The following is a 144,179-nucleotide window of genomic DNA, read 5'->3' as shown; positions in this document are numbered from 1 at the left end:
GGCTCCGCCGCCCCCTGCCAATCAGCGAGCTTCGGCAGCAGCCAATCGGAGGCGACAACCCCCTCCCACACACCCCCGTCCTCCGCCTCGCGCGGCCCTGGTAACCGGCGAGTTGGCTGGAAGAGCCGCCGTGGGTCACGTGGGGCAGAGCGGCTTGGGGAGGGGGGAGCCGCGCGCCGGGGGGTGGGGGGGGAGGGGGAGCTGTTGAGCGCGTTGCCGTGGCAACGGATCAACCAACAGCCAGAGGCGGGGCCCCCGCCGCTGCCGCCCCTCCCCCCCCCCCCCCGCGCGGCGCCGGGGAAAGCCGGCGGCCGCGTCCCGGGCCCGGGAGGGCGCGGGGAGGCGGCGGCGCCACCGGCAGCTGCGGGCGGAGGGGCTGCGCGGAGCTGTGCCGGAGCTCGGCCTCACCCGCGGCGGCGGAGGCAGGGGCTGGGCGGATCGGAGAAGCCCGAGAACGGGCTTCGGGGCCCCCCGCCGCACTGCGCGCACCGCTCCGCTCCGCCTGCGCTTCCCCAGCGCCCGCTTCCAGCGGCGGCCCGGCCTGCCGTCCCTGCCGCGCCGGATGCCTCTGTGCTCCCCACAGCCTCTCTGGCCCCCCCGGCTGCTTCAGGCTTCCAGCCCAGGCCCCAGCCCGAAGGGCGGAGGCCGAGTCCGTGGGCAGCGGCTGAGAGACCGACCGTGTGCGGGGTGAGATCGCAGGCGGGCTGCCTTCGCGAGCAGCACAGGCGCTGCAAATGCTAGCGGTTAAGCAGAGATACCGGCTGGTGTAAAACTACGATCTGTTCGCAGATAATTGACTACGGGGAAAAAAAAAAAAGAAGAAAATAATCTCACAAGGCCAGAAAACTGGCCACAACGTATATTTGCATCTTTACAGAGGCACAGTGTGTCGTTAATACACCATTAACAGTTTTGCTGCCTTTAATTGAAATACAGTGTGTGCTGAACATGCAATGAATCCGAAAGAGCGATAAATCTTTAGGAAAAAGAGGAATTGGTTTATTGTCCAACTTTCCTGTCCAAATTAAAACAAAAACATCTGAACAAATTAAAACTGAAGACGACCTGTGGTTAGAACATACTGGCTGGGGAGGAGAAAAAGTTGACAGAAGTAACCCAGCTGATACTATACAAATGATGACCTGAGCGTAAAATAATTTTCACCCCCACCTGCCCTCTTTGTTTCCCAAAATGTAGAGCCACACGGTCTGCTTCCACCTTTGACTGCAAATGTTACCTCATTTTAGCGTAGCGCTAATACAGTGCTGTAGCCTGTGCAGGCATGTGTCTAACCCATTAGGCTGAGATAGATCATGCTCAAGTCAAACTTCACAGCATAAGGCAATCGGCTTTTTTTTTTTAACTTCCTTATGTTCTGATGGATTTTGATATGCAGTGTAAATGTCTCTGGTACGTATAATGTATATCATTAACACAAGCCTGAGTAGGTTTGATTGCTCTTTGGTTAGAGCGAAATAAAGGAGCACGTATTTCTAAATCCAGTGGTATGTAATTGCAATGGCCGTGCACACAAGAGAAAAAGAAACGGCGCATTTTCCCCTCCTCTTAAGAAAAGGTGATCCTGTTTGTGGCGCAAACTTTTCTATGCAAGCGGCATTTGTTTAAAATATTTCCTCCTCGGAATGATCCGATTATCGTGGCCACGCAGCGCCTGGAAGGGGAATCAGCTGGAAACCCCTTATCTCGTGTCCTGAGCAATGAGGAAGCTTGCACATTCGCTATCTGGCAGTCCAAGGAGGTGTAAATGCTCGCCTTCGCCCAGCACAGGGTCCTGGGTAAGGAAACTAAAACGACAACGTGCAACAGTAGTCTTTATCCAGCACCTCAACTGGATGGAGCGCTCCTGACTTACAAGCCTGGCAGTGCGGGGGTGAAAACGCCTTTCTACTGGAATAGATTTGGTACCGCTATTCAGGAAAGGACTCACATATAAGTTACTATATTAGCTAAAAATGTTTAATTTTCCCTGAAGTGAATGAGAGCTGGTGGTGGTCAGCCCTTTCTGGATGAGGGCCTTCTTTCTGTGGCCGACTCCTGAAGAAGAACAGGGATGAACTATCGCTATTACTATTTAACTATTACTGTTACTGAGCTATTACTAGTATTAACTAGTTAACTTAGCTGTGCATCAGTATTTAGCCACAGTAGCACTAAGGTTAGTGCTACAAAGGCTAGCTATAGGAAAAATGCTGCTAGTGGCCTGTCTCTTCTGGCAACATTAGCAGCTGCGCAGTATTTTGCAAGAAAAGACAGATGATTCTGTCAACTTGCGTGGGTTTTCATACCATTTGCAAGGCCTATCTAAATTCTCTCTTCAGTGGCAACAGGATAACAAACCATCTTTGTTAACAGTTTTCCCAGGACGCATGCTGGCACGAAATAGGTGCCACTGGCATGTTGCAGACCAGCGATGGCTACACTTTGGCGGTTAGGAAGTTGCTCTGCTGCACAGTGTTTGCAAAATAAGATGAGATCTTGTGTAGGCGAAAAGTGATAAATATGTGCAAATATTTAGTGTTGCATTCTCCAGCCTGGGAACACCATTTGGGCCGGCCTTGTAAGAGCAACATCTCTTGGGATTTCACTTCCTCTCATAATTTGTTGTCGATGTGACATGGCAGATTAGAGTTCAGCCTTGGAAGCTGCGAGTCGTTTCCTTCTATTCCTATTTGACATACATTTTTGCTCAAACTTGTGAACTGCTTCCATCATTTTGGGTGGCAGTACAGATGCACGCATTTAACACCTCTCTCTCCTCCTTTCTCTTTCTGAAACCGAGTCCAGTTGTACCAAAGTCTGAACCGACGAAACCTGTCATTTCTCATCCAGAAGGAACGTATGTAAATTTATCGTCTTAATTGATGCCTCTCCAGGAGTTTCATGTAATCAGCCCTTGTAGCTTAACGTGCTAATGATCAGGGTACGTAGAAATCTAGTACGTTAAAGGAATGCAGACCAATTTGTCTGAGTCCTGCTGAGATCTGCGGTATAACTTTTGCAAAGATTTACTCATCTCTCTGCTATCTTTCACTTAGCTGCCTTTTACTCCTGTTTCTGTTGGTCCTCCACGAGCGAAGTAATTCCCCAAAGTGGACAGAAACCTCTGGGAAGGCATGCAGAGGGGTCAGGAAGAGGACGTTTGGAGAAGGGAGCGGCGATCGTAAATCCCCTTTCCTTCTGGCATGCATGCAAATCTGAGCGAGACCGCGCGCTGCCAGAAGCGGCACAGCAAGGGCTCCGCGGCATCGCGTCTCGGTGCAGAGGAGCACTGTTTCGTGTGCACGGTGAAAAGCATGGGAGCTCTGCTGGGAGCCGGAGCAGGGAGCAGTGCTGGGTGGGGAGGCGGCCGTCTCAGGCGGCTCCCATGAAGCCCCTCCGAGTCGCCTGGCTCTGCAGGTTGCAGCTGGGTCTCTCCAGGCCCGCCAAGTCCTCGCTTCCGCAGAAGCATTCCTGGAAATCATCGCAAGTTCAGCTTCAATCTGTTCGCCAGTCACTGTGTATTTCTAGGGCCTGGGATCCCTCCCAAGCGGTGCTGAGCCAGCACCAGGAGGTCAAAACAGGCTGAACCCCGCCCCGTAAAGGAGCCGATGGGATAAGTGCTGCCGCGGCGTTGTTCGCACGACACGTGCGCAGCATCCCTCTCCCCTACCTTTCGCCAGCCTCATCCGTTTCCCCTGGAAGCTGGTCGGAGCAGGCACTGTGGTGTGCAGTGCCCAGGACAACAGCGGCCCTTTCCAAATGGCTCCTTAGCGCTGCCATAATAAGCCTGATAAATAAAACATGGCTTGCAGACATGGATTTACTGGAGAGGGCGAAGGGGGCTGTAGCTCCCTCATTAGTATCTCCTGGTGCAGCATGTGTGCTCCTCATTATGTGGCACAGTGGCGGTTGTCTAGTCATCCACGATGAGGCTGCAGCCACTCCAAGGATGCGGCAGGGATCCCAGGGACTTTTTTTTTCTCCTGTGTTAATAATAGGAATTTACAAGAAAAAAAAGAGACCTTGAATATGAAGAGGATGAAGGGGGGAAAGACTGCAGCGCTGAGTCTGATTTTCTCTCCCTTGCGTCTCTGTAAGTCAGCAGCAAACGCAGAGAAATCCATATAGCCGTGCTAATATGGAATTGGCATGAATAGGATCAAGACCTCTGGACTGCACAAACTCTTATTTTGGGCAGCTTTGTTTCCCTTCAGTCTAAAACGCTGCTTGTCAACTCTTGGCCGAAGTATAAACTTCATCCTCTCCCTCCCATTTTTCTTCTTCTGTTTAAGGGAAAAGAATCCATTTGGTGGATTTCAAGTCCCTCAGAGCTGGGGACTCGGGAATCTGGGTTCGTCTGAACAGGGTTCGTGGAGATTTGATCCAGCTTTTCTTTCTGGCCATCATTTAAATCCCTCCTACCTCCCGCATACAAGCTGCAACTGCATCATCGTAGTAACCCTGTGACCGAGAGGCATGAGAGCTTCCTCTGAGACTGTAATCTCACTCTAAACAGCTCTCCGGCGGGTGCTCGTGAGTGGCGATACATCATGCAATTTTCTCCTTTAGAGGCTCGTGGTGTCATCTCCACCGTGATCCCTGCCCTGCCTGGCCAGTGCTGGTAAGCCAGAGCCCGGGGCCGGCCTGGCAGCGGGTTCCCGGCACAGCACCGCATGGCTGGGGCACGTGCAGGGTCGTGAACGGCGTTGGTAAAATCTGCCCCTTCCTGCTTGCCACCCTGCCCACGCTCTGGCAGAAAAGATACCTCTTTCGGGTGGCAGGAGACTTTACTGGCGTAGCAAAATAATCCTCAATAAACTCGTGACTTTCTGTAACGGTATTTAATATGCAGATAGCCAAACGAATGCCACCATGATATATTTTTATGGACAAATATTATATATTAAGCCCTGATTTATACATTTGAGCGTAATACCTGGGGCTCTGAGGAGAGCCTTTAATCTCTGTCAGCGAGGCAGCACGCATGCTAAAACGCCGAGTAAATCTGCACGGGAGCGGTGAACCGAGCACAGCATATATCAGAGTTCTTCCGCCTGATAAAATTAAATACACAAGACCACCTTTCTGTGACATTAACGGTTTGATACGCAGGGGCTGACATCAGGAAATACCGATCTGCGCTTCCCACTCTGACCGTAACCTGCAGCGTTCCTGCTGCTTCTGCCATCCCCATCCCAACACCTGGGAAGGGTGCCACCTCAAGCTCCCAGGGGAAGTTCCTGGGTGAAGGAAGGTCTCTGCCTGCGACTTGCCCCCTCTCCTCCCATCACCCTGCCGCACCTCGCCTCCCGTGTGACCACCTGGGTGCAGCCGGGGGGGGGGGTGCCAGCACCCTGTTTCCCCTTCGTCAGCACGTGTAGTAAGGTGAGCATCGTCTCAGCGTGGGGTTCTGCATTTAATAATCTCACCAGCTCAACTGTTTTTATCTGAATCTCCCTTCTGAACTGATAAATCTAAATTGCACATTTTCTAAACCGTTTAGCTTAGGGGTAAATCTTGCAGGTATCCTCAAGTGACTAGCTGGTGTCTTCTGCACCTGTCTAGCACCATCTACTGTAGTTTTTTATACTGTTTTCCTTTCCCATCCCATCTGCAGGCTTACGATTCTTGCAGGAGCTGCCTTCATCCCGAAGAGTTTGTGGAAGAACGGGAGCTCTGGTTTTGTTTGAAAGGCCCAAGGCTGGCACAATGGTGAAACAGGTACAATACACGTTCATCCTATAGATTGTGTTTCCTTGTTTTAAACCAGTGACCTGATTTTCAGTGCCTAGCTTGCTGTTGATAAATTTTACACTCTTCTCAGTGCTCAGAAAGAGAAGAAGATGGAGCAGAACAAAGGTGGCCCACCTTCCCGGAAGCTTTCCGTGCTCGCTGGTGCAGCAAGAATTAGGGACGTGGCAGGACGAGGGGCTGGAACAGAGCTTTGTGTGGGGAGGAGAGGGCCTGCAAGGGAACAAATCTTCCGGTTGCTGCCAGAAGATGCCAAGGGGGAGACATCAGCTTGGATTTCTGCCATCTGATGGGGAGTTACGGGTTGGGACTAGAAGCAGCAGCATTTTCCTGTGAAAGTCCCATCTCTTCTTGTTACATTCAGTATTAAAAGGGAAGCTGCTCTGAAAGAATATCCTGCTTTTCCCCGCTCTGCAGTTCAGAGCTGACAGGGAGGCGTTACGTGTCCTTATTATATGCGCTCCTATTACAATGTGGTTTTGGCTGGAGGATGTTGTATGGTTAAAGACGACTATTACAACCAAAAATAGAACCAGAGCTTTTCGACTGCTATGACTAGTATGGATTTGTATGATTAATATTTAGTTGCTTTACAAAAAGCACCAAAAGCTGGAAGTCAAAATCAGAACAAAGTTGTGCTAAGGATTGCGTATGGCTTTTTTTTTTTTTTTTAATAAATTTGTTCATAATGAGTATTTCTGTAGGTGATGATAGATTAACATAGAAATACTGCTAGTCTTTTCCAGGGTTGTAAAACACAAAACAAGGTACATCGTACGGTTTTTTTGTTATTGAAACCCAAATTATCTGTTTGAAACTAACTTGTTTCAATGGCAAGTAACATATTTTTCCACAGTCCTTGTGAAAACTGGAAATGAGGTAGATTTGGCAGCTTAGCCTATGAAGTTCTGTGGCAAATCTGCAAACTGAAAGACCACAGGGTTTTGTCCTGGCTTTGTTTCTTGATGAAGTTCTGAAAAGAGCTAAATTAAATCCATGCTCTAGCCATATGTGTAATTGTGTTCTACTGGAATAGCTTATAGCTGTCAGTGAATTTCTCTGTACTCCCAGCATTGTGTAAGGGATGATACAAGAGCCTGAAGATTACTCTCTCCAGTAGTACCATGCGTTCGCAAGCTTAAAATTATTACAACAGCATTTTTTCATTTACATGGCTGGAGAGAATCTGTTTTTGCAGTAAATTTGTATTTCAAAGCAGATTTCTGTGTCCATCATTATTGGTGGTTTACAAGATTTCTCTCTCTCCCCCCCCCCCCCCCCCCCCATTTGGGGATGTGGGAGCAAATGAAATAAACCCATCATAAAAAATAATTTTGTCCAGGTGGAACATAAATCAGCCAAAAAAATATTATTCTACGTGGCAAATAAAAAGCATATGCTGTATTATTTAAAGCACAGCCTCCATATTCACATACAAAATTAATGCTACAGTGGGAGGTAGAACTGACGGACGCAGACAATGAAAATATTAGGAGTAAAACATGATGCCAGGAACAATTCAAGCAGAGCCACTTGCAGGGTCATGGTCATATTCCATTTCAAATGGTCATGGAAATACACTGTGGGTTATTCTTCTCCAGAGATGCGCAGATAATAAGCACCTGCTCCCCATGTCTACTCTCCCCTTTTAACTGTTGATTTATTGGATGTTCCTGAAAGCTGTGGTCAGGCTCGTGAGGGATATACAACGTGGTGCCTGCAGGAAGAAGTGGGAGCGGGCAGACGAGCTGCCACACTCCCCGTCACTAGCGCGGGGTGAAGGGCTGAGCGGGGTTCAGAGCAAAAGCCAGCTCCTCTTCAGCTTCCAAGCGAACGGACGCTACTGAAAAGTAAATCAGCAGTCTCCCTGTACTCGTTGTGCCTGGGTCGCACCTAGGAAAGTCAGTAAAAAATCCTAAACTACGTTCCTCACCTCAAACTGGGGTAAATGGTGGGTTCAGAGGAGACTCGTACAGCGTTCAGCAGTCTAAGGCACCAAAAGGGATCTTTTCCATCACTAGGTATTTGACTTCCACAGCATCAAGGAAACTACCGGAATATATATCTATGAAACATATTTTTGCATGTGTTTTAAGGTCATTTTCAGAACAGCATTAGGAATCCAACCTTCTTACATGTGTAAGAAGGTACATACCACATAGTACTATTCCATACTACATTGGAGACAGTACCACCAGCAAATTTTTTACACCCATCCTAGTTCTCCCAGGGTCGGGGGGTTTCACTCCATTCCTCCCCTAAACTGACAAACAGCCTCACTAAACAAGGGATGAACATAATCTTCAGATAATGTTGAAGCTGGGTCACTATGAAGAGACTTTGAATTGATAAGATATTTTTCCGTGTAATTTAATAAAATAAATAATTGCACAGAGAGCTTGCTTGGTGTAAGTTATGCTCTTTCACTATTCTCTGATATTTTCTTCTCTGCAGCAAGAGTGGAGCTTTGGAGCTACAAGGTCTTGAGATGTTCCAGTCAGGGAGGTCCATGAGATTTAAATGACACTGCATGCCCATTTAGAAACAAAAGAAAGAAAATGCCGTTTCATTAAAAATGTGAATCTGGAAATGTAGGGCTATTGAGAATCATTCTGAACTGCACATTTTACATACATGGCTAAGAAAAAAGTCCACTGCAGCAACTGGAATAATGCATGGTTCAGTTCCCCTATGATGGTAAGCAGTTTATTAACCTAGAACTACAAAATCATTCAAAATGACATTTGGCGATGCTGAACTTCTGACACAAATCCCCCGATGTAAGGAAACGGAGAGGGCAGCCGCACAGCCTTCCACTGAGCCCTGCTGTGTCTTTAAATGGCAGCAGGAGAAGATAAAAGAGCAGCATGGGAGCAAGAAACTCTTGCATTTTAACCTGGCTCTGACTCCCGCTATGGTCCTGAGCTGGTCACCTTGGGCCAGAGATTCAGGCATTAAGTGGTCACAGTGAAGGCCAGGCTTTAAACAGAGCTCCCTGTGCTCATTCCTGCGCCCCTTGGACCTGACTTACGCACCCAAAAGCGCACCAAGGTGTTTAAAAATCAAGTCCTGATGGTGCGCGCTGGGGTCATTTGAAATAGGATCCTTAAGGTCTGATCTGGCAAGTTCACGATGGAGTTGTGAGCACGCCCCACTTAACAGCTCTACTCTACCTCTCAGGCAAGGCAAGGACTGACTCCTTATTTATTCTTGGCTGCAAGGGAACACAACCTTGGCCACCGCATTTGCTTCAAGGACCTGTTGGGGCCTTCTTGCAGGAGCAGGGCCTGCAGGACCCACCTCCTTGGTTGGACTCGGCGTGTCTCTGTAATGGGGAGCAGCACGGCTGCATCAGCACGGAGCTTCGCCCTTGACGTGAAGGTGCAAGCCGCTGTGCTAGCAGGGCTTGACTGCTTTTGGGATGCGAGCTCGTGTCTCTGCGTGGCGCTGCACTACATTGCGCAGGGGTGCCAGCTTGCCTGGGACTAGATCAGGGACCTCTGCACCATGTTCCATCCCATGCTGTCGATGTGCCCTCTTTCCATTTAATATCTCATGGTTTTTCAAAAACGAAGTTACAAAGAGTTTCAGGGAGTACACCTGACTGTGAGGCCTCCCGGTAGATTTTACAGCCCAACAGCTGTATTTTGTTTTGCATAAAGCTCTGTCTTCTCTCTTTCTCAGTGCCCCGTGCAATGTATCCTTGACCATCACGAACCAAAGACCAGATTTTTCACTTCTGCATGTACCAGACCTTAACCAAAGGTGTAATCTGAACGACACAAAATTACTCATGTGCACAGCAAGGCAGGAAAAGATCATCTCTTCCCACACAGGCTTCCTGACCCAGGTCCGGATTCATCAGCACTCGCATTGTAAATCCCCTAGAGATGAACCTGCCCCATGTAACGTGACTGGAGGGCAACGCTGTCCTCCTCTACGACCAGTGCTCGCAGCAGGTTGCCACAGGCCTAGTAGCCAAAGCTCCTCAGCGGATTTCCAGGCGGGCTGCTGGGCAGATGGGTGCACGGGCAGAAAGGAAAATCAGGCAGACCTTATCACTTGCCTGGCAGGTTGGTTCCTGGTCGCCAAAGGATTTTTGACTCCATGTGAATCTTTTTCTTTGACAGACCAGTTTCAAGGAAAACACGTTTCCCAGCCTGACCTGCACACATGCATCATGTCAGCTCTACCATGTAACTGGAAAGAAGATTTGGGGCACAGGTCTGGCAGAAAGCACTGCCAAAAGTACAACGTAAACATACCTCCCAAAATGGGGGGAGGTAAATTTACTCTCTGATGTCTTTCAGCTCGAGTAATCTCAACCGGTCCAGTAATCTCAATTGTTATAAATAACACTGCAAATGTTCTCCAGCAGAAGCGTTATGTTTCGGCTGACGGCATCCCTTTAAGCGCTAAGACACTGTTGTGCTGAGTTTTTGCTGTAGCCAAACGGGACTAGATTGAAATCAATAGCCCCATTTCGCCTGTCACTTATTTAAGCTTGATTTGAACCCACGTTTGTAAAGCTGAAAGGCTTTTCTAGTCCATCGTTATTGTGCCTCCCACGGCCAGCCCACCTGTGGGAACTTCACATTCCTACATTTTAAAAAGAAGTATGATGGACAATGAAAATAAATGTTTGTTTTGTTTTAATATGTTTAATTCAACACTTTTTCTGTTATTAAGGCTGGGCTAAAATGAGACTGCTTGGAAAGGAGACACATCTGCTCCGAGCAGAGACTTTCATAACTCATTCAGAGTTATTGGTCTTACCCACAATATTAGTGATAAAAATTGATTATCCATTCCAACTTGCTTCATGATCCATAGCTTTTTTTTTCATTCATATTGTAAGTTGGTTTATACAGAGTGAGACAGTGTTATTTAAATAGCCAAGGATGAGCATAGTACATCTTATTTGCTAAAAGCCCACACCAGCAGAAAGCAGGATTTTTTCATGTTAGTCCAGTCCTGTCCTGAAGGTAGAAATAATCTGGTCTTGGCAACTGTCACAGCTTCTTTCAACTCTGAAGAGAAAATACGGTTAGTGTACGTGCACTGCCCACTCAGGCTTACTGCTGCCTTTTTATCCCCAAGTGGAAAGTTTGGGACTCGATAGGACCCCATCGTTTGATGAACAGTTATGCTGAGCTTCCTAGGGGAAGGCCATTTTGGGACTGTCACCAGCACCTCACAGAAGGCAGGGGAGAGGGCTGAATATTGCAAGGATGGAGAGAAAAACTAAACAGAGGGACACAGCTCAAAGCTTCTGCAAAACTTTCAGAGTGAAAGCTCTGTTTTGGAAGTCACACTTCACCTGCTCCCGAGGAAGGGAACTGCGCATAAGACATCTCCAAGCGGGTCACATCATGACCATTAGCATCCAGAGCCTTACACACTCTCTTGCAGCTGTAGGGGAGAGGAGTAGCACTCCTGCTGTCAGCTCTCTGTGTTCCCAAGCATTAAAAAGGCAGAGCAGTTTGGATATCGCCTTCAGATGAAGCTGTAAAAGTTGCAATCTCCAACTTAAGTTGATTCTTTGAGTCCAACGGTTAGATATGGTGTGGGAACAGAGATTATCCCTAAAATGGGATAAGCTATAGTGTTGCAGCTGTGAGGAGGAGTTTATTGACATGAACATGACCTTAACTCCCTTACAAAAAATAGAAAGGCAGCTTACTGGCTTGCCCAGAGATCAGTGTTTTTGACATAGACCTAAAAGATTTTGGTGCTTTGATCCAAAACTGGATCCTGGAGATTCTACCTTTCCCTTTGTAACTCCTTTTAGCATGAACAGGTATTACCTGCACACAAGGAAAAGGGAGAACAGACTCCTAATAAAAATACCTCGCAGCTTAACAGCAACGGTAGTAGCTTCCCTCACATAGTAAAACAGCCAATGCATAGACTGACATAAAATTGAAAGGAGAGGTGTTTCCCCATGGGACTATTAAATGTAAATCTCTTTTTGTTCAATAAGGAGATGAGAGAAGTTTTTCCACCCAGTTGCTGGGTAATCTCTTTTGGAGTGAGGACTGCTTGTCTTGCACAGGATCTGGAGCTCCTGAGGGCAACTGCAGAGCGAACAACTAATGCCAGCAACAGCAGTAAGAAAAATAGCTGCCTATACATCCATACGGGCCCTTATGGTCTCCTCACCTACGATGTTTAAGAGCCGTGTCCGATCTTTAAGGCGCGATCTCTGCGGTCACAGGTTACGCCTGTGGTTTGAAGGCGGGAGGGAGGTCAGGCGAAAGGGCGGGGGGGATGCACAGCCCCCCCCTCCGCGGGATGCCCACGGGCAGGCTGTACCCACAGAGACCTGCTTTTGGGGGGCCGGGGGGGGGCCGGGAGCAGCATCCCGGGCTGCGCTGCCAAAACTGACGCTGTTTTGCCATCTAGTGCCGCGGGTCCAGATTGCAAGAGCCCGTCGCCGCCCGCCCCGCTCCCGCATGGCCGGGCTCTGAAAGAAACCCAGTTTTATGGCCCAGCTAGAATTACAGGAACTACAGCTTTTTTTTTTTTTTAAACATTAATTTGCATCAATATTTTATGTGCTGTAATGGCTGGATAACCCCGGCTCAAAGAGGCGGTATTTTGTGTTGTCGATAGCAATGGGAAGGGGATAAATTGCCGGTGGCCGCATGAGCTATGTGTGGCTCGCTGGGAAACCCTTCCGTCGCTGATTAGCTATCGCCTAAAAGTGGATATTTAGTGTCATTCGGATCTCCTGATTTAGGGCTGAAACTGTGACGGAGCCGAAGCCATTAGCTGAGCGGCGCTGCTGCTGCTCAACTTGTTTGGCAAATGAGGCTCCTTCGGGTTGTGAGGGATGTGATTTACACGGGGAGGCTTGGGAGCAGAGCCAGGTGAATCGCTTTCAGTGACAGTGAGTAATGAATCTGATCAATTTTGCGGGCCCTCCCCCTCCTCTGGTAATCGTCCGTGAGTAGGTCACGATTTTCTCACATTTATTCGTTCTTCTAAATTATTTGGTGAATAATTTCAGGGAACGTAGGGCATCCTTAAAGGATGTGCAAGCAATTTATTGGGGGAGCCCTGGAGTCAAAGGGATTTTAGCTGGTTGACTGGAAGCACTGAAACACTGTACTAAGCCTTTCGGTCCAGACACACAGGGGTTACTCACGTGTGTGAATTTATGATTTACTTTCTGAAATCATTCTCCCCTGTTCATTTAGCGTGTGCTGTGTCTACAAACTTTGAGGCTGTGACATTTTTAAGACTATAACTAGATATGAAAATATGCCTGCAATGCAGTCCAACCTAATTTCCTATAAGATACAAATTAATATTTGCTGAACCTTTTATTTTTAGTTTTAATTTCAGGAAATTCTAGTCACCTCCAAAATGGAGAGGGCAGAGATAAGTGAGTTTGGCTGCCCCACAATCAGTTCCCAGCACGTAGAACTAAAAAGTCTCGTGCTTCATCAACTGAAGTTAACGGGGAGGGGGGGAGGGACAGATTTGGACTTTGAATACCATTCCCTTAGAGAAAAAAATCTCTTTGTTGGTAACCAATTTCCAGAGGAGCTTTAGAAAGAATTTCTGGTTTCGTTACGTAAAACTTCCTTCTGCAGTTGGATCCACACATACGTCTTCACAGGCACAAGAACTTGTCACAGGGGGAATCGACATTGCTTGTGTAAAGGACAAGAACATAAATCACGTGCCAAGCACGTTAAAAAGTAAATGATGATGAGGAAAAGCAAAAAGAAACTGAGTTGAGCTGGGGACTGAGAGGTACTTAGAAAGAGTGAAGACAACAATGATAAACTAAGGAGCTGTATTCAGAACACCTCTACCGCTGCACAGGAAAACAGGGCAACAGACGTACCACCATGAGGAAAACTTGGCAGCTTTCAAGTAAAGCCATACCACACCCTGTAGGCTTGGTGAGCTATGAGTAATACCAAGGTTTAATTTTACATGCTAGCACAGGCTGTATTGTCATCTACAATTCAAATCTTTACTTAGGAGGTTATTGGGTTTGCTATCAAGAGAGAATAACAAGTGTTTGAAGACAAGATCCAGTGAGACCTGGTTTTCTACAGATTCATGGCATAAGGCTGAGCACCTAAGAGGACTTTGTACTGCGTAATAGCAGTTATGCTCACACTGTACCCTTTCCCTCAGCTGGGAACTTAATAGGGTCTTTTCCATCCACCTTCCTGTTTTCATGCAACCCACAGGAAATTTCTATCTTGGACATCTTTGGCCCTCTGTCACGTTTGGTTAAACTGGCTGGTGAATTTAAAAACTGTTGAGGTTACCTGGACTGAAAATCAACTGATGGATTGAATTAGTCTTGCTTCCTTAGCAAACTCAAAGTTAATCAACACAGAGTTGGAGGGATGAAGGCTTCAGCCTTCAAAATGGGATTGAATCGCAGCAGAAAGGATGACCTTTTTGAAGCCAGGCAAGCATTTTCATCATTATTAACAATAATGACTAATAAAGTAATAACAATAACAGCCGACCTTTTACGTAACAGCTTACATCTCAAAGTGCTTTTCAAGCTTTTTTTTTCTGCTTTTAGAGTAATTTTCTCAAAATGCATTACATTTTTGCAGCGTTGCTGAAGTCCAGTCCCTCCTTGGATAGGACAACGGCAATATCACATGGATTGCAACACACTGCACATCAGTGGAGGGAGAAGAAATTTTAGACAAAGACATTCAGATCGATTCCTGCTCCGACATAAAATGGCAGGGTTTCTTTCATATTAAAGCAAGGAAGCCAGGACTTAAACGGCAGACGTCTTATTCAGTGTTTTCTTGGCTAGACTAGGCAAACTGTGAGCATTATTGTAGATAAGACACCCCAAAGCCAATCTCCCGTCAATACGAGGAGCCGAGTTCCGATTGGAGTTGTGCTGTGAATGCATAAGCACAGCAGAGTTGATTTTATGACATGTGCAGTGACGTGTGATCGCACAGATCCTAAAAGATACAGAGCACGCACCAGATAACGCCTCAGACCCAAACTTGTAAATGGTCATCTTCCAAGGACTTGAGTGCCAAAGATGTTTTCAAAGGCAGAGAAGCGGCCATCGAAAAGCCTTTGAAAGTATTGCTGCTGAGCTGCAATTCAGTTTAACTTTTGGGGCAGGATGGGTTATATTTGTTTGTGTTCTTACAGAAATATTAGCTATGGAGTCTCTGCGTGCATGAGGATATATATACAAAGAGACAGAGAGAAAAAGTTACTGAATGCTTTCTATTTTACTCAGTACAGATTCTAAAGTTGGTGGTAGTTATATGTTGAGAGGAGGCTGAGCTCTCATTACTCGCCTGCCATCAGCATACAGACACGAGTGCTTCCTCTGCAGTTTAGTGAACACACAGAAAGGGTACTGTAACACTTACTAATTAGTTTCCCTTTACAGTATTTCATTAAGGTATTATTATTATTGTTGTTGTTATTGTTACTATTTTTCTCCCAGTGAGTGTGCACAGAGAATGACTAAATAATTTGGACAGACACAGCATGATCGGGAAAGAAAAGGGTTTCTAAGCACTTCATTTTCCCCCATCCCATTTCCTCCAGCAAGAAGAATAAAACTCCATGGTTTTCATGCAGAACCTTGTGCAGGAGACAGGCAGCAAAAAATTAAGCATTCCTTTCCTACAGCCCAGCTTAGGCCTTGTCTGCAAACGTGCAGATAATGCCACTGCAGAAACGAGGCATAAGCGGCTGCGTTAGCTTACCAGTATGCCAGCGAGCGTAGGAGAGGACTGTACGCAGCCAGCGCTTCCTCACTGACCTGATCTGTGTCAGAGGGGTGATGCCAAGCATGGCTAAAGCCTGACGGATGGGCATAAACAGCAACGTGTAGTGGGCTTGTATAGGGGTCAACACCTGGGTGAACTCTACAAGCATTAGAGGAAGAAAGGAGTGGCACATCTTCAGCGTTCCTTGGGTTCATATGAAAGCAAGTTAATGACATAAGCCATGTCCATCGCCCTGAGTTAGACACAGGGACAGCTTGGAGACGCTGGAGCAACCTCAGATACAGTAAGCCTACACCAGCTGCTGGTGTTATACCAGCTGTGATGAGCTGAGCATGAAGGTGATGGAGCAATGTGCATGGGATCCTCACTAGCCAGCTCTCCATCCAAATATGCCCATCTGATAAAGGAAACTTGGATGGCTTCTTTGAAGGTCCCTGGAGCTGCAGAAGCTCAGTTATTTTTTGGAAGGGCGTGGGATAAAATAATGGATTCCAGGGTGGAATTGAGATGAAAGAAGGGTAAACTAGTCTGAGGTTTTCTTCTGTACTGTGTTGATGCAAGCAGCACAGATAGCTAAACTGAGGTGTAGGACTTCAGAGAGAGAAAGACAGATAAGGGAAGGGCTGAAACACTTTTCAGAAGGGCTGAAACTTACTTTTCCATGTCAGTAACACTGTGTCAGGAATGCCCTTCCAATTTTTTTTTTCCCCCAAAATAACAATATGTGAAGTTGTATGAAGAATGTTTGATAGGAAATACTAATTGTGTGTAAAGCTACTTCTGGAAGTTCTATAAATGAGCTTTTCAAGCAACTTACAGGGGTGAGAGGTCAATTTTCATTGAATTTCAATGGGATTTGTGCATCTGTTGTTTCACAGTCTTGAAAAAAATTCTAAAACTGTTAGTTTTCACAACAGCAATACTTAACTGCTTTCTTCATACTGTAGTAAAAAACATCAAAGTCCTTTAACTACAAATCAATATAATGGGCAAAAATTACCATTTGAAAATTGCAGGCTACTATATTCATTTAAAGAAAACATTCTTAATCTTGCTAATCCCTATTCAAATAAATCCAGCGACTACTTTAAGAGACATATAATGATCTAATGTACTCAGCCAGCTCTGTGTCTCCTTGAATAACTCAAGGGGAGAAAACAAAACAAAACAAAACAAAACACAACAAAACTCCAGCCAATTGCCAGATGGGATTATGGCACAACTTAGTAAATTAAAGTAAAATGGGAGACAGATGGAGGCCCTTTCAGAAGTCAGATTTTGGTAGTTAGAAAGGACGATGATAGTCAGGCTGTGATAAAATCCCAGCTACCAATCACCCAGAGCAGATTGGACCTAAAAAAGCCGTGGGTATCCAGGAGTCACAGCCTTACATTAACAGTCTGTAAATAGTTTAGTTAACTCCACAGCTCTCCGATGCTTGAGATATGAGTTATTTACTTGGGAGCATTACCAGGGTACTTGGGCATGAGTATTGCTCACGGCATCAGGATGCCATGAGGAGCAGCAGGGATTTAACACCGCTGATCTGAGCCCCTCAGTCAGCTGCCTTGGGGTGAGCAGCCCCTACTTGACTGCCTTTCAGGGTAGACACAGAGGTCCTTCTCACTGTCCATCCCTGGACTTCAGGCTGTTTTCTCTCCATTTCAACGTCAGTGTGTGGAGTCATTGCAAAGCACTTTCCCACACTCCCCCTTGCACGCTTTCCTTTTCAGCATCGTGGGAAATACCATGTCCACGCTTTCCATGAATACTCCCTAAAAGTTCATGTTGGGAATATGTAGGGGGGTTGACTACTCCATCCTTTACTTTGAGGCTTTGTTGCTGGTTACAGTATTTCCTCTTTGGCTGCGTTACTTTCCCCGCTCTGCCCTTTTTGCTGGAGATACAGCACATGAGGCTTTATGGTGTTCACATGGGAGGCTTCTGCTTTCTCCAAATCATTTGACTGTATCTCATCAAGCTGAACACACTGGCACTTACCGGGTGGCACGCTGGTGGCTATTTTGAATTGACATAATTTTTCTTTCAAACTTTCAACCTACTTCCAAAGGCACTCATGGTTACCTGCCAGGGTGCTACTCCCTGCCTTTTCCTTTTCTGTGGCAATACAGTAGTTTAGGAGCAATTTCTACTGGGATGCTACAGAGCGAGGGGATGACCATCAAAAAACTGCACAGTGACATACATGACCTAGCACGTCTGTCCAAACTGTGTCTCCTGTCCTTGTTATACCACCTGTGAAGCTCACTACAGGCTGTAGCCTGTATTCCTGGGGTGACACACCACCTCTCCTTTCTTTAGCTCTCCCTGTGGTCATCTTGCTCTCTTTCAGTGGCTTTTTTTCAGTTTAGCAGCTTTCCAAAACCAGAGACACTGATCATCGTCTCAGCTTCACCAAGCATGTTAAGTCTGTGCTGCACATCAACAAATGTCACACTGTTTGATGGATTATAGTTTAAGAGTAAAAATATGGCCATCCTAATGAAATAGACACTTGTGAAGGTGAGAACCAGAGACCATGGAACATTTTACAGTCATTGCCACAGCTTGGCAAAGTCCTGTTATTTATTTACAGCTGCATTTTGACCTGTAGCATGAGCCTGATTGTAGTGGTTGAAGGGGAAGGAGGGGGAAATATGGAGTGGCGATGCTGGTAAATACTTCAAATCCTTGCTCTCGCCCTTTCTCTCTGTCCACTGCTCTACCTGTCACATTTATTCTGTATCTGAGCAATGCAGTTTCTTTAGTAAGTGGTTTGAGTTGCATTGCTGGGTGTGAACACACTGACCTACTTCAACCTCCTTTGCAATTTCTAAATTTCCTTGTTTACCCCTTTCATTCTCAGCTTGTTCACTGTTGCTTATAATCAGCAGCCTTTACTGCCTTTGTGGTTGGTTTCTCCAGACATAATTAAATTGTCTGGGATTGACATCTGGCTCTGCTGAGGTTTGGATTGTATCTCCTTGGCTGCCTCAACGTCCTCCTTGATTTGGGATTCTGATCAGCCTGCCCCCGCATGGCTCATCATCAATGGGTGCTTTCATTCCTGCAGGACTCTCTTGTATCTGCAATAACGCTGTGAAGTGTTTCTGGCTCTCAAAGCACTCCGGAAGGTTATTTCAAGACTCAGGCTCAGCTGTGGTGCCTGTTGTGCATGCTGGAGCGTCCAACGGGCCTGCATCAAACTACAGAAATTTATAGGGGTCCCCATCCCTTCACAGGAGGGCTGTGAGCTCTCCAGGGCTGATGTCTTCCCCTTCCCACCCGACTGCAGCTCTGGTTTGGAGCATCCCTTCGGCGGCTGATAAAACCCTGCCAAAGCAACTGATTTGTGGAAGAATCGTGTCTCTTCCTGCTGCCAGTGATCTTGCCTCAGGGTCAAAGCAAGACCTGGTCCCTCTCCTACCTCCCTTCCTCTCTCCTGCTGTTACGAAGCCTTCTCTTGTTTCATATGCTACAAGCTATGCTATCTGTGCTCTTCTTCTGCAATGCTTCTTTTAATCCCTTAATTTCAGGTTTCTGAAACGTTGCAGGTGGTAACAAGAACAGGGCTCACCTTTTCCATGACATACCTTTTTGGTCCCTGGGTGACAGCCCTGTGCCTTTCGTAAGGACACAGTTAGTCCCCTTGCTCCTGGGAAGGCTTTTTGCTAGTTATTGTTGTAGCTTTTGGTGACATGCACCCTCTTCGTCTCGGGCCTAACAGCTCAGGTACACGCAATCTCATGACCTGCTGCTTTTCTTTGTCAAGTTCATTGACTTTAGTGGATTTAGTGACAGGTACCCAATCTAGAGATGTCCCTCATTGGAAAGGATGACATTGCAAGTTTCAATCTTCATATTAAATTTCCTGAGTTTTCTGGTCCCATGCTTGCTTGTGCGGCCATGGTTAGCTATGACCGTCACTATACATTTTCACTAGTGAGAGCCTTAAAAGTTGGCAGATTGTCTTCTCACTGCACTTGGACTTGCTCCTATCTTTCCTGTAAAGACCCTTCACATTCTACCCTCACCTCCCAGCTTTTCCCACTCTGAACTTTTTGTGATTGTTTCTAGTTGGAAGCTCTTCAAAGTATGCATCCAATCTGTCTTGTTATCACTCCTTGTAGAAAAGGTTTCCCCCTTTCCCTTCGATTCTGTGTGCGCTTTTCCTCTGTCTGGTTTACTCTGGCATTTTCAGCCACATTGTCTTTGGCACTTTCTAGACATCACGTTACAGTTGTGTTTGTTCATTTCTGTTGCGGGCACGTTGCTTTGCCCGATGTGATCTTTGCACCCATGCAGAGGCTGCCATGTATCTTTGCTTTCTATAGCCCAGTAAGGAGACATTCTGCACGCTTGTGGGGTGCTAAATGAAGGTGTGTCAAGAGCTGATCAGTTTCAAGTTACAGAGTTTCTTTAATATGCCAGATTAACAAGGCTAATTATTTCTTTTAAGGCTGTTTTCGATATGTAGGATTTTTTTCTTTCTGAGTTCTTATGCAGAACATCAATCCTTGGTAGATCATTTATGTAAATGTGTCACCTCTGAAGTCATGTTCTTCCCTTCTTACCCTCACCCTCAGCCTTGCAGCTCCAACCATCACTAAAAACAAAAGTGCCACTGTGTTGTTTCCCATTTTCCCACCAACTCAGGCCAAGAGGCAAGCCTTTATCTGAATTTTTACCACAGTACCCTTCCATGTTGCCTATATTTAAACTTTTAAGCCTTGCAGCTCATCTGTAGTAAGTAAGATTCCTAAAGTAAGCAAAGTAAACTCATACAGCAAGCAGCCCTCCAACGCCACTGTGCTCTAGTCTGGCCGTATTCTGGAGCTGCTTCCCAGCTCTGTGTTCGAGGCGCTGTGAAAGTCAGCTGGAAACTTGGTGCTGCACAATAACCCAGTAGGAAATAGAGTCGCTTCAGATTTGCTGCTGGGCTTAACACTTCACTGGAGATTACCTCTGTGCGCAGAGACTGAACCTTTCACTATGCAGGCTCTTCCAACTTGCACTAAATGAGATGTCCTTTATCTGTGACAAAGTGGGAAATGGTATTATTAGCAAGATTAGTTGCTCTGATCCCAAACATGAGGGCAATCTATTAATTGTACTTTTCCTTGATTAGGCAGTCTTCTCCCAAGCACCTTAGCTGCATGGAAGTTCAGGTCCTGCAGTGAGAGCCCTTAACAAGCCCTGGCTGCATGGCACGACAGGCAGAGCTCTTCCTGGGAGAGGCTGGAGCTACTCTGGGCTTCAGACGCTGGCGAACAAGCTTGTTTAACAGGAGGAATATGTAAAACACCGGTCTTGTGCATGTGGTCATGACTATATAACGAGGAATCTTTTTTTTAAGCCTGTGGTTTTGGTGCTGAAATCTTCGGGTTGAGTCCCCCCGATGATCAGAGTGTTTACCTGTGTGTTTCAGCAGTACCTTCTTTACACCTGGGCTCATTAGTAAGAGCGAGATTTACAGAAACAACCACTGCCGGAGAGAGGGGGCTCCTCTCTTCCTGCATTTATCTCCCTGGCTCCTAACTAAAAGTGCTCCTGGGGTGAAGGGAGTGGACCCACAAATATTTGGCATCCAGCATAACTTGTTTTCCCCCAGTGGAGCTGGCAGATCAGTCAGCAGAAACCAAATTGGGACCAGTTGCAGGTGACTGCCCTTTGTTTCCCATCGATTTCAGAGCTGCCTCCGTGACAGGCTAATGAGGGCTGCCGGGTGCCAGGTGCTGCCGGGGAGTGCCACCGCGCATCCTTCCCCGTGATTGAACTGCCACCATACCACAAAGCACCGAGAACAACTTTGATACGCTCAGGAGGTGAAATGGCAAGTACAACTGTGAAGCTTGAAAGGGAAGTGCCAGAAAGCAGAGTACAACCTACTGCTTGTCATTTAGCAGAGGCAAACGTGAGTGCAACCAAAACAACAGCATTATCCGATTAGCAAGCACCTGCAACCCGACATGAGCAGATCTGCAAAGGCAGGGGATCTGTCAGCTGTCGTTGCAACACCACCGTGAGTGCCACAATACATTAAGTGGGTATAAAGAGTGGTGGTGTAACAGGTGTAATTGCAATAGTGCTGAAAGTGACACTGTCAGAGCTTGCAGACCTGAAATTAGATCTCCTGATCCCCTGCGTGGGTGTGCGGGAGATGCAATGTTGTGATGCACTGAGGCTCTGCCTGATGGCTCCACTGTGGCATCCGAGAATGCAACAATCCTGCGCTCAGGCACGGAGCTTGCGAAACTCAGCATCCCCTTTGCTGGCAGTCCAGAACAAGCAGAGGACTGCTGCGACTGGGAATACCTCAAAGAAAGCGTCTGGTACACCCATGCTTGGGACCACTCTGCTGACCTACCAAATACATCTCTGCTGCCTTGGAAAGCTACCTCTTAGAAACACATATCAGCTTTAAAAGCACTCAGTCACTTTTAACTTGTCCTTCCCTTGCCATATACTCTCCCTTCCCATAAGGCAAAAAATGTATTCAATTTCAGTCTGAGTATAAGTTATACAGGTATATTAGATGATGATGATGATGATGATGATACATGGCATAATAGCTGTCTTTTACACACATACACAGATGTCAGTAGCTGTCTTTTACACACATACACAGATGTCAGTACCACCACACACTTACTTTATACTTTACAGAAAGTACTCAGTATATGAAATGTCACCTAAGCGTGGTTTATCTGATCATATTTCTTCCCTGAAGGATAAGTGGTAAAAATAAAGAACATCATTGAAAAATTGGAAAGTCCATATAGGGTTTTTCATGGCTAGGGATTCTTCTGCTCATTAACCTGCACGAAACAGAGAAGATATGGTTTACATGAAGGGTTGGTGTATCATCATGCCCATCTTCCACTTTAAAGATTTTACAGGCCAGTTCATTAGGCTGCTACTAATATACTCAGTTTAGTCAATCAGCCCTTGGTCATTGGGCTGTCTTGGGAGCGTGCCTTAGATGCAGAGATGTGCCCCCTCACTAGTACCTTCCCCAGGTGGCACAGACATGCATCTTTCTCAAGGAATCAAAACACTGAGAATATTAATTGAGGGAGAAAAAACAAGAAGCTTGATCTTTGAATGCGGTGTTGAAAATGGCACCATCGGTACCAACATGGGGCTGGAAGGGACTGCCAGGACTGAGAAACGCAGCTCTTCTAGACCCCTGCAGCTGGTCCTGAGGGTTGTGTCCTCCACAGGCCGACTCAGGTTTATTCGGCTAGACCGGACTAACTCCAGCACGGCAGAAAAGCCAGGCCCTTTGCTATTTGCCCCCATGCCATTTTGGCGGACTCGCCGCAGAAGGGCTGAATTTCCAAATGTCTTTTTGGTGCTGGGACCCCATAACGCTGCCAGGTGAAGCTCTGCTCTCCACCAGCTTGTGTGTTTGCCAGGGAAGGGATGGAGACTCCCGGGGGGGACATGAGCCCTCCTTGGACATTTATCGGCAGCTCCCTGGCGTGCCGGTGCCAGGGTGAGCCGCACAGCCTGCGGTGAGGTGGGGGTGTTGCACCCTGTGCCATGCACAGCGGCCCTTCGGCACAGCCGAGTAACATGGCCTCGTCAGAAGATGAATGGGGCCCTACAGATGGAAAGGCTTCCTTATTCACCTGCTAAATCTATCCTTGACTTCTTTGGGCAGCCGGAAGGCACTACATATAGTGCCTTGTTGCAATCCGTGTCTTAAAAGCAGCTTATTTTTTCCCCCGAGAGATGACAGAGTTTGCTGTGAGTTTTTGGACACCTGTGCACACAGCATGCCTTCTTCGACCACAAGCAGAGGACTAGCGTGGCCTTGGAAAACTTATGTTACTTATAAAGAAAAGGGGCTCCAAGTATTCTCAAATACAAGACACTGGTTGGCAAGAGAGAATTAGGGAGGCTGAGGAACCGTAACAGCCGTAGCTTGTCCAGCCTGGGAATAAGCCAATGGCAAACACAACAGCTCATTTGTGCCCCAGCTAAAAATTGCCTTCTGACTATTGTAACTGTGCAGGGTGTCCAGTGTTTGAAACCCTGCTGGGATAGACAGCTATGTGCAACTGTCTTCAACGCTACAGGCAAGTTTATTGCAGGCAGCAATGTAGCAAGAACATCGGTGACGATTTGGCTGCTGGTTGGACATGTCGAGCTTCAACTTTATGACAGACTGTCGCATTGCTGTGCCACTTCAGGCCAAGAGAAATAGTTCATGGCATTTCGAGCATTCATTTTTAACTTAACCATTCCTTGAGCACCCAGCTGTAGGCTGCTCACAGGGAAAGCAAGAGTTTGGCCGCCGGGGACCGGGGACTGGATCCCACGTCTTGGCCAGCAGCACCGCTGCTGCAGCCGCTGCCATGATCTGAACCAGTTGGTTGGTGCTTGTTTGGGCTGGAATTTCAGTGCCTTTGCAGAAACACAGTCTGACTCCAGAAAAGAGCTATTGTTAAGCATCTCAGTCATCCAAAGAGAGCCGCATTTGCCATTATTTAAACAAGCATCAATTGATCCACTAGGAAATAATAAAAAGAAAAACAGCAGAGGAACAGTTCAGGTTCAGAAGTTACTATAATTTTGGGGTTTTTTTGCTTTTTTTATGGGAGACTGCAACTCTGTAGCTGGAAGGAGCTGAGCTCCTTACTCCAGTGGCCCAGGGGCAGCCTGCATTTCTGTGCATTTCCCACCCTACTGTCACTACATCCCTTTCTAATAGGGAAAGTTAGGCACATCACATTCACCTCAGGACTCAAAGGAAGCTATTCAAAGACTCGGGATAAAATGCGAAAAAAGAGCAAAGCTGTCCATCTTACTGTTAGTCTTTGCTCTTGAATTGCTGCCGTGCACAGCCATCCTTAGGAAGCCTGGCAAAGCCGTCCAGATGGGGAGCCAGGGGGAAGAGGAGGTGCTGGATGTGCTACCCCGCGGTGGTGGCAGCATCCTGGGAAGGACGGTGACTACCCACAGGCTGCCAGGGGCTGCCAGACCTGGCCCAGGGGCTGGTGTGGGGCAGCTCGTAGGTAATAGCCACCCAGGCTTTATGTTTGCTGTGCCTACCTGGGATAGGTTCCTTAAGTGCTATATTAATGGGGGTTTTGCAGGGCAGGTCATTTATAGGGAGGGTTTATGAGCATCTCCCACTTCAGTAAGTGCACCTGTGTACTGGGTCACAGCTTCTACTGAACCAAAACACACTCACCCCATAACTCCACCTGTTTTTGAGCTTGTAGCTGCCTTTATGTCTTAGAGTCTGACCTGTCCTAGCTGCAGATACTAGCAGCTAGTGTTTCTTGGCACTGTGGCTGTGACGGCATTAAAGGATACTTTCCTTTCCAAGCGTCAACCATTCCTGCAAAATTTTCCTTTCCTGGTATTGCAAGAAAATGAATGATGGAAAATACAGACTCCAGGGCGCTGTATGAATCCAGAGGAGACCTAGCCCTGATCGTCCTCGGTTCTGTAGTAAGATCACACCAAGTCTTCATCCATTTTGTTTGTTGAAAAAAGCAAAAATCAACCAAAAAAAAAAGGCAACTCTCTAAAAAGCGAAAACTGCAAATACAAATACATTAATTTAGAATACCATTATATTACCAAAAAATGTAATCCTTGAGCCCAGATACTTTAAATGTGGCAGTTAAGTGATTACTAATTCATGTGTCAAAGCTAATTACAGCTAGTTGAACTTCTGAAAACTTCTAAATTGGAAAAAAATTGTTTTCTTCCCCCTTGTAATACTTTCCCCAGAGATCTGCAAACCCTTCCAGCAAAAAGGGGGGAATAAAACTCTAGCGAATATTAAACTGAGGGACCTTTTCTTTCCCTTTATACTAAAATCATGACACAGCACGGGAATCAGCCTCACCAGGGGGCCGGGTGCTCTGCATGAGCATCCCCTTAATCCCCAATCTCCACAGCCCAGGCAGCTTTGCCTGCGGGCCAGCAGCTGAGCAGTCCCGCTCCACCATCCCATAAAGAGCTGGTGCGACAAGCAGCAAGGGGGCTGATCTAGGGATTGCAGCCCTGCTAAGGGTACCTCAGAGGATGGTTATGGTTCCACATGAAAAAAATATTTTCCCCCATGTACTTTGTTTTTTAAGTAATTACATCAAAACAAATGTGTGCTCAAAGAAGCTTACAGCTGCGAAATTAGGCATCCATAATCTATGAAACGCCAAAATCGAGATTGCCTAAAGCAACTGTAATGCAGCCCTCTGCTCATTGCACTGATCCCAATAGCCTCCACACTGCCTAATTCTCTTCTCCTTATTTTCTGTCCCTGTTTGTTCCTATCCTTACACCTACAGCCTTAGCTCCATGTCATGACTGTATTTCCTTCACATATACCCAGTGAGATGCTGCTCTGATACCATACTATCGCCTCCAGGCAGTACCACAATGCAAGTTAAGCAATCATTACATTTACTACTCATCTGAGTGTTTTATCTTGCTGCACGCAGCGTGGAGCAGCAGCAGAGATGGGGCCACCACAGAGGCGTTTGGTAGAGCTGGCTATTGAAGTTTGTGTTGGCTCCAGCGCCGGCTGCCACGCTTGCCTCCAGTGCTCACACGTTGCCCCAGGGGCTGCAGCACCATCTCCTGGCAGTCCTCGTCCCCACCATGGGGTGGAAGGTCCCTGCTCCCCAGGAGAGTGCAGGGAGGGCTGGAAAGGAGGAGAGGCTGGAGGCATATTTTTGCCTTGGGGTGGGAACAGGTTCCCTAGCAAATAAGTGTGAGATGGCAGGGGGAGAAGCGGGCAGGGAAGATCTTATCTGCAGCATGTAAATTTGCTGCTGGCCTCCTTAATTAGTCCTCCCATTACCTACTGTCTTTCCATTGGGAAAGCCCTGGGGGCCAAGCTCCCCAGCATCATCCTGGACCACTTCTTCCTAATTTGGCAGCCCAGCTTGGAAGGGAGGATTCAGCTCTTTGCTTGAATCCTCAGGTTTGTAAATGCAATGGGGAAGCTTTTAAAGCCCGGCTGCAGGAAGCTATGCCAGCAGCCCCCCGGTCAGCAGCAGCAGCCTGGGTCCCCACCAGACCCAGGCTGAGCAAGGGCCACGTGGGACATGTGGGTTGGAGGGGAGCGCTGCCCCAGGGAGCGGCAAGGATGCTCCCAGGGCAGGGGAAGGAAAATTGTCGTTCAGCTCTTCACTCTTTGAGGGCTTTCCTCTGACAGGGAGCACCTGCCTGCGCCATGCCTTACCACCCTGAGGAGAACCAGGCGGCCGTGATGACCATGGATGGGCTGTCCGAGCAGGACAGCCACTGAATTGAGAAGTCAATGTGATTTTTCCATCTGCACCAACGCATACCTCGCTGAAAATGCCAACAATCAAATAGGAGCAATGGGGAAGGGATGCTGTTGCCTGGTGCTCATTCCCTGTGGTGCCAATGGGTTAAGCAGTGAAGGGGAGACAGCAGGGACACACAGCCCTCTGCCACTCGGCTGCCAAACACCTCTCAGACAGTAAAATCACCACATCCAGACAACCACGCAGCCAAGTCATGTTCCACCCTGTCAAGCTCTACGGACACATTCAGCAAAAGGTAGTAGCCAGCACTAGTGCATCTCCATTGGCTTCCTAAGCTTTGCACCCAGGGACAAATGAGGCACTGGTCTTTTTGTATGCTTTGCTTCATCTCCTTAATGAGTAACAAGTCATCTATTGCACTAATCCAAGCAAATTATTAATAGCCTTTCATTTTGAAGCAACCAGCTCCAATGTTCACCAGAGTAGGATTGCCTCCTGTTTGTGACCGTCCTGCCGCCTGCGTTGTCAAACAATGTCGTTTTAGAACAACATTCATCTGAAGTGGATTATTATTGGGTTGACTACCCCTTGGGGTGTAATGAAAAGCATTCATTAATTCTCAGGGCAGGAAGGCTAATTACTTTTTTATAAAAAACCATGCTAATTGCCAATAACTTTTTTATTGAATGGGTCTCATAGAGATGATTTTGATTGGCTTTCTGATTTCCCTTTCACATTGTAGTACTTCTTAAAATGCATAGTCCAAAGAAGCAGGGAGCATCTAGGTTATCCAGATGAGCATCAGGAGGAAACCTCACCATTACAAAGACCAGTGGGCTATGCCAGTCTATGCTCAGTTCAGTGCTCGAGCTTGCTGTGGTGCCGGTCAGGATTTTCTGAGTCTCATACCTTCACGCTGCCTCATGCTTCCACACAGCAGCTGGAGACTTGTTTGCCGTATTCCCCCAAGGCACGGCATTGATTTTGGCAGGCTGTCGGTGCCGGCGTGGCAGAGGGAGTGCACAGGGCTCAGGCTGGTTCCCCGCAGGGCTGAATTCCACCTCGCCTGCAGGGAGGAGGCAGTCCCTGGCCCTGCAAGTACCAGGATTGTATGAAGGTAAATGGAGTAGCACGCAGCAATAACCCACGGGCTCAATGTACCAGTTCCTATACTTGGGAGAAGGACTCATTCATCTGACATTTGGGTCACACTGAACTCCAGGATGAAGAAAATTCTGGGCAATTTTTGGTTGCTTTTAATTACAAATAACTACAGGGCTGAAGATACCAAATAATCAACATAAGCACTAACCAGTTCTTTTGAGCAAGCAATAACTTACAAACATGACATTAAAGGTAAATCCCACAGAAGCACAGTAAGCCCGTGGGAGCCAGAGTAGGAAACTGCCAGTGTCAAACAACTCCTGCAAAGCCTCAGGTAGTGCCATGGATTGACGCTGGCCATGAATTTCATTGCATGTGCACCGTGGTAGTTCCTAGCAGTCTGAGACCTGCAGACTCCCGCAAAAGGCTGCTCTCACCATCAGGAGGACATAAGAGGTGTCCTGGCAGGCAACAGTCCCCTCCGGACTGGACCACAGACTCCCCTGCTGCAGGCTTGAGCTACTGAGCCTGCTCAGCTTGGAGCTGGAGGTTGCTGCACCACCATGTCGGACACATGATCAGGTTGAAATACTTCCCATTTCAAACCCTTTTGACTGAAAAAAAAGAAGTTTATATATTTTTTGCTCTTTTTTCTCCCCCTATCCCACCCCAGCAGTTCTCCTACTGGGCATCAGCCTTCTCTTACATCATGTTTTCTGATTCTCTACTCAAGAAGATAAAGCACACAAACCATGGCTTCCATGCAAGCCAGAAAGCTGTCCTTGCTTCCCCTCTGGAAATAACTGCAATTGTAAAAACATTAATGTTTTTTACTTGGATGAATAATCTCCATTTTAAGAACAGATGGGGCTTTCAACAATGACTTTTCACTTCTGAGTGCCCTGAGAGGTTTTGAAAGGGCTGGATTCCCAAAAGGTAGGTCGCTCGGCACTTTCTGAAAGCTAGAGCATTTCGGGAATACCTCCAGGGGGTTGCCCGAAATCTACTGCTTCTGAAAGTCTTGGCCAAGACACTGTGTTATATGAGTATGGTGCATAAAAAATAGCATTCTAGTGATTTAGTAGTTGCATTGGGAATGTACGTCACATTAGGAGCTACACTGTTGTATAGCCCACCAGGGATGTTATATATGTGTGTGTGTATATACATACTCCAGTTATCAATTACCCGGAAGGACTGCAATCTAAAATAAGTACTCGGTGTCACCTATAGAGAGCTTCAGCCGAGACCAAAAATAGCCACACTGCAGTTACCACGGAGCAGAACAGACTCCAGAGCTTGAGGAGTTGCTGCCTCAGCACGGCTTGCTTTTAATGAGCTCGCACATACCAAATATCTCCGGTCACGCCGGACAAAAATGAAACGTCCTTTGAATAAAATGCTTCCTGGCTGCAACAGGAACAGGTGCAATGACAAGCAAAAGGCAAAAGCAACAGCTTTTTTCTTCAAAATTAGGCCAAGCTGGTAAAAGCAGCTTGCAGAAAGTTGACCAGATTTTACATGTTTGGGGGGCAAAACACTTTTACTTACAAAAAAGCAGAAGTGTCATTTGTATGCCGAATCATGAAGATTTCTATTTTTATAATACAGGTTCATACTGAAGCAGCCCTAACTCAGCCCTGGTAGAAGTCTGACATCCCAATCAATCCTGCCTCTCCAGTGGGATGCCAGGTATTTTATGCATGGGGCTTGGCTGGCAGCAAATTAATTTGCTAATCTTAAAATTATCTTAAACAGTAATGAGCCATTAAAGTCCAGGGGAAAAGCCACAGAAGACAAAATCATTTTAGCCCCTGCATTGGGTCCTCTGAGGAGCAACAAGCTGAAATCCTGCAAGCAGTCTTGCAAAGCCGGTCTCCTCTGCAGCGATGCTCACCCAAGGATGGCGGCAGCCAGCAAGGCCCTCCAGCACAGCCGCCTGCTCCCAGAGCCACAGTTTGATGCTACTGTGAAAAACCACCTTCACAGCAACATTTTATCCTCTCGGCAGTGCTCGGGCCTGTCTTCCTCAGCAGAAGCAAGCCCTGGGAGGCAGCTCAGGACGGGATGCACATACCAGCTAAGGCTGCTGGTCCACCTTGCAGCCAAACCAAGCTAGCAGCTCACCGGGACCAAAATGAGGTGGTCTCAATGCCCCTTCTTCCTCCTCCTACAGTCCTGCTCCATCTCCCACTCTGCTCGTCCCCCAGCCATGCCCCATTCCTCCTACGCCTCCTGGGACTCATCCAGTTGCCCCATCACCTGCTTTGACTCCCAAACCTGCCCACCCTTCTTTTGCCCAGCTCGGGTCCGGTGATTGCAGTGAATGCAATTTCCTCGGGGAGGGATCAGGCAGCCAGAGCCAGCCCAGCGCAGCAGGAGCCGGCCCCCTCCGCTCCTGATTCAGTACATGCCAGAGGGTGGACCTCAGCCCCTGACATAAGCCCCCCAGGTACCCAGTGGCAGCTTCACCTCTGGAGGGAAGATCCCGCACGTCTGTGCCCAGCTGACGTTAACCCATACTCGGCAGCTCCGGCTTTGTTTCCTTTCCACCGCCTCGCTTCTCCCTCCAGGAGGGAGGCAGGGACGCACAGGGATGCTGCGCCCAGGGCAGGGGACGCCACGGTGCCAGCTAGCGCAACCCTCCCCGCCGGAGCTGCTGCGTGGCCCCAGCCCGAGCCAGGGGGATTTCGCTGGGGAAGCCCTTGGCGGGTCCTTCACCAGCCTGATCCTCTCCACGGAAGCTGTCGAGAGCCCAATTAACACACCTACCCCATACAAGCAGGAGTGCTGCTGGGCTGAGGGAAACAATCGAGCACGCACTGAAGGGCTTTGCTGAATGGACTTAATTCAACGCTTATGCCTTAAAGCTGAGCACATGCTTTACTGAATGGGGACGGGCAGGCTGGAGCAGTTTGGGGGCCTGCTGACCTGTCATCCAACATCAGCATCTTCAAAAGAAACAGCTCTTGGCACAAACAACTATTTCTTTCAGGAAAAAGAAAAAAAAAAAAAAGGCAAGAAAACCGAGGAGAGATTGGTGCTTTTCCACTCCGGAAGGTCGCTGGTGGCTCCTGAGGGAGGAGGCGGCAGCCTCGCCCCCCTCCCTCCCCTCCATGGGGCAGGGGAGACCTGCCCGAGGATGAATAGGGGAGGGAAACTGGGGCGGCTGGTGGGCCAGTTCTTTCTGGTGTGGAAAAACATCCCCCTGCAAACTTCCTGCGCCTGCGGGAGAAGGGCATCGCTCCAGCATCGCGTAGCCCCAGCAACCGAGCGAGCGGCTGTGACTGTTTTTAAGCCCTCAGAAGGGACTGTAAATGCGAGTGCTGCGACCTGTGCCGAGTGGCTTTGTCCCCAGCAAAGTATACACAAACGGCTCAGCATTTATGCAGGACCTGTATTGGCGTTCACCACGTTTAAAGATGGCCCGCTCCCTCACGGCAGATGCTTTATTGACGGCAGATTTAGATTTGTGGACCAGCTTCCTCTTCTCTTAGTTACAAATCTCTGTTTCTCTTCCCTGCTCTGCAAGTGCTCTCTGAATAAAGCCAAAATGCCACCGGGGTTTTTAAGACATGCCGCCTCGGCATATGCCGACGGGTTTTTGCCTGTGCGGCTGCAAGCCCTTTTATAGCTGTGGTGAGAGCGCACCGACCGTGCCAGCACCACTCCAAGGTTCATCGGGAGCTGATGCTGGAGGCACCACACAGGGCAGCCCCCCCCGGGCAGAGGGCCGCAGTAACCACGTGGGTGGCACTGACGGATGGACAGACGGACACAGGGCAGGCTGGGACTCCAGCCGCTGTACGGGCTGCGCGGACACAGGCGCTGCGCAGCTCCTCCGCAGCCGGAAGGCTACAGGGTTTCCCTCCTCAAGTCTTCTTCTCTGTCCACGTTGCCAATGTAAGGGCTTGGTCCAAAACTTCCAGGTTTAAATTTTCATGGGCTTTCCATCAGATCTTGAACACTACACGTATTCAAATGAGAAAGAGATAAGCGCCTGCCTTTCCACAAATGCAGCAAAGATGGCTATTACCCACCTGCCTCAACCCCAAATCCCTCTTCTCCGCACCCTCACCAAAATCAGAGAGAAATGCTTCACGCCAAAATGATGTGCAGCGCTAAGGATGGGATAATTAAACACTGCAGATCATTATCAGTCACAAGAAGAAAAATTGCAAGGCAGAGGGTATGTATTTGTCACGTGGTGAAACCAGCTGTGGAAGGTTTTTCTAGGAGTTTTGAAACAATTCCAGCTCTTTCTTTTTTTTTCCCAGGGTGGTAACATATTTCTGTCACAAGCAAGTTAGTTGTTAAAATATGCATAAAGACATGTCACTCCAAGCTGTGCACTTGTGTTTCACGTTCACTTCCCCCCTCGAAAGAGTTTTGTTATGACTAAAGAATGAAAAGGAAGCGGCTGGAAATCTGTAATGGTTCCATTTATTAATACGTATATCACAAATACTCACAATATCAATGCATTCTCGTTGGCATGCTAGACAGAGGCATTATTAAAAAAGTCCTATTTTTTTAAAAAGGTTTTAAACTTTTGCTTTCCCCCAAAAATATTTCATATGCCTGTTTTTTTTGTGATTTTGTGTGTGTGTGTGTGTTTTTATTTCGATTTGATTCAACAAGTATTTGGTGGCTGCAACCTCAATGCAAAAAGAAAGAAAAAGAAAGAACAGGAAAAAAGTATGAAGGCCGCAGTACAGCACAGTTCAATTAGTTCATAACTACCTAATAAAAATAAAGGAAGCAAAATTCCTGCCTTCACAGTAAGCAACAACACAGCTTAATAACAGTATTACACAGGATCAGGTTCAGAGGCAAAATGCACTAGACAAAGCCTACTGGGATACGCACTAGGCATACAACACTGAGTAAGAATCAAAGATGTAGAAGAACATCAGGAATAACGGTTCCCTTCAAGCACAACATTTTAACATCATTTTCAAGTATCTTTATGTTATGTTACTGATTCCTTTGTTTTTGGGAAAGGGGGGCAGGCGCAGGGAAGGGGAAAGGATGAAAACCTTAGTAAAGCAATAAACAAAACAAGAAATTAAGATAAAACCAAAAGAATATATATTTCATATACCGGTTTATATGAACGTGTGCAACACTTATTAACCATGGTGAAAGGCTAATTATGCCCTCCAGTCACTACATGCACAGCCCAATCAATGCTGTTAATGAATTACCTTTGTTAACTTACGATGCAACTACTGTGTGACCAAGAACATACATACGGTGCCATCCTATGCCGAGCTGCGGGGATGGGGTCTGGGTCTGGAGGCCGAGGGGACTCAGCTGCTCTCCGTGGCACCGCGGTACTTCACAGAATGGTACACTACGCATGGGACAGAGTTCGGGACGTGGGGTGCGAGTGTGCGCGCGCACGTGCTTGCTTGTGAGGGTGTGGGTGTGCGTGCGTGCGTGCGAGAGACAGTGGGTGCTCTAACATTCGTTTCAGTCTTTCTCCAATTCTGCAGCTCCTGATCTTCAGACAGGCTCTGGACTTCACACTTCTGAAAGACTAGAGAGCAGGGGGGGATAAAAAAAAAGAAGTGGGTCGCTTTGGTTGCTAACGGCGTTCATGGCAGGTATTTTGCCCTCTCTTTTCAAGAAGAAAACTGAAATGACAAAACATTCAACAGTACATTTCCCCCTTTTTTTCCCACCAGACAGAATATTGGGATGGAAATCCCAAAGCAAAGAATCCCGTGGGAAGACTTAATTCTCGATGAACACGCTGAACATCTAAAATTTGCCCGCTATCTTCAGCAGAAGCACCACCAGCCATGACAATATACCAGGGCATATATAGCGTACCGCATGGAAAGCGGGGAAAGCTCACCTTGTTACACCATCTCATACTGGTTAGCGGTAATAAACCGGGACAGACAGCATGCCAGCAGCATCCCGATCAACTGTTCCGGACAAGAATAGAATAGAAGAAGTTAAGTTAAATGAACGCAGAGCAAAGGAGAGGCCATGGCGAGCAAAGATTTCATGTTCTGGAGTTATTATGCACCACAGAATTTATGCCTTATTTTAAGGACCACTCTAATCAGAAAAACAGCATTAAAATCTCCCGTCTTTCTTCGTCGGATCTTCCTCTTGATTGTTATCAGACCGTATTTATTTGATAGGCAGCATGCCTTTTTGCCGCTTTTCAATCCCGTTGTCATTGCCTGGCCAAGTCAGACATGGACGGGTAAACCGGCGGGGGTATCAGCACGCTACCGGCTGCGTTTCACTCGCAAGCTCCACCTGGGTCCCTCGCCACCCCCCCACCACCACCGAGAGCTGGCGGCCCCCTTAACTTTGTTAACAGTGTGCTGGGGAAAAGCTTCCTAATGCCCCAGAGTGGTTATGCTTTCTTTACAAATGATGCAGCACCGGAGAAATGAGCGTTATAAATCTGGAAATAAATAAAAAAAAAGTCTTTCACTATTCCCTTGGCTGTCACTCAGATTATTGAAAACAGATCCCTGGCTTCCACTCGTCAATAAGCACTCAGTCATTTCAACGTTTTGCCTATTGCAGTTTGTTAGCGTTTCCTGCATATGCCAGCAGCGTTAATGTACTATAAATAATTCAACCTCGCTTTTCTCATTTGGATTGGTCAATTAATTAACTCATGAGCATATCCAGATTGTTACAGCTCATCCCCGGCTACGGGGGTGAGGCGAGAGCGGCGTCTCTACAGATGGACCAGCCTTCCCTGCACCTGGCTCCAAGCAAGGGCTGTCACAGCTGCTCCAGCTGGCTCACCCGTGCCCGCACCGGCTCCAGCCCGGCACCACCTCTGCCCGTCTCCTGCTGCTGCGGGGAGAGCGCATCGCAAGGGAGCGGTGCTTAAGAAGGGGGATCACAACCTTTCGGCAGCAGCGGAGCTCCCTCAGACCCCGCAGAGCATGCGTAGATAACGCCTGGCTGGCTGCTCGTCCAAACTGGCTCCTTCTATTTCACGCTTGGGATTGCGTGTCCTTTCCCCTAGACCGTCCGTGCTCCCTGTTAACATGATCATCATCAAAATATACATCTTCTCTACCAGTCAATTGATTTGGGCTGGCATCAGCCCAGAGCAAGACCAAGCCAGAGTACCTCAAATCCGGATAAACTGTTTTCTGTCTCTAAGATGTCACATTCCCGGTCAGGCCACGCTTCATTTGCCAGAAATTTGCTCCCTACTCTGTTTCAGTGTCCACCAGAACTGTTCTGGGCATCTCAAAAAGGCACAGAGTCACCTTTAAAAGCAGGCTGAACCCCCACTGTCGTCACCCCCCCCCGTCCCCCCCCCGATTTTGGCACCAAATACCAAGGATGACGCTGCCTTGCTTATAACTACATGTGGGGCACAGATAACACCTCCTGACCAACCTCCAATAAAAATCTAAGCTACTAGGGTTCAGGGGCTGTATTTTCAGTTGCCAAAAGAGATGTGGGTGCTGAAAACCCTCCTGTCCTGGTTTCGGCTGGGATAGAGTTAATTTTCTTCTTAGTAGCTGGTACAGTGCTGTGTTTTGGATTGAGTGTGAGAATAATGTTGATAACACGCTGATGTTTTAGTTGTTGCTAAGTAGCGCTTATCCTAAGGTAAGGATTTTTCAGTTTCCCACGCTCTGCCAGCAAGCAGGTGCACAAGAAGCTGGGAGGGAGCACAGCCGGGGCAGCTGACCTGAACTAGCCACGGGGATATTCCATACCATAGGACGTCATGCCCCGTATATAAATGGGGGTGAGTTGGCCAGGAGGGGTGGATTGCTGCTGGGGCATCGGTCAGCTGGTGGTGAGCAACTGCATAGTGCATCACTTGTCTTTTCTTGGGTCTAATTTCTTTTTTTTTTGTTATATTCCTTTTCATTACAATTATTATTATTATATTATTCTTATTCTTAGTTAGTAGTGTTTTTTATTTTACTTTAGTTATTAAACTGTTCTTACCTGAACCCACGAGTTCGACTTTTTTTTTCCTCCTCCCCACCCCACTGGGAGGGGGGAAGCGGCTGCGTGGTGCTCAGTTGCTGGCTGGGGTTAAACCATGACAATTCCTTTTCATTACTATTATTATTATTATTATAATATTTAATTATTATTGTTAGTATTATATTTTACTTTAGTTATTAAACTGTTCTTATCTCAACCCATGAGTTTCACCTTCTTTCCTGATTCTCCTCCCCATCCCACTGGCAGCAGGGGAGGAGTGAGCGAGCAGCTGCGTGGTGCTTAGTTGCCAGCTGGGGTTAAACCATGACACCTCCTCAGCATTGAAAATCTCACTTGATACCAAGAAGACATTTTAGCCATCTTGTTGCCTTTTCTACTAAGCTTCTCTAGATGGGTGTTCAAGCAGGAAACTTATTTGGTAGCTGGAGTGCTCACACACTTGCCCAGGAGTCCACGGACCGGTGACAATGAGGATGCCAGCATTGTCTGGCGGGGCTTTGGATTTCTGTGCTTAAATACTCCAGTCACCGGGAGGATGATTTTATCAATTTGGCAGTTTGGAAAGTGTTGCTGAAAACCCACCACATTCTGCGGGTTTACTGGAGAGGCTTTGACACTCCCACTGCTGACTTGTGCGAAGTTTCTTTAGCTCAGTTCCGTTTTGGAGAATGAGATTTCTGTTTTGGAGAATGGTATGTATTTCTCCGTGCTTTGACAGGCAGAACAGAGTAAATGCCTCTGGGTGGCCCTGTCCCATCCGTTTCGCTACCACTTTTCTGTTTTATGGTAACTTTCAGTCTTTTCTCACCTTCCTCAGCTGGTCTCAGAAGTTACTTCTCTGCGTTACTGCATTTTTCATTAAGAAGAATTTCACAGCGTATTTCATCCTATTTATTTTCACTGAGCAAATTCCAGCCCAGACCCAAATCAGTTCCTCCCTCATCCTACAATGGCCAACTAAGTACGTACATTCAAGTTTACTTTTTTTTTTTTTTAAATGCCTGTGCCACAAGGTACCTATTATTTCCCATCACAAGCACCCAGATTACGGCCATTGTTGTTCCCGACCACAATCTGCTGCATGTATCAGGTTTACAAGGGGAAAGATGCTGCAGCCCATACAAATAGGAAGCCATGGGCTTTTCTTTCCCCCTTCAGCTGTAGCAGACCTCCCCGGCTACCTTTAGTTAGGGATTCTTCTGTTTTACACAGGCTGTAACTCTAATAATCAGCGTGTCTAAGCTTTGTAGCGTTTGCAGGCATGTGACAATGTTTTGATTTACTCAAGTCACTCGTAAGACGAATGGCAGGTTACACATGAATGTATCTTTCTGATCTTTGGCCCACTTACTAATTCTTGGCTCTGACGATATACTGGTTTATGCATTTAAGTGGTTATAGTACCATAATATTAAACTTCTATATTTCAAAAATAATGGCATGCATATCAAGCCATTGCATACACATTTTATACAGCATTTCTAGCTATTACCAGGACATAGCAGAGCTATAATAAATATCTTAGAAGTACTCTGAACACATATAAAAACATGTATTTTCCAAGGTGTGCAGACTTCCACATTTAACCACAAGATCACTGTCCCTCCTGTAGCCAAGAAGAGGCGATACTGTATTAAGTTGCTGAATTTTCCTCACGGTGCTCTTTCATTACAGTCATAACTACAGTCCTCTGCATTTAAATCAGGTTAGAGGCTCCCAGTCTGCGAACCACAAATGAGCGCTCTCCACCCCCCTTTGCTCTCTGCATTTGCTTGATCACTTGCAACCTCTGCTCTTCAGACAGGAGGAAGCCCCTTATCCTATTGTGCAGCAGGGCCCCGCAGCTCCTTTGAAAAACCAGAGGATTCGGCATAAAAGGATTCCTGCAAAGAAACTAGCTGCTAGAAGTTGCATTCGTTTCCCTTCGCTCCCATTTGCTCTCAAATGCCCCATCTCAACTTTTATCCACTTACTAATTTTTTTTATTTTATTTTACAGTCCCAGTTTTTTGAGTGCTAAGATGCCAGACTTGGTTCAGCATTTGTATTCTCTCTCACTTTCCCCCCCTTCTTCCCTTTTTTCTAAGATTATCTTGGTCTTCTGAACTATTATATGGAAAACCGAGAGTTTGCCTTGGAACCTCTGGTCTTGCCGCAGGAAATGCTGACAAATTCTTTGGTTTAGAGCATTGGGAAACCCACATCCCTCAGGTGTGTCTCCTATACTACCATCCTGTTGGCCAAAGCTCATTCCAGAGAGCACAATGCAGTGCACGAGTTCTTCATCTCTCCATGGTTTCTAGGAGTGATCTCAGGCATATCTCAGTTCTGACCGCTGAAATCCATCCACGGCAACTTCCCAGCAATCTTATCTCCTATCATATACGTTATAACTGGCTTTTTAATACAGTTATTTTGCAGGAGTTAACATTGACTGGAAGCTGTCCTGCATGACATATTTATTACATCTTATTAAACTGAAGAGAAACTGAAGTGCAATTTGAATTTTCATTTTATTTTGGGTCTCAGTATCTTCACCATTTCCCATTCTTTGAGAGAATTTCTATAAATAGAAATGTGTGGAACCAGCTTGGAATTCATCAGCAGATCAGGTAAGCTAAAACTGTTTTTTAATCCATCAGGAATAATTGTTTAGCTCAATGATTTACCCTGCCATATTCTCAAAATGCAAATCTCCAAGCATCCAGGTTCCCTGGCTCTATTTTAGAAGACAGAGAATTTTCTGTCACATGTCACTTACCTGAGTCAGCCTCCTGTGCCGTGGTATGCCTCTGGCACAGGTCCTATCTCCATGCTGAATCCACAGTGATTAGTCTTTAGAAGCAACCCAGTCTTACATTAGATTTCAAGTCACATATTGGATCCCAAATGGATCCCACTCCCTAAACCTGGTGCAAGGAGTGACAGAGGTGTAATCCTGTGCTAGGGCCAAGTCTCAGCCTCCCTATACTCAGAAAAGACTTGCAGCAGACAAGGTGGATGATGTCTGCACCAGAACTGCATCCACAGTCAGGCAGAGCTACTCACATTAACGTTGACAGTAAAGAGGGCAGGTGGATGTTGCACTGTAGAGAGGGACTGTAGCCGCATGAGAACGTACCTTCAAATGACAGGAACTGTGCATGCTCAACAACTGGTTTTGAGCACGTGGGGAGCACCTGACTTCCAGTCCTTCAGCACAAAGGGAATAATTCGGCCTTAACACTGCACTGAGACTCTCCTACTCAGGGACTCTACTGCAACCACAATCTATAAACCCGTCCAGACTCTCTCTTGCATCCCTTAAGCCAACGCCTGCACTGTAGTTTTATCTAGGCAAAACTCTTCATCATCTATGTTGCTTGCATAATTTTATTCCTTGTTGGGCACAACACAGTGATCATTTTGCTGCTCTGAAGAGCACCTGCTAAACTGAAATTATTCCAGCTGGAAGTCAGCATTGGCATCCGAGTCCAAAACGGATCAAATTGTATTTTATTGTTATTATTTCAAATGCGAGGAGCAGTGCAGACAATGTCAGCAATACAGCAGTTTTTTTAAAACCCTGACTCTGATTGGGAGGTCCGTGCCAGGCCTATAAGATATGCAATGCCATTACATCAACTTTCCCTATTTCTGGGAATCAGCACATTCCCCATGCTAGTCAACAGCTAACAAATCATGTGAAGGAAAGGCCCTTGAGCATGCTTTACTGTAGAAGAGCAACATGATCTAATTTGTCTTTTATTTAGATTAAACCTATTCTCAGTGGGACTAGCGAAACCTCGCCTACCGCTGGAGCACTGCCTGGCATTACTGCCAGCCACGGTTAACCTGAAATCAATTTGTAAACACCGTCCCTAATTGGGTCCAGCAAAACAGATTAGGCAGTAAATTATAACTGGCCGCCTTCTATACTTCACACCCCAGGAGAGCTGCATTTTTCTCCCCTGCATCCCCTCTCTTCTCCTTTTCACACATTCGCAAACACCCCAAGCAGCTGGATATCTACTCAGAGTGCCAGAGCCTTGTGCTTACGCAGGGGAGCAACATCCCCAGCTGGCAGCAGGGCACACACTGCCATCGGGCAGCGCGAGCTGCCAACGCCACAGCAAAACAGACTTCGGTTTTCACTCGGAGCCGCAGCGGGAAAGTGCCTTCCCCGCCGTGCTGCCCGCAGCCTGTCACGCTAATCTCGCCTTGCGCCAAAGGGCTCCTGTTGCAGGGACCACACTCTGCCCACGCTGCCCGCCCGCCTTCCTGTATGGCGCTCACAAACAACCGATGACCTAGAGTAAACATCCAGACACGTGCCAAAATACTAACAATTCCAGCTGCACTCTTCTTACAGTCTCCCTCCCAGCTGCAAACAACTTTCAGGCAAGGTAAGATGATGCTTTGCCTATCATCATATGTACGATACACTGATTAAAGGCTTTCAGGTAGCATTGGTCCTGACTGAAGCATTTGCCCCAGCAGCATATGAACTGTAAAATTCTACCCATCCCATTTTTCTTTTGGATAGTTTTACATGAGGCATTTTAAAAGATGCTTTATAGCCTTCTGGCTGTCTAGAAACCAAACTGAAATAAGAGCTCAGAGTCCTATATCAGTAATCAAGTCATAATCAAGGTTGGAGAAGAGTATCAAGACAACCGTGACAATTCAACAAGAACTAGAATAGCCTATTAAAAAACCAAAACAAAATCCCCCTGCTCCATGCACCAACGGCTCCAGACTGGTGGTTTCACCGCTTCTGGATCCCAAAGACCTGACACCCATGCACATGCTCTGGGTGGCTGGCAGTATGATGAACCAACATTTACGCCCACATGAAACAGGCTGACAGGCCAAATCATGGGCTTCTCACATCTAACACCTAGGCTACAAGGCATCAGGTTTCCAGATACACCCAAGGCAGGGCAGTCAGCTAGTCTGAGCCCAAACAGTTTTAGGGCTCCCTCAGGTTGTGCATACGTTGACCGAGAGGACGTGGTAGCCGTTTTCCACACAGCTTGGGGACAGTTATTCTGAAGAACCTGGAGGCCATTGTAACTGCTGAGCAAATTAAACCTCAAAGAGATGTAACTAAAACACCTTGCAGCCAAGCACGGGCTGACCACATTGGGCAGCAGGGGCAAGAGGGCAACCACAGCCCTCCCAGTAATTCATTTGCCCATCACCGGCAACAGCACTGGCAAATCACTTGTTTCCAGTGTGGCACAGTGTAAACCTACAGCTTGCTAACTGAATTAACGAGTTTCAAGAAGTCATCAAATAATTTTTCCTAGCACCACATTTTTTCCAACCACTGGATAAACATAAGTCATTCAACAGATATATTCATATTTTCAGTGTTGCCTCAGGAGCCAGATTTTTAATATTGCGTGAATGAAGGAAATGAAAGTTGCATGATAGTTTTTGAATACAACATTTGCAGTTGTCTTATGTACTCTCTGTGGAGAGAAGGCAGATTGCCTCTCAGGTAGAAGTGGTTCAGGCATCATACACATCGCTGTGTGTTTTGCTAAGCCATTCTCTAAGCACTTTTGCATTGCCCATGTTTCCCTCTCTCTCATTTTTACATGTTTCCAGGAGAGTCCTTGCCATCACACACCAAGTGACTAGTATAAAGGAGCATCTTGTTGAAAGATGCAGGTGTTTTCCTGCCCCTTCTTGATCAGAAGACTCTGACCAGAGGTTTAGTTTCTGCAACTTCTGTCGAGGTAAAGGCAGTTCGAGTATCAGGGAGCAGCAAACACCTTCTTAGCTCTCCTCTTGTCCCTCCCATGCCAAACTCCTTTTGGTGCAGGCAAGGAGTTGGTTTAATAATCTGATTTTGGCAGATGTCTGCTCAGTGTTCAGTGCTGGGGGGGGCGGCGGGGGGAGGATATAATAAAAAAAATCAGTCACCAAAACCAGGTGCCCTCTCCGGGCTCCAGGTCCAGGATGGGGAGGCCTGAAGGCACACTCCTATTTGAATTCTAGACTCCTTTAAGAAAAAGTAAGAATGCTTAGAAGATAGAAGCCTATCCAAACAATGGATAAGCTATTCGTCTTCTTAGCTGTTTATGCTCCATTTAAGCCAATGTTTTATTGGGTTAACCTCTATTTGACCCAGTGGAGGGACAAGTTGTTTTCCTTGAGCTAGTCATTAGCTCAACTGTAACTGATATTCCCAAGGAGAAACTTCATTTAAGTTGAAAAAAAGAAAATCAATGAACAGATGACCTCAGGACTAATGAGCATGCTGAGTTCAGTCCCTTTCCATAATCCTTCCTTCCTTGAAGTCCAGGTAAAGAAAAAGACAGAGAGGAAAAAAAGGGGGGAAGGGAAGCGTTTATGCACTTACCTGTGAGAACGCAATCCCAAAAGCCACTCCAGCTATGATTCCCATATTTGTCTCCATAAAACTGGTCACCAAGTCATAACAGCCCTGGAAAACAAACATAATCATTCTTTGTATCGACCTTCCCTGCCACGAATGCATACATACAAATTTCTCATTTAAAATGGACTTGGGCTAGACAATATTTTTGCTGTAATTTCCAACAATGTCACCTTTTTATTTAACACCAATTCTGAGTGAATGATGGAAAGTGGTGGCAAAACCAGTTCTTTTTAGAAATAAATGTATTTCAGTACTTTTAAAAGCTAAATGTGATGTTGCACTCATTTTTATAGGTCTTATTAAAGAAAGTCAATTCACATTGTTTTAAAAAACATTAATGTAGCTTTGACCTGAAACCAAACCAGTAACAATATAAGGTAATGTTATAATACAATACAGGTGTCAAAAATGAATAAATGATGCTGATCTCCTAATACTCCAGCTATTTAATACAAGCATGCTTCAGGCGTCCAGGGAGGCATTTGGCTTGCCTTCGCCTGTCAAAGGACACCAGGCAAGGTACTGAGTAGTATATAACTTTAAACCATATAACAAAGTTATCAAGGGTTTTGTATGAAGTTTCTTGGTTCATTTGCTCTTGGACGTAAAATTCCCTGTCCTGCCCCCCAAACCCAATTTTCTCTCTCTAGCTCAGATCCTGACTCCATCAGCTGACCTGCTTCCTCCCGCCTCAATTCACAGCCCATACCGGGGCCAGAAGATTCACATGCATTTCTGCCCTTCTCTTGGATAGGGCTTTTTGAGATGCCCCCCTCAGTATGATAATTTTCACCAAGTTTCTCCCCTCACCTACTCTACCCCTCAAAAAAGCGTTTGAAATTAGCTTTCCTAGCTTGTGGTACCTAAATGAATCTAAACAAGTGACGCAAAACTTGAAGAAAAAAAAAAAAGATGACATCTATTTTTTCTTTCGTTACTAACCCATCTGCCCACACAATCCAAACCCACCTCTCACCCCTTTTGCCACGCTTCCTCAAATGACCAACACCACTCTCAGCTTAAGGCCAGACCCAAGGCATTTTATTTAATGTTATAACTTCATCCACTTTATCAGAAGTTGGAAAAACCAGAAATAACAGTGAGTTCCCTTTCCCAGTTTGGACTCTGGTCCCATAAGAGAGAAGTGTCTCCACATTCCCCCTCCATCCACTCACCCCTCACTTCTGCAAACACTGTAGGAACTCTTTACATGGCCTCAGAGCATTCGATGCTTGTAAAAAATAACAGCTAGAGGGAAAGGACAATGTCCTTTTTTAGAGAGAGGCCATTTGTGAACTAAATTGTATCATTTCTTTAACCTCTTTTATAACATCAGAAGACATTTTATTTAATCCTGAGAGTAATGAAGTGGTAAACCTAATAGTAGCTGAGAACCAGCACAGCTGTAATTCATTTCTGAAATGTTTAAGTGTCCATATTAATCCTTAATTACGTTTTACAACAGTGTACAGTATGTCAGATTTAAGCTTGCTTATTTAACACATCAAGTAACTGTAGTTGTGTGTGTCTTACATGTTATGAAATGAGATTAGATTTCTCAAGCAGTGCTTTCATTCTGCCTGACATGGCTTAATGTTCTCCCAGCTCTTCTGAAATCTATTCTGTTCAACAGCCTTCAAGAGATGCAACATCTAACAGCAATGGTAATTTGAGAGAGACAGAAGATCTCATAAAAAAACCATGCAAGTGAGAGAGTTTTGATCACTCTCCTCATTTGAAGACTGTGTTTTCCCAAATCACAATAATCTGTTTCCTGAAGTACATTGCATAAATATGGCTTAATTGCTTAGTCTTTACTGTGCACGGAGTGCGAGTGCAGGAAGCACCCAAGAGTTGCGTATACAGTACAGAAATATGTGAAGCGCTGTGTGCACACACCTGGGTGCTGATTCAAAGGACAGAAGTGACAATTTAGCAAGTATCTGATCATTCTTGACTCCACGCATCTGTTCCTTTATTAAGAATTTAGAGAGAAGTAGTTCTTGAGGTTTGTTGGTAATGAACTCTGAAGATTAAAAGCACTATATGAACATTAATTCCCTAATCGTAATGACAGGTCTTAAAGTTAGGTATTAGTCCCATCTGAGATGAAGAAACAGACAGAGAGACTAATGATTTACCCAAGGTCACTAAGCAAGTTAGTGGCAGAACTGGCGAAGAAAATCCAGGAATGCTGTCTTTTAGTCCTGCAATTAGATCATTAGTTTAATCCTCTTTGGATAATTCATCATTAGTCCTCATAAACTGCTAGTAATTTGATTGGCTCACAGAGAACTTGTCTTACTGATAGTTTTGCAAGATCCACCAAAAAGATGTATTGCAAATATACTTATCCACAGGAACAGTAACAAGGGTCTTCCACAACACAGACAATATGTATTTTCCTTTCTCCAACACACAGAAAGCAAAGTGCGTATTTCCAAGAGCAGCAAGGGGCTTGGGTGAGAGGCAATGATGTTTGCTTCCTATCTGAAGTGAAAGCATAGGGCCACACATTTCCTCCTGCTTGCTTTTTATTCCCATGCCCCTTTCAGAAACATCCCACCTTGCTCAAACATTTGCGACAACTCCGAGATCTCACAACTGCTAAACAGAAATCTTTACAACCTTTGATTGCAAATGGCTACCTCAGAAAATGGGACACAATGTCGCAGGACATCCAAACTTCCCCTAGGTAATTAAATCAAGTAATTAAGTCAACTGCTTCCTGAGGAATAGCAGTCCTTTTCTGTCAGGTGACTTGTGCATTTGAGAGGACAGATCCTTAGGAGCAAGCATGGCTGGAAGTGAGTCACTAGCCCTGGACTAGCACAAGCTCATTCATCCCTCAGCCACTTCCTACAATTTAGTAGGCATCCTTTGCCAAGAGGAACTCGCAAGTGGTCAGGCATTTCTCTGTGCATGCAGAGCATGCAGAACAAGCCTGGCACTTTGGGGAAACACCAGATTGGTGCTGGGAATGCAAATGGCACCTGCTCAGTTATGCAGCCAGGAAAGGTTCAGAGTGCATGCCCATCCTGAACTGAAAAGGTGGGACCTGCTGGTGGAGTACCAGTCACACCAGAAAGCTTTCCTGCTGGGAAGGTGGGCAGAAGCAGGGGCTCAGGATGGGCTGCCCAGGAGGCACTCTGCCTGCAGCGGATGCTGGCCGTACTGCATGTCCCCTAGATCCACACCATCCTGCCTCTCACCTTCTTTCAACTTCTACAAAAACTGAAAGTTACTACAAGTTCACAAAGTGCAACTGAATGGAGTGGCTCATCCTTTCTACTCATGCAACCCAGCAAGATTACTTTGCTGGTGGCGACTGTGAGTTTCTTAACAGATGGACGTCACTAATGTTCCACATATGTCTGCAACAAGTGGCTCTCATTAAACTATTACAGAAAAGAAAGGCTTAGTGGAAAATAATCCTCTAGTTTGTTTTTTTTTTTTAATACATGCTAGAAAATATTGTCCACTTGACTGGTTTTCAAAGAAAGATGTTTCAGGCTGTGCTCAGCCACCACTCCAACCTCCTGATTCACAGGTGACTGAGGTGAAAAAGACAGAAACAGAAGACAGAGAGGCATTTCCATATTTTCCCTGTTATCTACTCAGGACTTTTACTTATTTTTTTAAATTCCACTCTGAAAACAAAAACAGAAAAGAAAATAATCCTTAAGTCTGACTAAGGTATGCTGCAACTTAGCCTGGTGATTTGGCCACAATATCATTCCTTTTACTAACAAACTGTCTGTTGCCTCTTGCAAATCTCAAGTGAGAAAGAAAGAATTGATGATGCACTAGCACTTAAAGCAATAACTTGTGTTGTATTTCTGCAGTGCAGTGTCTGCTATACATGCTGCATTATTTTCTCTTTATTCCTCCCTTTCGTTGTGTTTTCTGTATTTTCATTCTCCAATTATTCCTTTTCTTCCTGTTTTCCCAACCTGCTTTCCCAACCCTATTCTGTTTTCCCAACCTGCTCCTTCAGGTGACCCCAGGGGAGGGGTCACTTTGGCTGTGCTATGCTTGCAGCAGCACATGTTCAAAGATTTTAAGAGTTACTGTACATGTACGAGCCAACCACAACGCTTGTTGTCAATTACCCATGTTTTCTCTGTTTGGGATGACAGTTAAGCTCCGGCACTGAAATCACTGTTTGAACATAAGCAAGAGTAAAACCTGTCCTTCCCTCCACCTAGCTACGTCTTTGTCCTCAACAAAACCCCACAGCATTCAGCAGGAGCGAGCAGGGAAGCAGCGAAGTGCTGGCCGACCTAACCCTCAAGGGCAGTCGAGCGCATGTGCCAGTCGCAGTCCTGTGCCTGGCCAGCGTTGCCTCTGTGTGCAGTGCCGTACCTCAACCTCTGCTGCGAGGAAGGGGAGCAAATCCCCTCCCCATCAGAAATGTCGCTGCACCTGGTCATTTGAGAAAGGCTAGCTTAAAGAATTTGAAAGCAAGCAGGGGGCAAAGCCCATCCTTACCATCACTCCAGCCCAATACACACGTTATCAACCAACCATTTGAAACGAAATGCAATTGTAAGCAGCCATACGCTCCACTGGTGTACTGGATGGTTTCATAACAACTGCCTCTGGCACAACATTACTGGTACCTTCTGGTTTACTTTAGTGGCAGCCACGGTCATGTTGCGCAGATCCTGAGTATTACAGTCACTGGAGTTCATGCAACAGCTTGTAGGGATGCCATGTTTGAAGAAGTAAGGGCTGGTGCTCCAGTTGGTGTAGCTCTGAATGCCGCAGCAGCTCAGCTACAAGGAATAAGAGGTAGATTTAAAACAAACAAACCAACCAGAATTAAGACTAGTACAGAATCATCACTGCCCACTTAATAAGCTCATAATCAAAATAAAGACAGGTTGTCTCCAGTTTTGAAAAATAGATACCACTCCCTGTCCCATTTATCACAAAACTATCAGGAATGTCATTTACAGAAGATGGGAGCAGATGACCTACTAAAAAAAAGGTATTTTATGAGCAGAGCTACTATTTGTAACATTTGACAAAGGTCCAGCCATAAAGTCATCTTTTTTAGTTGAAGGTCTGTTGGGGTTTTTTTCATTTGTTTGTTTCCTTTGCTTATTTATTTATTCGATTAAAGATGATCCTGGAAATTCAAGGCAGAGCCTCACAATGCAGTCAAAAAAAAAAACGGCCTTAAAAACCCCAAAGTATTACATAGAATTACATGTAACACATACAGGGTCAAACTAGTACAAATTGCTAAGGTGAAGCAAGCCTCTCTAACTCACCAAAATAATTTCTAGGAAAATTCACTGAGCCATGAATAGAAGGAGACCATATGTTCATAGAGTGTGTCTAAGAAATCAGCTGAAAAACCATAAGTTGGGAAGGATGTTCTGCTCTAAATGCTAAGCCAGAAGACAGTCACTCAAAGATAAGGAGTATGTGCTGAATTTTCTGCATGAAAAAGTCTTATAAATGCAGTTCCTGTAAAAACAGAGCTACAAATGAAATGAACATTTTGCTATGACAGAAACACTGAACAATTACTCAAAACTATTTAGTTTAGCCACCTCCAAGGAATCAGAAGTTCAAAATACAGGTTAACATTAGCCAAACAGACAATTTGATGGCAGAATATACTCAGTTTAGAGCAGTGCAGTAATCTGCTAACCCGGAGAAGCCAGGTTAAAGGTACAGCTTCAAACACACTGAGGGGTCCAACACAATAGCTGTAATTTCTAAAGAAGATCTAGAAGTCATCAATACAATTACATTAAAATTTCAGCCGTTCAGCAAGTTACAATCATATGAAAAGCAAATTGGCTCATAGAATGTATTGTGAGCTGAAGGGATAGCTTCTTGCTATGGTACAGTTTCCAGTAGGAATTTAAATGTGAATTTTATCGCTCTGTGTTGTAGTTGGTGGACTTGGTCCCTTGTGGTTGGCATCTCCAACTAGTTTGGCCGTGCTGTGGCATTTGCTTGTGCCCTGTGCCCTGCTGGAAGGCAAGGCTGCCACTGCACCCCATGGGTCAGAAAGGCTCTGCCACCGAGCACTTAATCCATTGCTCCGGCATGGCCGGAGAACAACTTTCATTGCCGACCTCAGCAGCACATTTGTCCACCCCCTTTTCCTCTGGAGAAAATACATTCCGTTTCTCCCCTTAACTCACTAGGTGTCCTTTGCCAGCCTCTCACTGTACTTGTGAAGAGAACTGCTGCAGTTTATCAGTGATACAGGACGCTAGATTATAAAATCCTGTCTCATCCAGCTCAAATTTACAACATTTCATAATCCTACTGACAGATTCCCTTAAGAACAAGGTGTGTTCTTAAGCGATAAAACTGGCCCCTAAACCTAATTCAAGATCTGGGACCAACAACCACCAAGTGGGACAGGCCCTGTCTTTATTAGATAGCTTGTTCATTAAAACTTAGGCACCTTGGACAAGCACATCAGTTGAAATACTTTTTCTTTAGATCAGTTTTGCCAGCCTCTGATTTTGCTTGCAATATACAGCTTGCAGATTGAGCCATCCACACTTCATGTTCTGTGATCAAATCTGAATGTATGCTTTGTCTCTCTTTATCTATTAATTTTTAATGTCCAGTTTCAGACTTACACTTTCCTGTACGTTATCCACTGCATGGCTCCGCTCATCGTTCTTGTTGTAATTCTGGATTGCTTCAGTATATGTCCTAAGGAAAGTATCCTTGATCTATGAGGGCAACGAAAGAAACAGCCCACGTGAGCAATGAAAAGCATAACATCTGAAGCAGTTTTGCAGAAGCAAATGCACGAAGCATTTCCAAACCTAACAAGGCACCCAAACTAGCCCTTCCCACTCGTCTTTAAGTGTGTTTTCAGAGCTGGCAGATCTCCCTCTTAACTGTCAGGAGTCATTCATGCCATTTTTCAAGTGGGGGCTATTGGACATAGAAAGAAAACTACCCCAGCAAACTGCTACATTTTAAAAACCAGAAACCTATAAGAAAGATATCCTTTGATGCTTTTGCCCAAACACTTTGTTCCAGCACTAAGTCTGAAGGAGACTGCGTGCTTCTCTCTGCTCATGGATGCCTGGCAGGAGCCGAAGCTTGTGCAAACGCCCTGGTGACAGAAGCCAGTGGCATCAAAAGAAGACATGAATCCCCTGACCAGCTGGCAGCCCTCATCCCCAGCACCAAAGGCGTTTGGGTAAGGAACAAGAGGTGTCTCAGCTGGAGAAGGTCAGGCACATCACCGGGAAAGGCACTTTGACTGGGTGGTAAAGGGGCTGGGTAGCAGATGATTTGGGCAACCCGCATGGCTGTGACCTTCACAAGAGACTGCCTCTCCCAAGAGGGAGCAGCAGCCTGACACTGAGGCTGCCACAGGTTAGGCCAGATGAAATGGCAATCCTCAGCAGAGGGACAGGTATTTCAGGATCAAATTGAAAACTATCCACCACTTGCAAGGGTAGACACCAGAAAAGCCTATAGCAAGGGAAATCTCATGTCAAAAGAGGAGACTGGAAAACCAGTTAATACAAAGAGAAGAGACAAGGAGGGTCTCTGGGGTTGTCCTGGTTCAGCACTAATGGCATGTAGGTCCATAGACTTAAAGCCAGAGATAGACCTGATTACAGTGGATAAAGCAGATGTTCTACTACAAAGCTAGACCATCATGCTTTTTTAAAGCTTCTTCCTGTCCCAGTTTCCTACCTCACTGTATTTCTAATCTCTCCTTATTCTCAGGATAGAAACAAAATCCCATCCCACTCCCTCTCCCCCCCAAAAAAGAAAAAGATTTACAAAACATTGAGTCTGGTCTGATGCAGAAGTGCTCTCTGCCTTATATAAACAAGCACTTGCCTGGCTGAAGAAGCTGTGTTTAAGAAAAGTATTTAATCTATTTTGCAGCCCTCAGCATATGTAAAAGAGTAAAGAAGATCTTACGTGATGGACACACAAAAAACGATAGCTCCAGAGTAAATTATCAGGCAGCTGAGGCCAAGAGCTTTGGCTAAATCCCTTCATTTGGAATCACATCAGTTTTTAAGAGCTGTACATGTTATTGCTGCACATCAGCCGCATCCCTGGAGATGCATATGGAGCCGCCAAGGTCAGCGACCTACACATTCTCCACGCTCCAGAGAACTTCTCAGCAGCTCCTGCCCAGGGAGGCACTGCCACATGCAAACTCAGCACATTTCCACCTACCTCGTGGCGAAACACAAACCCTGAAATGCCAGCCACTAGCTCAGCCAGGAACACCAGGGACAAGAACATGGCATACTGAAAAGGAAGGAGGCAAGAGAAGTCAGAACATGACAGACTTTTGTCTCAGCACAGATACTGCTCAGTTATCACATAAAATTTAACTTCCTGCTCTGGACACCCTTGAAAGATGTTAAGAAACCAAAGGTCTTTTGGACGCAATACATAGGTTATTGCCTGAATATATTATATGTGTTTATACAACTCACAAATTACATGTATTGTCTAATTACTGGCTTTTCTGACATTTCTGTTCCCACATTTCTTAGCATTCTCATAAAAATTAAAACTCACTCACATGCCAGAGATGGATCCAAGTCACTCAGGTTTTGGTCTTGCAATAAGGAATACAAACAGACCCTTCATGTTTGCATGGCACTCTGCTAAAGTAAATAGGCTTCTCCAGGTGTTTTCGTTCGTGTTTATCTATCTATCTCACTGCTAGACTGGGATTTGCTGCCCGATTCCTGAAGTTTCTCCAATAAACGAACTGAACCACTGACTTCACTGGAAATATTCTCACAGTAATAACAGACAGATGCCTCAAATACTTTGCTGAGCCAAGGCCCATGTTTGGCTTTAGGAGGAGCATTTGGATCCGGAGGTGAATAAACCTTGAAAACAGCGCTTTCAGTGTAGACACTCACAAACTATTTGTACTGAGTTTGCGTGGCAAGGTTTTGGTAACAAGGGGGCTACAGGGGTGGCTTCTGTGAGAAGCTGCTAGAAGCTTCCCCTATGTCCTACAGAGCCAATGCCAGCTGGCTCCAGGACAGACCCGCTGCTGGCCAAGGCCGAGCCAAGCAGCAACGGTGGTAGTGCCTCTGGGATAGCATATTTAAGAAAGGGGAAAAAAACTGCAGCCAGGAGAGAGGAGTGAGAATATGTGAGAGAAACAACTCTGCAGACACCAAGGTCAGTGAAGAAGGAGGGGGAGGAGGTGCTCCAGGCGCCGGAGCAGAGATTCCCCTGCAGCCCGTGATGAAGACCATGGTGAGGCAGGCTGTCCCCCTGCAGCCCATGGAGGTCCACGGTGGAGCAGATGATAGCCACCTGCAGCCTGGGGAGGACTCCACGCCGGAGGAGGTGATGCCCGAAGGAGGCTGTGACCCTGTGGGAAGCCCGCGCTGGAGCAGGCTCCTGGCAGGAGCTGTGGACCCATGGAGACAGGAGCCCACGGTGGAGCAGGTTTGCTGGCAGGACTTGTGATGTCGTGGGGGACCCACGCTGGAGCAGTCTGTTCCTGAAGGACTGCACCCCGTGGAAGGGACCCACGCTGGAGCAGTTCATGAAGAACTGTAGCCCGTGGGAAGGACTCACGTTGGAGAAGTTTGTGGAGGACTGTCTCCCGTGGGAGGGACCCCATGCTGGAGCAGGGGAAGAGGGTGAGGAGTCCTCCCCCTGAGGAGGAAGGACCAGCAGAAATAATGTGTGATGAGCTGACCGCAACCCTCATTCCCCGTCCCCCTGTGCCGCTGCAGGGGAGGAGGTAGAGAACTCAGGAGTAAAGTTGAGCCCAGGAAGAAGGGAGGGGTGGGGGGAAGGTGTTTTAAGATTTAGTTTTTATTTCTCATTATCCTACTCTGATTTGATTGGTAATAAATTAAGCTAATTTCCCCAAGTCTGTTTTGCCCATGATGGTAATTGGTGCGTGATCTCCCTGTCCTTATCTCAACCCACGAGCCTTTCATTATATTTTCTCTCCCCTGTCCAGCTGAGGAGGGGAGTGGTAGAGTGGCTTTGGTGGGCACCTGGTGTCCAGCCAGGGTCAACGCACCACACTATTAAAAATACATCTAAGCAGAAATAAAGAAGGTAAAGAAAAAAATGCAAAGTGGGATGGTAAAATTTGAAGTTGGGGCTTAATCTTCTGGAAGGAAAATTACCTTTTTTCTCCATGTGCTAAATAACAGTTAATTAAAAAAGTAAACATTTTAAATTAAATTCAGTCCTAGCAGGATTTAGTGGAAAGAGGGACATTTATTTTTCATGGAAGATTGTTGGGGAAGGGAGGGCAACAGTGAAGACAGAACTAGAAAAATTATTTTCTCCAATTAATGCAGCTGTCAAATCACTGCCTGTATTCTGTTCAGGAGAGAAAGAAAGTTTTGAAATATTTCTTACATGTACAGTGAAAATAAAACCACGTGCTTGGAACAGCACATGCCACTGTTAGTGGCATGCCTTTAAAAAAGCTACATGACTTCCAGAGCAACTAGCAGAGCCTGATTTCCTATGGAGTTATATCATCAGTCACCTTTATCCCTTTCCCATCTGGACTGCAGTAACTCCAACAAGCCTCTACATGCACCCTGACAGCACATCACCAGCAAGAGACAGCAGTGGTACACCTATGACAGCATCAGGTACATGCCAACTGGCCACCAGCACACACCTGCTGACCGATCTGCAGCTGCTACCTCACCCCTACTGGGCCATCAGTTGAGGAAATTAACTCTCTTTAAGATGTCCTTTTTTTAAATCTGGTTCAAACTGGAGAAGAACCATCCCATCTCCTTAGAAAATCAGACCCAAAATACTGTAGCAGGAGATGCATTGTGCTGTCAAGCCCTTTTCCGCTATCTCAGCGCTTCCCAAGTGCTATTTCCACCCTCCAAATCATTACACATGTAGGACTTTGCTCCTGAATATTCCTAGAAACACAGTTTATCATATAGGTTTGCTTAACCTATAGTTACTTTGCATTTAAGGTGGGCTGGAAAACTCAGAACAGAGAAACTTATAGGCAGAGAAGTTAAACTGGACTGAGAGACAGGTGCTGTACCTCTGCTTAGTGTACCTCGAGTCCATGCTGCTTTTGAGATGAGGACAAACATACCATACAGAGCTTTGTTTTCTGGGCTTGACTTGTTTTATTCTAGTGAATGTTAGGAGAAAAAGAAAGGCTGGTGTGCTTTTAGAAGGTACCAACTATTTTTTCCATAGATTTCACATCAGAGTATTAAAATGACCCCTTTAAAATACACTTCAGATGAATTTCACATTTATGATGGTTTGGACATTTTTAAGACTGCAAATACACCTATCATCTGGCTCGCAGAAAAACAGAACAATTGTAGAATTACTCACAGAGTAATTCATCAGCAGCATTCACCCTGCTCCCAACCACACATGGGCCTGTATGCTGTGCGGCAGTAAAATTCATTCATACTCAATCAACAGCTGGTTTTGGCAAAGATTTTTTTTCCCCTTCTTTGTCCAAAAGATACACGTGTTGAACATTAAGATCAATAAAATCTAGCTTATGTGCCTAAAAAACCACGTTAACATCTGGTGAAGCTTGGCAGGGGGTGGGGGGAATCCCAATACATCAACAAAACCTCTTCCTCTCTTGCTTAAGGCACTTTGGCATGCTTACCAGTTTCAGCATCCATGGGCTGCCACGACAAGTGGCAAAGCAGCCGAAAAGCCCGAAGACAATGATTGTGGTACCCGTTCCGATGAGCACGTAGGGGGCATTGGTGGAGTTCTCAGCAATGAGAGAGATGTACGTGCCAAGGGTGAGCTTGCCCCAGACGCCGACTGCGAGAAGGATAACGCCTGTGATCTGCAAAGCAAGAGGAGAAAGCCATCAGGAGCTAACAGGGAAGGCACCCAAATTCAATACACAGTGATCCTGAAGAGATTCATTGGTGCTGTTGTGTTGGCAGAAGAAAGCCTCAAGACTTTTACTAACTCCAGAGGGATGACAGAGAAAATTAATTTCCAGCATCTGGACATGTTACATTAAGACTGCCACTTGAGGACTAACATCTAGGACTAATGACCGCAAAGGTGACAATTGCCAAGGGAGGATGCAGTGTACAGGCTCTCTGCTCCTACAGCACACTGAGAGAGGTGGCCAAACCCATCACTCTTACCAAAAGCCAACAATAACTGCCGCCACCTCACACCTCCTGAGTTGTGCCACAAAAACTGCCTGAACCACAAAAAACTGCTGCTTGACGTCCTGTCCTTCTTAATGCCAAAGTTTCAGGAACACAAGCATCCCTTGTAGTGCATTACTCTGGCAAGTGAGCCTTCCCCCACTCCCCAGGCTATACAGCAAGCGAGCCCCTGGCTGTGCAGAAGCTTTCCCCCCCTGAGCATGGGGTGGGAGGACACCAGTGGGCCCTGGGAGCACCCAGCCTCTTGCTCGAGACATGCAAGCAGAGGCCACCATGCCACAGGGCAGCCGGGGCACGCAAGCTCCCAGCAACAGCAGGGACGTGGTGTGCCATACACCGACATCGAGCAATGGCCACAACAGGGATGATGCCTGCACCATCTGCTGATCGTCACCCGATGCTGACACGCCTGCTTCAAGACTGTACAGACGTAACTCATTCCCACGGCACAACCAAAGGTGGGATGCAAAGGGCCAAGCCTGACTGCCAGCTTTGCAAACGCTTCCTGAATTCCCCCAAAACTTCTTACTAGCTCCTCCAGGCCACTGCCAAGGGGCAGGAGCAGAAGAAATGTCCTGACAGTATTCTTTTGTTCGCTTTCCAAATTTTCTCTTGTGAACGTCTTTATACTGCTGTGAAATCTTGAAATTCAACACTGTTACACCAGGGTTGCCCTGCAGTTGTTCACGGAAGGGATCCTCGTTCACAGTTATGTTGCACCTAAAAAATGCCAGCTGAGCTACACTGTAAGATCTTTCAGCTACTTTTCATACAGGTTGATGTGAATTAATTCAGTGAAAGCCTTCTCGGAGGAAAAAAGGAAAGCAGCCTTTTGGCTTTTTTACCTAGGCTGGCTCAAAAAAGACTGTGCAGGGTGCACCCCCGTCACTGCCTTGCCACTGTGCCTTTCCACCGTCCTGCTGCTCGGCACTAGCAGGCAAAGGAGCCCGTCCTCTGCTTGACCTGTCTCTGCGGCAGTGGCAGCAAGTGCTGCTTTGGTGCGGCACTTCTCCCTCTCTGGAGAGGGAACTGCGTTCAGCAGAGCTGCGGAATAATCAGAGCCACTTAAGGAAAATACCAGGAGAAGGGAGGATACAAAATAGATGCTCTGAAGAAAGATACAGGAGGAGGGATGCAGGGAAAAAGAAGAAACTAAAAAAAGAGAGAATAAAGAGAGAAACAGAAGGAGAGGGGACCAGGCAGACAAAAGCAAACTAACATGTCCTCAGAGAGAGGAGATCCTTTCTATACCAGAGAGAAAATAATCTCACCTGGCAATTTTGGCACTTCCCAGCTCATCCCCTTCCTTCCCCCACACCTCCCAGAGCTGTAAGGAAGACATGCCCCCACCTGGCTCCCACTCAGAGCACACCGGAGTGCAGCAGTGCCAGGGAAACCCATCATGTCCCTCCGTCTCCCTAAGCCTCCCCTGCTCCCCCCGACCAGCCACAGCAGGCGTCGGCATTTCTGTCGCACCTTCAGGACAGGATTAGCAGAGATTTCTGCCCTCCTGCCCATGGTGGTGATAGGAATAAATCCAGCTCCTGTCCATCTTTCAGTGCAACTGCGTGAAAAGTGCTGATTTCTTGCTCTTGTACCCCACCAACTAACAGCTGAACGTCAAAAAAATCACCAAGTAGCTTACCTACCCACAGGCATCAAACGCCTCCGCTGAGTCTGGTCCCATCCACACACAACACTATCTTCACCTCTCTCCCTCTTCTCCCTAACAAAAGCTTTTCCAGAGGGTGCAGATTAATCAGCAAAGTCCGAAAGCGAGCTGTGGGGTACTCGGAAATCCGCAGAACAACTTTTGGTTTCTCGCCTCCAGTTCGACAAAGGGCTGGTTTCTGTGCCTGAGCTGCTGAAAGTTTTACCACTGTCTCCAGGGAGACGTAAAAGCAGCCTTTGCTGCCAAAGCAAACGAGCAGCTTCACATTTGAAAGTGAACTCAAGCCTTGCAATAAAAAGCATTTTTAGTCGGCTGTTTGAAACAATTACTAACCCTTTACTATGCGTTTTAAGAGTTTGGTTTCCCCCTGTCTCAGGGGGGCCTATCCAATTTATTGTACACACAGACTTTGGAAAAAAGGAGCAAAGCTTCTCGGTGGTTTATTCCCCTTCTGCTTCTTAATAGAGCTCTGATTTACATGGATTTAAGGAAATCCCTCAGTTCATGGGGAGGTCTAAATGCCCAGCAAGCTTGGCACTGTGCACAGGGCATGGGACATTTCCACAAAGACACGCTGCAGATGCACCTTGGGTTGCAGCAGTGCCAGCTGGAATTTTGCTCGTGAAGAGGAAAAACCAGAAGACTTCCCTGCAAACCTTTTCATGACCTTTATTTAACAGAGCACGAGCAGTGGTATGACTAACGCCCACCTCCACCCGAAGGCAAACCTTGTTTCCTTATTTTCAAGACACACTTTTTATAGCTATCTCTCTGCTCCATCACGCAATCAAGGGAACAATCAATGTACTGGCCTCCTGTTTGGCCTGGTTTTTAGGTTTGTTTTCTTTAAAAGCAGGAGGGGCAAGGGCAGACGGAAGACCAGGATAGCGCTGGCCTGAAAAGAAGGCAGCAGGAATACACATCGCTCCTGCCACTCACCATCACTACACGCATCTTCTCCTACTTTACCTTTTGCCCCAACAGGCTGTGGAAATGAGCCCTGTATGGTTGTACCTGATTAACGAAGCAATTCCTTCATTTGACCTGAAACCACCACGTCAGCCTAATTCTGTGTCCAGTGTGACCTATGGGTCAGGCCCAATAGGTGCAACAGCTAGGTGATGTGGGTCCATTTGCATCTGAAAGGTCTAAAAGGAAACTCAGAGCACCTCCTGCAATGCACAGTCTCTCCTCAGTCTTCCCCACTCCCTTCCCACTGTAACGTTTCCATTCAGACCATGATCATATAATACAAAATCATAGAATAGAATGGTTTGGGTTGGAAGGGACCTTAAAGGTCATCTAGTTCCAACTCCCCTGCCATGGGCAGGGACACCTTCCACTAGATCAGGTTGCTCAAAGCCCCATCCAACCTGGCCTTGAACACTTCCAGGGAGGGGGCACCCACAACTTCTCTGGGCAACCTGTTCCAGTGCCTCACCACCCTCACAGTGAAGAACTTGTTCCTTACATCTAATCTAAATCTACACTCTTTCAGTTTAAAGCCATTACCCCTTGTCCTATCACTACATGCCCTTGTAAAAAGTCCCTCTCCAGCTTTCTTGTAGGCCCCCTTTAGGTACTGGAAGGCTGCTATAACGTCTCCCTTGAGCCTTCTCTTCTCCAGGCTGAACAACCCCAACTCTCTCAGCCTGTCTTCACAGGAGACGTGATCCAGCCCTCTGATCATCTTTGTGGCCCTCCTCTGGACTCGTTCCAACAGGTCCATGTCCTTCTTAGGTTGGGGGCCCCAGAGCTGAATGCAGTACTCCAGGTGGGGTCTCACAAGAGCATAGTAGAGGGGGAGAATCACCTCCCTCGACCTGCTGGGATGCAGCCCAGGATACGGTTGGCTTTCTGGGCTGCAAACACACATTGCCAAGTCATATTGAGCTTCTCGTCAACCAACACCCCCAAGTCCTTCTCCTCGAGGCTGCTCTCAATCCACTCATCACCCAGCCTGTATTTGTGCTTGGGATTGCCTCGACCCATGTGCAGGGCCTTGCACTTGGCCTTGTTGAACTTCATGAGGTTCTCACGGGCCCACCTCTCAAGCCTGTCAAGGTCCCTCTGGATGGCATCCCTTCCCTCCAGCGTGTTGACTGCACCACACAGCTTTGCTGAGCATGCACTCAATCCCACTGTCCATGTCACCGACAAAGACGTTAAACAGTGCCGGTCCCAATACCAGCCCCTGAGGAATGCCACTCGTCACTGGCCTGCACTTGGACATTGAGCCGTTGACCGCAACTCTTTGAGTGCGACCATCCAGCCAATTCCTTATCCACTGAGTGGTCCATCCATCAAATCCATGTCTCTCCAATTTAGAGACAAGGTTGTCGTGCGGGACAGTGTCAAATGCTTTGCACAAGTCCAGGTAGATGACGTCTGTTGCTCTTTCCTTCTCCACCAATGCTGTAACCCTGTTGTAAAAGGCCACCAAATTTGTCAGTCACGATTTGCCCTTAGTGAAGCCATGAAGCCATGTTGGCTGTCACCAATCGCCTCCGTATTTTCCATGTGCCTTAGCACAGTTTCCAGGAGGATCCCCTCCATGATCTTGCCAGGCACAGAGGTGAGACTGATGGGCCTGTAGTTCCCTAGGTCTTCCTTTTTTCCCTTTTTAAAAATGGGGGTTATGTTTCCCCTTTTCCAGGCAGTGAGAACTTCCCCAGACTGCCACAAAAATGGAAAATGATTAGAAAATCATCAGGATAAACAGTGGCAGATAGATATATGGATATGATCAATACATCTTCTTCTGGAGACATACAAAATATTTCAGATATCCTGGCAGTCAGAGGAGAGTGACTGCAAGCCTTTCAACTTTTAGAGCCCCCCTGAGCCAAGATTCACCATCCAGAGCAGCTTTATTTATAAACACCTGCAACAGCCAGCACATATGGAGCAAGAGAGCAGCAGTCCCACTCCACTGGTGAACTTCTACAGCAAAACCTGGCCTTCACATGGCCCCTCCAAGAATTAAGATTTGTCCTGGCAATGGTATGACAACTACAGTCTGTGCTAAAAGCAGGGCACAACCCCACCCCAGCTCCTCAACAGACACTGAAGAAACGAACTGGCAGCTGCAGAGCCTATGATGCCCCAAATGAGACATCTGGAGTGGTACAGAAAAACATTAGCATAGGCAAAAAAAAAGAAGGTTTGCTTCTAAAAAGCGACTACAGGAGAGATCCTGCCCAAATGTAAGGAGCTGTGGGAGAACCATCAGTAGCTGCTCTTTGGAGGGCTGGGACCCCATTCCCTCACAGCCCCTGGGGGGCAGAAGGGTCAGAGTGGCCTCTCAGCCTCGGCCCTGTTTTATGCAACACCAGCTGTGACAAGCACGATGTGATGAAGGCAACCCTGGCTTTCGCCACCTCCCTCAAGCATCTCTGACTTTGTGGGCTGCTGGGTTTTTTTATGGTTTCAAGTTCAGAGCCTGAAATTGCACAGAGGCAGCCGATCGGAGGAAGGATGCACAGGGAAGGGCTGCCCAGATAGCTCAGCCTTTTTCAATATTTACCAGCCGTCATGTACCACACCATCCCTTTGCCCAGCAGCTAATGATGGGTCTGCCTCCATGGTGCAGTGCAAGGCAGGAGCCCCTGCACAAGCAGGAGGCTGAGGGGCACCCTGTGGGCACACGGCTGCCCTCGGGGCAGGATTAATGAAGCCCACGGAGCAACTTCCAGGGCTTGCAGCTGTGTCGGGGAGCTTTGCTCACTCACCGCCATTGCTGGGAACCCCGACGTGGAGACCTTGCCCTCCTAAAGCAGATCTCTGAGCACCCCCTTTGTCACAGCGCTGGGTCCCACAGATGACGGGAGGCCTGAGGCAGAGCCACCTACACTGCACACAACCAGAGCCAGGCAGGTGAAACGCACCCTCAGTGCTTACGGATGTAAAACTCACAGCATGGACGGAAAAACAGAAGCTGTGATTATCACATGATGAGGTTATCCAGCTTTTTGTGCCGTCCTGTCCTCTGGTGTGGTTAAGGGAAAGCGAAAGAGAAAAAAACCCTAAAATATCACGTTTCAAGGCCTGTCACAAACATACCCAATGCTTTGATTCAGAAAAGAGCTCTGAAGTTTTCCTTTAAACCTTGGTTTAAGCAGTAATCGCCCACACCTGGATAAAACAGTCAAAGCACGCATCCATCCCCAAACAGACAACATCATTAGGGAGAGATTCGTGCCAGCAGCCAGGGCAGGCCTGGTTTATCCGTGCTCAGGGCCAGTTCCTACTGCCATAACAAGCCCCAGAAACTCAGACAGGTTTCATGTTCACGAATGGGCTTGCAAGCAGTTTGTGCTGGTTTTTGTCGGCTCTTTTTAACGCTTGCAAACTGTCCCGCCTCTCACACTATTTTGATGGATGCTCCCTTTCTGTACGTGTTTCCAGGCCAAAGCGCTTCATTTCGCCTCCTGATGTATGGCGCGCTCCTTCCAGCCTTGCGTGCGGCTGCTGTCGGGAGAGCCCCGGGCCTTGGAGTCCACCCAGCGAGGAAACGTCCCAGCCATGAAAGTCTCGTGCCCTGCCTGAAGCACTCCCCATCCCCAACACCACCCACAGCACCTCCTGCTAGCAGCCGCCACCAAAGCAGTTCTTATTTTGCTTTGGTGACTGCCCCACTACCGGCGTTGCTGTAATGCTGCTCCGGCGCAAGGGCAACCCTTCTCGACATGGGGGCCGCAGGCTGAGACCCCCGGGGCTGCTCCTGTCCCCTGCCAGCACAGCACACCGCCAGATCGGGCAGCGCAGCTGTCTTCTCCTGCTTGCCCCTGGGTGGGAGAAGTCGCTGTCAGCCTCAGCAGAGCAAAGGTTTTTGCAAGTTACTGATACCTGCTCCAGGCTCATGGGCTGAGACATGCCAAACTGAGGGAAGCTGAGACAATTAAGACACGTTTTGATACACTGTTACTGTACCGACCTTTCAAGACCAGCAACCTCGCATCACTATTTATTTTTGGGACCAGAAAAGGAAAAAAAAAACCCACCCTGTAACTTCTAGTTCTTTTCTGTGTTCTTTCTCCAGCCTTCAACATTATTAGAAAGCTATTTCATCCTGGATTTCATCAAAGGTAGATCATGTCTTCCTTACAAAAATTCACTGCGGTGGAAGCCCCTAGACTCACATTTCCTCAGCTGGGAAACCCGAGATGTAGCATTCAATAAAACGTTATTAGGCCTGCCCTTCATTTAGGTCAAACATTTTAAAGGTTAAAAAAAATCCCAGTGTAGGAGATATCTAAGTAGGGCAAGGATTGTAAAGACTACACGCAACTAGAAATTGCATTGTTTAGCGCTAGCAGGTCTCACATTTCATTGCGTCTGAACTCAGGCTCAGCAAACACACCCCAGAAACCCTTGACTGACAAGATGGCAGGAAATGAAGCAGGTAGGCCACCTGGTCATTTTCTAAGAAAAACTCCACTGAAATCAAGATGTTCCCATGGAGTGTTTTAATCTAGATGAATCGGCATGTTCTGGCTTAAAAAAAAAAAATCTGGGGAAAAAAAAACCCCAACCAGCTCTATCACTTGCTCTGGCCATGTGCATCGTGCCCAAACCTCACTGGCCTCCCAAGCACCATTATGCTCCCCTGCTCCTTCCCAGCTAACATCTCTGTGTATCTCACATTCACTCTGTGTACCACACATTTACTCTCGCATCTGAATGAATTGGGGATTGTCAGTAGGACAGCAAGACTGCGCGTGGACCGCCAAAGCATCTCTCCTTGCCTTGTCCTGCCTCTCCTCAAGCATGGTATCACAGACACATCCCAGCAGTCACTGATTTCAGTCAAAGGCAGGCTTTCTAGCTCTTTTGCCTTCCTTCAGCGTTAGTACAGATGTTTCCAATGTTATCATCTGCAGTATTGCCCCCAGTTCTGGAGCTGAGTGGATGTGGTGAAAAAGTTAAGATGCTACAGGCAGGCAGAAATACGACTGAACTGGATGTTAGGTCTAACTTCGCTTGTCCAATAAACCATCTGCTTCTAAGAGACACACAAAGATATGGGCAACGGCATTAATACAAGGGTATGTGCTGCAGCTTTATAGGAGGCAGGGAGAGTAATATTCTGATAACACTGGGCATTGCTGAAATCAGAACTAATGCTAAACACATGCAGTTTCTCAATAAAGGGCAACAGAAAAATGTCTAAGAATTACTTCTTTTAATAGTGCCGGGACAAATATTAAAACTATCAACCCCCTCCTTCTGGGTAACAGCGACAAAATATGTAAATAAGAGACGAGGATTCAGAGAATAACTTTTGAAAGTGCGCTATCTTTAATTCTGTCAGAATTAGGCAGGAAAACACTATGTACTCCTTTAAACTGAATGCATGCTACATCCTACTTGAGTCTGTTGTCTTCGTTCCCCACATCTCACAGAGCATTGGTAGCATGGTATGAAGGGAGCTGCTGCCTTAAACTGAGACAGGACATATGAAAGCTACTTCATCTCGCATCCAGAGATTCAAGAGGCCCAAATGCAGAGGAACTAATTTAGACACAGGGCTTCCATATGGAACATTTAAAGTTTATCATTTACAGAGGTGAAGATAAATGTGCAGCAGTAATTGCTAGTTTATTTGTCTACATAATTCATGTCCTCCTGTTCATTACAGATGTCAGCTATTTTGATTCCTAAGCTCTGGCAAAATAAAACTTGGAACCCAATCCTGACTGATACAGAGCACACAGCAATGCCTATTGCTTCCAAAAGCAGCAGAAAGAGCTCAGTATTTCCCTGGAAGGGTTCTTTATCCACAGAACTGAGATGCAGGAGGGCAACTTCATTAATCAGGATCTCACTGTAGGTATCATTTTTCTATTTCATTTCATATTTGCAAGCTTGCTAAATGAATGTAAAATGTGTGCAAATCCAAAGCGGCAGCAAAGAGTCAGATGCAAGGATAATACTCATGTTGCCGATATTTTCAGCTCCTCGATTCCAATACTTCCTTTTCCAAACACCAGCCCCCCTGCATTTTGGTAGAGGTACACTGTCTCTGCACAGCTCTACTGCAATCTTCTCCTCAAACGGGCTAGAGAAAGTCTGTACACAAAATGGATGAAGCCAGGGGAAGGCAGACAAGAACTAATGTAATCCATCTTGGCTGAAGCTGAAAGGTCTAGTGATAGGTTTAGCAGGCTGTGAGGAAATGAGAGAGGACCAAGGCACACAGCTAATTAGATCTACCAGACATTTCCCCAAAGGCGGGAAACTTTTTCATGAAGAAAACGGTCGACCTTGACAGCATCCAGAACAAATCCTGCATTAAAAGCATGTCCAGAGAGGCTTAAAAATAACTGGCCTACCTCTGAAAATTTTATAACTTTCCCAAAATAGGCAAGGGATCACATTCAAAATGTTCTTGCTTTACAGCCTGCCAAGCAATGGGAGTGGCTGGCTTTGAATCTTCTCCTGCCTCAGCCTCTGGGCTCTCATCAGGCAGGCAGGCGACTAAAACAAACATAAATCTTCCTTTGAGCTTCAATTTCAGCTCTTCACAGGCAGGAGCAAAGCCATAAGAAAAGATATGATGCAACACAGAGATGCATGTAAGCCAGCAACACAGCTGAATTCTCTATTCTCACATCTGGTGACCTTGACTACACCTACAAAACCAGCTTGGGCTACCTTTTGCACAGGATCGACCTCTGCTGGAGCTAATAAGAAATGAAGATGTCATGAGCTGTATCTTCGGAAGAAGGCAACTCTTTCATGTCCTTATGTCCCCTTTGGAAAAAATAAAAAATTATGCCCATTGACAGAAAAAAAGTCAAACAAAACCACCACCAAACCTGTAGTCACCAATGGTGCTGCCTAGTATTTCCACTAAAAATGAAGATGCTTTAAAAAAAAAAAAAAAAAAGTAATCCTGATGATAGACAGAAACAAATGTTTCTGGTAAAACTTCCTTGTCTGTTTTTAAAATCTGCTATAATTCTACTCTACTCAGTGAAGACTCTACTCATGAAAAAGTTGCAAGCCAATTAATAACCATTTCCAGACGATTTGCAAACTGAGAGACAGTCTGTAAAGGTCACTGTGTTAGGAGAAAACACCTTCAGTGGCCATTCTGGTACATAACTGATCTAGCGCCTTCCAGTCCCTGACTTCACCATTTCTTAATACATCCCCCAGTACCTGACATGACAACTTTTTGTCTCCCTGCTCTTCTAACTCAGGCCCGTCCCTCCTCTTCCTCTCCTTTCCTGCCAGAGTTTCCCATCTAAATAATCCCTTCCTAAGAAAATCCAGCCAAAAGGATTTGAAGAAAAAATGCCATAAGATTAATTTGTTAGATTACATTCCTCTCTGCGATCCATTGCCTGTCTCACCTGGGTAGGCTGCAACTCTTTGGGCTCAGGGTTGTCTCTTCCTGTTGCATGTGCAGGATGTCCAGCACAACGGGTCTTGCTTCGTCCCTTCGCCCCGGCAATCTATTTGAGTTATGATCCCTGCTGCTCAGCATCCATCTAGTACTAGCCGCTGTCACAAAACTGATTATCCACCACAGCTCTTGCTGTTTCCATCCAGAACTGCGATTCCTATGTATTAAAACTACTGGCCCATGCCCTCCCTGCAGAAACCGTCATGAGGGATACCAGCACGTGCAAACTACGGCCACGGGGACGCTGCCTCTGCTCTCATGTCGCCACCAGGTCAGAGCTGAGTATCTACTGCACCCGGGTTAGGGGACAGCCACTAGCTTGGCCCTGAAATACAGTGGAGGAGATTTTGATTAGACACACTGACGTCAAGCTTAACAACCTGTTCTTGCACAGCTACTTTCTGTAAGTGGACTACTATCGTATTTCCTTTTCAAAAATATTTTTAAGGTTCAGTGCTTTTCCTTGTTGGGACACTATTACAAGTACATGAATAGCTGTCCTGAGTGAACTGCCACCAGATTAATGTCATCAGAGGTGAAATTGTAGTGCTGATAAAAAAAATTACGAAAAGAAAGTAAAATACTGACTCTCAGATAGATGCCAAAGTGAATACTAAGTTATCATGGAGTTGATCTGGCTACTTACCACTGACTCCGCAGACAACAGAGTGTGTACTTACCCCTAACTTTAACAGTGCCTCTATCAACTACAAGGAAGTAGAGTTAAATGACCTCTGATTGATAGGAAATGAAAATTGTATATACAAACCAGCTGTTTCGCAGCACCCCCACCCATCCATACACTAACCATACACCAAGGTTTAATAACACTTTCCATGCAGGCTAGGGCAGAAATGACAAGCAGGACTGTGTCGCTTATTCTGTAGGAAAAACAGGTTAAAAATCACAGAGAGGTGATTGCAACCTTCTCCTTGCAACCAGGAGAAGAGGCCAACGATTGTTTAATGAACAGCAGGGAAGAAAGCATCAGAGTCATTTTGTTTGCTGCAGGATGAAGAATTGGATATGGCCCAAGAAGTCCTAAAATCACTAACAAAGAGTGCAGTGGGGGGAGGGGACGACGACACACAACACGAGCTTGAAAGCACGCTTGCAGTGTGGCTCAAAACTAATCATTTCTTGCTAATACAGTAGCAAATACCTATTCTTACAGAATTTTCCTATAAGGAAATAATTAATTACATGCCACTTATAGGAAGATTCAGGAAGAATAATGGGATTTGGGACCTGATCTCCATCCTAAGACCATGCACATAATGAATGGTTATAATAAACAGTCATATTCTTATGATGAAAACTCAGCTTTATTACACCTTGCACTTACAGAAAAATACTCGGAAATCTTAGTAAAATTAAGTTCTTCATCATGAGGCTTATGCTTATTTTTATGTAAGACACTTCATTACATGAGATAAAATATTCTGTTTTACAATTTAGTCACCAGTGGCTCTATTAATTGATGTATCTTTTAAGTCGGCTGCAGACAAAAATGTGGTCATCTCTGGATAAAAATAAAATGCAAAAATACATTTCTGCTGGGAAATTTCAGACCTAATTTCTTGAAACGTAGCTTTAAATATGCATGACTGAACGTCTAAGGAAAAAACTTACAGTTTGGAGACATCAAAAGCGGCATCCCACTCTGCAAGCTAAAGCGCATAATTAGAGAAAGGAGGTGCCTTCAGCACCCATCATTAGCTTGTGGAGCACGGCTTAGAGCCCTGCGGCCATTCACGCTTCCCGAATACTGATTCATCGCGCGTGCCACGGCTCCTACACATGTCAGTTGTGGTCACTTGTGAAGAAGTTGCATGGTGGTCTGTGGCCACCAGAACAAAAAACAGGCTGGTGGGGGGCAAGCCTGCTTTGGACCAAGCTTGTGGGGGCACAGGCTGTTTCCGGAGAGCGGCTGGACAGCTTCAGCTTTGACCTGCTCAGCAGCCAGAGCCTCTGCAGAGCCGCAGCCTGCATCAGGCAGGACCACGCACCTCAGGCGGGTGGCTAGCCACAGCCCACCTGTTTGTCCAAGCCGTGATGGAAGCGGGACTGGGCCTCACCTCCCCTCACCCGCACCTCCTCTGTTGAGCTGTGGTTAGAGACAGCAGGCAGCCGTAGCCTCCCTTGTCACGAATCAGGCTCACAGAGCTCAGTTTTCAAGGGCCAGCAGCTGGGCAAAGGCTAAGCCACAAAGCCAGGACCGAGAATGCTGCTCGAGGTTGACATTGCACCAATGGGTGTTTCACATTCGCTGTCTCCATCCCCTTCCAAGAGGTACATGATGACAGCGGAGGCCAACCATGGAGACCTGATGCAGCAGTGAGGCAGCATCTTTGCAGCATGCGTCTGGTCAACACACCTCCAGGACACTCTGCAAATTCTGCATCTGCACTGCTTAAACCTCATCTGCAGCTAAGCTGCTCTTTCCTTGATTTTTCTTCTGAATATCCTTCCTCCTCTACCGTGTATTTGCTCTGAAGAGGGCCTAGTCTGTCTGGTATTTGGCTAGAGATCTACTCCTGCTACCAAGGTCTGGATATGGTTTATCCATGAATGTCATCCAAACTCATAGCATTCAAGGAGTGTTCACCACACTGCAACTGAATTTCAGCACAGCAAAAGGATAACGGACGGGAAAGCAGAGATGGTGTTCCTGTACATGACAAAAGGAAAAGCAAACCTTCTGGCACTCAGATTAAACCTAATTAAAACCAGTCTTAATGGTTCAAACAGCCTTTGGGATGGGAGGAGTCGATGAGAGGCAATGAAGTCACCGTCTAGATTTGACAGCGGGCAGAGTGTGCACAGAGGAATCCAGTCCTGGCATCCTAGGTATGGATGAACACAGAAAGGAGAGCATCCCACCTCACCAGTCACCCCGAGTTAGTGTCTGTCTCACCAGAGAAGACTTTTGTTTACATTTGCTGCTCTCAAAGATGACAGTGCCTGCCTTTCTACCCCTCTTGGGCAATGCAGTGGCTGGTGGACAAGAACATTGCCACAGAGCTTGAGAGTCACTGTCAGGACTGCCGTCCAGCGAACTACCATTCCAGACTCCAGGAGGACTCTCTTCCACAGGAGCCACATCACAGGAGAGTTGTGTCCCTCTTCAAGCTCTGCCTTTCTGCTATTCATTGACGGGCTTCAAGAGATAGAGCAATTTCCCATGGTGGCCTTTCAGTCTCAGCATTGGATTTCCAGGCTCTCCCTTCTGGTCCCAGGTGAAGAATGGGAACCTGACCTTTTGAAGATTTCGACAGTCAGACAAAGCAGCCCTGTAAGAGCCTGTCCTTCAAATGAGTCAATCATCTTGTCCACCAATGACCTCAGAGCTGCTAGCACAGCTCTCCTCCGACACCAACCTGGAGAGCGGAGCGCAGCATCGCCTGCAGCCTGGCACTGCCCTGCCGCACCGCTGCTCTCCACACCGGGGCCGTGCTCTGCCTAGGAGCTGATGGGGCTGCATGGGCAGCCCTGCCCTGCCTACGAGCACACAGGATGGCACTGGTGGTGCAGCACAGCAAGTCAACAGCTTGTCAAGGTGGATACAGACCAACCCATACCCTTTCAGATGACTTAAACCTCCACATTTGCTTGGCTAAACAAACCAGCAGGTCCTCCTCAAAGCTATGAGTCTCCTTTCATGTCTGAAATTTGTGGCCACCATGTGGCCTTTTTTTTCTGTTTACTTGCTTGTTTAACAAATGTTTAGGGCAGGCTAGGCTTACTTTCTTCCAGATGTCCATCTCTTTTAGAGATGTCCTTCCCTCCTTGCCGAACTTCCGTGCTTTTAAAAACGTCAAAATCTATTTTTGAGTGATTAACATGGTATTGAAAATTGCCAAGTCTTCAACAAGTATAACCTCAAACATATGTATACTCAGTTCAATATCAATGAGAAAGCACACTCCTAACCAAAGTAACAGTAGTTGTTTTGAAGGTCTAGTACTATATATTGCAGAATAGAAGGAACTAACTGATCATCAGCAAACTGATATAGCCAGAGAATATTTTTGAAAAGTTTTTGGAAGCTTAAATGCAGCAGCTGTCCCTCATATTCATGCTTTCAAACCCCTGCAGTAGCAATACACAAAGATGACAGAAATGTGGTTTACACAGCATAATATAGTTTGACCTCAAACTTTAAAACAGTTCTGCAATTTTACTGAGATATGACTTCAAAAGATAAAAAATGCAAGATAATCAAGACTAGATGTTTTGAAACAGGAATATCCCCTATTTAAATCCTTTATTGTTTCTTAAATGCTCTTGTTGATTGCTTGCCTCCTAATAAATCCATGCAAAATCTAAACTTCTATAATCCCTATGTCAAGAAAGTAAAGGAAGAAAATGAAACACCCTGAAAAACAGCCTCTAGTGCTATCCATGGCCATCAGACTAGCACTACGTTCAAAGCCCATGCTGGCACAAAAATGATCTAGACTTCAGTGGAAAAACTCTCTTGTACCTCAGGACTGACCAAGGTAGGGAAGACTTTGAGAGAGTCTCTGATGAAGGAGTTTTGGTAGTTTCAGCAGATCAGTCAGCACAGGAATTCCTCCCTGCATGTGTATGTAGCAACAAACTACAGCATCATATTACACCATCTTAAACCCAAGCGAACCATCAAAACTTCTTCATCCCTCAACAGGAATGAAACAAAAAACAGAACATGCAGCGAGCATACAGTGACCATGTGGTGCAGTTCATCCAGCTCTAGAGAAGAAGAAAATATGTGTGCATCCTGAGTCAAATGTACAGAAAAAAAGTACTCTTTTGCACTAGCACACGCGTTGGATGACAGCAGACACCGTGAAAGTTGTCAGCATAGATACAGTCAGCAAAGACTCTGCAAAACAGCTCTGAAGGGGAGTTGCTGCAATGCAGTTTAGGAGAGGAAGCTCCTCCAGGGAATTATTGTATCCATCTAACACACATCCATAGTTGGCACATGGAAAAAGGATTCTCCATTGCACCATCACCAGCAATGTGCCCAGAGGGCAAAAGTATCAACCAGGCCAGTTGGGCACACAAAAAATCTTGGGCAGATGCAGAGCAGTATCAGTCCAATTCCATCCTTAACTAGGCACTAGGCTGCCACTGTCCATATGGCTATTATATTTCTGTAATTATGACTTTGCTGATCTTACAGAGCTTCCTTCTGAATATAATGAGAGGCAGTAATGACATCCACAGCAGCACGAGACCCAGAGCGATTTCTTACTTTGCTGGCTGTGGAAACTGGAGGAAAAGCAGAGTTATCAGTTTATCTACTGGTCTTACAAAGTTAAGATTCAGCAGTAAGAAAACTTGAAAAGAATTAAAAAGTGATTTACAAGCTCATTAGTCACTGCACACAATAGCAGTGGTATGAAACTCTCGGAACCACTTTGTATTCAAGCATCTACGCTCCTAATAACCTTCAGAAATAGCAGAACACAGCATTGAAATGTGCGATAATAGATATGCAATGAAATTCAATAGTACAAAACTCAAGGTCATGCTGCTGGGACCAATGCCAGAAGTTTCAAGCTCCTAAATTTGCAAATAATAGTGGAGGAAAAGAATTTCTGAATGCCAGCTGACCATGGTGTTTATGAGGAACTACTCATGGCACACACATAGAGAAAAAGGCACATGCAACCCAATGGTGCATTTCCAAAGACGACGTATTTCCAGAAGAGGCTGCGCAGGGGCTGCCACTGGTGAGCCCCATCCGCAATGCTGTAATGCAATCGGCAACGGGCGTAAGGCTGGTTATCCCCATTCGAGAAAGGTGAGGTGATACTGCAACAGGTACAAAGACAGACTCCCAGGATGACGGGGCAATGGAGAGTCTCTCTAGCAGGAGGCGAGACGCGTGGCTTTCTAAGCCTCGCATGAAGTGGGATAAAGAGGGGTAAGGGGATATGAACCTGCCTGTAAGGGGATTACACACCAAGGACAAGAGAGAGCTATTTAAGCCAAAGGACAACTACGCCGGGAACAAAGCAGGCACACGCTGGCCATGAATGCATTTAGGGTGGAAATGAGAGCAATGAGGTTAGGAGCAGCCTCCTCCTCTTCGAAGAGCGAGGTGGGAGGGAAGGAGGTGAAGCCGGCAACACGACCGCTGCCTGCGAAAGATGACAGCTAGGCAGCTTTTGTCCCTTCACCCGCGGGAGGGCGGCTGCTGGGCAGCGGCACAAGTGGAGAGCAGGAGGGCCCCGCTAAAATCCCTAACTGGCTGGAGCTTGGGAAGAGGAAGCGGGGGGCTGGGGGGGCTCATAGCCTCCACCCATGCAGTGCCAGGCTGCCTCTGCCAAGAAGGTCATCAGCTGGAGTGTTCATTTCAGTTCAATCCATGCAAAAATCAGCTTGGGAGCATGTGTAATGATCTGATAAGGGCTTTGTTTAAAGTTTAAAAAGGATTTGACTATTGCAACCAAACCCCTAATGTACTGATCCCATTTTATGGAAAATCACTGGTTATTTACATTCTCCTAATCGTACTCAGAACGAGCTGAGAGCTGCCATTCCTACTGCGGGACTGCTTTTTTTTTTAGAAAGGACACATTTCTTTCATAATTGAGACTTCTGGTTCTTTCCTTTTCTCCTTTCGCATGAGCCATGTTTTCCTCTCCAGCTCTTCCAGGCACCGTGCTGCAGTGAACTCCAGCGGATACAGGTCCGCTTTCAGCAGGCAGTGTACATATGGTGGATCCCCACTATGTTGCTGTACAGCTCACATGGGCCATCATGAGAAAGCAAGTGTTCTCGTTTCAGTGTACCCAAGTCAGTCCTTCAAAACCAATGATGTTCTCTATAACCGTCTGTATTTGCTCTCACCCACACCTTGGCTACTGCCCCTCCTCCCAAACACAGGTAGCAACACAGCCAAGGAAGCGAAAAAGGTAACAAAACAAGGCTAAGGAGGGCAAAAGTATGGTTTGTTCCACTCTAAAATAACCTAGTTTTGTCCCAGTCAAGGTCCAGCACTCTGGCTCTGCGTCTACACAACGGTTTTTCATACTGCTCTGTTTTTCATTTGTGTACGGCTCTGTTTTTCATGTGCCGCTCCTACTAAAGAAGCCGAAGTCAAAGGCAGAAGTTGCTTTTAATACTCAAATGCTTTTTTAGAGAGAAGAAGGAAATATCTGCCCCGAAGCCCAACAGGAAGGCATTCCCATGGACCGTGGTGTGCAGATGCTCTGTGCACTCTCCTGCACTGCTGGGAGATGGATTTAATAACCAAGGTTGTTCTCTCAAGTCCTGTCTTCCTAACAGCTAAAAGGAGGACGAAAAAGGCAAATGAAATTCGAATTTGTCAGTTACTCCAGAGCCCACACAGTAGACAGACACCATGTGCAACCAGTTCCTAACTTCTAAAAGTTTTTTGAAATGTGTAAGTGTGCATTTTTAGAATGCACAGTCCTTAAAATCAGCAACTGAATACAGATAAATCAGACACATGCACCCCTGAAACAACTATGTGGATGTCAGGGGCCTTCTGTGCGAGACCAGCTGCCAGCTAGAGTGACCATCAACACCCTTCTTTGCAGGTTTAGCAGGGATACAATGTCTTTATCCGCAAGCAAGTCGGATATTCAAGGAGGTGACGCTCAGCTGTGTTTGTGAAGCTATGCAACTGGAATATCCTTATCCTCAGTGGAAAAAAGGATGACTGCTCCACCAGCCGGACTGGTAGAAGGGGACAAGTGACAACAAGGCACCTCTGAAGGACAGCAGAAGAGAAGCTACAATTCCCTAGTATGCTCCTAGCATTCAGCACAAGACTGCAGTGAACTGGCCTTGTAGTACACCATCTTATTAAAATAAAAATATTTCCAAGAATCAAAATTCAAAACGATCACCCCCCACATTCAACACACCATAGCTTATAAACATTATTTCAAAATAGTTTATGACCTGTAACCGTTCACCAAAAGTCCCTGGATTACATTAAAAGAAACAACTGAATTGTGTTTTATATTTCTATACACACACACGTACTGTTGCTTAAACGGTTGAGATACAGGAGTGCCTGTTTGTGGGTATTGCACTAGTGTATGTCTCTGAAAATAAAGGCATATCCCTCACATATAAGTTGTTTTTTGCTACGTGTTAGAGTTGCTTAATGAAAATGCTGAAACTTTTGAGTGTGTGTATGACTGTATGTGTTTTCATGTAAAAAAAAAAAAAAAGCTTTTTTATCTAGCCCTGCACTCAAACTGCTAAATTCTAGCTGAAACAAAATGAAAAGAAGTCAGCCAGAGCAGGAACAAAACTTCAAAAATTTCAACCCAGATGTCTGAAGTTGTAAAGTTCTGTGGTGTTATTAAAAAAAAAGAAAAACAAAACAGACAGTAGAAAACACCAGATAATCAGTAGAAAACAACCAGATTGCCGATAACACACATGTAACTACACTGCTGGTACTTTAATGCTCTTTTGAGACACAAACTAACCTGCAACTCTATTCTCCATAAGGATGGTCAGGCCATCAGGAAAGCTTTTTAACCATAGGTCTCCCACCACTTAAACTCATCTTATGTTCTGGTGTGGATCCAGAAACTGTGGGACACATGCAGGATTCCCTCATCCCACCCTGAAGCTTTGCCACAGCTCCTGTGGGAGCGCAGGGACTAACGCCCTCATGATTCGTGGCTGAGCTGCCGTGGGTCCCTTCAGAAAAGCCTCAGGAGGCAACGGCTGCCGCTTCCATCTGCGGACCACTCATCCCCGCTGACGTACCTTCATCTGGCCTGTGAAACGTCCTTTGTCAAAACCAGTGAAATAATACCTAAAAAATTCTGAGCAGGAATGCTCCTACTATTTGAGATGCAGTGTAAAATTCGCAGAAGCTATGGATTACTATTATCATTTTTTTAATCAAACTCTCAGATTTCTACATAGAATACTTGTGGCTCACTTGCTCCCTTCTCCTCCAAGTTTTCTTTTCTTGAAGATGTCCTAGATGACAGATGGATCAAATTGTATGGGACTTTGCATATCTTATTGATATGAAAGATGATTCATTTTTAAGTACTTCAAGACTTCTTTATTTCTATTCATCTCATCAGCTATAATCAGGTTTTGATACACCATTAACACACTTAATAACCAAATCCACAATCAAAGCAAATAAATGAAGTAGGTGGGTTGTTTAAATGAAAGGAGAGAGGAGGACTTTATGACAATCCCTAGCTCTAGCACACACAGTTTCAGACTCTAACTTGCAAAGCCTTGCTGAGCCACTCAGAGCAGCCACTGGAAAGGCAGAGGTGAGCAGCCGTCCCACTGGCTCTTGGTGCTGCTCTTCAGTCCCCCAAACACGAGATAAATTCCCCACAGTAAGAGAAAGAGACGAGGTTTGTTCTGCGTGGCAGCTCTTCTGAGTTTCCTTTAAAGCACCTGCAACTAAGACAACTGGCGAAAGCCTCTCCGTGCATCCGGCGCTAGTGCACTTTCAGCTTCACTGGAAATAGGGCTAATAAAAAAAGCCTATGTTTACGTACAGCAGAGAAGAAATACATTGAGGAAGCAATTTCATTTTCAAGCTTGAATGGAAGTACTGCAATTAATGGAAACTAAAAAGATAAATATAAAAAGTAGGCATTAAAAAACCTGTTATATATTTTAGAACAGCAATTAAAGGAAATGATTCAGTGTAGAGCACCCGTTGAAAAGATTAAAGAAAACCATCGCCTCTTTCTCAAGAAGAATTACAGTTTGAACAGAGGTTTCATGCTAGTATAATGATAGTTTATTTACAGATATTCAATATTTATCTTACTAGCATTCATATTAGCAGTAAGGCAAGTTAATGTTACCATCATTATACACATCATTCTGTTTTATTTCATTTGACTGGTTGTTGTAAAATTCATGTTTGCACTGTTGCCAGTCAGTCTTGTTCAAGCCTCATCTGTGATCTTTAAAGGTTCCAATTTAGGGAGCCACCTACTAACAAGAGAAAATAGAAGGCATTAAAAGGCTGAGCATGAGCCATACAAATTCCTAGTTGATTACTCTCTTACATGCATTTACCAAGCTTTCCTATTTTACTTCACCAGCTCTTACTACACACTGCCAGCAGCTGTCACTAAGACCGTGCTGTGACTGGCTCCAGGCAGGGATGTAGCTCCCAAATTTGCCATCCTATCTGGCTGTAGCTGATGCTCACTGTTAATCCAGGATGACACACCGACAACATGGTGGCTTACCAAATCGGCTACACTAAGCTTAAAGTATGGGAGCTTGGCAGCCCAGGAACGGAATAGTAGCAGTACCAGCAAGGAAGGCAACTGCAAATAAAGTTGCTACACTCACCCACATATAATGAAAAAATAAATAAATTAAAACCTTGACACAAAACACTATGGGAAAATACCAGACATACCTTTTCCATTTCATGTTGCCAACCACTTTGTTAACACACATTACAGGGCTTTCACTTCCAAACTCGAGGCATATACAAAAGGAGCACATCCTCCTACTTAATTAACATATAAAAGTATAAAGACCTGCATTTTAATATGGATTATATTAACAGATGGACCTTGTGGCTTCCAAGCGTGCCAGGCTGTTGGGGGGTTCTCCTGCCTGAACGTTACTGAGGACAAAGCTAGGGAATCGTGTACTTTCCTAGGATTCACAGGAAGAAAACACACAACAAAGGCCGCTTCCAGCTGTGACAGCCCTGACAAACAGCTCCAGTACATTCTGCTTCTTCAAAAACATGTTATTCTCATACCAACAGGGAGTGGTCCAAGATCAACCTCTGGAGAAGAAGACACAGCCCAACAAGTAACAGGAACTTCTCTGAGTCTACATCATCATTGGCTTCCTCAGCCTATAAGACTCTCTTGGACTTCAAGACTCTGCCTACAGGTGTAGGAGATCAGTGTAACAAAACTCAGTATAAGACTTCACGGAAGTGGAAAGTGATTTTGTTTTATGCAAATCCAAAGATTTTACTTACTGACACTCTCACATTCAAATACTTATAAGCACCAAGACACATGTGTCCAGCCAACTAGTCTGGCCAGGATCACCTGCGTACACACACCACAGAGGTCAGGAGATGCTGGCTGCCTAGTCCTCACAACATCTCCTGGGTTCTTCTCAATGGGACATAAAAAACTGATTTGGGGCTCATCTTCCATACCATTTAGGAGTGAATATTGTTCAGAAACTTCTGCCTCATTATTTTGTTTTGCTCCTCTCAGAAGTCTTAGACAAAAATTCCTGAACTTCACAGTTCTTTTGCTTTCTTTATCTGGGCATCTTATGCCTCCAGTCTTGTTCTTTGTCTTATCCTGTCTCTAGGTCAGGTTCTTCTTCCTCTTCTTGCCATTTGGTTCCTTGATTGAACTCATACAAAGGGCGCTCCATAGCAAAACATGCTGTTCCTTTAACTCTTGTTCTGCTGTTTCTTATGGAGGTTTCACACACAGACGTTTCCATTCATACTTCACTTACATTGATCTTGGTACTTCACTTATAAGTTTCTACACTGCAAAGACTTCATGCATTTTGCAGTGCATTTTGCTGCACTGCAGCTGCAGAGATGCCTTCATTATCAGTAGAAAGCATCCCAAAACATGTCACATCAAGAAACATGAAAATCTAGAATTAACAAGAATGAATCTTTTTTGTTTGTGCCAAAAAGGCTAGACTTTCAAAAAGATATTTCAGATACACTGTGAATTAAGCACAGAAGGGCTGAAACTCACTGACCTGTAGGTTACTGAAACACCATGCATGACATGAATGAAATACCAGAATGCCTTGTCAATTAAAAAAAAATGTACCATTCTGTAATATAGCAAGAAAGAAAAACAATCTGACTTACAGAGTTCTTTGCACGATGCAAATCACTTACAACTAACCTCTTCTACCATTACATCATCCCAATAGACCAGGCAACAAGATTTGTCTCTCAGACCACCAGGTTCCTAGACTCCAGGTTCCAAGTTCCCAGTTTATATCTTACTAGAGAAATTACAGGAGAAGCAAACAAACAACCATTTCCACGCCCTAGACATTGGAAAGGGACTCGATGCATCTCTTCCAAGAGCAGTGTGGTATTGTTTAGTAGCCAGCAACAGAAGATGGATGATTGGGAGCTCTGGATGCTCTCTCTGGCTTGGGGAGAGGAACACACTTTGGTTAGAAGTAAAACAACTCGAACTTATTAAAACATTAAGATGTGTGCCTTTCCTAAAGGCAAAAAACTATGGCTGGATGCTAAGGCACAAATGGGTAAATGAGTGTCCAGATAAGAACACATCACAAGAATACCTCACGTTGGATAAATGATGCCGCTGCGAGATGAAGCTGCCTACAAAACAAAGCTTAGGCAAGTTCACACCCCAAAAGATGCCTCCCCTTTATTCAGAGAATTAGTTTCTCTGACTGAGTGCAAGGGTCACAGCTCTGCGAAACCGGAGAGGACTAACTCACAGGAGCCGGAACAAGCAGGCACCACGCAATACTTGTCGCATTACTGCACACAGGGCAGCCCTGGGGAGTTCGACGTGGCTAGCACGGGCATCCCCTTGGCCCTCACTGGGAAAAACTCATCAGCACATCCTAGACAAGGCTGAAAACAAACCTGAAGGAAGCCTGGTAAGTTTGGAATAGTTATATTTGGTCTGCTCTTGCTAGCTACTCACTGGGTACACCATACATATAATAAAAGGATGTTCAGTTCTCAAAAGCTGGTTTTCCTTTCACTAAAATGGCCCATGTAGATTGGGAAGTCAGAAGGTGAGAATGTTCCCACAATACAAGTATGTTGCCCCCATTAGACATAAATACTATTGCCAGCACAATTCAAGGCCTGGCTCTAAAGTACTTAATGCTTGGGAGAAGTTTCACCTTGGCTATTTTGTGCTACAGTTGACAGCACAGCAGAATGCCCTGTTACTGAGAGAGCAAGAACGGCAAGAAGATAAATAAAGGAATACAGGAAAACATAAACAGAGAAAAAAGCATAAATAAGTGCAAACAAAGCAAATCTTCAAAAGCAAGCGTGTTCTCCTGAAGAAAATTAGCTTAAGTTTGTTATCTGGCAGGAGCAGTTTTGGTATCTTCACCCACCAATGAAAAATACCCAAAACTGTTCTAAGGAGGCTCTGCCACCTTTCTCTCATCCTTTTTCATCTTTGACTGTTATTTTGCTCCATCTCCCTGTTTTATACTCCTCACAGGTGCCTGGGCATCCCCTTCTAGGCATGCCTGCCAGGCACTTGGGCTCTAAGGCCCAGAGGTAGGTTTGCTCTCTTCTAAATGGCAGCCCAACACAAAGGGAAGCCAACAAAAACCATGGGGAAGCCGCCAAATGTTTCAGTGGCTCTAGATCTCCTCCCTCCATGGAGAGGCATTCAAAAGCCACTTGTGATCTGCTGGGTACAGAAAGGTAGAACAGAATGGCTCTTTTCCACTACACTCTATTACTTACTTTCTCAGATCATATAAAGAATACTTAAGAGTATCCTTCAAAGCAAAGCAATGCTTAAACTATAATGAAAAGATGTCCTTTCTACATACTTTGCCCTCTCCCCCAACAGGACTGCTCAAACACAGCCAAATTCCCCTTCGTGCTAACCTGACGAAGTAAGCTGAACTTACTTTGATCAAATTTGCTGATAAATTCAGATCTGTAAGGGCTTCTGAAACACATTTAGACATGTGTTGAAGATGTGTTGAAGAAAACATTTTCTCATTCAAATTGATATTTTAATGTCAACACAAGTAAATACGCCCCTGCTGCATCATTACAGGAATTGCACTGTTTAAGAAAGCAAATATAAGAAGAAAGTAAAACCTATTAGAAAATGTTGATATTGCTTTCACTGTCCAAGCTGATGAAGTGCCAACAGAAATGGAAAACCAAGCACCGCCTATTGAAAAAAGAAATATTCTTGCAGCATCTATGATCAGGCATACCACTGGGTATGAGCTGTTGCCTCCTGCTTTTGGAATGGCTGGCACCTGGCAGCAAGACACCAGCAAGGTATTATCTTCACTGTTATTTCTTAAACTCATAATGTCCCATTAAAATGCAACAATATTATGAAAATGTTCCTTTCAAAACTTAAAACCAGCATTAATTTTCAAATCAAGATCACCAGTGTACATCTTTAGCAGCATTGCCTGCATTGCCTGCATTGCCTGCATTACTGCTGCTAAATGAAGCCAAAAAATTGTTTTATTAATTTAAACAGATGTCCTTTTTTAACATAAAAATATTTTTTTCTAGTTTGCCTCACTTGCTTTATCAAATGAAGGCACAGAGGTAAGTGGAAAGTGGGATAAAGCCATGCAGCATGGCTTACCGAAGCTTAGTTATTGCAAATTAACCTAAATAACTCTTTCTGAAAAGCTGACTCACTTTATATACAACAGAAATACCGCTGGAACCATCTGAGTTCCCTTCAGTAAACCTGCTGACAGAGCACCATGCGGAAAACACAAAAAAAGCTGTACAGAAACAGTCCGATGATAAAGGAGCTGGCAACGTGGGGGAAGCTGCAATAGCCTTTGCTGATAGGAGTTATTAGAGAAATTCTGCAAGCATTGGAGCTGACATTTTTATGAATGTCACAAAAAATTAGGAATATCCTAAGGAAAGTTTATCAGTGATGAAACTGGCCAACACTGTCACACAGAGGAATACTGTTACACAGAGGACACTGGAGGAAATGGAGGCGTTTCACACCAAAACAGAAGGAACACGATTAACTGTGTAATGTCCCCAGCGTATGAATACAGATCTCTGCCATATGCTGGTCTCAGTCATCAGGAATTACAGATGAAAGACCTATACCAGCTGCTCAGAAGGTGAGTATTAGCTACCAATGCAATGCAGGTATGAAAAATACTTGTGCAAATGATGTATTTCCAGTAGGCACATGGAAATACGGGTGCTACAGAACAAAGCACTGATGAAATCTCCTCTGGAGTAGAGTATGATTCTGGCTGTTCATGTTCAAATACGACATAACGAGAGCCTGGAAGAACTAGAGGAGAAATGCTCAGCACTTCCACCTCTGATCAGCCTACTGTATGAGGAAAGAACAGAAGAACACGGCTTGCTCTGCTGAACACAGCAATACCTGAGAATAAGTCCAACTGTCTTTGAGCTCAGCTGGCTTCCCTTGTTTACTCCCAGGGAAGTGCATGGGTACAAAACCATAACTGTATTGTTTTGGGATAAAATTAGGTGTTTAACCCCTCATACGAATGAGTTTCTGAATAGCCTTTCGAGAGGACTTTTGGAGGCAACAGCCAGTGAGCTTTGAGACAGTTTGGTCAATACAGGAAGGCATCAGACAATGTAGCTACCCATGGTAGTAGGGAGTCAGGTTCTTTCCTCCAGAAGGTACTTTCCACCCCGCATTTCTACAGTTCTAGAAATATCTACATACTACAAAATCCATATTCATGTTAGGTCTTTTTCAGTGTTAAAACATACCAATAATCAGTCTTTTAACCTGGCTGGCTGCCCCCAAATCGCAGGTCTCTGCAAAAGACTTCTGCTCTGCCTGACCTGCACTCAGCACAGAGAAGAACCTGAGCCCTGAAGTGGACTAAAGCTTGAAGTGGTCCGTACTGCCTAGGAGACCTGGTAATCCTGCGTTCACGATGCACAGCAGTGAATGCCCACAACACTGTTTGGATGCCAAGTCTAACACATGCGTTTCCTGGCAGCAAAACCTAGAAAGGAAACAAAGGTGGCATGATAAAGCAAGCTCTTATCTTTTTTCTTTAAAATCTTCATCAGAAGACTGAAGCTTCTCAAACTCTAGTGTGTGACTCCATGTCAGGGTCACTGGTGCCTGCAGGGAGCCTCCACGAACACTGTGGCTGCTGCAGAAACCACAGTTCCCCAAGCTGCCTAGTGGGTTCCTCATCTTCCTCCAGCAGCAGCACGAGTCGCATGATGGTGCAAGTGCAAGGTCTAAGGGTAGTTTCCAGTCATGCTCTTAACTCTTTTTCGGAAGCACATGTGACGCATGTGACTACGTGGATCATGCATAAAACTGGCTAAACAGCCAGTTTAAATTAGAGCTGGCTGGAAAAAAAAGCGTAGGTATTTTTGTGGGGAAGATCTCATTCTGGTTTACAGGTTTTATATTCCAACTTGACAATGCCTGCTAAACTTTCAACCCCCTGCTCTGAAGCATCAAGCGTATGGTGCTCTCTAAATCTATCCAGCATTACTTGAACAGAGCTTTCAGATCTCACTTTTCCTTTTCTAACATGTGAGTGCTTAGCTGCCCCAAGTACAAAGAGCACCCACACCCACAAAATAATGCCTGCCTGACTCTGCAGAAACACTGAAATAAAGGCTCAGAAGTATCCATCCACAGAGGCACTGGGTAGACTACAGGTCACTGATTTTAACAGATTTTAGGTACCTAAATGCTAAGCCAGAGCTGTGAGCTCCCATGTCTTCTATTTCCTTCGTCGATCTTTCAGTCCAACAACCCAGCGTTGATACTTTGCTGTCAACACTACTAAACCATGAAGACTGCACCCAAGAATGGGCATCACAAGGCAGAGGATAAAATACAGAGCAAGCAGCTTTCATAACGACTATAAACCAGACTACCAGAGATTGTAAGAAGCCCATCATGTAAATAGGGAAATTTTCAAAAGCACCAAGATATTCAGAAGCGATAATGCAGTAGAAAATAGGCACCCAATTTCCAAAGACTGTCTTTCATCGCACAGAGGTCCAGCAACCAGACCATCTGAAAACCTCAGGACCCATCTGCACCTTTAGGTACCTAAACATCTTTAGAAACTTGACTCTACATAAACACCACCTTTTCTGACCACTCTTGTGCCTGCATTAATCTGTCCCTTCTCTTACATGCCTTGACGTGTTCACTTTTTTCATTTAATCCATTTTAGACTAACATAACAAACTATTCAGTATTTCAGCTCCCTACCCTTAGCCTTTTAATAGACACAACATATTTACAGTGGATTTTTAATATAGATGTGTAACTAGAAACACCAGCGGAGACGGTTCCTGTAAGGAAAAGATCACATTAAATATACTCTGCAAAGAACGTAAAATCAGTGACATTCTGACCATCAGGCCTCGAGGAATGATCTGTACTTCCCGCTCACAGCGCACTGGCTGGTGCTGGGCTGATGCTGAGCAGATGGCTGCAGAGCATTTTTTGCTGGCGCTGAGCCATCATATTGTTTTTTCTTGCTCGTGAAGGTTGGGTTATTTATTTACTTATTACGTGGCCTTAGACACTTGTGATCAGGGCAGGATGGAAATGCAAACACATGAACAATAAGATGATGTTGCAGTTGTGAGGAGCTATTCATGATCGAACTTTGTTTTTCTACTGCCAATCTTCCATTTACCACCTCTTGCCTAATAAAGCCTTCCCTATTGTCTCTCCAGCTTACAACTGCTAATGAAATGCTTGAGTGTTTCTATGGGAGCTGATATTAGTGTGTTTTTCCTAGTAGTTTTCTTTCTTTAGAAATAGCGCTGAGGATGTCAGCAGAGGTCCTGCAACCATTTTTGTTAAGCACAAAGGTTAGGATCTCAAACTAATTGGCATAAAGACAAGAGTCTTTAATTAAAAATCTGTAACAGTGAAAGGGATTAAATACAGATGCAGCATTATTAGATCCTAATTTTCATGCAATTGTTCAGAAGATGCATTTTTAGTAACTAATAAGACGCCTTTTTTCCTTTCTAAATCAGTTCCTCTAAAAATGGTAACTTTTTTATCTTAAACTCTTTCCTATTACTAAGCTTCTCACAGATGCTCGTTTTGACGTTACTTTTGAGAAAAAGCAAAACAAGAACCAAATACACATGAACTAAAGTAGAAGTAAAACCCATTCGACTCCAAACTAAGATCCACACAAATTATGCTGCACAGAATCAATAACCATTCTGCTTTTTGCATGCATATTCAAACAGACCTAATCCCATACATAAAGGTGGCAGGTTTAACAATTACAAGATAATCATCAGACAGGCTTTAGATCAGCCAGATGTCCAGAAATATACTGTTAATCTCAACTGTAGTTTTACCTCCAAAATTACACTGTATTCTATCTCCTGCCCCCCGTGCCTCATTTTTAAATCCTTCCATTATTCACTCCATAGCTTTTTATTATCCTCCCCTTAACTCAGTGTGATCAGTTAAGTTCCAGTAGATGAACACATTCTCCATATGAATAGGAAATCCAACATAGCCACATCGCTGCCTGGTATTTACATGTAAAGTGGTAAATCTTATAAGAAGAAAATTAAAACGACATCAATTTATACTTTGCATTAAGTGGATCAGACATCTCCCCTCTCCCTTCCCCCGCTCACTCCCACCCCCCCGAAGCTTAAATGATGACAGCAGCACTTAATCTTTTTTGCTGAAGGATGTTAACAGCACTGGGCTATGTGTACGGCTCCTCTAAGTTTCTCGGTTATTAAATACTTTTTCTGTTTTGTTGCTTTCAGGCTTAGAGTCAAGTTAAAAATAAATCAATACAATGCAATTATTAATACTCAGTTCTGAACCAACTTTAAGCATTTAAGAGGTAGCAAGAGAGCGCAGTAAATGTTTGAGCAGAAGTTCTGATGAAATTTATTTCCTTCATTTCGATTTAGAGGCGAAAGAATAAAAATGCAACATCTCTAAATACTGACTGGCATCACATAGCAGAGGAATGAAAACTCAGGAATACTCTACGTAATTGACCTGCTTCTAAAAATACTTTGATTAAAACTAAACACGAAGCCACTCCCTTCACCCCATACAAACTCACAACTAAACCTCGTATGTTTTGCTCAAATGGTTGTCTCCTATGAAACCCCAGATGGGTATATTCAAGTGGCTTAAGCTCCTGCCTCGGTTCTGGACCCTGGTCTGAAAAACAAGAACGTGTTTCCCATCCTCCATTCCCAGGCCAGCTCCTAAGGGGATTGCTTTTTTCCCACAAGCATCTCCGGGCAGTACGGGGGAAGCAGGAGAAAATGTTCCCCACCAAAAATTGCCCATCCTGCTGGCAGTGCCACGGGTAGCCCATCAGTCTGCTTTTTCCACTCCTTGCCTCTTCCCTCTCCTCTCCCTCCTGCCTCCTGGGAAGAAGAAAGCAAGACAAACCCAGCACATTTTCTAACGCACAAGCCTAGTTTCTTGACAGTCTGCATCTCATTTGACAACGAGGAGGCAGGCAGAAATGGGGCGGCAGGAGAGAGGTTGCAACTGTACCAGGCAACACTTGCAAGGGAGTGCACCTACTGCTCCAGCACATCTCGTCATCTACAACACCGATGGCCACCAGGAGGACAGCAAAACAAAGCAGACAGCTGCCCAGGGCAGCAGAGAGATGAGACCCAGGTGACGGCCAAAACAACCAGGGCCGCCAAGCCAGACCTTGCAGGGCTGCAGTTTGGGCTGCTCCTGCTGGAAGGAGTTGCCTTCTTCAGGTCATGCATGGTCCCCAGGCCAAACAGATCTGACCAAGGCCTCGCATTCTGGAAACTGGGGACTTAAATCAGGCTTTGGTGGGTCGAGCGAGCACATGATAGACCCCGCAGGTATGGAGCTACACTACGTAACTGAAGGTAAGAAACTGAGGTTGCAGCCCTGCTTGGGTCCCAGAGGGCACTGTGTATCATGGCAAGGCTTCAGTGGCAACACCGCTCATCCGAGCATTGCTCGCGCAGCTCCCACACCACCAACTGCATGGGCAGATGAGGCCGAAGAAGCCAAGGAAAAGCAGCATGTCAAACACTAAAGCCAGAGGAAGGGTAACCCGCTGGCCACAGAGGATTACTCGTCCCCCCCTCCACCCTCCTCCCCCCCAACCAAACCAAACCAAACCAAAATCAGGGCAGAGCGAGCTGAGCCAACAGCCAAAGCTGTGTAGGAGTGCCTGGGCATTTCTGCTGAAAGCCAAGATGTAAATTCTTCCTCCCTGCCCCAGAGGCCCCAGCTACCCACACATACTGGTTTCCCTCAGGTGGAGGTGGCAGAACCTGAATGTGGGGCTCAGCCTCTCACCACCCAGAGCACAAGGTCCCGGCACGGTGGGGACGTGGCACCCAGCCTGGGCAGGGATGATGGAAAGGAGCCCTGGTCCCCTGTTGGGCTGAGCAGGAAGGGCAGAAGAAAGGCCCCTACACGGGGTTTTAACAGCGAGGACACAATGCACAGGAAGAGGAGTGTTAAGGCTGTTCTTCCATCGGAGGGGGAACAAAAGACAACAGCCTCTCTACTCTCACTTTTGGGGGAAAGAGGGAGACAGGAGCAAGCAATGACTGACGAAGGCACAGCATGCGTGGGGTGTGGATCACAATCATGTCTCCGATACCATGCAATCCTCCACCTCACACCAACCACTAGTACCTGCTGGCTCCCTGGAAGAGAAAGCAATATGATTTGTACTCTGCTGAATAAATTCTTCATTTCCTTTTCCAGCTATCTCAAGTGACAGTCATTCCTCTTATCGCAGCAAAGCACATTAGCAGAATGAACATTACCCAAGGCAACTGTGTTAATTTTTTTTTGGAGGAGAAGCGCACGTCAGAGTAGCTAGCACAAGGGACACTGTCAAGAAGGTATAAAATAGCTCCAGGGATGGCCAAGAGGAACCTGATGACTAAGGGAGTGCCCTCGAGAAGGCTTTGGGTTATTCTGTGAAACGTAGCCCATGGCAGGAGGAAAGCAAAGGGCATATGGCTTTAAATGAAGAAGGCAGGTCAGTGTACGTTGAAGTGACACATACATGGGCAGTCAGCTGTGCTGCTAATCAATCATTACCCTTCACCCTCTTACAGATGCTGCTTTATATCAAATGTCATCTATAAGCCCTTTACATTGTGGCAAAGCACATGGAGAAAGATGGAAGCGACAGTAATCTGTACCTCACAACACACTGGTATCACTCCAACGTGAGATTCGGGCTGAGTCTGTCAGTTCCAAGCTCTGATTTTCCAGTAAACATACAGGTCTCACACCACAGTTCCCATGGCTGTGAGTCACCAACAAATCCTCCATTTAGCAGGAATGCTTAATGCAGCATAGACTTGACAAAATAGAGATGGATGAAATTCAGTTCTTACAGGATCAAAATACATCTTTTCAGTCAATGTGTAGTAAGCATGTTCATGGCCAGTCTGGCATTCACACCAGAAACATGTCGACGCAAAGTGGTGTTCCTGGATGGATTTTTGTAGCTATGATCATGTTTTGTTTTTCTTCTTCAGAGAAGTGGAGTAATTCAAGCCTTCCCCACAGCTCCTCTCTCATGCCTGAGCTGAATTTTCTGAAAGCTACACCTATGCAGCAGTTCTTCAGCTTAAGTAACTTTAGAAAGATGTCCTTTTCATACTCCTCCCCCTCCTTGCAAGGGAAAGCCCACACCACTGCTCCAGCAGGTCACCAGAGGCTGACCACAGCCACCACTGTCCATGCAGCACTGTCATCCTAAATTTGTTTCCTGACACATGATTAGTAACTCAAATGTTTTTCTGGAGGCCTTTCCCTCTCTGTGTTCTCTTATACTCTGCTTCCTCCCACTGGCATCCAAGCGTCCTGAATATATCACTGGAAGAGGATCCACCGTCATGATGACAGCAAAGTAAATACTGCCTTCTGGCTTACCATCCCTTGTCCAGTTGCGGACTGCATTTTCTGCAGCTCCCATATAGCCAACCGCACCAAGACTATGGGCCGCTGGCAGGTGGGGGCACTACTGCACCAGCATCACCATGCTGGCAGCCAGTTCCACCTGGAAACAACTTTGCCAACGAGGAACAGAGGAAATAGAGACTGACAAGACAAAAAATGAAGAGTGATAAAGTAAGACAGCAAATGTAGAGATGGAAGGAAATGAAACAGCAAACACCACAACAATGTTTCTATTGATATTTTACAGCCCATCTGTGAAGCCCTATATGCTTTACTAGTGCATCTCTTTTGTAAGAAGAGATCAATCACTGGTATGCAAACGCTTATTGCTGTAACTACAACTGGTTAATATCCCTGTTACACCTTTAACCTGCCCCTGATCTACTGTGAAACAACCCTCCCCTCCAAAACAATATGGTCAGCTATTTAACAAAGAAAATTCAAGTAGGTGAGACCACAAGTACGTAAGACGGCCCTCTGCAAAAAAAATACACAAACCCTGTTGCCCTCTAAAGACAGGACTAGTGATCTGGTTTATGGCCTTAAATGCCTAGAAGATTACAGACAAAGTTGATAATCCACCTTTAAGATGGCTAAGTGACCATTTTGTCCTCAGACATCTGCATATGATGTAGGACACCATCCTGTGACGGTCTGACATCTTCTAAGCAAAGGCCAAATCCCCTCTTGTGTTCCAAACACCAATAGCTAACTTAATATAACCATTTAGCTCTTAAATTTAGGTCCAAATTTCTAGCAGTCAGTGCTAGACGCACAGCAACCTGCAAGCTGCAAGCCAGTCTTGCTGAAGAAGACTTTCCCACAGCAGCCTCATCACCAGCGCAGGCAACTCTTCCACCAGAGGAGCACAGAAAACAGCCCAGGAGTTTGCACGAGCCCTGGTAAGCCTGTGCCCAGCCCACAGGCTGGACGCACACCGTGGCAGGGACGGTGTCCCCCTCCGTTGGGGCTGGCTGGGAGGTGGCAGGCAGACCTCAGAAGGCAGCACGCCGGGTGGCCCTGGCTGCTCGCCGGGTAGCGGGGCCTCGCTCTGCCCATCCATTTGGCTTTCAGACCCTGCTGTCACAGGAGGCTGCACAGAGCCACGAGGCAATTAAAGTAACAGCATTTCGTTTGGGCATGTTCAAAGCGCTGTGCAAATAGAGGGATTAATTAATCCCCACAACGGCAGTGCAAGGTAAGCACCGCTCTCCAGATGGAGAAAAATATGACAGAGGCAGTGCGCAAAAGCCAAGAATAAAATGCAGGTCTGCGCGCCTTGTCAGACTTGATTTCAGTCCCTCGGGCCACAGAGGAAAACATTTGCCTTCAAAGGGGGAGTGATTTATGATGATCTGGATCTCAACCTTGACCTATTTTAACAACTGTAACTGGACAGGAAAAAAATCTCTCCCAAATGTTAAATGAAGGTTAAATCAAAATCTTCTATTCCAATGCAGAGGCATTTTCTGTACAAAAGGAAGCAACTGCAAACTCCTCCTGGCTTGGTGGTGGCAGGGTCCTGAGCTCATTTTCCCCAGAGCGATGCTAAAAGCAAGCAGTGCTGGGATGTTTTTACAAATAGGCTGTGCTACTGGCTCTGAAGTCATATGCCGTGTACGACAGCAAGCAGAGAGCTGCTCTGTCATGACTTAGACCCAATTGCTAAATTGCAGCAAGTGTAGCTAAAATACATGAAATCAGTACTTTTGTACAGAAGTGACTGGCGTAACTACTCCAGGGGTGCTACACAATACTGAAGTTCCATGAAACAACCCCTCTACTAAGGTGTGGGCTACACTGCAGAAGAATTTGGAGCCATTGCACTACCTGAAACCCAGTATTTCAGCACACCAAGTTTAATTCACATTCACACAAAAGCCAGCTGACAGGAAGGAGAGCAGAAATTAACTCTTTGCCACACAGAGGAGATGATAGTTGATCTGAAGGGGACACTGTTCTCCAAGGCAGGAGGTAGACCAAGACTCCCCCAGGTTCACTGAAAACCCAAGATCTATGCACTTGCTCCTTCCCCACAAAAGGATTGAGCAGACTTTCATATGATCACTTATTCACTGGTGAGCAGGAAATTATTGCTGTGTAGGTTAAGATTAAGTCATCTTGAACACAGAAGATTGCATAGTGCAGTTTTATTGCTTGGGAGATCTTGCGGCAGTTCACAGGCTCATATTGTCCTTCCTGCTGCCTCCGTGACCAACCAATTCCTCATTCAAAACATCTGAGCATTTAAACATCTAATCAAGTCTAGCTGTCTTTCACAGTGGGAAAACACATATGGTAAATATTTTACCCAATAAGCTATAATGGACTTGGGTATAATTCAGACTACTAAACATCCCTGTAAAACGCAGGGTTTAATTTTTAGGGGCTTTTTTTTCTACGACATGGGATGGCACACTAACACTATGAACAAGGATGAAACTTCTCTGTAACAGTCTAGCTAGAAAAAGGCTCTGTGGATATTATCACCAAAGTCCCTGTGGAAAATACTTCCAAAATAATGGATTAAACTCATGGTCTTACCAATGACAGGACAAAGCGGGAAGGGAAGTACTAATTTGGGCACCTTCCTATGGCGTGATTTCTGTTAAAACTTTCCAAAGCAAACCACCAAGGATGGGGATGATAAGCTCAAGGTATCCTGATGTTACTTTCTTTTTCTGCCCTGACACCTTTCTCTGGACCTCTCAGTCCTTTTGGTCACAGCCTGGCTCCATCAGCCAGAGCAAGACAGGCAACATGCAGCTGTCCTTCAAGATAAGATGTTTGGTCCAGAGGCACTATTATCTCCTACTGTGCTGGAGCATTTTTGTTCTCCCCAAAACACCCTCTCTGATCCCATCTGTCCTGCATGGCTGGAGCATGTTATGGCTCACAGGGCTGGGACTTTGCCTCTTTAGGAGAAGGCAGAGGGCTGTGGCAAGAGTTCATCAGTGTCAGTTCACCTAGAGCTCAAGCCTTTATTTCAGTGGTGACTGATCCTGTGGCTAGCGCGGTTGCAGCATGTTGCTTGAGCCTTGTCCCTGATTGCCGTCTGTACCTTTGTAACTAGCTCTGCTAGGAACAACTGCCCGTAACTACAGCTGCTTTCCAAAGCACCTCGTTGAAACCCACTTCCACCTGGACAGTAGCTTCCCAACAGGTTTCTTCTGTCATAAGACATCTAACAGTCTCTGTGCTGTGAAGTCCAAAGCAGGCTTTGGCATCGTCAGCCAGCTATGAAGAAGCACATTCAGGGTAGCCTGAAGTCCACCGGGTCCCTCTGCTTTGTGTTTCCTACGAGCTGGGCCAGGGCTCCATGGATATTTCAGTAGGACATACGTACACATCCGGGCCTTGGCAGAATTCAAGCTGCCACAAAACTGTCCCATCTGCTGAACACAGCCAGTCTTTCCTAAAGTCTCTTCTACGCAGAGTTCAGCCCTGCAATGACGATGGACATAAACCTCGACACTTGCCTCAGGTTTTTTTGGGGGCAGCCAGCAGGGTTGTTTGAAGAGCCATCCCTGTCCCTGCTCTGCCCTGCCTCCAGGGCGTCTAGCAACAAACACTGAGAACTGGGATGTTCGGCCATCTACTCTGCCAGAAAAGTCACGGTGGTGAATAAATGGCAACTGTGCCTGAGAAGTAAAGCTGGGAAATCTCTTAGACAAAATCCAGTACGGAGGGAGCTTTGGAACAAGCAAACAAAAAAACCAAGGAAGAGAATAAAAAGAAGATACTCGTAGCTGTTGGCTGATTTGATTGCCAGAGAAACATGGGACTAGCTGCTGATAATGCCATGCTGTCCACACGTAAGAACCGGCAAGATGGCTCTTGTGGTTTAACCCCAGCCAGCAGCTAAGCACCAGGCAGCCGCTCCCTCACTCCTCCCCCCACTCCCAGTGCGATGGGGAGGAGAATCGGGGAAGAAGGTAAAACTCGTGGGTTGAGATAAGAACAGTTTAATAACTAAAGTAAAATATAATACTAACAATAATAATAATGAAATATAATAATAATAATAATAATAGTAATGAAAAGGAATATAACTGAAAAAAGAAGAGGGGAAAAAAAAGAAAAAAAACCCCAGTGATGCACAATGCAGTTGCTCACCACCCGCTGACCGATGCCCCAGCAGCGATCCACCCCTCACAGCCAACTCCCCCCATTTATATACTGGGCATGACGTCCTATGGTATGGAATATCCCTGTGGCTAGTTCAGGTCAGCTGCCCCGGCTCTGCTCCCTCCCAGCTTCTTGCACACCTGCTTGCTGGCAGAGCATGGGAAACTGAAAAGTCCTTAACTTAGGATAAGCGCTACTTGGCAATAACTAAAACATCAGCGTGTTATCAACATTATTCTCACACTCAATCAAAAACACAGCACTGTACCAGCTACTAAGAAGAAAATTAACTCTATCCCAGCCGAAACCAGGACAATGGCACAGAGTGCAAAACCAGGAACCATGGCAGAAAAGCCCCTTCTTGAATACAGCACTTCTCGCTGCACAGCTAAGAAGCTGTGGGGATTACGCTTCCCAGTATTAGCTGGCTGGTTTCTTATCTTGGGACTGGAGATTGAGAAGGAAAAGAAACATGGATTTTCAAGCACTCTGCCTTGAGTGTTGGAAACTAAAACTGGAACAGGACTGCAATCTGCAGTATGCCGCACAAAATTAATCACTATCACTTTACGTTCCCACCAAGGTCTCACTACTCTTACCCAGCGAGAAGGCAGGAACAGGTATTACAAGGGGAACCTGTGAATAGAAAACAAGCCATTACAAAGCAAGTTGCCCTTCCGATTAACAACACTTTATCCATCTATTCCTGCTACTGGTCTTCACAGAGAAACCACATTATTTGTTAGTAACACAGCACCTGAGTATCAGGGGGAGCTTCACTGACACCTTCTCGGCAGCCACACACAAACCTCAAGCCCCTGTGCTGGAACTGCAGTGAGCTCATACACTGCTGCACCTGCCACACACATACGTGCATCTGCTGCCCATTTTGCCCATTTTATCCTCATTTTCATCTCTACTCAGCACTTAAGAAGGGGAGGAAAGGAAAGGAACAGAAAAGGACTCAGTTGTTTCTAGCAAAAGCAAAAATAAGCTTGCTCTCAGCTTTCTAGATGAGGATGACAGCATAATTTTGTTTCCAGACTTGGCCATTTTCTCAGAGCTAACCAGCAAACTCTAACTCATTTGGGGAATTAATTGTTAGAGCAAGAAAATGTTGAAGAGCCAGCCAACGGCCTTCACCTCTTCTGCAGCATTGCTGTCATCAACCTTATGCTCTCTAAGCATCAAAGCAGTTCTTAGTGAAATTTCACTGGCAACATTTTAAATCAAGATGCACCATGTTAATGCAAGCTTACCATTTAGTTTCTAATGTGATATATATATATATACTAACACAGTTTATTGAAGGGTCTGGCCTGCTCAAATCCCATCCTTCTAGAAGTGTTCCTAGCCAGGGGGGAAAACCACTCCAAAATACAATACCAAGAGCCAAGTTAGTCTCTTTTCCAGCAAAGCTACTGAAGCTTCAAAATCTAAGGTGTAAGCTACCCTGTTGACAGGATTTTAAGCAAATTAACTGCATTACCTGGTGCTGCCACCAGATGTCAGAGAGCAATAGAGAAAAATTGGTTGCAGCTGTCCTAAGTCAAAAAGCTGGCATTTAAAGGGGAGGTAACAAAGTCAACTCAACCATGCCATCTCTATGACAGTGATGTCCGCATGATTCTACCCCTATTTACTGCAACATGTCTTATCACACCATAATATCTTATATGCACTGAGTCTTCCTTCAAATAAACACCCCCAGGTTTTGAGAGTGCCGTCAGAGGAAGGAAGGGGAAAAAAAAAAAAAGCAAGCTTGGTTTTCGGAAGCTGGAAACTCAAAAGAAAAACCCTAAGGTAATGCAGCAGCATTATGTAGGTCTTAAAGGCACATGGCTCAGAAATACCCAACTTCCAACATTAAGATCAGCCCTGCTTTGTGCACATGTAACAATATTATTACATATACTGTTATCTTCTCTCTTTTAATTATCATGCTGTTAGCAGCAAATTTTACACACTTTATTGAGATCCCCACCCTCTCCAAATCCCCTGTCAGTGATGAATAAAATACAGAAGGATGCATTAGAGACTCTATAGCAGCCACATTCTTCCTGTCAAATTTGAAGAGTCTCTTTAAGTCACTCTGTAGCAGAGACTGAGAGTATGAATTGGAATATGTGATGGGGAAGGAGGGCATACAAGGTGATTGCAGCATGAGTTTGAAACTGTGGATTGTACACAAGCGGTAAAGCCACAACTGGGTTTGGATGGCAAGATAGAAATGTTAAAAAAAGGCTACCCTTTTACACTCCACTGCCCTGCATGCTCCATATGTCTGTCACCTTTCCGGAAACACATCAGTCAGCTTTTCAAATGCTACTACAGCTATTTTTTGTATCCTTTCAATAAGCTGGATACAAGGCTTGGAGGATGCTGAAGCCTCTTACATGATGTAAAATAGTTACACTTTCTTGTAAAGAGAGTAAGAATGTTAAAAATTGGTATCTTGGGTCCTTTCCAAGGTAAGATGGAAGTGCTACAAGTCCCAAGGGAAAGGAAAAATTCCCACTTCTCTTGCAGTGCAAAACTTGTTCAGGAGCCATCCAAGAATGTGATTAAAGCTATCGCTGTTTAAATTGCACCTTTGACTGGCTTCAAGCAGAGAAATTTGGAGGTCCAGAGGAGAAAAATATTTCTATGGCAGGTTGAGTGACTGAAAAACATGTCTAACACTTGAAGACATTCAAGGACTGAAACAGGGCTGAGAGTGCACATCAGGTGAGGAGAGAGAAACCTGGCAAAGCAGCTAATAGCATGTGGCGAACGAATCATTTTTCTAGAAATTCCACATGTATGATTTTATACATTGCATTAGATGAATATACATACACATCCACATCCAAGTACGAAAAATCTAAGGAGCTGCGTTTTGAAGGGATAATTTGCCAGCCCTTAGGATGGAGTTGGTGGGCAACTCCTCACAAAGCTCATCCCAGGAACTGACTGATACGTGAGAGGACCAGCAGCTGGGAACACAGCTGATGCCCTGGAAACCTGCGAGCAGATGGAAACTGGAACGATGGATGTCAGCAGGGGAACGGCGTGGGTAGCACTTTGTTCCGGATGCTTCTTGCTGAACGTAGGAGATTATCGGTTATGTGAGCAGCAGATATATGGGCAACAGCTCCAGCTACAGTGGATGCTCTGCTTCCCATCCTAATCCCTCTCCCAGGCACTGAGGGCAGCAGACGCAACACTTTCCTTTGCTATCTGGAACACAGCATGGTATGGAGTACAAGGTAAACAGAGCGTCAACAAATTGGTTTGTGCCAGCCTCGGCATAAAACACTGAGTACACAAGGCACATGGTACAGTCTAATGAAAATTGCTTCGGAGAGTTTGAGTACCAAATGTTTCAGCGAGGAGATGGCCCCATCCTTCTGTTAAGCCATAAACACTAGGGAATTCCCGTGACACTGAAGAGCAGTTCTGCTTGTTGTCATGTATCTGGCTGTTGCATGCTATAAATACAGCCACTAAGGCTGTACATTAGTTCCACAGTATGTCAGGCAGCAGACACTTCTAGTATCACACATTGCAAGGAGTACTTCCTCCTAAAAATTCCTGATCTATCTGTTGGTCCTTTGGGTTACACCAAGCTGGGTGTGAAGCAGGTGCTCAGGACTACCGTGTTGTTATCTGATGCCAAATACTTTTTAGAGCTATCTTTTGTACCGAACAAATTTATTCTATAAACAGCATTTGCAAAATCTCCCTAAATGTACTTGCGTCCTTATTTATTTATGAACCGGTGAATAATTCATGAAAGAGGGCAGACAAAGGGAAGAGATGGGAACAAACAAGGTGCTCAGGACTATAACATATGTATGGATTTGAAGAAAAAAGATTTGACTTTGAAAGATAAGACTGCAAAGTTATCTGACAGTGTCAGCTTTAAAGCCTTATGATGTCATTTCATGCTTCCAAATGCACATCAGCAACCACAGGAGAGATTAATGGTTCAGAGCCACACCACAGAGATCCAGGCACAGACCCGCTGAGCTCGCTGTGTGCTTTTTCATATAAATGGCCTTACCCTTGCGTAAGAGAGCGGGAGGCTGTACGAAGCGCACAGGCATTAGATGAGACTCCATGCAGACCAGGAACTTGAATTAAAGGCAAAGCCTGGAGAGCTGTGCTCTAAGGGCTGGTTACAGCTGCAAAGGAGGGCCATCAGGGCACAACCCAAATTATGCGATAAGCAAACCTGAACACTTTATTTGATTGATAGATTGAAAAACAACATCCTGAAAAAAAGCCCCCAAAGGCCGCTAGTACCCAGTATACTTCCAGACGCTGTTTGTTCGGCTCCTTAACCAAATGCAGGGCAGGCCGATTGCACCCTGCAACTGCAGACACCAAAAGGAGTTCATGTTTCAAGCTCTTACCATCAGCATTTGAGTTTGATAGAATCAGGTCAAAATCAGTCTTGCTCAGTCTGATATGATGCAGACTTCTGGATCCTACCCTGCTCACCAAGAAGATGTGAGACCTCATTCTCCTTTCCCAGAGTCATGTTGTTAAAAACTGCCAGAGAAGTGCTAGTGCTGTAGGATGACATGCTAGCAACAAAAAAAACCCCCTGAAGTACGGTGAACATTTTCAGAGAGGGGAAGCACATTTCCTACCACCACAGAACAAAATAATGGAAATGGGTAACGTGCCAGATGAGGCAGGTACCAAACCACTTAACTGCACCCCCAAAAACCTATTAAAAGTCAGTACAAATCCTGATGTACTGGCCTATCATGTTGTAAATAAAAAGAAAAATAGAGTGAACAGGATGCAGTATCCTTCTGCCCTAGCTTTAGCTCCTGCAAAAACAACGTTTGGCGGCGTACGCTGTCACGATCTCTTCTCCATGAGATAGGCTCAGGTAAATGGTGCAAGTCGGAGAGTCAGGGGGTACATAATTTTGCCCATCCATCAGTGCTGAAAGCAATCTTAGCTAAAAATGACCCAGGATCTTACGACATAAAGCAAAGAAAATGCCTTCAGTGAAAAAGCAGCTTCCAACCTTGTAAGGGTTCCTGTATTCCCAAGTGGTTCAAGCAGAGCGGACTAACATGGTAAGGACACAGCTTAAAGGGATGCACTGAGACCGTCTCCAGAAAGGGATCTGCACATATTCCAGTCAGTGAGGTCTTTTAATTAGATGAAAGCTTACTATAAATTGAAGGGGTTGCACAGAAATGTCAATAAGGCCTCTTAATGCTTCAACATATCTCCTACAATTTACTCAGGGAAAGCAAAGACCAATCTACTGTTGAATTACAAAAATAAAGCCACAAATCAGTCTGAAATCCAGGTTAAGGAAGCCAGTTGGTTTTGGCACTGGGAAGACACAGTCATTAAAGCGAAAACCCCATAGCTCTGCATATTTACCGCTTCAGACAGTCTGAATCCCTGCGACAGAAGCAAGCGGCTGCCGATTGCCACCAGCTAATTATAGCGCCGGTCTCGCGACAGGGCCGCCGCTGCCGGGGCGGTGTGAAGGCAGGCAGCTCCGCGACACATTCACCAGCAGCTCTCCAAAAATGACCCACTCCCGCCCGCCCCCATTTCACAGCCACCATTTAATTGCCGGCTGGCACGCAAGGAGAGACACGGGAGGAGCGCTCTGCCCGCCCAGAGCGGCGGCCCATTTCTGCTCCTCCAGCCTCACGTACCCGGTACTCGCGCTTGGCTGACAGCAGGCAGCACGGGTGACACCTGGTCCTCCTCGATGTAAGAAAACTCGGGGCAAGATCTTACAGCAGCGGAAAGGGATATTTAATGCAACTCACTACAGATCTGGCGGATCTTTCAGAGAAAGCGGAGCCAGAGCTGTCAGAGCTGGCAGGGCACCTGCTGCCTGCAGCGGTCCCTGCCGAGAGTTTCCATAGGAAGGCAGGTGACCGGCGAGCAGCACAGCTACCAGGTTGCACCCACTTCCCTGGGGCACTGGCCACGAAACAGTAACTGCTGCCCATTTATTCTTCAACCCCCAGTGTTTTACAAGAATGAAAAGCAAAATAAAGCAGGGGGAGGTTACTCCTAAAATGTTTTCCTTGACCTGGAGAAAGCAACAGCTTGCCACAGACCTCCTGCTGGCCTACCCTTGGTCAAAACAACCAAAAGGGCTGCTGCACGTATTTCCATCTCAGAGTTGTTTACAGAGTTTTGTCCTTCCCTCAGGCACTTTCCTTCCCATGATTAGCAGTGATGTGTGAAGATACTTTAGTATCAGTACCCTTTCCCTGGAAGCGTTCCAGTCCACCAGCCCCGAATGACTGCTGTGAAGTGCAGCGTTAGCCCCAGCCACTGCATTTCTCATCCTGTACAGGTCCCCCAGGTTTCTTCCAACACAGTCAGAAGCAGGCAATGAGGCACACACGGTTTGCAGCAATAGGCGGGTAGTTTTTCAGTTTGACTCTGCCAGAGCATCACTGTAAGACTCACACATAACAACAAGACTGTTTTCCCTATACTTCTGACAATCATGCAACCAAAATGATGCCACACAACCTTAAACATCGAAGACTGCAGAACAAGTCAATTCTAAGGAGATACTTAACATAAAATCAGTGCTAAGTAGATGGGGAAACAGAGATGGAGAAGGAATGAAAAATAAAGCCAGCAAGATAGTGCACCCAGCCATATCCCATCTTAGTTACTTTTCAGACCATGCAAGCTGCCTCTCTTGGAATCAATTCCAGTTGCACCTAAACTAAATCTGATCAAAGTTGCTGTAATTACTTGTATCCTTAAAGTATCAACTCATCAGTAAGAATGAAACAGAGTCAGCTCATCAAACGCTTCTCATTATTACAGTCTTTCACAGCAGGAGCCTGCATCTTCCATCACTGCAGACATCTGCTGTTATCATCAGAAACCCAAAGACAAAGTGGCACGAAGACTCTCTTTTTCAGGATTATTTCAGTTTGAGCATTTGTCAGTGCCACGCATGCTATCTCCATTCTCCCCAGCTGTCGCATCTAAGACACACATAAAGAAGTGCAAAAGTACTATGAAAAGTACCTACTGTAAAACCCACGCATTGGCGAGGGATTTGGAGATATATATAGTACTTGAACCTACATTTGCCTTCCGTCTATGAAAGATATTAGCTTTCAAGTCTATGGGGCCATTTAACACGGGGGCTTTCAATGCCAGTGTTCCCAAATGCCAGCATCTAGTTGCATGTTCTTGAACATTTGAAGCCAGGAATGTGTCCATACCAATATTTGCTACCTACCACCTTCCAAAATCCTTACGTTTATGACTGATTGACGTCTCCCTGCATGATTTTTATCTGAAATTAAGATTTTCAAGTGAGGAACCTGCACTTACACAAACATCGTTTTGGACAATCATTCACTGTTGCAACTTGACTACAGTCAAACTGAAGAGAAAGCTAGTATATTAGCATCCCATGAGTTTTCACTTCTGCAGGAAAGCTCTAGATCCCTCTGTATAAAAATATTTTTATTTTTTTTTCTACCCGTATAGCCACACCTCTTTGGATGCTGCATCCACAGATGTTCCCGGAAGCAATTAAGGAAGCACAGTCTTGATGAAACCAGCAACGAATGGAGGACCCATACGAGTGTAATTAATGGGTCACTGGAAAAGCAAAAAGAGATGTCAGATAGGTTTCCCCCTTTTTTTCTTGTTCTTGATTCTATTCCACACTGACATTAGTGAAGGAGAGGAGGAAGTAGAGGACCTGCTTATTAAAATTTGCAGCGCACGAGTCTGGAGGGAACGCAATTATACCGGAGGACAAGATTATACGAGATTATTTCATCATTTGAAGACATGCTTTGAAATTCAACATGGCTAGGAGTACAGTTATTACACATACCCAGAAACAACCAACTGTCCAAATACAGGCTGGGGAAAACTGTTCAGACAACAGCTCTTCAGAGAAAGGTTTGGGGTGGAGCAGACAGTAAGGCGAACGTGACTCAGTGAAGTCATACTGTTATGAAAACTGAACACGCTGGGATGTAAACAGGAGCACACATCACCTACAATACAGGTCATCCTTCTGCTCTGCTCGCCTTCATAAGGCCCCAGATGAAGTATTATCTCCTGCACCGAGTACTTTAAAAAAAAATATGGGGACTGAAGGAAGAGAGGTCAAAGAACAAGAAAGATATCTAGAAAATATGACTTGTGAGGAGAGGTTAAAGAAAATTGTGGTGTTTTCATCTCGAGAGGAGAATGCTATGGACAGGGTGATAACGGACTTCTACGTACACAGAAACGTGCTACAAAAGTCAATAGAATGATCTGTTCTCCATAACCACGGCAGATAAGGAATAATGGGCTGAAATCGGAGCAAGAACGACTCAGATCAAACATTATAAAAAGCACCATATAATGATAACAAAGCACAGGAATAGATTTTATGCAGAGTTCTTCAAACACAGAGTAGATTAATACCACTGATGAATGACTGAAGTATTGCTGATCATACACAGGAGCCGGGAGAAGAACTTGATAACCTCCTGGCATTCCCCCTCCAACCCATTTTTTCCTAGTTTTCCATGAATCTCAGCTTTACAACTGTAAGCACTAAGAGCTACAACAATATTATAACCGTAAAAGCTACAACAAACCCCAGTGAAGTTTACATGCATCAAGTACCTCATTAATACTGAAAATTAAGTCACAAAGGGTCTGTGTTATCTGGTCAACGTGATGGCAGGGAAGTGCCTTTTACTAAGGATGGGATTCAACTGACATAAGTTTAGCAGAACAAGAGACATTTCAGCCACATATCACTCCCATCCCCCAGCAGAGTCAACAGAAAGAAATGCCCATGGTAGGTGCCTAGTTTGGGATGAAGCAGGCTGTGTGAGGGGCGTGCTCTGTGCTGGCTGGGCAGGTAGCCTCAAGGCTGGAATCGCGAGATTTATTGTACAGATAACACAGTAAGATTTGTACGTGTGCACCGTAACATTTACCTGTGTACGCTGCACCTCACCCAGAAACCCATGCTTACACTTCCAGCTATTTCCTGATCAATGCAGCTGGCCACAAAGAGAGGACGCTCGACAGCACTGGTACATGAGGTCTCAGATGAATTTTAGGTTTCTCTTCTTAAAAGATTTTGGCTACATCCTTTACTACATAAGGGAGCACAGCATTCCAACGTGCTTCAGGGTTCTCACTGATGTTAGTCCGTATGGGATGTCAGTACATTTTTAGAGTAACACTTCTTTGAAAACTGTATCATTAGCCCTGGTTCTAGAGCCTTTTTTTTTTTTTTTTGAAACACAACTTAGGATGCTACCGGAGAGGAACATTCATGTTGTATCCTCACTGAAACATCAGGCCTAACTTCTTGCAAGTACGAAAAGGCATAACCTTTCAGATTACATTTCAGGTTTGGGGTCTGCCCATTTTCACTGGATTTTCTCCTGGTGGGGTATGGCCTCTCTGGAAAACATTACAAAGCCGGGGCAGTGCCGTCCCACAGCTCTTGGGCCTTTTGCATGGTACACGAGATCAGCAGTTGCTTTCTCACACCGCAGCGTTTGTTCCAGCCCCCTTGGGGCCTGGAGGGCGAGGAAGGTACACACAACTCCCCTACCGCGGAGCACAGAGATAATTTCTTCTAATTAGAGAACTCTAAATATTTGGAAGTCAGCATCCATTATTGTTCTGGAAACTTCATATGGCAATAGAAGATGGGTTGATTCTGGCAAAACTTCTTCATAACAAAAGAACATTATCAGGCAAGCACAGAGACACTTCCCTGTTTTTCAGTGTAATAACGCCAACAGATATTTTACAGCAGGATTTCTACAGCCAGGCAGATAGTTCAGCTAGCTCTAAAGGGGAAGAAAGGCAAACTTTTAAATGTGAACATCCCAAACGAAGTGCATTCAGATATCTCGTCTCCTCCCTTAGATGAGCCTGTGGAAAAGATTTCTGCCAAAAATGGCACAGAACATCAATTGAAAAATACCTGTGAATTCAGATGCTAATACAAGTTATGTGACTTCTCTTCCCTGAAATGTCTTTGGGAGAAATGAATAGAGAAAGAAGAAAAGAAAAAAAAGAAAAGGAAAAAGAAAAGGAAAGAAAAGAAAGAAAGATTTGTACTGGAATTGACTTTGGGAACAAATGCTATGTCAGGTGGAAGAAACCCATACTGGGGTTGAAACAGCACTTTGCTATATTCAACTGTACAGATTTGTCTAACTGGAGATGGCTGTGCTCAAGGACGTTGCCACGATAATTGGGAACACGCTGACATCTGCATCAGAGGCTCAGTCTAGTCAGAAGTCGAAGTATTAGAAAGAGGTGGTGAGATCACCCTTAAGGGTCTTGAAAACTTGTAGTCAGGAGAGCACTTTGGGGAAGGTTGCCTATTTAGTTCCAAAATGTCTTCCTAAGCCTGCTGAAAATGTTGCAGAACAGCGAGTTGATCCTCTACTCAAACACTTGTCTCAGAGCAACTCCAAGCTACACTTCACTTGATGAACATGTAGTTAATTCACAGACTTTGCTTAGCCAGTACCACAGACTACATCTGTTGACCTATTGCTGGGACTCATAAAACAGGGTGATTGCTTCACCTGTTTATCAATTTTGCACATGCCTAGTTGTGGTTGAAAGATTAGCTTTAAAATAGCAAAATTCCTGCATGAGAGTGTTGTGGTTTAACACCAACCGGCAACTAAGCACCACGCAGCTGCTCGCTCACTCCTCCCCTCCCCCAGTAGGATGGGGAGGAGAATTGGAAAAAAAAGTAAAACTCATGGGTTGAGATAAGAATGGTTTAATAATTAAAAAAAAAAAAAATAGTGATAATAATAATTGTAATGACAAGGAAGATAATAAAAAGAGAGAGAAATAAAACCCAAGAAAAAACCAGTGATGCTCACCACCCACTGACCAACGCCCCAGCAGCGATCCACCCCTCCTGGCCAACTCCCCACTGTTTATATACTGGGCATGGCGCTCTAGGGTATGGAATATCCCTGTGGCTAGTTCGGGTCAGCTGCCCCAGCTGTGCTCCCTCCCAGCTTCTTGCACACCTGCTTGCTGGCAGAGCATGGGAAACTGAAAAGTCCTTGACTTAGGATAAGCGCTACTTAGCAACAACTAAAATATCAGCGTGTTATCAACATTATTCTCACACTAAATCCAAAATACAGCACTGTACCAGCTACTCAGAAGAAAATTAACTCTGTCCCAGCCAAAACCAGGACAGAAAGAAAACCAGAAGGCCTAACAAATAACAATTTGAGGCACAATCTATTCTTGCCATTAATTTGCATGGCGTTAGGAGCAGCAGAAAAGGAAGATGCATAACAGAGACAATGCACAGATTTGTGAGAAATTGCTCTTCAACCCAAACCCCGATATGCAGAGGTGCCAAGAGGAATTTAATTTCAAATGAAAAACCTTCAGTCACCAGCACATAAAATTACTTTACAAGAAGTGACATTCCCAGCTGCAGACTGGAAATGCTCAGACACATAAAATCCATGGTATTCCTCTTCCCCTCGGTATGCAGTGCACACATGAATGGGAATTGCTGCTGAAGAAGTTCATTTGATCTCAGGGTTGATGGTGATCATGTTCCTCCTAATTACATAAGAAAATTCCACTGACACAGTGATTGTCATGACAAGAACAAATCCGTAATGCATGGAAACAACAGTGCTTTGAGACCTCAACAGATCACCCCACTCTGTTCAGAGGATGCTGTGACCTTTCTTTCTGATACTTGGTTCCAAACAAATCAGGGACCAAACAGGCCTACCTACTATTTCTGCCTTGCCTCACTTGCTGTGACGTGGCTTCCTTTAAGTTTGCTTCCCTGCATCCATCACTGATGAAGGAAAACAGGTAACAGGATTTCACTTTCCATCAGTCTATGACGATGCAAAGGCGTAATGAAAGTTATTGGGTAGGAGTTGGTGAGAATATTGCATCGTTGTTCTAGCTCTGTATATAGGATACATGTATATATCCCTGCTAGGATACAATAAATAACTAGTTTTCTCACTGTAACAGCATTTATTTTTCTCTTTCCAGCCACCTTTGTTTTGAAATTAGGAACCACTTTTATTCATTCACAGCCCAGGAAGATAAGAGCTTTCTCTGCCACCACACGTGTTTGTTTAGCATGGGTCCAGGATACATTATCTGCTGAATTTGTTTGAACTTTCTTTTGGTTACCAGGCCTTCATCCAGAATGCTCTCCAAGAAGAAGAAATTGCTCTCTTCCTAACAGCAGCAGCAACATAATCAGGGTCCTGAAGCACCCACCATATCAAAAGCTGATGAAACTCAGGAAGAAAGCAAGACCTTTGCTTCCAGTACATATCAAAAGGACCAGTGAAGTGGGACTGAGAAAACAGTTTTCTTTAGGAATATACCCAGGAGTTTTTACTGACCTTGACTCGACCTGTGATTGTCTAAATCTAGAATTAGATCTTCATCTTCCAGGACAGGCAGGCAGACAATGAGAGCCTCAGAGGAAATTCATAGTACAGCACAAGAAATGGGCATCTTCATTCATGTCATGGCACTCCCTGGGATACCAAGGTAGGAACAGCTTTGTCCTGTTCCTAACGTGGCTCACACCAATGGTCAGGCACTTGACCTGGCCCATGTCCAGCAACCTCCTCCTGATCTTCATTTTCCTCACTTGAAAGAGTTCGGCACCATATGAGTTTAAGTGCAGAGAGTTTGTAGGCAGCCATGCAGATGACCCTGAAGCAATCAAAACCAGCCACGGACCTTGCCTCAGCAAACCGCATTTGCTCTTGCAACGTGACATTTTCTTTGCTGTCTCCATCGGGGACTGATTTGACCTGACGTATGACCTGCAATCCTCACCAAAACTGCCTTTTCTCTGTTCTGCATTTTTCTTCCAGGGTGACTGTTTGATCTGGCCTTTACACAGGAGTCTTCAAGGGCAGAGGGCAAAAGGGAGCTGCAGGAAGGACGGAGGAGAGAAAAATCACACCAGCATGTGGACAGCAGCACAGACTGGAGCTAACACCAAAACAGTCAGACCTTTCTCTTGCTGGTGGGTACGACTTGCATGGCAGAAGGTGAAAGTTGGTGCCGTTGAACTTTACATTAATCATGGGTTGCCGGGAGACGAGCAGCAGTTGCCTGGCCCCTGTCAGTGCGGTGCACAAGGATGTCACTCAAGGGTGGCTGATCTCCTGCGATGGCTGTATGCTGCATCAGCAGTGCCGAAAATGGGACCATCGCATAACAGACTTGGAAACTGCTGCAGTTAAAGCAAGGAAGGATGACAGCATGTAAAACCAGCAGCCTTCACTTTCCAGAAAACCACAGAACAAAACCAGAAGACTTTTAGCAAGAAGGTACTCAAGAATTCAGGAGCACAATTACCTCATATTGTTAAAACGTCTTTCCTTCTCCCTGAAAGCTGCCACTGTCTCAAGCAACAGAGCAGGCGAGGACACCGCACTTTGTCTACACATTACCTCACCACCAAGGATGCATCACTGCATCATTTTAGAAAAAACATATTGTATTAGCATGTCAAGTCTCAAACATGCAGCCTTTTAGATTAAGAGCAAAACCAGCTCTTTCAATTTAAAACAACAGCAGTTTGGTAGCTTCTCATTCACGAGTTTCCAAGAGCGTGTGCCGTTCCCTAAAAAGCTGAACCAGCTATTGCTTCAGAAGCAGCTCTGCACAGGCCACACTCCCACAATATACTTCGCATTTCTCTGCCCACACGAATCCCCCCGAGCAGCCAGGAAGAGGGCAGGCACCAGATGCTCTCAATGCAGCTTTCTGTTTCCTAATGCTGCATTTCACAGCCAAAAATAAAACAGCCCAAAACGACCCACTGGTTTATAGGTACTGCACATTCTATCTGTTTCATCGTCTAAAGCCAAGCTCCGTGCTGCAGAAACAGCTACACCTTGAAAGAGAAAGGTTCACCGAGGTAAAGTAGTGCAAGGGAAAATTAAAGAGGGCAGAGGCTCTCATAAGGAAAGCATTCTGGCACGTCTCTTCCTCAGTGGCTTGGCCCCCTGAGCAGAATACAAATGAAGAGCATCACTGACAAGCCAGTATAACATCTCAGTCCCCTTTACAAGTCATCCATTCGGCTCACAGCACAGAGACAGTGCAGGCATTGTCAGAAATACACTGGTCGCAAACAGAGTAAGAGGGAGGCCCACAGACAAACATCACCCTATTGAGACTGAACACAGCCTTAAAAATATACTAACAGATACAGCTATTAACATGCCTGCACAAAATGGAATATGGGCAGAGCACTCAAAAGTGCTTGTTCATTCCTTATCCTCCATTTCAAGCTATAACGTCACCCTGTAATTAGCTGAAATAACCTCTATTCTGTTCAACTTCTCTACTGATGAGAAGCTCACAAGCATGAATCGTCAGGAAAGGTTTAAAAATACACCAAAATTTTACAGCAATGGCAAGAGAAATAAAGGACTTACTTTCGCTGTGTGCTTTTTTTTAATCTTGCAAGTGCTGATTAGCAAGGATGTCACAAGTTTCCCTATGCAAGCTAGTTCGTAAAAATTAAGTGGGAATAGACTTTTCCGAAGTGGGAACAGACTTTTCCAAAGCTTCAGTTCTAAGACAAAAGGGCCGTGCCATTGCTGGGAAAGATTTGGGCATTTCATTCTTAAACAAAGGTACATTGTAGACTCCAGAAATGCCTAGCTCTAAAATAGATTGAGGACAAAAAGTCTAACATCAAGGCAAAAGAATTAACACAGCAGAATTTCCATAAGAAATAAAAAGTTGAGGATGTCATATATTTTACTGGCTGATCATCTTTGCAGAAAGACATGGGTGGGAACTAACTGTGGGCAAATAAGAGAGCCTACATTTCAAACAGCATATTATTCACAAAGTTTTTTCCCCACCTCTATTACTCTGCGAACATCTGATTCACCAGGCCTTTTGTGTTTTTTCTTCAATTAAACATTTCAAGCCATTCACCACATCTGACTAATGAACCCTGCATATTTCATTCTCATTTTGTGTGCAGATGGGTTGTACACACAACTGTGAGCATTGTGGCCTATGAAGCATAAAAAACAAATTTAGATTTAAAAAGTAAGGAAAAAAGCTCCACTCTAATGCAATTTTAGAAGCTTGGAAGAAAAATATAGTCTGAGTGCTGGGGAAGCTCAGGCTGTCAGAATGCCAGGAAAATCTCTAAGAGTCACGTATGAAGTTGCAAAAGATAAACATATTGGGATAACCAAATAATTATATGCAGGAATTGCTGTTGTAAAGAAAATGATGGGCTGCACAGGAACGGTAAACTACTCTCAAGCCCAATTCATGTTCTTTAGGTGCCACATTTATATAGACTGTAATGAGAAAGGTATGCTTAATTAAGCTTTTTATTTAAAGAAAGTGCTGATAAAACATGAAAAAGAAAATCCCACATCTCTGGTATGCTTCCCCCCTTCTCTTAGCTTCGCTTACTCAAAAATCAAACACAGAGAAGATTAATTTATTGGTTGGAACATAAAACCAATTAAATAAATAAACAGCTTGTCACTGGCTTCAGAATGAATCTAGTGGAAATTTTTTTTCCTAGGAAACCTATTTTGGGAAAGTAATAAACCACTGGGAAGGGCAAAGGCTAGAGAAAAGGCTAGAGGTGTTAAAAAAACCACCTGCAGAAACTGCGCTATTTCTGACGTTATTGAGGATTTTTGTTTGGTTGCTTCATCATTGCAGGTCTCAAATAGCAACGTTGATTCTCAGAGGTAGTACTTTTCACACAGAGCAGTCAAAGCTGGACCATCTGTTGCAGAGAAACTGCAACGGGGGTGAAAGGAATTACGCTAACCGGCCATGCATCAGTGGCAGAGCGGGGAACACCACCCACACGTCCTACAGCCCAGTGCAGGGGCTTGGCCCACTGCAGGCTGCTCGTGGCCAGCGGCTCGTAGCCAGTGCTCGCTCACCGCAGCGCTGCCGGAAAGGGATGAGGGACCCTCACATCCTTCTTTAAGCAGCCTGGGTGTCTGGGGAAACAGAGGAAGGTCTCCCCCTCCTCCTGCCGCGTGATGAAAGGGGGATGGCAAGGGTGGGTAAGTGGCAAGTGGGGGTCAAATATGCCTCATGGGTGTCTGAGTGCTGCCCCTGTCACCCAAAAGTGGGGGGGGGGGGGAGCTGAGGAGCCCTGGAGAAGGAGCCTGCAGGAGCTGTACGCTACAGCCCCCAGCTACAAGAGGAGCCCACAGTCCCCGGGTGCCAGGGCGTCTCACCCCACCTCCAGCCAAGCAACCACACTGCTGCTCCCATCCAGCTACCCATTGTCTATGGTGTTTTTCTTCAAAAAGAACTTTCTCCTATATTATTTCACTCCTGATCTATACGACTACGGAAAGCCGGTGGATTCCTCTGCAAAGACACAGACCAACTGAGTTGTGCTTAGGCTTGAAGGAAGCAAACCACTCGTGAAGGGTCCCCCTGTGCCTCGCTTCAGTTCAAGCTGCACCATTACAAATCACCCCTGTGAAAAGGTGAGAAGCAGCGCTCTTCTGCTGCCAGCCGAGACACCAAAGTGGAGAAAATTACTATACACAGCGCAGAAAATGTTTCCTTTGGCAGCAGTTAAGAAAATGCTATTCATCCTGTGTACGGCCTGCATGCTCCTGCATAATAAAGAGAGCGATTGAACAGTCTTTTAAGAAGTTTACTGGGTCACATTTCTCCTGGACTAAGGCCAGCGCTCCCATTATTCCCCAGTGCTGGGTGCATATTGCACAAATCCTTTACTGGTCTCAATCCTTATTTCTTACTGACGCTGACAGTGCCTAAGAACAGAAATATGAACCCTGACATTACTTATAATGTAAAACATGCTTCCAGAGGTTAATAAACCCGCTATCCTTGCTTCTTAGGTGGCCAAATGGCCACGAGAAGTGGAGCCTGTGCGCTTCAGTGTCAACCGACACATGTTTTTCACCAGTCAAAACAGCACACGCTGTTCCTCAGAGGCTTGGATGAGAACAAGAAGCAAAGTAAAATACAGTGAGGGGTAGGATAATGTGAGAACTTGATTATGCAAGCCATTAAAGTTAATGGCACTAGTCATAGGAGGACAAATTATGCCAGGGAGTATGGTTTTGCAGAGAAGTGCAGTGAGGATAAATTGTACTTTCCAGCTAGACATTCATGCAGCTTTCTAAGGCAGTCAGTCCTCCCCCTGCCACAATCAAGGAATCACATTTTCCAAAAAGCATGTGATGCAAGATGCTGTGGGCAAGAGCCCGTGCAGCGGCACTGCTGTCCTCTTGACAGATGTCTCAATGCCTTGAAACAATCATCTACAGCATTTAGTGGTTCTCCAGAGAACCAGCAAAACATGGAGACATCAGCAGTTGCACAATCAGTGTCCAAGGCTCTCTAGGTCAACAGGAATTGCTAGTAGGCAACACATCTTTTGCAAAAAGAAGCAATTTCTTACAGAAGAAGGTGACAGAAAATCTCCCCAAGCAAACACTGCCCCCCCCCCCCCAAAAAAAAAAGACAGAAAAGCAGGGTCGTGAAAGAGAGGGAGATCAAGAGGGAGTTGGAGACAATGACAAAGGGAGACCCAGTTTTTGGAGTCCCCTTTCAAGAACCCTGTTTGCTGCCCTGGCTGTGATAACCAGTCTACCCCCGAGCAGCAGTGCTGCAGCTCTCCCACTCCTGGCACAGCAACCAGCGCTGGACCCTGCCGCAGAGCCAGCCCCATCCAGCAGCACTGCCCGACCTTACCTCCCACAGCCTCCTCCCCCACCTCCAGGGAGGAAAGCGGAGGTACGGGAAGGATGCTGGATGGCCAAACAGTCTGGGAAAGAGGTAAAACACCTTGCGTTCCTCGATTAGCCTCTTCTATATCTGAACACACGAGAACTAGACAAAGGTCATAGAATTAAAAAGAAAAAAAACCACAAAACAAAACAAAGAACAACTATTTTTTCCTTCTCCTTAGCTGTACTATTGGGTTTCCCACTTGTTTAACCAATAGGTCTTCCAGAAAAGTTATTTTCTCTGTTTTTCTTCAATGATTCAAAAATTATTTTAAAAATAATTTAATATTTTAGTGCTTCGGGTACTAGTATTTAAGCAAAGCTCATCACGAGCTACGTTTCAACAAGGGTTTCCATAAACTGAGGGTAATAAAGCTATAGAGAATGGCCTGTGCACAGAAAGAAGAAAGGAGCTGTGCACATTAGGAATCAGCAGCAGTCGCGCATCCGGAGGAGGGCAGGAGCAAAAAAAGGACTATAAAACCCAACCTCTGATTCAGTCACGGAAAACCAGCCTTCCCCTGCACAGTACCACAGCTGGCTCACTCTGGATATTGTGGGCTAAGAGGCGCTGCCAAGAGAAGGTGCAACACAGCTCGTTCAGGAGCGTTTTGCACGGCCAAGCGACTTGCAGAGTACTTAGTTTAGTGACTGTGCAAGGCGAACTGGGTTTCCCAGCCCACGTCTGAGTACGTGAGACCTCAGCTCAGCCAGGTTGGTGAGCTGTCCCTTCACAAGCAGAAGGCACGCGTGGAAGGTGAAGGCTCTCCAGGACACAAAATAAACAGGCACAGAAGTACGTTTGCAAAGTCTGGCCAAGAGTTTCACTCCGCGCTCCCATTAGACTAATGGGCACAAGTGCAAGGAGATATTCTTTATGCTGCCCAGGTGTAAGCAGTTTTGGATAATTCTGCCCAGAAGGTCCATCTGGGGCAATTTTAAATCATTTCAGATCTAAAAGCAAGAAGGCAAAAGTGAGGGGGGGGAAAAGCAGAAAAAGAAAAGGGTAAAAGAGCCTTTGACTCTCTCCTATTAATAGTGTTAAAGAGCCCCAATAGCTTAATTTCAGGCCCAAGACCTAATTTACTATGTAGTAATAGCACTGTCACTGTAGTTAGCAGAAAGAGCCATTTCGTGTTGTACCGGTGAAATGTGCCCTTTAAGGCATTACTGAAAAGCCTGCAGGAAAGCCTCACTTTCTTGTTTTGAAGAAACTTTCAGCAGTTGACCCTTTTATTGAGGTAGGTGCGCACCAGCTTAGCAAAATTATGTGTGCTTTTTTGCTGATGCTCTTCTAAGGGCTGTAAATCAGCAGTGCACATACTTGCCTAACACCTCACCTACTACCAAAAAGGCCAACGAGCAGGGCGTCGCTTCTGCAAGAGGCCACGAGCTGGCAAGAGCAGCGGAGCAAGGTCCTGCCTACAGCAGCGCTGACACCTCTGGACGGCACTGAGCCCCCCAGCTCCTGCCGGGATGGCCAGCAGAAGGGGAGGCTCTCCTCAGCATCCTTCTGCAAAAGCCTCTTGGCTTGGGCAGCTTCAGAAGCAAAAGTCCTCCCTTCTTGTCCCCTGCACGAGCAAGGCGCAATGGCAGCACTTTGAGCCGGAGCTCCCTCCCGAAAGTACCCTGGAGCTGGGAGAGTTTAGCTCCAAAGTGGCACCCTCCCAAAGAGATTTAAAAACAGGCACTTGTCCAGGCAAGAGGCGGCACGACAGGTGCTTCGTGGATTTTCTCATTGCTCTGAGTCACATTTTCGAGTCTCCCATAAGCCTCCCCTGCTGGGACCCCCACCAAAAGCTTGGCTGTGAAGAGGCTGCAGCTGTGTGGGACTGCACTGATGCCTGGCAAAACCCCCAACTCCAGGGCAAGGACGCAAAAACGAGAAGGAAATGTAGACACTGCACTATAGACACTTGCAACGTGCCAACTCTCCGCTTCGCACAGCAGCAGTTCAGTTCTCTAGTGCTCCTACGGACATGCCAAACTGTGCCGATACTCTCCTTTTCTGCCTGTCCGTTGGTACAACCCAACAGCATTTCTGCAGTATCATCAGCAGTACAACAGTTGTTCCCAGAAGAAAACCCGAGCCAGCTCAACAATTCTGACATGTTTCCTACAGAAGAGGTAATTTTAACCACACTGGGTGTGCTACAGGCAACATTTATATTTGCACAGGTTTAAACGAGCAGAGTTCAGTTTCCAGTACATGTAGATCAAGCTGCGGTAAAAATTTAAGCTTGTGACACTTGTAGGAAGGAAGGCTGGGCTGATAAGTGGTGACTCAGACAAGCTGGCACTGAGGAGCAAGCTGACAGAACATTTAATTAACAAATTAACTTTCTACTCTCTTAAATAAGCATTACAGTCTTGAAAACATCCAAGAATATAGCATTCAATTTCTACCTAGAAGGCTACGCCTGACATTTTTCCAAGCCTCACTTCCCAGTTTCCATTAAAAACAAGTTTACCTACTGCATCATCAGATGTTCTGCTGACAACAACATTTTGCTCAGTACACTTCTTTGTAGCCACAGGGCGTATTAGCCAATTCCTCTGAGTCACTTCTAGCAGTGTCTCACTCTATCAGTAGTACCGATTTGTGTGAGCGCCTGTTTGCTTGGCTGTCCTCCAACCAAACCAGCTTTTCTGACTGAATCTCCTGGTCCCTTTCCGAGCAAATAAGAGTCAGGAGGCTTGCAGAAAGTCTTCTTCCCATTGGGAGAGGGACTCAGCAATAAAATCCTGGAGGTCTTTTTCAGAACTGACTTGGAAGAAGGAAAGGAAAATGGACAGCAATTAGAAGAGATCCCTGTATCTCACCATAAGTCTTAACACCTTTGTCCCTTTATAAAAATCTCAACCTTCCAAATTTGAGGGGGTGTGTGGAGTTAAGCAGTGCCAATACTGACTGTTGAAGGACATTTCCAGAAAACACACAACTTCGAAAAGAGGTGGCTAAAGCTACAAAAAGGCATCTTCATGTGCTAACCTGATCCATTAAGACACTGGATCAAACATCTGCCCAGAAGATTTGAACTCCTGTTCTGCTTTTTGATCACTGTCTTTTCCCCGCTCCCGCACACAGCCCTTGCTTCCTATGCTGGAAAAAAGATTTACCATTAGCAAATTTTAAGAGCTTTTAAAACAAATTTGGCTCACGTTTCCCAAGCTAATCCATTTGCAAGTTCAGGCGGACTCGAGCACCCATCTTTCTTTTTGAGCATCTGCTCTTACACCGGCCAGTCGTCAGGCACAATGGCCCCAATTTCTCCAGCAGCCACCATTCAGGTAAAATAATGAGTGTCAACTGCTTAACCAGCAGATGGGAGCAACAGCTCCAAACACCGTTCAGACAGGTCCCTTGGGCCAGGACCCTTCTGTAATCCTTGCAAAAGCAAGCCACCTATTACACACTTACAGCAGGAACCAGTAACAGACATTTAATCATAATTAACAGTTTGCTGAAGAAAAGGCAGCGGTAGCAGGGCCAGAACACAAAGGAAAGAGACGCTTCCCCTCTCTCCTGGGACAGGGAATAAGAAGCAGAGATCTCCAGTGATTTGAAAAAGCAAGCAGCGGCCAGCTGAAGCGCCTCGGGGAGTCCTAGTGTAATGGGGAAAAGGTTTCTTGGCCAGTAAAAGCAACCTGAGAAGGAGGAACTTCCCATCAGACAATGCTAATCCCAAAAGCCCTGATGGACACACAGGAGGGAAAGTAGGAAGCAATCCCGGCTCTCGTCCATTTTCCCCAGGGCACTCTTTCCATCCTCCACATCTCAGCGCCCTGTGAACGCTTCCTCCCTGGAGCTATGGGTTTGCTTACTCCATTACCATCAGCAGGAAAATCTGGGTTGTTTATCGTCCCTCTCAGGGAGGGCGATCCCGTATTAGGAAGATTAAGGTCAGCCTGTAAGCACGTGACACGATAATCTCCTGCAGGCGCCAAAGGGGCTGTGACAGAGACATGGCACACATCCTTCCCCGGCTCCGCACCCGCAGATAGCCGCCGTGCCGGCCAGCCCCCGCGCAGCTCCCGCAACCTCAGGTCGCTCCTCGGGTGCTGCCAGCCAGGGCGTACCCCGCTAGTCGCCTGCCATTAACAACACAGCGATGCCGAAGCTTGCAACCTCCACCCGGAGTCTTGCAGCTCAGCTGCTCGACCACACAGCGCAAGCCCACGGGGTCTGCACGACCTCCATGGGCTGCTGGACTTGTCTGCTGCCTAACCCCCCCCCCCCCCCCCCCAAGACACAATACTTTGGTCAAAATACACCAGCGTTGCTTTGGCATCCCCTCGGTCTTCCCAGCACCATGCAATATGCTCTCCTGTACCTTCTGAACAGCTTGTAAGCCGAGCTCCTTTTTAAAATGTTAAACAAATTACACTGGGAAAGTCATGAATGATTCCAGTGAAGTGGGGGGAAAAATCGTTATTTTCCGAGAACAGCAGCTGTTATTTCCCTCCTGACAGAATAAACAACCCCTCTGCACATTTTGGGAGAGCAGGATTGGGACTTTTTAAAACTATTAGTTACCTCACGAAACTAAAGGTGTAATTTAGTTTCACCCTGAATAAGATCACTAAACATGAACCATAGTTTAAAGCACAACAGCATCAACAGAAAAAAAACCCACCAAACCCCAAAGCCCCCAAAACTCAAAACTTATTTCTTGCCCAGAGTATCACTTTACTGCTGAGGAGAGAAATATTAAGCTATTCTTAACAAGCCTGGTCAGAATCATTTTCTTCAACAGCAAACCAGAATTCAAGTTTCTGGATGCTCAACCACTGCAGCTCACAGCACGTCTAGTATTTCACAAGCAAAGCCACAGACTTCCACTTGCACACTGTCCCGACGGGAGGCCTTACAGTGCAAGAACTGCCCAACGTGCAAACCAGGCACACCATAGGCAGGCAACACAGCATCCAGTTACCCACTGTCTGAATCCCCTCAACGCTTGTGGTTGTTTTATTTCTTTGCTAACGGACGATTCCCACCCTACTTAGATCAACCTCTTCATCATCCCTTCCCCCGCCGCCTCCATTTCAGGGGAGACTCCAGCCCGGAGCTCTCGTGCACCCAGGAGACTGCAGCACTGATTTTTAGCAAGCATTATCACTCTTGCTCTCGTTTCACGGGTGAGCAACAGCTTTGAACGCTTGTCTTCCCTTCAAACACTTAATTGCCTGATGTATTGAGAAACTACCTTTTAAAATTATTACGCAGCTCTGTATCACTAGACCTCCATCTCCCAGCATCAAAACCCGTCATGCACAATCAAGCCAAAGGAATCTTTTATTGTGGCATCACAAGGAAAGGAGTAAGATCCCTATGGATTAAGAAAACTGCTCGTATGCAGTGAGTTCAGAATGGTTGGTGCTTTTTGTCTCAGCCTTTCTTCTTTAGAGCCAAAAGCATTTTTTCCAGACCTGCCTGGTACTGATTTCCACCAGCACCTCAGGTGAGGAAATCACTATGTTCATTCTCCAAAGCCCAGCCTTACTACAGATTTTGTACCTAATATAGAGAAGGAAGAAAATAGCCCTCAGTGTGGTTTTGAAATCAGTGCAAATGGAGTTAATATTTAAATAAGAAAACCTTATTAAGTAAATCTTTACGTAAGAAATCCAACCTGTTCTGATTCTGCTTTTCCAATCCCCTTTCCTATTTTCCCTCTAAGCTAGCAAAGCCAGCTGAAAAGATCAGTACATGTGATGGAGCACAACAGTTGGCATTTGGTGTACGAAAGTAGCCCCTCCACCCCCAAACCACTCCTGTTTCTGAGGGCTGCGATAAGATGCTAGGTATACCAGGTATCTGTTTAGCACCAATCTCAAGGTCAAATTTTCTTTTAAGATCCACTTCCTCCAGAAAACGATGAGTTCGCTCTACCAAAGGTAACTTGAAATCCAGGCATCTTCACTACACACAAAAATATAGGGGTGTCAAGTGAGAAAAGGACCAGAGCCCCCTTGGAGAGAATCACAGTGACTGCTGAAATATTAATGAAGCTCTTTATTTGAGAGAGTCTAAAAAGGACTTTGAATAATGCATTGCAAGCAACGGTACATCAGCAGTGGCTTTTTTATGCGAGAGGCAGCTGGCATTTTAAAAATAGACAACTTTCAACTTGATGGGGGTAGCTTACCAGCAGAGGAAATCATCCACAAATGCACCATCGTTTAAGGGAACAAAGTAGATAAACAAGCAGAGCACAAAGAAAGTTTATTAGTACAAATGTTCTGAAACAGTCTTCTGCTGTCAGCACAGGCTTGCTCATCATAAGCGCAGCTTCACTATTATTGGGTGTCTCAACATATTCTGTCCCTTACTGTCTCTTTAAGCTACTCCGCAACGGGCACAGTCTGACAAAGATCTAATGATTTGCTCCTGTAAACAAAAGAGATGCTCTGTCCCCCCTCAGGCAGCTCATGAATTTCTGAAACTTATTTTTAAAAATTGGATTATTAGTGATATTGGCTTTCTAATTCAATAGAAGAAAAAGAAGTGGGAGAAAATGGCATTGTAATAGGAATGGGGTGGAAAGTAAGACCCTTGGGGCCTGCTCAGCTGTACAGCTAACTGGACGTGTGGGGTCCTTTGGCTTTAGGATTACACTAAAGGCCCCACTCCCACAGCACGAACACCTTTAGCAGTAGCACGTTAAACAGCCCCATGCAATGCAGCTAGTGAACTGCTTGGCACGTTTGGGGTTTCAGTGTTTACGCTTACTAACAGCAACATGACTGACGGACAAAGATGTTCCTGTAGCTGGCTTTCTGACAAGTCCCCCAGAAGGTGACATAAGTCCTTGCAGCCAGAGATGTTTTCTAAGTATCCTTGATATGCGCTCCCTTTGCCTACGCAGCCAGGATACAAAATGCTGCTTTAAAAAACAGTCACGTGGGCATATCCAAAGGCGCGGGGCTTGATTCAAGGCACAGGTGCCCTCGTAGTGGGCTCTGCCTGCACATTTACATTGCTAATGGCCAATGCCATTGGCACCTTTCTTTTTCGGTGGAAGCACTGTGAATCGCGATGCCACCAACAGCCAGAACATGACGAAGCTATTTGGGAAAGGGGCTGACAGGAGTTTTGCAGCCACCCGACCAGAGGCTTCCCTCCCCACCTGCACTCCCACGCTGCCTCCCCTCCCTCCTGTCAGCCCCTCCGATTCTGCTGCAGAGACTGACCTGCAGATAAAGGGGTTTTATACCATGATGGCGTCTTGCAAGGCAGCACAGCGATGTCTTCCCCTACCCATTCCCAGGGGTTCTTCTATCCCAACACAATCCCCTCTGAGACCCGCTGATCCCACAGACGAGCCTGCCCCCACCCCATTTCCCCCTCTGCCCCCCCCCCAAAGAGTGGGGTCAGCGGCACAGCAGCTCCCCACCCCGAGGGATGGGGAACTGATGGGGGAGTAGAGAGGGGCATGAATCGGCCCCAGAGCGAAGGCTACATACCAAGTGCTACAGTGTTTTAGAGTTACCTGCTATCACGCACACACAGAACAGCAGTACTCCCATAGTACTGATATTGCCATCATTGCATGTATATGGCAGCGCTACTGAGACAGGCAACCTTAGGAAAAGTGAAATGTCCCAGAAAGTAAGTGCACAGAGCAATAAAACAGCATGCCCTGCCAGCCCCATCTCCTCTTCCATCTGCCTGATTTATTCTATCATCTAGCCACTTATTTATTTTACTGGCCATCAAATGACTGGTTGGTCGCCTCAAGCATCCGTTTCCCTTTGGCCTTCTCTTCTCCATTAACTTTTACCTTCCTCCTCCATACGTCCCCTCCTCTCTTTCCATTAACCCACCCTTTCTGCTTTTACATCTTTGCCTGCACAACCAAATTCCATCAGTCGTTGGTGTCCACATTTCACACGGCTAGAAACAGGCAGCTGACAGCACTAACATCCACACTCACTCCTGGCGGGTGACACCATCTGAAGGAAGAACAGCCCAAAGGAAAGAAAGGACAAATCCCCGCCCCAAAGGCATTACATGTTATCATGGCCTTAGAGAAACTCCCAAAATGGCATTAGGGGTGAGGGGCAGGGACCCCCAATGCAGCCAGTCTCCTTGCTCCCACCCCACACCGAGGGATAAGCAAAGGGCTGCTGCCCCAATGGGGTGCTGCTGGCACCCCGAGAGCTGCAGCATCGCTGCCTGCCGCTGGAGGATAACGCATGAGCACAACATGATGCAAACCTGGGGCTTGACTTGTTTGTTTTCAAAATGAGTTTTGCCTTGCCTGGGCACGGGGGGAGACATTTGGTCACTGCTAACACCGCAGGCAGCCTGCCTGCAGCACCACCTCTGGGGAATACCTGGGTGGTGCTGCCGATATTCACACAGCAAGTGACAGTTCATCTATTCACAGAGAGACCATAGTGTCCGGGGGGGTTAGCTGCGAGTGAGAGGACAAGAAAGCTTTTTAGTGCTTGCAGCCCAGTTTGCGCTCCCGACATCTCTGTGCGTGCCGGTGCCTCATCCAATGCCATTCCCTCCTGCGTCAGCACACACTGCACCAAAGTTTATGCTTTTGCACTCCCCTTCACGCTTTTATTTTCCATTTTTTCACCTCTCGTCACTCTTCCCCCTCCCTTTTTTTAATGCAATGCAGCCTTTTTTTTCCCCCTGCACGCTGCTGAATGTAGGGGGAAAAAAAAGACCAACACATCTCAAGGGCAGAGCGGGGACCTGGGTGAGAGGGTGAGCAATGCCACCCAGGGCACAGGTGCTGAGGAGGGCAGGGTGGGTAGCTGTACTGAGCGTGCACAGTAAATAACCGCAGCCTTATTGGGAAAGCATTACAAATCCAAGATACAGCTGGCACAGGACGGATTTAGTGTGGTTGTGCTATTCAGCATTGGCATAAACCCCCCCTCGCCCCGTGGCCAGACCCCCTGCAATGCAGTTGCCCCCTCCCTGAGTTAGCAGCGCCCAAGAGGCAGATCCCCCCCCAACATTTAACTCTCCAAAAATGCTGAACAAGGGTAAAATCACAGGGAAAACAGCCTGCAGTGAGCGCTCAGACCCCCGGACTGTACCACAGCCTAAAAGCCTCAGCAGCATTTGGACTCCTGAGGAGCTGGGTAGAGTTTCAGATAGAGGGAGCCCGCAGAGGGGAAGGCAGGTTCATCTAAACCAAACCAAAACCATATGTTAAACCTTTAAATTGGGTGGGGAAAAAAAAAATAATAAAAAGAGAGAGAGATGATTTCACCAGGAGTTTTTAAACGAAAGGCAACGGGGAAGTGCAAAAGCACACAGTGTTTAGGATGATGCATTCCCTGTGGACCAGGTCATAAAATCTCTGCAGCCTCAAGCCGGGGACAGGACAGGAGCTGGCAAAATGCACAGGGGAAAAAACAAAGAGAAGTCTGAATAAATTGTCCTGTTTAAAAGAGACATGGGAAAATAGGGAACCAGAACAAATGTATATACTTGTACACAAGATGGTGGAAGTCTAAAACACATGATGCAGACTAAGGGAGGGGGCACTGAAGGTTTGGTTTTAAATGAGGATGCCAACACACTAGCCGCATCAGGAACCTGGTGAAAGGGAGGTAGTAATGGGGATTCTTTAAAAACAAGCTACTTATTACCTAGGAAAGAGAGACTGGATCATATCAGTGGGGGAATAGCACTGCCTTAGCAATGTGATGACCAAAGGTAGCAGAGGCTATTGCAAAAGCCAAAGAAATCCACTGCCCTTCTCCCAAAGAACGATCCCAAAGCATAGGACCCTGTCTCAAAGGAAATTAAAGAGAACAAGCAGCCGTAAAGCTGATACATTTGAGGGATGTGGGAAGATGATTCTTAAACATATCCATCTGGAAGTACAGGGCAGATAGTGCGTGCCAGAGGAGGCATCAGAAAGACCCAAGGCAAGCTGCTGCCATGAAGGAGCAGTTTGATGAACCTTTGTGGCTACCCTTACATCAAAAGACAAATGCTGCAGGTCCATCCCTCATGTCCCACTGACACCAGGGCTGCATCCCGGGCAAGCTTCATGGCAGCTGTCTGGGAAGGGACCACCCAATGTGACAGAGAGAACCTGCTGGCTAGCCAAAGAGAAGTATTAAGAATGGGATAAATGTTTTGCTGCTTTATTCTACCAGAACATAAGCTAGAGGCATCAGAAGCAGAGTGAATTTTGAACTTCAGGATCACTTCCAGGATGTTCAATATCATTGCTGTTGTTATTATTATTATTTAGGTTAGATATACATATGAATACCATTTTATCATTAGGTGTTTCAGGACAAACTGTTCACCATTTGTCTTTCTACTCCTGAAGCTGGGAGCCTCAAAGGTGCAACCCAGGTGTGCTGTAGAAACACTGGCAGGTATGTGTGCTGGTTTTGACTGGGATAGAGTTAATTTCTTCCATAGTAGCATCTATGGGACTATATTTTGGATTTGTGCTGAGAACAGTGTTGATAACACAGGGATGTTTTAGTTACTGCTGAGCAGTGCTTACACAGAGTCAAGGCCTCTTCTGCCTCTCACACCACCCCACCAGCGAGGAGGCTGGGGGTGCACAAGAAGTTGGCAGGGGACACAGCCGGGACAGCTGACCCCAACTGACCAAAGGGATATTCCATACCATAAGACGTCATGCTCAGCATATACACCTGGGGGAAGAAGAAGGAAGGGGGGGACATTCGGAGTGATGGCGTTTGTCTTCCCAAGTACCCGTTACGCGTGATGGAGCCCTGCTTTCCTGGAGATGGCTGAACACCTTCCTGCTGATGGGAAGTGGCGAATGAATTCCTTGTTTTGCTTTGCTTGCATGCACGGCTTTTGCTTTACCTATTCAACTGTCTATATCTCAACCCACGAGTTATCTCACTTTTACCCTTCCGATTCTCTCCCCCATCCCACTGTGGGGGGAGTAAGCGAGCGGCTGTGTGGTGCTTAGTTGCCAGCTGGGGTTAAACCACAACAGTATGTCAGGAGCAAAGACATATAAAACTTCAGTAGTATGATATTTGTGAGTAACTATGGCACTTTATAAAGAGAATTTCAAAACAAATGATGCTAGAGTTTTTCTTCCTTCAAATATCTTTCTATGTCATCAGAGATCAAGCTACCTAAATTCTTCCCATTTTTCTAGATGAATCATCTTTCACGTGTTGTTTGCTGAAATACAAAGCATAGTAGAATCTTCTGTCTTTACAGGCATCCTCACTTCCTCTGCCCAATTTGAAATATACATTAGTAATCTGAAAATCCACAATGTCCTCCTGCAACAGGAACCAAGTGCAAACCTTTACACTTTACAGTCATCCTGTGGTTTTCTTGCCAGTTTCAAAGTCAGGTAAAAAGTTCATGGTTCATTGTAACAGACCTCACCAGCGAACTAGAGAAAAGGCCAGCAATGGATAGTGTTATGACACCGATATTCTCCTTCCTCAGCAGGTAATGAACTGCCTTTTCCCCTAGCAGTGCTTGCCAAGCCCACACAAAAGGAACCTGCCAAGTTCTATCTATCTGCAAGGCTGACTTATGAGGTCGAAGTATTATTATAAAGATCTTTTTGCCTGTCAACTTGTGATATACACACAGATCTTTGAAAAGACAGAAAGGTACTACATCTAAACTCCGGTGTGAAGTTTTGGGAGGAAGGTGGTTGTTAAATTCGGAATCTGTGTAAGGTATGCAGCCCTTACCATCATTTCTTAGGTAACTTCTCATGTCCATCAAGAAGAGATTTTATATATAGCAGCCAGTGTATGAGCAGCAGCCGAACTAGTATACGACACAACAGGGAAGCACCTTCCTCGCCATCCAGCTCCTGACCTCCCTGCCGGAACAAGGAGGGAAAGAGCAGGCTCCTGACTGCTATGGGGAGACCTGACCTAGACCAAACTCATTTGTTAGTGGTTTTCTGCCCCCTCCTTCCTCACCAGGCCGCTAACAAATTAATGGGCTATTTCTCAAGAGCAGAGCTTAAGAAGGGAAGCACAAGGGAGAGTTAGCATTAAATACTTTGATCCCTTCAGCAGCTTAGGTACAAAAGCAGGTGCTCCCTCCTTTGCCGTTCTCCAGAAGGTATGCCACGGCACTCCATCACAGAGCTAACAGAGAACAGGAGAGCCAGAAAAGATTCAGCCGTCACTTCCATCAAGGGTAAGTGCATGCATTCTGTGGCTCCTAGAGCAAATGGGGATAAACTCATCTTTTCTTCCCCTGAAAGACCAACAATGTATTTCTAGTCCTGTCTCCACAAGCGAGATCATTGGTGAAAAAGCAGGGCATGGGATTGGGGCGAACATTTAAGTTCAATGCTCTGAAAATATCCTGCAGCGGTTCTAGCTCCCACAGCAGAGGCAAAATCATCTGAGTCCTTAACCTGGTCAATTCATAAGGGAACATAAATTCCCAGTAAGAACTCTGCAGCAATTCATCTATACTGTGTCAAACACTAGTTGAGGGATTCTGAACAAATTGGAAAAAAACCCAAAAAAACCACCCAAATTTTTTAAATCCTCTGATTTATTAGATAAATTCTAGAATAATTTGCTCCTGGGGAGAAAAAAAAAGTATATCTATACCTGAATAGCCCATCTCCCCAAACAGCTGAATATCACTTCACCACACCACAAAAGCACTCCAAACTGTCTATGAAGTGCCTTCATAGAAACCAGAAGTTCAAACATTGTGGAGAGTTTAGAACAGGGACATCTAGGGCACATCTACAGTGCACAACGCAGCACTGTGGAGCAGCTATACAACCAAAACCAATAAAGTAAAATCTGTGCATCCCTGGTCTGCAGCCAGCGAGCTCTCCTGAGAGGCAAGGAAGAGCCCACCTTTAATTACTACCTTATTCCTTCCACGACCCAGGTACCTCTGAGCAATACTACACTATGCTAGGAAGACAGGTCCAGCTGAGACATAGCTCCACTGCCTTTACAAAGAACTGGGCTTTGCAGTCCTGGTTCCTTTCAAGTTTGGGCCTTCCTTATGTTTGAGCTGGTTTCTGCCAAACAAAGAGCCTAACACAGAATTACTCTCAGAAGGCTGTACCCAGAAATAGGGCTTTGCAGATGTATCGCACAAAGACCATGCAGCTGTCTTGCATATGCCCAAGATGGAAATGCTCCTAAGGCAGACAACAGAGGCTACTTTTCTTCAGACAGAACAAGCCTTGAAATGACCTTCCAGCTTCAGGCCAGCGAGGTGAAAGTGAAAGGATATGGAAAAGACTGTTAAACATGGTCGTTTTTGTGACAGCGTTGCCCAGGGGACTCACATCGTATCAAAGAAGGGCTTTTAGTCCACCATGAACAGAGCCCCTCTGACTTTCTCGTGCTGAACGCATGCAGAAGAGTCTTGCTAGCACAAGTAGGCAGGTTTAGGAAGAAACCTGACAGAACGAGAGATCTTTGTGGTGGAATCCTGTGACCACCTGGAAGAGAAATTTCTGAAGTATCTCAGCCCTTCCTTGGAAACTCAGCAGAAGGCAGTATGGTCACTAGAGTCCTGAAAGCTATTCATTTCTATAAGCTGAAGCGACTGCTTCAAGGAAAATGACCTTCTATGGAATAAAATGAGTTCACAAACACAGAGCGGCACAAAGAAGGCTTTAATTGCCTTTGAGATTACTTTAATACCAAATGAGGCAAAAGGTGCTTTAAATGGAGGGAAAGTTGTTTCCAAAATAAGAAGTCTCGTATTAATTTGGCAAGAGACTCCAGACTTACCACTTGTATCTCTCTATTTCTTGAATGACCAGAAAAGCTTCGAAGTGAGTCCATGCAGAATTTGGCTTTACCCTAGACTCAAGCAAGTGTGTGTATGTGGGATGGGGGAGAGGAGGAGTTTTCACTGCCTTACTTGGTTTCCTCTTCTCTCCCAGGGCAATTCAGAGGCAGTTCTCATGGATCTTTTCATAACACATTGCCAACCTTTTCTGCTTATGCTCAAAACACAGACATCAAGACAGCAGGAACTACTGTCATCGCAGTGATGCAGCGGTAGGAAAGTGCAACTTTCATAAGCCAAGTTGTGAAACAAATGTTTCCAGGCCAGGCTGAGAAGAAGTGTCAAGCAAGTGTCAAGCAAGTAGCCTTGCTCAGCTGCCCAAGGATAAGGTCTCAGCCTGACAGGATCACCTTAGGTCATCTTCCACATCATTCTCTGGGCACTTGTAATGTGATTTATCTACTACAGGTTACTATCCTACTGTTGAGAAAAGAAGTCAGAACATTACATCATCCCATGGTTGACATAAGCTTTAGTGACCTTACATGAAGCAAGGACTGCTTAGCCTCTGTCCATCCAGGGGGAAGGAAAAGGATTTAAGTTCAGAACTGTGGCAGGGGGAGAACTGAATGAAATGTTATCTTCTAAACTGGATTTGCATGGGAAGCTCCTAGGACAACAACAACAACAACAACAAAAGAAAAAACGCACAAAGTGAAGATTTTCCTATGTCTGACAGGGAATTTTTCAGTAAGAAGTTTCTCCCGCTTTTATTCATGTGAAAAAGGACAGTTTCCTGCCTCCCGGATATGTGGTTTCTTAGTGTCAAGAGGAGACAGATACCAATATATACTGTAAGAGCCCTCTGAAAGGCCTGATCTACCAAATCGCAATCACACGGCCACGTCTAGGATCTCTCGGCCTTTGCCTGCTGGCGCCTTGACAAACATCCAACATAATACAGTACACAAAGCAAGCTGTAATTTCAGTGGTTGTGGCTAAGCCTTAGCCACCTTAGCAGAATCAAAGATTTACCTCCACGGACTGTGTTTAAGATCACAGCTTTCTTCATCCACGCTTTTCCCTGCACCCTTAGAGATGTGCCTACTGCTACAGATGAAAACCAAGCCGGAGCGTGGAGGATGCTGCCAGCCCAGCGTTAAAAAGAGACAGCCCCAGAACTGGAGTTCTGCAAGGCAACCACTTTCTGACACACCTCCCTCTCCTCTTCGGCCTTTTGCCCATCATGGTACCTAAGCATTTTAGTGCCGGAGCAAAGCTAGCAGGGGAAAAACTGGTCCGAAATGTCTACGACCAATTCTGGTTTTCCTCCTTCAGTTTTGCACTAGTTACTACATTTTAAGGCCATCCTGTGGTAGAGCATACATGGAAGCAAGATTACATAATGGAACTGGCTGCTCTTTTCTGTATACTTTCTCACACAGTACTTTTGATTACAGGATAAGCCAAAAAAAAGGAGAAAACCAGCAAGCACAGCAATTTTATCCAAGAAGGGGTATAATTTCAATATTATTGATATAGCCCAACATGAACCACATACGTTAATTTTCAAGTATGCCAAGACTTGGAATAAAGAATACCCAAAATCAGATTTCCACAATTCCAGTGCCAGCTGTGCTCCCTTGTGGGAAACATTAATGATGCAATCCAAAACACATATGTAGATAACACTGGCTCGTACCCGTATGATCCTTCCTGTCCTAGCTAGCATGGGCCATCTGTTACTGCTCAGCAGGCAGCCCCACTAGCTACTAGATTGGTACTACTTACGTGAAAAGGATGAAATAAGCTGCCAGCAAAAATGGCATTAAGAAGTCTTTCCTAAGCAACTCATAATTTACCATTTGAAAAGTGTAATTTAAACTGCGCCAAATAAGATGCTAAAGATACCAAAGCATGAACTAAGCCACAGGCCAGTCTCTGTCTCCACATGATACCAGTTATGGAGAAGGAGAAGTGGGAAACAGAAATCATGCTGTAGCTTACCTGAAAATACTCTTTTTTAGGTAGCAAGGTCCAGGACTGCCAGAGAAATTAATGACCTTTTGCTGAGTCCCTGCTGAGCCCTTTCCCCTCTTGTTCACCACACCATACAAGAGGATAAGAACAAAACAGTGACTGCTCTAAACTATTCTGCTCTCCTCTCGGCCTAACCAGCTGAGCAATAGCCATTACATGAGACGTTAGGATAAAACTGCACAGGGACCATCAGAAGAAAACCAGCCTGCCATTCACCCAAATCCACTCAGCTTCAAGATGCATACTAGGATGAATGGTCACTTCTTTCCACGAGCTGTCCCCGCCTACACCCACCAAACAACAAAATACACCTTAATCTACGGCTAGTGAAAAACCTTAATTTAACTCTGACACAAAACCGAGGGCAGCCAGCATTAACTTCTTCCAGAAGGGCCTCACTGGGGCATGGAAGAAAGCACAGACCTACAGTACGGGCTACAGAATAGATTCTCAGCATGAACAAACTCCTTTCTTCGTGAAGAAATCCCCAAGCTAAATGCTTCCTCCGAGCAGTAAGTTACCTGAAACCCTTATCCTCACAACCTGTTCTAGCCTTAAATGGCAGCTTGGGAAGCCCACTCTGTCCTTCCCAGCACAACTCAGCCTCAGCCCCAGTAGGTGCTAGTGCACTTTTCCCACGCTAAAGCAGACTCCTGAAAGCTGCCATCCCCACGTGGACTGTACTTTGTAGCTGTCCAATTAAAATTTAGCAAAGAAAACTGCTAATAAGTCTTTGCAGCTGTCATAGCATCCACTGCATGAGTACATTAGAGAGAAATCCTTCTTTAGCTAAGAAGTCAGTCCAATTCCTAGGAGCACTTGACAATCTCACTCAGAAAATCTGGCAGAACCCACAAATCACAAAATTCTACATACTGGTCTTTAACCAGAGCTCCATGTTAGCAAAATCCTTCTCCATATCTTCATGTCCACAGCAGGGTAAAAGTAAGCAAACTAGCTTGTTCTGGATGTCAACGTTTAAACTTCATCCTGCTTGCCACACTTGGTACATACCATGGAGATAACAGATTACTGACAGCGTGAAGAGGATGAAGACATTCTTAAGCAGGCACACCGAGTTTCCTTCCTTTGGGGTAAGCGTGTCAACATGCTTGCTCCCCAGCCAAATGATCTTTCAAAATTGAGGTGGATATCCATCTACAGAAATGTGCACTTATTTCCTTGAAGGAAAACTATCCCCCCCCCCCCCCCCCCCCCCCCCCTACCCTGTGTGAGGGGAAATTATTTTTTCCCCACAAAAGGGCTTGCCTGATCTGTGAAGTCAGGAGAGTTGTCTGGATCATTCCCAGCTGTGGAAGCCCACTCACCTGGGGGGCTGCTGTCATGCACCGGCAGCTCTGCTCCCTCTCCCAAGATACTGGGCAACCTGAAATGTTTTTTCCAGTGCACTGTGTATGCAACTTCAGAATAAAGAAGCATCACGGCCTACCAATTTCATAGTTCAGATACAGCCAGCTGCTCCATCCACAATCTGTTTCCACAAGCAGTATTCATTAGACTTCTCAGAAATATTCCCATACTCTACAAGCTACCTTAACAGCAGGTAAAATGCAATTTTTATTTCAGTTCGCTATTCCTGCAATTGAAATAAGATGTCAAAGTGAGTGCTACAATGTAATAATTATTGCAGTCAGGAACTTAAAATAACTGATTCACAGCTGTGCCAAATTTGACCAAACTGTTCCTTAGACATATTGCTTGGCTTGCATCAGTGTCTCTGTCTATAAAATGGGCATGCCAACTATTATTTTTTAAGGACTACCACTGGTAAATAAATCCGGAGATTTAGTTTTCCCATAAGTAATTACACAATGCTTCTTAAGAACAACAGCATTTGAAGAACAGAGAAAACATAATACACAACTGTCAATGTTGTAAAAAACCCCACCTTATCAACACAGAGGGAGCAGCCAGGCTCCATTTTTATCTGAATTTAATCCAAACAACGTGCAATCTGCCATGCCCTCTGATGCCGGCCAAAATACTCAGCATTTATTCATCCACCAGCTGACTCACGTGTGATCTCGCAGTACACTATCTCATCAACACATCTACAGATCGAGTCTTTTGCTCTCGCATTCTTTAGTTTAGGCTTTGTTTTTACAGAAGCTGCAAAATTTTAAATGCAATTCTACCTCTTTTGGGGTCCATCTAAGCTTCAGTGGAACCACCACGCTGGAGGAGCACACATCTTCTTGTGAAATGACGTTATGCTGCAACATCAAAGGGCAACCAAAGCAAGTCTAGAGACAGGAGGCAGAACTCAACAAGTCTTCTGTCTTGACAGAGGAAGGGAAAAAAAAGGTTTATCCTGCTGAGATATCCAGGACAAGAATGAGTGATAAACCCTCCCAATCCCATCTCTATGGGAATTCTGTGAGATCCAAGCCAGAATAACCTTCTGTTTCACCAAACTTGAATATTAAGCATGGGTGAGTTTCAAAAAATCAGCTGACTGCATAAGACAGTCTGGTCATATACGGTTCCCACTGATTTTAAGCAGAGCAAGATGATGTTGCAAGATGTTTTATACGTTTCATATGGACAAAGCTCAGTCCACCCACGTGTACTCATCAGCCATTTAATTCTTCTTAAAATGTCTTTTTATATCATGTCCTTTTGCTCACCTGTACTGCACTAACATATGATATAGAGCAAATATGCTTTCAGAAGGCAAATGCTACTGCCACACAGCCTTGGGCTTGGGTGCACAACTGATCGGCTGGTGAATGGTACTAGAAGAAAAACTGGTTAACTGTCTGTTTCTCACTGATGAGGTGGCTCTTATTTTTATATCATTAATAGCTTGATTGATTGCCTAAGAGCAAAGACTTAGCATGAAATTCTTCTCGATATCCTTCAGATTTAGAGGTCTGCCATCTTACGTATTTTACATATTCGATGGTGCTGGAAAAATAGGAACTCATTTTGGTCTAACACCTGGCATGAAACTGCAAAGCCAAGCACTTCATGAAATTAAAAGAATAAATCAACTAAGTGGTTGTGGCTTGGTTATATTCTTGATCATTTGGGGACTGCAGTGCTCCAGGAAACAGCCCAGCTCCTTGCTTTAATACTGGATATTCTTCAGGGTACAGGGATTAATCCCATCTGGTCCCCTGGCAATCTGAGGTCAGCCAGTGACGGGGGAGGGAACACTTTAAATCTGATACTTCTGTTAAAAAATAGCTATGGTGCAGCATGCTCAGGTTTCCGTACAACAGGGACCAGGTTTGTTTTGTGTTAAAGAGCACCCGTTTCTCTGCGTAAGTATTACATGCATATCATGCCAGCTCACAGAAACTGAGGCAACTTTTCTGTATCATTTAGAACAATTTCACTAGCTGAAAATTCTCTCTCCCACAGATGTACCTATTTTAAGTGCAACCATCTTTCACGTCAGAAGGCAACTAGCTGTTGCTTACAAAACACAAAACTCCTGGAAGTGGGAGGTTTTATTTTTGTTGCTGGTTTCAGTTGAAAATAACGCAATTGCTGGATGAAATACTCGGTTTATTACCATACTGGTTGGTCCAGCACATCTCCTGCAGCTTGTAATTTCACAGGCTGGCAAGCACAGTGGGACAGCCCACCTGCCCGCCCCAAGGCAGAGCCCACTGGTGCTCTCGCCCCGGCTGGGCGGCTGCTGGCTGACCCCCGGCTGCGGCAGGGACCACCTCGGATGGGGCAAGGACCAATGGTCCTGTCTTGCATGCCCCTCTGGTGAGCGTGCTGGTAAACAGGGCCGAGGGTGGGTGAGCTCGGCACCACGCACGGGGACAGAGGGCACTGAGCTGCCCTTTCCATGCTGGGAGGATGCTCAGCGAAAGCATCACTTTGAAGTAGGGAGATCTAAGGGAAAGATTTAACAAGGAGTATTTTTCCATATGAAAGTATTTGCCTACAAGGCCATGGGCAAAGACAACGGTTGCCCCATCCTGCCAGCAAGAGTTTTGCACAAGCACTCTGAGAGCTGCACAAAGATCCTGCACATACTCAGTAAATATAGCAAGGTCTTGCTGCCTCCTAGAAAGGCTGTATGCGTCCCCAGTCTTACTTGCCATGACAAAAATAAACCCGTAATGCCATCCCCATGAACTACATTTTTTTTCTTTTTGAAAGGTGTGACCTTCTGTTAGTAAATCCTGATCCAATCCCTTTGCATCATCCCTTGTTTTATGAGAACAGGCAGCAAGGAATACATTGGGGCTTGGCTTGTATGTTCCAGGAAATAATACTGAAATACTGATGACAGCCAGCTCCCCGACATCTTGAGGTCCTGGCTCTTTCTTCAGGAGTTTTTAAACTGCACTCGCATGCGAAAAAAAACCTGAAGTCTACAGGTGATGCATAGATGGTCTGTAAGTTGTTCTGGGACAAGAGAGATCAATTTAAGCCTCTAGGTCATTTGACCTGCATAATTTAACTCAGCAGTTTTTCCTGAAGTATACTAGAAAGAGAAACTCAGTCCCAGATAATACGCAAGCTGATCTCAACATTAGCTAGCAACTGCCAACTGGGTCTGCCTCAACTCACTCAAAGATGCAGCTATACAAAAAAGCAGCTCTAACATAGTATCAATGACCTGTAAACCAAGAGGACGTTAAAAAAAATCTCTAAATGTGCAATAATATCAGCAGCTGGTTTCCTATGAGACATTATTTTACAGATAAATTGAATCATGTTCTGTCTGCAATCAGTACACGCTGCAGAACAGTAAGTCCTACATCCAGCATAGGGCAGCTGCACCAGTAAAAATGATCCCAGTGATGAGATGCAGCCATCAGGGACAGCGTCGAGGTACTGAGAGTAACCTATCCGTATTTCTGTTTCCTCTTTGTTTTCAAAGGGAAACAGAAGTGACATTCACTTAATTATGTTATCATTCCAAACCTAATTAGAGCCAGTTAGATGTTCAGTACTATTGAAGGGAACCGCATACAGGAGGATTGAGTTTCCATCTTTTCTTCTGTTAATACATACCTGGAAAGTGTCCTCTCTTTTATATTAACCTATTCTTGCAAGAATAAAAGCCACAACTTCCCTGACAGATTTCTGGTGTTCTGATTGTCTTTTGATGCAGTGGTGGCAACAGCAAGTTGTAATGAAATTGCTTTGGCCAGGAGACTACTAGGGAACACAACAGAAATCATGGGATCTTCCCCCTTCCCCTTCACCATAGGAAATTTGCAGCAATCCTCCATCTCAAATAGCTTTTGGAATTGATCTGCACATGTTTCCACAAACTGTATACAATGTCCTTCACATTTTCGTTGGTGAGGTCAGAGGAGAGCATTTGGACAGCCCCAGGCAAGCTGCACACTGTCATGCACCTTTGTGTTATCATCTAACATGGACAAAAATCCCAATCCAGGCACACATCCTTGCAGACTGCATGGGCCGCAGACCCAGGTTCCCCATCTCTGCTACAGGCTTTCAACTCTGGTTGGGCCCCAGGCCCCAGATAGGACTTTGAAGCCAACACACTTTATAGATCTTCAAAAGGGCAAGCCTTGCTTCTGCCTAATTGGACTGATTCAACACATGCCATGACACAACTCATGATGCCATAAACTGGCCGAAGTTTCAAGTCCAGCTACAAAAAAGAACGTCAATGTTACCTGGCATATTCAGGAAATTCTTGTTTCTTTGATAACTTCCTTTTTTTAGGACTTCCCAAATGACTGACAGTTTCCATCCCTGAGAGGACTACCTCCATCAAAAATTTCAGGTTTTGATATAGCTCCCATTTATTTTTAGAAACATACAAAATCAGCACTTTTTCATATTCTGTTGCCAAAAATGCTGAAACGAATTTTCTAAACGCTTCAAAGTTGTTGCCAGACAGAGGCCAACCCATTGGAAACTCTGTCCAAATGATAAATGTTTTTAAAACTTACCAAAGGATTAAATCAGCATGGTCTAGCTGAAACTTCAGTTGCAGGGAATGTACTTAGGTCCTTGCAATAAGAATAATTTCTCGTGTGCTAGGGGTGAGTTGTAAATACACTCTGCTGGTGTTGTTCAGCGCAATTTTCTGTTCTCATGTACTATATTCTCTGAAGCAGTACCTGCAATCTGGTCAGGAACAAGATCCTGAAGAACTTGTTAGCTTCACTGATAACTTCAATCCTGTGGCATCAGCAGGTCTGGGCTGCTCATTTCTATTCAAAGGCATTAAGGCACTGAGTGGTTATAAGGGTCATACAGCAGGGGCTTCCTTCTCTTCCCAGTTTTAGGGAAATGTAAGTGCTCCTCTTCGTGTGATGTTTACAGGGTTTCACCCTCTCCTAGTCTCTCCTGTCCTCCTTCTCTGCTGCACCATATAAGCACGCCAACATTTTTCTTAGATCTGCTCCCAAGATCCACAGACTTTTGCAGATTAAGTCCATCACCTCATTATTCACGCCATCACATTCTCCTAGCAAATAAACTCTTAAAAAAACCTGCTTGAATATAAAAAAAGAACATTTCAATCTGATCCATCCAAATCCACATGCAGCCCAAACAAAACCCAACCTTTTCTCAAAGCTCACAGCAAATAACTCCCAGAAAGCAACGATGACAAGACACAGTTTCAGCCTTCTGCCCAGCCCAGGCTGCTCCGCAGAGTCCTTCTACCTTGTGGTGCATCCAGCCTGGCCTTCGGGAGGGGGTCACCGCGGGCACCGCGCAGTGACCAGCCACCACCTGAACTCAGCACGGCAATCCAGGGAGATGGGGAAAGTGAGAAACGGGGGAGGGAAGGGAGGCTGCTTGCTTCTTTTGAGGATTTTAGCACTGTCCCCAGAACCATATAGATGAAAAAAGAACATCTGGAAAACATCTTGCAAAACACTACACGAAAATTACAGCAAAATTAATATTAACAGCATCACTTCCATTCTTTTATTATAGCTCCTAAAAATCCTGTGGCCTACTCCCAGAGCTCAAAGAACCAGCTCAGCTATGAAATAACGATAATCCAGTAAGACACGAGTGTGCCATGCTTCAGAGTCCCTTTAGTACAAGAGAAATTTAAATGCTTCCCTCTCATAACCCAGAACTGTTATAAAGATGGAACATATAAGCCATCTGCCCACCACGGTGAAAGAGAGCTAAGATGGAAAGAGGCCTGCTCTACTGATGTAAAGGATCTATTCTCTGAGAGATGATTAAATGATAATTAATAGTGATGAGCCTAAAGAAATAACATTATGCAAATAAAAATGGCCTTACAGTAACTGTCATCTGCTCCCTATAGTCACCTCTGGAGTCTTGTATTTTATTCTAAATATTCAGTCACCTAGGTTTGCAAGACACTGAGGTCAACAGGATTTTCACCCACAAATTTGGTGGATGCAGAACGGACTCAATACTACACTAAAGCTAGTATCTCTGTAACAAGTATTGGATTTAAAAAGCATGTGAAAAATTGAAGGAGATGTTTCTGCAAGCTCACATGCACAAAGAGCCTTTCTAGATATTCATCTATTAACTCATTGGCACATAGATTTGTAGGACAGTTGCAACAACCGAAGAAACAATGATAAAAATCCAGAGATGGAGACAACTAACAGTACCAGGTAACCTAATTTACCTCCCTGACAGCACAGGGAATTGATAAATAGTCACATAATCAGAGATAAAATCAGATTCTTGGATCCATTTCAAATTCCCTTGGTTTACCTACGATAATTGCCTCTGTTTCCTTGACGAGCAAGGCTAGTATGAACCAGCATCCAAGAAAAAGGACTTTACTGCCTTTTCGACGGAAAAGTGCTAATAAGGCCTCCCCAGCACCCTTCCCTAGAATTTGTATTTACACTGTTTAGGCCACACAACAGGTTGCTTAGAGCAGGAGTGAACGCTACACAGCCAAAGTGTTTACTACACATATAGCAGTACTCCACCACACCCCTATCCCATCACCTGTGAAACAGCAAGGACTTCTGCCACTGCTCGTTTATGAATGCATCCTATGTCTTCCCAAACATAACTGAAACACTTCAAGTCACCCACTATCCCTCTTCACCAGTCCAAACTGACCTGTTAATGTGAAAAAGTTACTATCCCCAAACTAGAGAGCTGTCCAGATACAAACTCCAAGGTCAAAGTGTAACAGGTACCTTGTCAAGACGTAAGCATAGTTACACAAACAGCAAGAAAAGAAGGAGCATTTAACCAAGAGCAAAGTCAATTACGCCCTTAAATGAGGTGTACAATGCTAATTTGTACCACACACACACAATTTTCAGAACGTGAATGGGCATCAGCAATGCAAAAACTACACCGACTTGCCAACTCCTCTGCTCCGAAATACACAAGCCGACTACACTTGTAAAACCAAATCCCTGCCAAGGAGGAGAACAGTGTGAGATCCTCACGATGTCTGAAGGCACAACTGATCCCACATGGCAGCTTTCCCCCAGCACCGTCCCATCCACAGGCGACCCTGGGGGACAGGCAAGGACTGTCCCTGCACCTCCTCCCAGCACACCTGCGAGAACAGCCCCAGCACTCGCGACGGAGCGCAAGGGGAAGTCACGGCTTTATCTTCTCTGTTTACTCGCACTTACCAGAGCTGTCACGCTGGCATGGCCCTCCTCTGTTAGGACTGTCATTAAGGGGGTTTTATACCGCAGCTGTGATAAAAACAAAAAAAGCCCACCAAAAAACCTGCAAAAGTAAGCCAAGTCAGGTAAGTACCCCAACAGGGAATTTAGAAAGCTGACTCTGGAGCTATGTTTTTAAACACCATCTAGTTTTGTTTTGTTTTTTTTTTAATTCAGTTATTTATTTAGCCAACAGAATTCACCTTGGGCTATGCTGACAAGAAAACACCATTATCTTTAATCTTTCATGTATGTCATTATGAGAACAGAATGGGAAACACCTGACTTAAGGAGGCAACTGCATGAGGTTTGTGCCTAAGCAATAGAGCACTTCAAATCCATCATGACAGGGATATTGTGCATTTTTGAGAGTGTAATTTTTCTGGATTTCAGGTAATTTAAGTAGGAACAATAACATTTCTTTGCAAAAATATAGCAATGACGACTTTGCAGTCAACGGAACCACCAAAAGATAGAGCAATCTAAGCCACGTGGGAAAGCTAAAACATTTCTCAAAATATTTCCTTTAAAACTGTCTTCTAACAGATATTAACAAAATTTAAAAGAAAAAACATAAGCATGGGAAGTAAGAGATATTAAAAAGACTAGACATATGCAGAAACCAATGCAGAAGCACTGGAAAGAGGTTCTGGGGCAAAACCCAGTAATTTCAGCAACCCAGCTGGACATGCATAGCGAAGATGACTAATGCCACTAGTAACTCAAAGGGACACACAAATTTAATCCCATATTATAATGCACGGCTCGAACGGCCGCATTTGAAGATGGGTCAGCAGTTCAGCCATAAATCTGTGTCACAGAGCAGGCCATCGCGCTTGCTCTTTGTCTCGGGCATTTCCCAGAAAACGGCTTTGTGAGCTCCCGAAATGGTGGGCAAATGCCACCTCCGCCGTACCGCTGCGGTGTGAGGACCAGGAGCTGCCCACCCGGATGCCACAGCCCCCCGCCAGCGACCTCCTTTTCAGGGAAGACCGAGAGAAGAGGGAGATGGGGCAGCTGCTTCTCCGAAGCAGACACCGGCTCTCCCCACGCCCCCCGTGCCAGAGGGGGCCTGAGCCCATCGTCCTTCACAGGGCCATCTTCTGACCACCTGAGCCCTCCCTGACGGTGACACCGCGTTCCCGCGGCCACCGGAGGAACTGGCTAAAAGAAATCAGTGATATGGAAACATGCAATTTCAAGCTGTTTTAAAATCACAGCGCCGGCTGTGGCCTCGCAGCCAAGCGACACTTACCTGTCCCGCCACGCTGAAGTCCACAGCTCTCCGGCCACCTGCTAACCTCCTAGGGGTCATACCAGGATGCACGGCTCCATTTTCCAAGCGATAAAAACTTGGAAAACTAAACTACTACTATTACAAATAGGTATCTTAGTTCTGATTTTATCACATAGCAAAAGACAAGCCAAGTTCTAAGAACCTAATTTAGTATCCAAAACATCGATCTTGGTCGGAAGATGCTCTTCAGATCCGTGACCCATCTTGGAAAAATACCTGAATAGAAACTCTACTTACATGCTTTTATTACATTAATTAACAGCAAGAAACCCCCATACCAGCAGGACAGCACACACAAAGCACTCATTTGAGTGCCAAGTGTCTCTCAGGGCCTAAAATCGGAAGCTATTCACTTTGCTATGGTGCCTGTTTGGGGCAACAACAAGCTTTGCATGGACGATGAAACCCATTTTCTGCAGCCCTACAACTTTAAGGACCAGTGCATGCACCCTTAAAGCTCCCTCCCAAAACACATGGAGGCAGACTGTTAATTTGGTAACAAAATATATTTCAAAGCCTACAATGAAATATTAAGTATACATACATTTTAAGACATAAGATCACTTAAGAACCAGATAAATATAAGGTACTGAGGGGTGCTTAAAGGTTTCACTCCCCTATAAAAAATTCACTTTGAATTCTAATCTAAAATTCATCTTCCCTTAAAAACAAGACAGGTTATATCTCAGATTTCTATGCAAGCCATTTATGATATCCAAAAGGAAAAAAATAAAAATAGCTGACAGCCAAGGAGTGCTTTTATTGCCTTTTTTTAATCTACTAGTTCCAAACCAGATGCATTCAATACAGAATTCTGATTAGGAAAAAAATGGCTGTTGAATTTTTATTACTACGTCCCTTAAGGACCAAATGCGGTAACCCTAGGCATTTAATGTGTACTATGAATAACAATACATATGAGTACATAAAAAGCTTTTTATCTCTGTTTATGGAATTTTTTTACCATGTTGATACATTTACAGAAAGAAGTTGGGAAGTACGGTGAGGGGGAGGAGAAGAAGCTATCAAAATAACAAATGCCATTAAATAAAACCTATTTGGAAAGGAACAAGCTATGCAGTACGAAATTTGAATGAACCATTCAAACGGTCTCTTCATTACCACCCTGCAGCTCCCATGTAGTCAGTGGAGCCTCATTTAATGCTTATACTAAAAGCCTTCATCTACATACATCTCACCCATTGATAAAAATGCAATTCATATTTAACCCTGACAAACAATCACTCATGATAGGAACATTCTGCATACATAGATTTTCTTCTTTTATAAACAATGTAAACACAGAGAAGTCCTTCTGGATGTTTCAAAACAGCTCACTGGATTCAAAGAAGCATCTTCTCTCCCCATCCCCTCACATCACAGTCCATAACCACCTAGCCAGATATCCAAAGGGTTTCCACCACATACCTCCCTGTCACAGGAACACTTTCCTCTGTATGTATACTGCAACTCCATCCCCACAGCTAGAAAAAACCCGCACAAACTGCAGCTAATCAACGCAGGGCTTTCTCCTTCAGAAATCATCTTACAAACTCTCAAAAAACTGTGGGTAAGCCGTCAGAATAAAATTCTACAAACCAGCCATTTGTGGCACTGGCATGTTTTCCTTCTGGTATTTAGATAAGTCCAAGAAATCAATCTTTAAAATAGTTCCTCCTATTGAATCCTTCCCATATTTTCAGATCTGAGAATTCACAGGAACCAAATTTGAGTTACGCTGACTCTGGAGCCAGCAGCTTGTGAGAGTACAAAGAGCACCCCAGAAAATAATAGAGGGGGGTTGAGACAACTCCGCGCATCCCTCAGCTCTCAAACTTGCCTGTAAAAAGAAAATGAGGATACGGCCAGAGCACACCATGTTTCTGCTCTACTCATGGCAATAGGTGCAGTCTTGCTCCAATTTATACTAAATGGGTTGATTCAAAGCCCAGAAAGGGGCCAAAAATATGAATCAGTTTTTGTTCTTCTGTGCTAAAAAGAAGAACTGACGAAGACTTAGGGTCTGCTGTCAACTACTCTGGACCTTTACCAAGCCTTTTGTTGTCTTCTCCCATTGAGGTCTGCCTAGGTTTCCCTAGGTCGGTGCCTTGGGAAACCAGATGCAACAGCAAGCATGATGGAAAAGAAATTCGTTCTCTTTTGCTCATGATTGCAGAATTCTGTTTCCAACCATTTATTTTCTTCCTCCCTTTCCAGGCTCAAGGGAGAGGACGAACAGACAAACACCCTGACGGCTGTCAGGTGTTAAGTAACTGGAAGAGCCACATTAGGGGGCCATGTCCTTGGAGAAGACTGGGACACACAGGAGCCTGACAGACAGTTCAGAGGAAAAGAATTTGCACTAGAGCATCCCACCAGCACAGACGCATTGCTGTAGCCCAAACCAGAGCTCAGCTGTGTTATTTACACTACGAGGTCCCAGCTGTCAACCTGGCCTGGCATCACGACAGCCTACAGAGCAAATGCCCTTAGCCAGCTGCTTGGCTCAATGTACAATTCTCTCTTTTTTAATGAGATTAGCGTTCATGAAATGTGCTAGCTCGACGGGCATGCCTTTTTAAGTCCTCTGTTTATTCAGGCTACAGCAGATACAGCGGTCACTTTTAAAAAGACGTAGTTTGAAAAGATACCATGAATTCACCAGAGCTCCTGCAGTTGCTCATTAATCACAGGAAGAAGAGGGGTTTCTTATAGATCCGTTGAGAACAGAGGGCTGGAAAGGATGAATCTTTAAATTGTGGCAAGTGTATAAACTTAGCGACCTATCTCCTTGAGACTAGCGTGAAGGATCTACTTGCCAACAAAAAAACAACAGATGATTCTGGCTTCCTATCCTTTTCAGTCATCAGACACGTCTGCTGCGGTTACCACCAAAATTTTTAAAAAAGAAGGGAGGGCATGTTAAATGCTGGGGGGGGGAGTCAATAACGCAGAGGTACTGCCATAAGTATGGATTAGCAAAATGACTTTTGGTTATGCTTTTAAAAAAAAAAAAGCCTATGAAGTTAAAGTTGAAACAGTAAAGTCATATGTTCACTATAAAGATGTAAAACATTGTTGCCATGAATAAGCAATTCTTTGTTTAGAATGCATTTTTAAGCAGAATGATGACAATTTGAGTTACTCCGTTTCACAGACACTTTTCACAGCATAAAGCTATTAAAACGATAATACACAACCAGCTTCCCTTGCTGGGAAGTGACAAATTCGCTTCAGTGTATTGTATCAATGATGTGCAGATTACGGTCTCTAACAGCACACAGTGGGGCCATTGTCGTATGTTGTCACCATGTACCATTAAAAGGTCTTTAATCTGCAGATTGCCGCCACAATACGCTGCTCATGCCAGGGATCTGCTGAGTAACAGCCCAGGACGCTGCGAAAACCTCCAGCCTCCGGGGTCGCCTGAAAACCCCGGCTGCCCGTCAGTCAATCACTGCAACTCAATTAATGTATCTGGGTCATAAAAATGATTTACGGGAGCCTGAGCCGGGTTACGAAACGCAGCGCGGCGGATATAGCGGGAGGCGGCGGAGGTCAGCACCCGGTGCACCCAGGTAAGAGCCGGGCCGAGCACCGGGGGTGGCGGTGGGGGGGAGGCTCGGTGAGGGGGCACGGAGGCGGCACCCCGCCGGGCCCCGCGGCGGGACGGGGATGCGGCAGGCAGCGGGGAGACGGGGCGGCGGGGCCGCCCCGCAGCCCCCCCACCCCGGTCCAGCCGGCCAGGGAGGAGGCGGGGAGGGGGGCGGCCATCGCGGTAGCCGGCGAGACCCCTGCAACTTTCCCCCGCCGGGGCTCGGGGGTATTTGCTCGTCGCAAGAAGAGGCAAAAAAAGAAAATTATTTTATATATATGTGTATATATGTGTGTGTGTGATGTGTGTGCGCGTGATGTGTGTGTGCATATATCTATATATATGTGTGTGTGTATGCACATATATATTCCGGCATCAATAGAGCTACGTCCCTGCACGGCACAGCGGTGACATCCCGGCGGAGCCGCGCTGCGGAGCCCCCGCAGCCCGCAGGCGGCCGTCACCGGCCCCGCCGCCCGCCGCCCGCCCCGGGCAGGTGGGGGCCGCGGCCGCCGCGGGGGTGCCGGGCCCTGCCCCGGCGGTCGGTCGGTCGGTCGGTGCCGCGCCGCGCCGCGCCGCGCCGCGCCGCACTCACCCAGAAGACGAAGGAGTAGATGATGAGGAGGGTTTTCAGACACGTTATCACGGGTTTGGTCTCCATTCTCCTCGATGCCATAATACTGAGATCCCGGCTGCAGGCTGGGCGCGGGAGGAGGAGGAGGAGGGAGGGAGGGAGGAGAGAGGGAGGGAGGGGAGGCGGGCGGGGGGGGCGGAGGGAGGTGAGCTCAGCGCTGGGCTCGCCCCGCCGCGCCGCTCGCCTCGGCCCGGCTCACCGCGCCGCCTGCCGCCGCCGCCGCCGCCGCCACCGCCCGCAGCCCCTCCCGCCGGAGGGAGCGCGCCCCGCCGCCGCCCGCCCCGCCGCCAGGGGGCGCTGCCCGCGGGCCGCCGCCGAGGGGAGAAGGGGCTCTGCGGGGCGCCGAGCCGGCGGGGGCCCCGCCGCTGCGGCTGCGGGCTGTGCTCAGCGCGGCGGAACTCGCTGAAACTTCGTCTGCCGGGGGGTGACCGGTTTTGAAAGGCAGGTTTTGAAAGACGAAGTGAAAGAACCCTCCCACCCACACACCCACCCCCACCCACCCACCCCCCCGGCCGCCCCCTTTTCTTGTGAAGATGCTCACCGGCATTACTTGGCCTGCTCAGGGGCTTGGGGAGATGGGGCTGGGAAGTCGGAGCTGGGCAGGGAATTGCCCGTATGGGAGAAAATGTCTTTCGGTGTCACGATGAAGATTTGTGTTCGTGTTCAAGCTGCAAGGATCTGGAGACCACAGCAAGTGCAAGTAGCACAGGTTTAACAGTGCTTTGGTTGCAGCCGTATAATATGGGTGAGCCAGGCTGTATCTAAGAGCAACAGCTCTGCATTGAATCCATTTGAGGGGCCAGGGCTCCTCTAGCTCTGCATCTCTGACATGTCTTTTTGGCAGCTCTAGTGCAAGGGATTGGGTTGAGACACTAGCATTTATGAATGTTACCTGACAAGAGCGGGTCATGAAGCTGCGATGCTGCTAGAACCTGGTCCCTAACCTTGTCTTCACCTCAGCCTTGAATCTGAACTCTATCCTAAAACTAATCTGGACGTTGAACCCCAGCCTAAACTGACCACAAACCTTGTACTTCTGTATGTCTTTGAGACCCTGAGCTTCAGCTGGAACAGACCTGGCTCATCTCTGCCGGGCCAGGATGCGCCTTGACTGGCAACACACCCTGGAGAGAGAACAGAGCCCTGGAGAGAGCCTGCTTCTCGTTATTGTCACCGCAGCTACCAGCCCACTGTGAAATCCAGCAAGGGATGGACGGCAGAGAAATAACCATATTAGTCTAGGAATGGAAAGGGAGCTGATCCTGCAGAGCCCTGGCAGCAGAGCAGCGGTGTGGGTCTCGCCAGCCTCCTCCCGGTGGGGATAAGAGAGGCTTGTGGTGTGGCTGTCTTCAAGAAAAGCATGGCCAGAGTGAGTGTGCACGTGTACCTCGGTAGCCTCAACTGCTGCACCAAGACCACAGGCAGGCGTGGAGGGAATGCTTTCAGGTTTTCCTGTCTGTAGCTCACGTGTTGGAGATGGGTATGTGTGCGTGGGAGTGAACGCTGGAGCATAGCATGTCCCTCCTAAATGGTGTGCCTGCACACCCCCCAAAGCAGTGCTCCGAACTATACCTTTTACTGCATTAAAATCGAAACAAGGTCAATGCTAAGCAGCGTATCTCCTGAAGCTACAAAAACAATGTAGTTTGTGCAGCTGAGACATATCAAAGTGGTGAACCAGACTTCACCATGCAAGGGACAGTGTTTGAAAACACACAGAGAAAAAATGGTCCCTGAGCAAGTGCTTTTGTAATATGCAGAAGTTTTCCCATGAAGACTGCCGCAAGATTTTGCTGGGTTTGACTTACGACTTTAAGAGTTGGTTATTTTAATGGATAGCCTACTGTTTCCCAAAACAATAAAGGCATTTAAAGGATGCTTGAAGGGGGAGTATTCTGCAGGAGATACTGTTTTTTTGAAGCATTCACCACTTTTGTGGAAAATTCAGATGACAGGTGCATAAATCTTTATTGACTTGGCCATTAAAATGTAAATAAGTGCAGTAACTGCAAAAAAATTACATTGACACTAACAACAGCTATAAATATTCACTGTACGGAAATTACAGTAAGATTTTTGACAGAAAATAGCTAAGCAAGAGCAGGAGAGACTTCTCTTCCTGCCCCTCACACATGGGCTGTAGAAAAGATAAATGCTGCTGTCACAGGCCAGGGGACAGTAACCATTTATTTCAATAGCTGTGGTTATACTTGCCCTCCTCTTCAGGTGTCTTTAAGAAAGTGTGAAACAAAATATAATATCAACTAGAATTTAAATATCCATCCAACAGAAAGCATGTATGGCTATTTTGGTAGATGCTGATTCTGGCAAAGACTCACGTTTTTTGCCAATAGCACGTGATTTTAGGTCACACTGTCTTGTAGTGCCTAATTTGAGATACAGCCCCCGAGTCTTCTCACAAGGATGTGTTGGGGATTTAAACTCCATAAATGCCTATTGAGCCTCCCTTTACAATGTTCTTAAAACTCAGAGGGTTTTGCACCAGGGAACCAGAGAGAAAACAGAGGTCGTGTTGGGTTTGTGTGGCGGGGTTTGGTGGCAGGGAAGGGGCTACAGGGCTGGCTCCTGTGAGAAGCTGCTAGAAGCTTCCCTGGCTCCAACTCAGACCCACCGCTGGCCAAGGCTGAGCCCATCAGCGACGGTGGTAGTGCCTCTGGGATTAGCTTATTTAAGAAGGGGAAAAAAGACTGCTGAAAAAAAACCTGCAGCGGAGAGAGGGGTGGGATGTGAGAGAAACAGCCATGCAGACCCCGAGGTCAGTGAAGAAGGAGAGGGAGGAGGTGCGCCGGAGCAGAGATTCCCCTGCAGTCCGTGGTGAGATGGCAGGCTGTGCCTCTGCAGCCCGTGGAGGTTAGTGGTGGAGCAGAGATTCCCCTGCAGCCCGTGGAGGACCCCACGCCAGAGCAGGTGGCTGGGCCTGGAGAAGGCCGTGACTCTGTGGGAAAGCCCACGCTGGAGCAGTTTGCAGAGGACTGCAGTGCGTAGAAAGGATTTGAGTTGCAGAAAATTATGGGGGGCTGACCCCCGTGGGAGGGACCCCACGCTGGAGCAGGGGAAGAGTGTGAGGAGTCCTCCCCCTGTGGAGGAAGCAGCAGCAGAGACAACGTGTGATGAACTGACCACAACCCCCGTTCCCATCCCCCTGCACCGCTGTGGGAGGAGGAGGTAGAGGAATCGGGAGCAAAGCTGAGCCCGGGAAGAAGGGAGGGGTGGGGGGAAGGTGTGTTTTTAAGATATGGTTCTATTTCTCATTATCCTACTCTGATTTAATTGGTAACAAATAAAATTGATTTCTTTTTTTTTTTCCCCAAGTTGAGTCTGCTTTGCCTGTGACCATAACTGGTGAGTGATCCCTCCCTGTCCTGGTCTCAAGTCACCAACCTTTCATTGTATTTTCTCCTCCCCATCCCACCGGGGCGGAGGAGGAGGGAGCCAGTGGCCGCGTGGTGCTTTGTTGCCAGCTGGGCCTAAACCACGACAGAGGTGCAAGAAGAGAAGTCCACATCAGGAAATATGGTTCCTTCCTCCACGAATGTCAGTCCCTAGAGGGGATGATGTCCTGAGAACTGAGAAACAGAGAGTCCATGTTATCTCCACTCGAACCTACAGTCTCCTGCCGAGACTGTCTTTGGAGGAATGCTGAGTTCCTTTTTGACATACAGTCAAGCAGCATGTACTTTATTGGATGTAGATGCAAATTTTGGATTAAAAATGAGAATGTCTGAACGAAGCTGGACATAAATCTGCCTGGTTATAGCAAATGCCATTAAAATATGACAAGAGCACCAAGCCATCAGACATCTTAGGCTTAAATGGAATTACTGAACAATTGCTAGCCTTCATGTGTGCATTGGAAATACATTTACCTTATAAAATTATTTTGTCATATTTTTGCAGATTTGGGAGTACAGATTTTCAAGTATTTCTTGAACATAATCAGAGCAAGTCTTTCTAAAGCAAAATACATTTTCAGTTCTGTAATCCATGTTTGCAAAGTTGGGAACATAATTGCTCTTCACATCTCCCCGCAGAGAGAACATTGTTGTAGTTATTCAAAACAGGACATTTTTGCCTAGCTGTGTAATTTGAAAAATATTTCTTTGAAACACTAGCAGTTTGCAGGGGATTCTTCTCACAATTGGTGCCCGTGAGCTCCTTTTTCTTCATAATGCACAGGCAATATCCTCTTTCTTAATAAGTCTGTCTGCAGAGCATCGGTCTAGAAGGAGCTCCTTCATCCCCCGACAGGAGAGCATTGTATTGTAGAAAATGAAAATGAGGACTTCCATCCTTACCTGAAGCTGACTGGTTATTTGATGGTTAAACAGAAACTTTCTGGGGAAAGTGGTGGAAAGATGTAAACAGCCATTGTATCAAGTGTGATAAGGCCTCGCACCCTTCTGCAATTATAGCAGGTGTAATGAAATGTGGTGCTTGCTTCTTTTCATGCCCCCTCTGGCCTTCCCTGGATTCCCTGTGGTGCTGTTGAAGGTAAAGGCTGCTACCTCTTCTGTCCTTTATTGGGCATTCAGGCTTATAAGCCACACTCACTTCAGCTTCCCTGGAGAGCAGAGGTTTAAGGTTTTTTTCTCCTTCTCTCGTTCCTTCTCTCTCCATGTTGCTTGCCAGCGGCTGTCCTCAGCTGGCAGTACCTACAGCCTGCGTCAGTCCATTGCAGAGTAAAGACAATCTTTTTGGCAAAAGGCAGAAAGCAGAGGGAAAAATAAAAGTCTGACAATTTTGCTGCGCTCATGTGTCTCAGGTGAGTTCAGGCGGCTCCGTACCAGTCCCACCAATACCTCCGCATGGTAATTTGGCTCTAAGAAAACAGAGCTCTTGCATGGCAGCCAATTCTTTACATGGCTGGTAGCTGCACACTTTTGGCAGGTGCACCAATGGGACCAAGCCGTCAGGCCCAAGCCCCAAAATGTGTTTTCTAAGGAAGCCTCAGGCTTTATATGTGCCCAGGGAAGCCATGGGGGGCACACAGCGAATCTCGGGGAATGATTTGTCAGAAGAGACCCTGTAAGGAGGCACATGCAGCGTTGATGATGTCAACTAAGGTATGCCCATTTACAACTGATGAAGAACATCCAGTCTGCTGCAGCACAGACATAAGGGAGCAAGTACATACATCAGCTTTAGTAGTTTATCAACAAGTATGAGTTAGGATGAAACACATATTCAGCACCAATTCAGGAAAAAGGGCTTGTGGGATGGATCTGCAGTATTGAGAACATCGTGCCACCTCAAACTGATGAGCAAGCAGTACAAATTTACAGAGGAAGAAGTAGTAATACTAAGAAGCTTTCTTAGACCTTTTAAGAAAGTCTTAGGATGCTTTATAGGAATGCACATCATGCTCTATGAGTTATGCTCAGTAAATTCAGGCTTTTGGCTTATGTTGGGCCAAAAAGAGATGTCAAGGGAATAAGAATCAAAAGAAGTAGTTTTAGGAGAGAAAAGTGGTAAAAGGAATGAACTTTATACCTCTAACAACACAAACTAACCAGTTACAAGATCAAAAATGGTACAGAGATTAACAAAACTGAGGTAAAGGTTACACTCTCGTCCTCCTGGAAGCCAGATGGCAACTAGATATATCCACTTGCCATGTTTGTTTTAGTGCTGTTTTATAATAATTATTAGATGATAAAGTAAGGGCTCTGCTGTGCTGTGATCTTCCTTTGGCTCTGGATTGTTCCTTGCTATGGGGACAATTAAATTCTTGATTTTTTTGCAGCTTTACTTCTAAAGCTTGAGCAGCTTTGTCCCAACCGTGTGGAGGCAGGAGGGAGTGTGTGGTGGAGGGATGTCCTTTATCCCATTTCCCTTCAGAGCAGGCATGTAATACCTGGCTTTTATCAGTAATGTCAATATGAATGTGCTTTTCATAACTTTTCCTATTTCTCAGCAAGTACCTTGATTTAAAAGGGAAATTTCTAGCTGTTTTGTAGGCAGGCACTTCTGATGGTTTCTGATGACTTTCCTGATTACTCTAAAGCTATGCAAAGTGTCCTCTCTGAAGGGAGTGGAACAGAAATACATTTGTGACTAAGTATAACTACCATAACAGGATAAATTAAGATCACCAGCATTTACAGAGAAAGGGTGGAGGACTTGGAAAAGATAAGAGGTCAGAAAGCAGAAAAATACACAAAGAG

At 45.8% G+C, this 144,179-nt stretch overlaps 1 protein-coding gene across 1 annotated transcript; it reads right to left on the bottom strand.

The window, feature by feature from the left end:
• Window positions 1–32,291: 32,291 nt before the first annotated feature.
• Window positions 32,292–138,036, bottom strand: TSPAN7 (tetraspanin 7). Its single transcript, XM_050901203.1, has 8 exons — window positions 137,956–138,036; window positions 53,850–54,038; window positions 50,414–50,488; window positions 48,835–48,930; window positions 46,840–46,995; window positions 42,179–42,262; window positions 33,732–33,804; window positions 32,292–33,410 (listed from the first exon to the last, which is right to left on the bottom strand). The coding sequence occupies exons 1-7, from the start codon at window positions 138,034–138,036 to the stop codon at window positions 33,736–33,738; spliced, it is 750 nt and encodes a 249-aa protein (XP_050757160.1). The 3' UTR covers window positions 32,292–33,410; window positions 33,732–33,735.
• Between the last annotated feature and the right edge of the window lie 6,143 nt (window positions 138,037–144,179).

This window comes from Gymnogyps californianus, chromosome 1, assembly GCF_018139145.2.
Source record: "Gymnogyps californianus isolate 813 chromosome 1, ASM1813914v2, whole genome shotgun sequence".
NCBI lineage: Eukaryota > Metazoa > Chordata > Aves > Accipitriformes > Cathartidae > Gymnogyps > Gymnogyps californianus.
Note: the sequence above shows the minus strand (reverse complement) of the source record. Positions and strands in the feature narration are given on the sequence as shown.

What these genes read in the sequence shown, in the direction of transcription:
- TSPAN7 (XM_050901203.1), bottom strand. Translation starts at nt 138,036, where the DNA reads ATGGCATCGAGGAGAATGGAGACCAAACCCGTGATAACGTGTCTGAAA. An exon ending in TGGATAACGTACAGGAAAGT is followed by an intron (nt 46,996 to 48,834) that starts GTAAGTCTGAAA and finishes TATTCCTTGTAG; the next exon opens with CTGAGCTGCTGCGGCATTCA. An exon ending in TTGGGATTGCGTTCTCACAG is followed by an intron (nt 33,805 to 42,178) that starts GTAAGTGCATAA and finishes TGTCCGGAACAG; the next exon opens with TTGATCGGGATGCTGCTGGC.